The 116,776-nt window shown below is 37.4% G+C and overlaps 10 protein-coding genes across 15 annotated transcripts; 4 read left to right on the top strand and 6 right to left on the bottom strand.

The window, feature by feature from the left end:
* Positions 1 to 18,617: 18,617 nt before the first annotated feature.
* Positions 18,618 to 28,016, bottom strand: grb7 (growth factor receptor bound protein 7). The gene is made up of 15 exons (XM_081353492.1): positions 27,877 to 28,016; positions 25,745 to 25,886; positions 24,405 to 24,531; positions 23,976 to 24,132; positions 22,809 to 22,930; positions 22,580 to 22,654; positions 22,361 to 22,498; positions 22,163 to 22,273; positions 21,450 to 21,548; positions 21,275 to 21,349; positions 20,977 to 21,096; positions 19,949 to 20,006; positions 19,745 to 19,832; positions 19,570 to 19,663; positions 18,618 to 19,481 (listed from the first exon to the last, which is right to left on the bottom strand). Exons 2-15 carry the CDS (start codon positions 25,882 to 25,884, stop codon positions 19,335 to 19,337), a joined length of 1,551 nt encoding a protein of 516 aa, XP_081209618.1. The 5' UTR covers positions 25,885 to 25,886; positions 27,877 to 28,016; the 3' UTR covers positions 18,618 to 19,334.
* A 2,278-nt stretch (positions 28,017 to 30,294) lies between these two features.
* On the bottom strand, positions 30,295 to 35,255 carry arf2b (ARF GTPase 2b). Its single transcript, XM_081352700.1, has 5 exons — positions 35,144 to 35,255; positions 34,178 to 34,333; positions 33,823 to 33,933; positions 33,556 to 33,680; positions 30,295 to 31,344 (listed from the first exon to the last, which is right to left on the bottom strand). The coding sequence occupies exons 2-5, from the start codon at positions 34,323 to 34,325 to the stop codon at positions 31,183 to 31,185; spliced, it is 546 nt and encodes a 181-aa protein (XP_081208826.1). The 5' UTR covers positions 34,326 to 34,333; positions 35,144 to 35,255; the 3' UTR covers positions 30,295 to 31,182.
* Positions 35,144 to 48,842, bottom strand: map3k14b (mitogen-activated protein kinase kinase kinase 14b). Its single transcript, XM_081352699.1, has 15 exons — positions 48,703 to 48,842; positions 47,522 to 47,710; positions 46,727 to 46,796; positions 45,505 to 46,639; positions 44,269 to 44,403; positions 43,766 to 43,895; positions 43,563 to 43,691; positions 43,380 to 43,484; positions 43,104 to 43,267; positions 41,042 to 41,192; positions 38,989 to 39,714; positions 36,457 to 36,548; positions 36,259 to 36,373; positions 36,075 to 36,181; positions 35,144 to 35,934 (listed from the first exon to the last, which is right to left on the bottom strand). Exons 2-15 carry the CDS (start codon positions 47,697 to 47,699, stop codon positions 35,731 to 35,733), a joined length of 3,441 nt encoding a protein of 1,146 aa, XP_081208825.1. The 5' UTR covers positions 47,700 to 47,710; positions 48,703 to 48,842; the 3' UTR covers positions 35,144 to 35,730.
* Positions 48,843 to 49,056: 214 nt separating this feature from the next.
* grnb (granulin b) lies at positions 49,057 to 62,829 on the bottom strand. The gene is made up of 16 exons (XM_081352698.1): positions 62,695 to 62,829; positions 61,637 to 61,718; positions 61,049 to 61,192; positions 59,869 to 59,991; positions 59,679 to 59,777; positions 59,425 to 59,581; positions 58,385 to 58,420; positions 58,155 to 58,246; positions 57,900 to 58,038; positions 57,632 to 57,729; positions 57,197 to 57,433; positions 56,228 to 56,470; positions 54,162 to 54,434; positions 53,078 to 53,326; positions 51,292 to 51,525; positions 49,057 to 50,257 (listed from the first exon to the last, which is right to left on the bottom strand). Exons 2-16 carry the CDS (start codon positions 61,637 to 61,639, stop codon positions 50,126 to 50,128), a joined length of 2,259 nt encoding a protein of 752 aa, XP_081208824.1. The 5' UTR covers positions 61,640 to 61,718; positions 62,695 to 62,829; the 3' UTR covers positions 49,057 to 50,125.
* A 2,460-nt stretch (positions 62,830 to 65,289) lies between these two features.
* On the top strand, positions 65,290 to 67,637 carry LOC308683000 (uncharacterized protein). The gene is made up of 3 exons (XM_081353095.1): positions 65,290 to 65,454; positions 65,905 to 66,612; positions 66,806 to 67,637. The coding sequence occupies exons 1-3, from the start codon at positions 65,390 to 65,392 to the stop codon at positions 66,807 to 66,809; spliced, it is 777 nt and encodes a 258-aa protein (XP_081209221.1). The 5' UTR covers positions 65,290 to 65,389; the 3' UTR covers positions 66,810 to 67,637.
* Positions 67,347 to 72,175, bottom strand: pus3 (pseudouridylate synthase 3). 3 transcript variants are annotated; one of them, XM_081353094.1, is made up of 8 exons: positions 72,011 to 72,175; positions 71,823 to 71,885; positions 71,285 to 71,708; positions 70,202 to 70,473; positions 69,487 to 69,670; positions 69,034 to 69,143; positions 68,480 to 68,658; positions 67,347 to 68,367 (listed from the first exon to the last, which is right to left on the bottom strand). In XM_081353094.1, exons 3-8 carry the CDS (start codon positions 71,687 to 71,689, stop codon positions 68,114 to 68,116), a joined length of 1,404 nt encoding a protein of 467 aa, XP_081209220.1. In that variant the 5' UTR covers positions 71,690 to 71,708; positions 71,823 to 71,885; positions 72,011 to 72,175; the 3' UTR covers positions 67,347 to 68,113. The 3 variants fall into 3 exon arrangements, with proteins under 3 accessions (XP_081209220.1, XP_081209219.1, XP_081209218.1); XM_081353093.1 differs by lacking the exon at positions 71,823 to 71,885; XM_081353092.1 differs by lacking the exon at positions 71,823 to 71,885 and having other exon boundaries at positions 67,493 to 68,367; positions 71,285 to 71,689; positions 72,011 to 72,121.
* Positions 72,176 to 72,728: 553 nt separating this feature from the next.
* On the top strand, positions 72,729 to 81,044 carry naglu (N-acetylglucosaminidase, alpha). Its single transcript, XM_081352259.1, has 7 exons — positions 72,729 to 73,319; positions 75,274 to 75,421; positions 75,513 to 75,659; positions 76,388 to 76,473; positions 77,130 to 77,386; positions 78,263 to 78,990; positions 79,519 to 81,044. The coding sequence occupies exons 1-7, from the start codon at positions 72,907 to 72,909 to the stop codon at positions 79,996 to 79,998; spliced, it is 2,259 nt and encodes a 752-aa protein (XP_081208385.1). The 5' UTR covers positions 72,729 to 72,906; the 3' UTR covers positions 79,999 to 81,044.
* Positions 81,045 to 81,548: 504 nt separating this feature from the next.
* coasy (CoA synthase) lies at positions 81,549 to 97,583 on the top strand. The gene is made up of 10 exons (XM_081352160.1): positions 81,549 to 81,758; positions 82,381 to 83,095; positions 85,470 to 85,684; positions 86,469 to 86,600; positions 87,834 to 88,023; positions 88,638 to 88,702; positions 95,435 to 95,519; positions 95,618 to 95,715; positions 96,664 to 96,810; positions 96,890 to 97,583. Exons 2-10 carry the CDS (start codon positions 82,417 to 82,419, stop codon positions 96,959 to 96,961), a joined length of 1,683 nt encoding a protein of 560 aa, XP_081208286.1. The 5' UTR covers positions 81,549 to 81,758; positions 82,381 to 82,416; the 3' UTR covers positions 96,962 to 97,583.
* LOC308682441 (myosin light chain kinase, smooth muscle-like) lies at positions 97,479 to 113,601 on the bottom strand. 2 transcript variants are annotated; one of them, XM_081352158.1, is made up of 15 exons: positions 113,452 to 113,601; positions 112,385 to 112,447; positions 110,242 to 110,277; positions 109,431 to 109,558; positions 108,953 to 109,109; positions 107,852 to 108,163; positions 107,631 to 107,727; positions 107,341 to 107,544; positions 106,750 to 106,967; positions 99,977 to 100,100; positions 99,723 to 99,875; positions 99,459 to 99,588; positions 99,248 to 99,332; positions 98,959 to 99,099; positions 97,483 to 98,112 (listed from the first exon to the last, which is right to left on the bottom strand). In XM_081352158.1, exons 1-15 carry the CDS (start codon positions 113,588 to 113,590, stop codon positions 97,907 to 97,909), a joined length of 2,193 nt encoding a protein of 730 aa, XP_081208284.1. In that variant the 5' UTR covers positions 113,591 to 113,601; the 3' UTR covers positions 97,483 to 97,906. The 2 variants fall into 2 exon arrangements, with proteins under 2 accessions (XP_081208285.1, XP_081208284.1); XM_081352159.1 differs by lacking the exons at positions 112,385 to 112,447; positions 113,452 to 113,601 and having other exon boundaries at positions 97,479 to 98,112; positions 109,431 to 109,552; positions 110,242 to 110,517.
* On the top strand, positions 100,490 to 106,521 carry LOC308682443 (uncharacterized protein). Of its 3 annotated transcripts, none has more exons than XM_081352162.1 (5): positions 100,490 to 101,162; positions 103,447 to 103,540; positions 103,725 to 103,985; positions 104,216 to 104,338; positions 105,705 to 106,521. In XM_081352162.1, exons 1-5 carry the CDS (start codon positions 100,960 to 100,962, stop codon positions 105,990 to 105,992), a joined length of 969 nt encoding a protein of 322 aa, XP_081208288.1. In that variant the 5' UTR covers positions 100,490 to 100,959; the 3' UTR covers positions 105,993 to 106,521. The 3 variants fall into 3 exon arrangements, with proteins under 3 accessions (XP_081208288.1, XP_081208289.1, XP_081208287.1); XM_081352163.1 differs by lacking the exon at positions 100,490 to 101,162 and adding an exon at positions 102,328 to 102,594 and having other exon boundaries at positions 105,705 to 106,127; XM_081352161.1 differs by lacking the exon at positions 100,490 to 101,162 and adding an exon at positions 102,907 to 103,261.
* Positions 113,602 to 116,776: the final 3,175 nt, after the last annotated feature.

Genomic DNA, 116,776 nt, shown 5'->3' with positions numbered 1-116,776 from the left:
TTTTATGTCCATTCACGTCGTCGCATAAACGGTGCACCATAAGTGTGTTCAAATCACTAACCTGAAATATGAGCAATAGTATTGCAAACATAATTAGCAAATATTAATTTAAAAAGTACAGCTAAAATGTCTGAATGAACTGATCCAATAAAGTAATTAATGAAGCAACAGTGTAAAGTGACAGTAAAAGACGTGACATTCACATACAGTTAAACCCTGAGGTCTTCACACATGCAGTGAACGATACAGTCATATCTCTCAAACTCAACGGGAGTGAAAACTGCCGTGTTCAATAGGGAAGGAAATCATGGATGTAGATAAGACTGGGAGATGGTGGGTCGGAAATTGTCTGCTGATGTGATAAAGGATATGACATGATAAAACAGCCAGGTTGTCATACCTCGCCTGGCAACCCTGTGCTGATGGAAGAATGATGATTTTTGTGTGTGTTTGCTGGAGGATCCGGCACAGCGAGCTCTAGCACATGTCAGCCAACACTAATGCTGTCTGACCTGTCAAACTGAGAAACTCACAGCTTACAACCTCTGGACTCTCTCGCCATACTGCTATTAAGCTGAGAATCATGTCATGCACACATACTGCAAATGTTTATTTGAGGAAATTGACTCTACAACCAAAAGTGAGATCCATTGTGCTTATATCTGAATTGCATTTACACTACAGCCAGAATCTGAGCTCTCAAATAATAAAAAGGAGCACAGATCAAGAAAATTATTTGTTGAAATGTGTCTTACAGTATTGCAGACAATTCACATGTAAATGTGTGGTTAACATAAAATTTAAAGTGACAGCTTTTATAATTATTATACATAAAGTTTTAGCTAATTAGTGCAGGAACTAAGGATCTATTGATTAATCAAATAATCTAACGATTACGATGAGGCATCGTTCTTCCACCCCTAATAATAATAATAATAATAATAATTAATATTAATAATAATTTTTGGATACATAAAAAACAAACTAAATAAAAAATGAGATAACTAAATCAACCAACTAAATCAACAACAAACCAAATAACTAAATAACCAAATATTGACCAATTAACCAACCAAATAACGAACTAACCGAATAAATAAATAAATACTATTCTAAAATATATATATATTTAATCACCCTACTTGAAAATAATGTGTAGCAACCTGCACTCAAGACATTCTAGCAGGTCGAACATGAAAATAAGTAGGAGAAAAACTCCAAAGACAACATCTCAAAAGAAGAATGTTTTTCTCAGTGTTGTGAAGACACAACACCCACCAAGGAGCCTAAAATAGAGGCCCAAACTAATAAAGACACCCAAAACAACAAAACCCACTGAAGAGGTGCGAGATCAAAGGAGGAGCCATTATATTAGCATACCGCAGGGAAGACGGAAAAAGCGTTTCAGAGAATGGATTCATCCACGGATAGTCCCATCACATGCTGATCAACCACAAGAGCTTTTACACCCTCTCTACACCAGAGCAGCTGTTAATAATGAGATGGACAAGTGGGCGGAGACTAGAGCAATCGACCAATGAGAGAGTAATTAGGTTGTTCTCACTGTTTTATAAAGTAACCACAAGAATTGTCTCAAACCAGTGTTTTACATATTCAACAACAGAACTCACTATTTGAATATTACAAGCTTTTTCATTAAAAAGCACAATAAATGTAGTCCATACAACTTGTACTCTATATTCCAAGTCTTCTAAAGTCATATGACGCCATTTTAAGCTGCAAATAACATCAGGAAGCAGAAAAGCTAAAGTAAAAAAGGTAGCACTCTAAAATACTCTTCCATCTCACTATGATTGAACGTTCTTTGGACTGAAGTCATGTCTGTTGGTGTGTAAACACAGTCTACCCAGCTGGGCTAACATATTTTCCCATCAGAAGGCAAAGAACACTGAAAAGCAGTCTGAGGTGAGCACACACAATTAACATTTAATACTAATTACAGATCATTTATTCATAACGCTATTTGGAAGAAACCAACAACTGGGATGGAGTCAGCTAAATAATATAACTGCAATAGAAGATAGAAATGTGAGGTACTTACAGTTTTTCCATTCCACTGCTCTACTTTTCCATTGTTTTCCTATGTAAACATAATCTACACGTTCATCTTTGACCGCCCAATTACAACCAAATCATCGCAATTCATGTGTAGCATCAACAGTGGCAGATGAGATATTAAGTTTAATATTTATGGTTCAGTGTTATTTTAGTATCACTGAAATAATAGTATAGTTTAGTATTAGTATTATAATTATTTCCTCTTTAGCAAAAGATCACTTAAAATCAAAGACTTGACAAAGAGAGAGAAGGTTTTTTGTGTATCATATGAACTATATGCAAACATAATAATAAAGCAAGCTACCAGGACTGACGGGGGGAAATTACACCTTGATGGCCACGAGAAACCTATATTAAAGCTGAAGTGTGTAATTTCTGTGCTACTAGGTGCACCAAACACGATAATAATAATTATTTCCAAACAGGCTTTCCTACCCTACCCTACCAGCCCTTTTGTCCCTCCCACATGCCAATATTCAGATAAATATAACAGGTATTCCTACATTCACACCAGTGGTTGAGTCAGAGCTTGACACGTTGTGCCTCTCAAACAAAAAGAGCCATTTTAAAACATTTAAAGTCTCTCCAGGAATTCAAGCATTGTACCAAAGTAAAACAAACTATTGTCATCATAACCAATCAACAACTAGCAGAGCCCTCAAAGGATCAGGATTTGCAGTTTAACATTTACATTTAGTGGACGCTTTTATCCAAAGCTACTTATAGGAACATAACCAACTCGTCACAGAGCCAACAATATTCCCAATATTCCCTAGTTCCAACGTCTCTTTGATTATTCTCTGTCCTTGGTTAACTGCAGACATCATGCAAGCATCTATAAGCATGACAAATGAACTAGTGATCACTCATCTAATGTCCATGTGTGTTTGTGTGTGTGTGAGAGAGTACACAAAGATTGATTACCGCCCAATTTTAATACTCCGCAGACAGACACATAAACCAAGTGTGCCGTGACAGGTGTTTCGACCCCCGGAGCCTCTAAGCAGGTATGAACGATCGGCCGGAAGTGTCAGGGGATTCTGGGAATTCTCGCCTGAGGGGAATCAGTAAAGTGGCCAGGAGATTAATGATCCCTCGTTTAGTGTCATGAACAGATGAGAGATGATGAAAGCTGAGAGAAAAAATATAATATAATATTATATTTCTGGAGCACAACCAACCTATAATGGTAAAAATCCACCAACTCCTTTTTTTAAATCTCCATAAATCATAAGCAGTGTCTCAGAATAAGAGGTTTGCAGTTTCTATGCAAAGTGACGTCACATATGGTAAGCTTAGGCCCCGCCCACGACTACTGATGGACTCTGTCTTATTAGCATAGACCCGCCCTCAGTGAGCAGGACACACTCCACCATGTTTATCTCCTCGCCAGAGCATTTAACAGCAGCGTTCAAGTAAGAAATGTATTCTTCTTAAAGCTACTAAAGTTATTCAGTCAAGAGTTTTTTGTTGATTCATATTAACAGCATATATCAGGTAATGTATATTACGCTGCTTTCACATTAATACACAGATCTAATATACACATGCGGTTTCTTTACTTGCTGTTTACATTCACAGACATAACCGACTGTGTGAACTCTGTGTTTTTGACATAAACTTCTGTGTATTTAAACGCAATAAGACATGAAAGATAACGTAGTTTAATACTTACGGGACGCGCCGTCTGAAATCCAGCTTTCTATGTGCGTGCTTTGGATTTGCACCCTCAGAAAACCATATATCAAAAGTTTAGACTGATATGGCTTTAAAACGCATGCAGATAATAAACTTTCATGATGATGAAGAACTGTAATGTCATGTGAGCGTGACCGCGATAGAGATGATAATCAATCCCAAGCAGACGTTTTAGTTTTTGCCAGAGTATCAGAAGCACGAGCTGTAAAGGCTCCGCCCACTTCTGGATGGGGAGCAGCAGCTAATTTGCATTTAAAGACACATGCGCGAAAACAGCATGTTTTTCATTCCACTCAAAAATGACTACACAGACACATTCCTTGGACATACATCCTGTAAAAAGGGGCATAATAGGTCCCCTTTAATGAAAAAATATTCAGAAGTTTGACTTTATATGAAATTATATGAATTAACAAAAAATAATTAAATAAAAAATTGATTCTAAAATATAAATAAAATACAAATAAATAAAAAATACATCCAATTTGAGAAAGGAGAAAGATTATATTACATACACTGTAAAAAAAAAATTACATCCCCAACTCAAAAATTTCAAGTGACCGATAACATCTAAATTTTTTAATTAGTCTAACGTATTATTTCTCATTGAGCCAATGTTAACAGACTATTGCAACAAGAATTTCACTTGGGCCAGTTGAAAAATTTAGATGTTATCGGTCACTTGAAATTTTTGATTTGGGAGGGTTAGAAATTTTTTACAGTGTATAACAGAGACATGTTTTGATTCATTTGCTAGTCCCTTTTCAGGCCTGAGAGTGTAATCAGAAACGCCCCAGAATCCTTGACCCTGTCAAGAGGTTCTGATTATGACATCACAATGGAGGTCATCACTCGTGACGGTGACATCGCTATTAAACGCTCTCATGGACACCATACAAACATTGTATGTCATAGAGTGAGTAAACAGAGAGAGAGAGAGGGAGGGGGAGAGAGAGAAAGAAAAAAGATTAGTCATGCTGGGTTTAATAATATGATACTGTAAAATGGAAATCTAAAAGAGGTCCATCATCTACAGGTGTTTAATAAAGCAGCCTGGACTGTGCTGGACATCAATAACCAATCTAACAGGACACAGTAATAGAGAAGTTAATCTGAAGACCCCCTAATAAGACAATGAAAAGAAATGAAAATATGAGAATATATGAGAAACTGATAAATGCTGTTACAACAACTGCACCCCAGCAGTAAAGCTCATGTTGTGTTATTAACTTCAACCAGGGATTTCCGTCAGATGAGGAACGTTGGGAAATGTTTTTTAACAAATGAAAAAGAAGTTTAAGGGTCTTGTTTATTAACGCATGTGCGATTCGATTTGATTCTGCGCTACCATTCAAAGGTTTGGGCACCAAGGCTGCATTTACTTGATAAAAAATACAGTAAAAAAAAACAGTAATATCGTGAAATATTATCACAGTTCAAAACTAATGTTCGTTTATATTTTATCTATTCCTCTGATGTCAAAGCTGAATTTTCAGCATCATTACCCGAGTCAAAACATTTTTTAGACCAAATATATTATGTGATTTTTCTTTTCAAGCAAATGTTTAGATATTTGTACTGGAAAACAAGACAAAAATACTTTGCAGTGCAGTTCACAAGTTCCTCACGGGAAATTAAGGCACAAGATATGCATGATCCCAAATTAAAGATAGCATGATACTGAAGTGATGATGTCATATAGAGGAGATTAACAAGCAATCATAACTTGCAGCTGATATTTCAGAGTACATGAAACACCTGCTGGAAGGTGAAAGTCTGATTAGATTCTAATCAGCATTAGCTGAAAAAACAGCGGGACATAAACACACACTTGCTAAAGTGGAGGGTGGAATAAAACTTGAACTAATTCTGCTTGTTATGCGGCACACAACTTATTACGCACACACTTAAGAGGCGGGTTGCTTTGGGAAAATAACGAAGAAACTATCTAATTATAAGTATCAGCATTAAATCATCACAGCGACGACTGAATGTTAATTAATTTCGCCATGAGGAGAAGCCCATCTCACCGAAATCGTCAGTGGACTGAGATTTCACACCATGCAGTAGATTTAAATGAGGCACAAAGTCTGACCCCACGCCACTACATTTTAATTAACGTCTCTCTCTCTCTCTCAGGGGTCTCTCGGAGGAGACAGGATCCTGTTTAACCTTTGACCTTGTGAAAGACCGCCCACTGGAGGCTCTAAACGGTCAGAGATTGAGGATTGACACTAATGTAACCGTTCTCAGGGTCAGTATCCTCCGGAGGAGCCCCGTGGAGTGTCAGAGGACGTGTTTTAAATGAATAACCAATCCTATCTGCATGGTTCATCGGCAGTAAAACATGTTTCGCTGACCTCAATGTCATCTAGGGATGCTGGAAAACAGATTTAATGGCTTCTTACGACAGCGGAGACGCTTTCATCTGCAAGCATGCATGTAAAACAGTCAGCATGCATATGGATCGCAAGATCAACATATGGGGTCACAGATGTTGTGTGAAAGAAGACCAAAGCTAATTATGCAGACACATTAACCTGTAACCATTCAGTGCAGTTTTGGTGGAAAATTAACAGTATGGAGACCACCAGTCATGTTCAGTTTTATCAAAAATGGAAGTAAAAATTACTCCCATGAACTTAAGTTACTTGAATGTAAAGTCCACACTATAGGGGCTTAGTAAGGTTCTTTATTGGCATTTTTGGTTCAATGAAGAACAATCTTTGCATTCCACAAAAGTTTTTTTGTTATAATGAATAAAAGGTTCTTTAGATTTTTTAAATGTTCTTCAATCGCTGTGAGAAAAAAAACCCTGTTGGAATCTTTATTTTTAGATAGTTTGTAACTCTGTACTTCATTTGGTTGTACCATTTGTTCTTAAGAACCTAGCTAGGTCGCTAGCTCCCCATTAAAAGTAATGCATAGTCACACAATACGACGCTTACCTAATAATCCAGTAGCAGGATTCAAATTCATGAGTGAAGTTGTGTTGAAACGCAGTGAATTTTAGTTTATCCTGTTAAAGGGATAGTTCACCCAAAAAATTCTGTCATTAATCCCTCACCCTCATGTCGTTCCAAACCCGTAAGACTTTCGTTCATCTTAAGAACACAAATGAAGATCTTTTTGGTGAAATCTGTGATATTTCTGTCCCTCGATTGACAGCAACACAACTACGTAAAGACATCATTAAAGTGATCCATGTGACTCCAGAATTTACCACTTTTTCTACAAAATATTCATTTTCAATGTGCAAAACAACATCTGCTCTCGCAGGGACAGAAAGCTCTCAGATTTCATCAAAAAGATCTTCATTTGCGTTCTTAAGATGAACGAAAGTCTTACGGGTTTGGAACTACATGAGGGTGAGTAAATGAAGACAGAATTTTCATTTTTGGGTGAACTATCCCTTTAAGGACTATTCCACAGGTGCATTAGCATAAATGTGTTCAGACTTCATGATCAGAATATCTTTCCTAGAAGTGATAAATGCTAATTATTTCACAGAGAGTTGTTTAGTTTGCCAAATCCAGTGATTATTTTCCCTGATGTTCATAATGTCTCTATCCTTTATTCTCTGTGGACTGAGAACGACTGGTGAATCAAAGACAACCAGAGACATTTTGGCACCCAACACTTGTGGACCTTGAAGACTTGAATGCCATTGCCACAATGCTAATTACACCATTCCTCAGTCAATCTCTCATATGTTCTTGTTTTACCAGTCAGAGACGAAGACATTGAGAACCCAAGAGAGGCAGGAAAGCAGCTGGCATATCAAAAGTCTGAATGGAGGGATTTGAGTGCCCACATCTTCATGACATCATAGCATGAAGAGACGATTTACAGGATTTTTGAGCATGTGTGCATGAGGTACATGCGAGAGGTTTGAGCATTTAAAAATACGCAGCACCAGAGGCATTTAACAGCCAGCGACTTCAAAAATGCCCAGCGTAGGGAAGAGAGAGAGCGAGAGAGAGAGAAAAGGATGATGGAGAAGAGAAGAACGCATCCCCCTTACTGTACAGCACCACTGCTGCAGGGGCCTTCAAAGGAAACGCTGCCCTGATATGAAAATCCATAATCCAAACAGTAATGAGAGAGAGAGAGAGAGAGAGAGAGAGAGAGAAAGAGGGAGAGAGAGAGAGAGAGAGAGAGAGAGAGAGAGAGAGAGAGAGAGAGAGAGAGAGAGAGAGAGAGAGAGAGAGAGAGAGAGAGAGAGAGAGGGAGGGAGGGTGAAAATGAAAGAGAGAGTCGCTGTCTTTTCTGACAAGAATACAAAGCCTCGCGGGAGGAGAGACTGTCGTGTCAGATAATTGTCTGAACAAAACAAAATTTTCAGAAAGAAGAGAGTACAACGCTTGTGTAATATAAATAGCCGACCGTCCTCAAATTGTGCAGATTGGTGAATATTGTTTTTCTAAGAAATTTTTACCTCATGAATGATAAAACAAACAAAAAAAATCCATAAGGAGGGAGCTGTATAAGGACCAGAACGTCATATAGAGCCGAGACAGAAAAGCAGAGAAAGCCACAGAACACCGAAGCAACCACACAGCAACATGCTTATACATTTAGAAATAGCTCTGGCTAGTTAAGCAACCACCTAGAACACCATAGAAACCTTTCATGACTCCCTAAAATTAGACCAATTATGAGCTCCCGAAGCACCCAAGCCACTGGTGGTTCTGAGAACATTTTAACACATTGCAAATTTAACATCTTTGCATCCACATAGCAACAGCTTGACAATTACTTTACAATCTTAACTCTTCAGGGAATGATAATGATGGACAGATCCATAACAGAAATGAACGACTGTAAACACTCTCCTCCTCCTTGACATCGCATCACTTCATATTTTACCGCTTCACCAACAGCCTGACATTTTAGCGTTTGAAGCATTCAGCAGCAACAGCTCAGTGTAGCTCTGAATCTCCAGGGACACAGCGAGAAAGACGGTTGGGAAGAATTTGTTTTATCTAAGGTGCCGTGAGATTTGTTAGCATGGTGAAGGGGAAATGTGGCTTGATAAGTGTGAAGGCATCCCTGCAGACAGACAGACTGTCAGAAAGATAGATAGATAGATAGAAGGATAGATAGATAGATAGATAGATAGATAGATAGATAGATAGATAGATAGATAGATAGATAGATAGATAGATAGATAGATAGATAGATAGATAGATAGATAGATAGATAGATAGATAGATAGACAGACAGACAGACAGACAGACAGACAGACAGACAGACAGACAGACAGACAGACAGACAGACAGACAGACAGACAGACAGACAGACAGACAGACAGACAGACAGACAGATAATCAGAACGATGGATGGATGAACAGATAAATAATGAGAGAGAGATAGACAGACAGACTGTCAGAAAGATAGATAGATAGATAGATAGATAGATAGATGATAGATAGATAGATAGATAGATAGATAGATAGATAGATAGATAGATAGATAGATAGATAGATAGATAGATAGATAGATAGATAGATAGATAGATAGATAGATAGATAGATAGATAGATAGATAGATAGATAGATAGATTATCAGAATGATGGATGGATGGATGGATAGATGGATGGATGGATGGATGGATGGATGGTGGTTAGACAGACAGATAATCAGAACGATGGATGGATGAACAGATAGATAGATAGATAGATAGATAGATAGATAGATAGATAGATAGATAGATAGATAGATAGATAGATAGATAGATAGATAGATAGATAGATAGATAGATAGATAGATAGATAGATAGATAGATAGATAGATAGATAGATAGATAGATAATCAGAATGATGGATGGATGGATGGATGGATGGATGGATGGATGGATGGATGGATGGATGGATGGATGATGGTCAGACAGACAGACAGACAGATAATCAGAACGATGGATGGATGAACAGATAAATAATGAGAGAGAGATAGACAGACAGACTGTCAGAAAGATAGATAGATAGATAGATAGATAGATAGATAGATAGATAGATAGATAGATAGATAGATAGATAGATAGATAGATAGATAGATAGATAGATAGATAGATAGATAGATAGATAGATAGATAGATAGATAGATAGATAGATAGATAGATAGATAGATAGATAGATAGATAGATTATCAGAATGATGGATGGATGGATAGATGGATGGATGGATGGATGGATGGTGGTTAGACAGACAGATAATCAGAACGATGGATGGATGAACAGATAGATAGATAGATAGATAGATAGATAGATAGATAGATAGATAGATAGATAGATAGATAGATAGATAGATAGATAGATAGATAGATAGATAGACCATTTTTTCTCATTGAATATCGTGTTTCACTCCAAAAAACTGTTACATTATGGAAGTAAAATAGAAGCTCGAATTCAGAATACTGTACGTTCAAACACGTAGGCTATATTGAATTTTGAGCAGCCGTAATTGTTGCACACTTGTAGCATTGCACCAGACAAAGTACAGCATCGTATTATGTCATTGTTTTGCTGTCAGTTCTAGCATTCTGTAATCTTCAATAATATATTTGTCTCAAAGAAACGCACTATTGCTGCATGTCTGTGCGCTAAGTCAATGCATCACTGTAATCCATCAAACCACAGGCGGTGGGTGTGTGTGTGTGTGTGTGTGTGTGTGTGTGCGCACATGCGCCTGTCTTCCTAATCCATGCAGTCTACAGGGACACACAGTAACGGAGCCTGTATCAGCCTCTTCCACCCCATCTCTCCTGGCACTCGTTTACTCGTTAGCAGACTCCCTCCTCTTCCTCCCTCAGTAGTGTGCGAGTAATTCCCATCTCTTCAGCAGGACGTACGCTGTCACCTCAGCACTAACAGAACACTGCCAAAGGCGCATACGTGTGGATGCTATGTTTTGGATGGTATCTTGCAAATGTGCTAAATCAAGTGTGAAGCTTTACAGTGTGTGTGTGTGTGTGTGTGTTAGAGAAAGAGAGAGAGGCTATGGTCAGCAAGAGCAAAATTTGAGCATGTCAACCTAATAAAATCACTGCGGAGAGGGCTTTTTCCTGCAAGGTATTGTGTGTGTTTGAGCGTGTTTAAATACACAGTTAAGTGTTCTAATCAGAAAGCACTTCTCTCTTTATCTTACGCTCAACACAAATCAGTCTTTCCCTTTGCAAACACTGATGCGATATATAGTTTAAGCATCAGCCAAATACATGAAGGTAAATGTATTCAACAAACCACAGACTAAAGACATCAATTTCTAGTACATAAAGGGATCATATTTTTCATCATACTACCTTCAGATCTCAAACCATCTCTCATCAGTCCACAAAGATCATTTACGTCTATGTTGACAGGAAGGGAGGATATAGTATCGGACCGAATGCAATGACTGGACGGACATTTTATGGTCCTACGCCTTCCACTGATGATGATATACATTTAGACCACTTAACTTAGTGATTGCTATCAGGATGTGAAGAGACTTTTAACCAGCATATCAAAAAAAATGGAACAAATCACCTACTGTGTCTTTAATATTTTCCACAAACAGTGTATATACTGTATACAGTTATTTAAAAAATATATTTTTCAAATGCAATTTTATGTTTGTGCTTTTTGAGGTTGGTCGGATGTATCTGCAGGCTGTTTTGACCATGCTAAAAATGGGGACATTTCCAGGGACAGGACACCAAAGACAGGGACATCTGGTCACCCTATTTTACATGAAGTACAGTATGTAGGCTAAAGACCTTACATCCATTTTCCAAGAGACAACTACATTCTTAGCTTCCAATTCTTTTCTTGTCCACTTTTATGTCTCTCTCTCTCTCTCAAACACACTCAACCCTTCTCCTCAGGGTCTCATCTAAATGTTCTTCCAACACCAGCTTTTGAAGCTTCATTGAGAGAGACAGATGTTCATGACATCCCAACATCCGCCTGCTCCTTATTCCTCTTTTTTGCTCCGTCATGCACACGCAACTTTCCTTTCTCTCTTTATCTCAAAGACCAAACGCACACCATCCCATCGAGACGCAAACGCTGTTGTGATGAGTGAAGCGTTACCATCAGACTCTCAGAGGTACGAGATGTACAATCAACAAACCACACAAATCAAACAAGAAAACACTTGCCTGGCGCAGCGGAGCGGCCACTGAAAACACTTGTGTTTCTTGTGTGTTACAGTCCCATGTTGTGATGGGTATCCGTCGTGTAAAAATACACAGATTGAGCTGCAAAGTCTTCAGGGATTTTGATGCATTTAAGGATCTATATTACAGCGTAAACACTCAGACAGATGTTAATGATGGCAGTCGACCAAGACTTCCATCATCGGCCTCTGCCGCGTATTTGCATCTTAATGGTTTGTATTGAAGGATCTTAAAGCTGAAGTGTGCAATGTTTCTCATATCCCAATTTTAACATGCAAAAACAAGCCTTTGTAGGTTGTTTTTTCCCAAAGAGTGTGAACATGACTGTGCAACTTTCAGAAACCTGTTTGGAAATCACAATTCAGTCTGGTTCCACTAGTCGTGCAGCAATGACTCTTCACCTTATTCTGAACTTGTAGTGTTTATTGTTTGACTAATATCATTTCTGCTGTCAACTTCACATAAATAATGTTGGTCAAGATTACTTGCACAATTAAACAGCCTGTATTTTTCTAATATAGGCTAGTTCACTCTTCATACTGCTACTTTTTGCTGCATGGTTTCAGTGGTCTGGATGGACCAGAAAGGCTTTGAATTGTTGATATTAGGACAGAAACATATACTCAACAAGAAAAAGTCAAACATTTTAAGACAGGTAATGCATTCTGGGAAATTAAGTGTTCCCTACTTCAAGACAAAATTTGAATTGGTGGCTATCTATTTCTATCCATCCATCCATCTGATTTTTATCTGTCTATCTTATTTTATAGGCCATAAACCTTCAAACAAACTGCAGCCTAATTTCAAATTCTGCATCTTGTTTGCAATTGCAAGCTTAATTAAAATTTAATTTAAACTCAGGAAAAGGCATTCTCAGTTCAGATCAATTTTGCTATAAACATTTCAACTAAGTTTTAACTAACCTGCTTAACAAGATTCTCTTTATAACGTTCTCGTGACAGTGACTGACATAAAAGAGAATAGATACAGTAGAAGACAATCGTTTTACACTAATGCTCGCTGTAGCTCCCCTTGTGGCAACACTGAGAATGCAACACATACTTGTGTTGCTTTATGAAATCACCTGAAACGTTTCAGAACACAACAATGAATAAAATCGAGCTTGCTTTGACAATGCTCTTTGATTTCATAGAGCTTGCATAGAGTGTTAAATGTGCAATATAATAAAGGATAGTGAGTGACAGATCATTTTTTGTCATATTGTAACATCCGAGCGAAACGGGTTATCGGATAAGAAAAGAATGTAAGGTGGAGACTTGGTTCTGTGAATTGGTTGTTGATTGGATGGAGGTCGATTGTAAGAAAGGGGCGAGGATTAAGTGGATAATGATTAGAGAAGTTCGGCATACGTCACCAGAGAGAAGTCTGTTATTTCACTGGAAGTTCCGGTTATGACATTTTAATATACAGTATATAATAATGTCTTATATGTATATGAATCATTCACAATAAGATCATTAAAATTCATTTATAAAATAGAGTGTAAATTTCCATTTCATATGTGTGTGTGTGTGTGTGTGTGTGTGTGTGTGTGTGTGTGTGTGTGTGTGTGCTGACTTTGAATAAAATCGCATCCATTAAAATCTCAGACCACTTTAGCTTAAAAAAAGTCTTCAAACAGAAAAACATTAAAGGGTTTGTTAACCCGGATAGGAAAATTCTGTCATTAATGCCTCGCCCTCATGTCTTTCCAAACCCATAAGACTTTCGTTCATCTTCAGAACACAAATAAAGATATTTTTGATGAAATCTGAGAGCTTTCTGTCCATCCATTGACAGCTACGCAACTACCACTTTGACGCTTCAAAAAGTTCATAAAGAGATCGTAAAACTATCCATATGAATTGAGCGGTTTAGTCCATATATTCTGAAGAGACTCGATCGCTTTATATGATGAACAGATTTAATTTAGGCTTTTATTCACATATAAACATTCATCAATGCACACATCAGTTGTGGTAAACGAAAGCTCAAGCATGTTCGCTTGACGTGTGAGAACCAATGAGGTTCATTCTCGTGTTACGCATCACGTTTGAGCTTCAGCAAGAACCAATGAGGTTCATTCTCGTGTTACGCATCACGTTTGAGCTTCAGCAAGAACCAATGAGGTTCATTCTCATGTTACGAAGCACGTTTGAGCTTCTGCTCTTCCAAAATTTTGGACTAAAGCGCTTAATTCATATGGATTAGTTTTACGATCACTTTATGAACTTTTTGAAGCATCAAAGTGGTAGTTGCGTGTCAATGGAGGGACAGAAATCTCTCAGATTTCATCAAAAAGATCTTCATTTGTGTTCAGAAGATCAACAAAAGTCTTACGAGTTTGACATGAGGGTGAGTAATTAATGACAGAATTTTCATTTTTTGGTGAACTATCCCTTTAAGTGAAAATGAGAGCGAGATACAACCACTATAGGGCTGAATTGATTCTGTCCAACAAACGTCTGCTATAGTCCAATGTGTCATTTATCTATGATTCAAATCAGATCTTTTGAAATCTCAATGATGGTGTAGTCGGATAAAACATTACTTCCTCATGGATTTAAAGGGATCGTTAACCAAAAAATGACTCCATTTCCTCAATGTAGTTCCAAACCTGTATGACTTTCTTCTGTGGAACTCAAAAGATATTCAGAAAAATGACTCAGTGTTTGTTTTTTGTCCATGCAATGAAAGCCAAGAGGGTGCAATCAATGTAGTTTCTTCAAAATAACTTGTGAAGTAAAAGATGACCAATTTGTTATTTTTGAGTGAACTAACCCTTTAACTGTGACTGTGATGTGCAACGATCAATGTATAATCCATACAGCAAAGGGAGCAGGAAAGCCAATATATAATCAGTTGGGCGATTATGCAACCTGACATTATTTGGCGATGTATCATGGATTGATGCGTAGGTCCCTTCTCATGTCTCTTCATCCATTCATCCCTTTCTCCACGGCTCAATTCTCTCTACACACCACCTCCTTTCCTCTCATCGCCTTCCTCAATATCCTTTCTCAGTCCTGTTTTTTTATTCAGCCTATCATATGTTTTCCCCTCCCATCTCATTGGTTAATGTCTATGATGTTTCCATGTTGACCTCTCAAATCAAACTACTGTACACTTCCAGAGATCCACCTCAAAATCCTCTCCGTTCCATCAGCTATCATTCCCAGACCCGTAAATCTAATTTTCCTGCAGAGGACGGACTTTTCCCTCTCGGATCACTTTAAGAGGGTGTCCCCGTCTGTCTCTCCAGCGGTCTCACTCTCTCTGCAGTCCGTGAAATGATGGAGAGACGGCGTTCGCTCACACACTTACAGGAGTTCATATAGCTCCAGTCCATTACAGTGCATTAAAATCCCCAGCAGCCATGCATCAAGACATGCATCTATCTGTCTCTCTCTCTCTCTCTCTCTCTCTGCCTGTCTGTCCTTCCGACTCTGTGAACACTAGAACAAAAAGTGCCTGATGAATATTGATTGTTTAAATGCAATCAAAACTGGAGCTTCAGCCTTTAGGGGGAAGAAAACATGGACACAAACCTCTCAGTCAGTGTGAAGCCAGAACAGTTTGCGGTTTGTTAAATTGTGCATGAACTGCTTCATGATGGGAATAGATGGGCATCTTCAAGCCTACAGGAGAACGGTGATGCAACGCCACATACCTGCTGTGCTGTCTGTCCTCTCCACCCTCGGTTTATCTTTCAGTGTCTCTCAGCTGTCTTACGCAGCCTCGTCCTCCTTCATTTCTCCTGTAACACCCATCCTGATCTCTCTCTCTCTCTCTGTCTGTCTCAGATCCGTGTCTTCAGTTGGAATTGTCTGCACTAGCCTTCGTGGTGTGTGTGAGTGTCGGTCTGTGAGTGTGTGTGTGTGTGTATGTGTGCAGGTCCGCATGGCACAAACCAAGCTCATCTGATATTCATATAAATCCCCACACCACCACCAGCACCCCCTCCTCCTCTTAAAGGTACAGTGAACCAATACACTACACATATAGGCTGAGCAGGTTCATGGATTGAACCATCACGAGGAGAGAAGGGGGAGGGTTGGATGGAAGGAAGAGGGGGAAGATGATGGATAATTGCAGGATAGCTACACTACATGAACTGAAGAGCTACAGAAAAATTGAGAGAAGAATTGAAAGAAAGATAACGGTCATCTCTTAATGATTAATGACACACTGCACAGAAAATAAGTAATTATAATAAAACAGAATCTAAACAAGTGCATATATAATGAAGTACAATTTATATATAAAATATATAGGCTAATAAAAATGTTTTGCTGTATCAGTTTATTAATCTTTATTTATCAATGTATTAACATAAATACTTGCATAAATTAAATAGTATTTATATAAACAATATTTTGAATTATATTATATAATTATATAATAGTACTAATATTTTAATCATATAAATTAAATAAATACAAATTAAATAAATAGATAAAAATATATATTCTAATAAAAAATAATTAATTATATTAAACGAATGATACACAATCTAAGTAGTTACTTATATAAAATAGAATTATATATTATTACTAATATTTTAGCAATGCAAAATAAATATTTTGTAAATATATTAGGGCTGTCAAACGATTAATCGCGATTAATCGCATCCAAAATAAAAGTTTGTTTTTACATAATACATGTCATGTGTGTGTACGGTGTATAATTATTTTCTATATATAAATACACACACATGCATGTATATATTTAAGAAATATTTGCATGTATATACTGTGTATATATATTTATATTATATATAATTTATATTATATCTAAATATTTTATATATAAATAACACATTTTCTTAAATATATATATGCATGTATGTGTATTTATATATAGAAATAATTATACTCCGTACACAGACATAAATTATGTAAACACAAACTTTTATTTTGGATACGATTAATCGCGATTAATCGTTTGACAGCCCTAAAATATATTAAATACTTTATATAAAAATATATAAAATGTTATAATTTAATTGCTACAATAATGTATGATAGCATGCATGTAAAAAAATACTAAAAATAAATGCATTTTAAGTGAAATCTGAATGTAAAATCAAAATTAAACTGCTTTAAGATGGTAATAAATATGATTTGCTGTAATTATGCAGGTCATCAGGTAAAAATGATCTGATCAGCCAAAGGCACTTTGAACAGGACAGACGTCTGTAACAAAAGCTGAAATTCAATCCACTTCTGTCACTCTAAACTCTCAGAGTCATGTGTCACGAGCTTCAGAACAGAGACAAACTATTCCATTTACATATAATACCAACATCTCCTGAAATGCACGATTTCATCATTAAGACAAATATTTAATGTTACTGATAAAGCATTACAGATCAGAGCTGGGACCAGCTCCATTTCAGTTCAGGCTTATTTTAATTAGAAAGGTAAGAATGATCATAAGATCTCAGAATTAATTGAAATAATTAATCTAACTCCTGATCTTCCTCGAATGAAGTTGAATTGAACCCATTTAGTGCACCATAGAGGAGCCTCATGTGTTGTTCTCTGTCTGTGGCCTAGTTTCAGAAGTGTTTCACCTTGTAAACACCACGGTAAGGTGGAGTCTGCAGTGTGTTGCTGTTAATGTGTGTGTATGATAAAAGTGTGTGTTTGTGAGTGTGTATTGTAAAAAGTTGGAGATTAAGCATTTATGCAAGTTTGGGGACAATGTTCAAGCTTAAATAAATCATACCCCATAAATAATAAAAGGTGTGACTGACCGTGCGGTAGGTAGGGTGGAGCTACGGCAAGACGAGGAAGACAAAATACAGAGAGGACACAAAAGCCAAACAAATATAATGGCTGTTCAAATGTGGAAAACATTTGAATTGTTTTCCATAAATACATCCCTACATGCAACAGTTTGTTTGCCATCATTTTATAATGGATTACTAAATTATATAATTCATTTATCATAAATAATATCAAATTCAATTTTTGTGCTATTAATTACCTTCCTTGATCAATATCATTGGAATGAAAATTATAATATATTATAAGATAACTTTCTTCCATTTTTACTAGCAATGACTTCATGCATTACACTCTACAATTCATTTTCACCCTATATTGATATTTAATATTGCCAGGATGAATAATGTGCCCTTCTCTGACGGACCGATTGATCACGGTCTTCTTTATTTACCCTTATAGTATAGCATTAAAATATGATTCATCAACAACTACAGTGAGGTGATCACCCCATTTACATTTGAATAAATTACCATCTCATTGAATAATCTGATTGTAAGTTAGTCATGCAAATCACTCACAGCATACATAGCCTATACATACTTTAGTCTGGACTGTTGACCTCACTTGAATATGAAAGGAATAATCTCCATGGCAACAACACAGTGGAAGCCTGACAACTGATGTATTGGTGATGTCAAGTTAACTGAAGCACACAGAAAACACACACACACTGACACTCACACACACATTGGGTTTCCATATTTTATGGGGACTTTCCATAGACAATGATTTTTATACAGTACAACAGTATAATATGATTTATAAGCTGTTTTCCTCATGAAGACCAAAATATGTCCATTTAGTCCCCATAACATAGGGTTTTCTAGGACCACACACACTTAAAACTACTCAAATAACACAAACACTCCATTTACTTATTTATATTTATTTCCATTTGGGGTCATGATCATAATTAAACTACATACAAATAAGCACAACTGTCTGTCAACCATCGGAAAAAGTACTAAACGACAATAAAATCGAGTAAGCAAATAGAAAATACAGAAAAAGCAAATATTAAGTGGCATCTATTATCTCAAATATCTGTATTATAAAACAAGAACGCATATATTACACACAGTGTTGAGCAAAAAAACCCATAAAAATAATATTAATAATAATAAATCTGCTACACTTACACTTTCTTCTTCTGCAACTTCTAAGATGCATTAACATATCCCTGCATGTCTATGGCATAAATTAACAATTGAGAACTCCAGGACAGACATTGTCATGTGCAGCGATTCAAAGCGCCAGTGCGCCACCTAGTGTTGAAGGCAGGAAGAGCAGGACATTCCCACGTGCTTGTGCACTTTCCAGTTTAGAGCAAAAATCCAGGATCTGGATTAGGATAAATAGATGATGCATACAAAATAGCTTGTAAACAAACAGTACAAAAAAATATTAGAGTATTTTTGGTTGAATAACCGATATTAAAGACCAGTATAAACCCAAAAGTGCGCAACAGGTGATAAGTATATAAAATATAAATATTAGCGGAGTGTCCTGACATCCACTGTGAGTCATAAACTGAAAACTTGAATGGTCCAGAAACTGGCTCTGGGTCAGTTAGGTCTCAGTTTTAGGGAAGAAGTCAAAGTTCAAGGTTTAGAGTGCGATGCAAGTGCAGGGGTGTTTGAGACAAACGGGCAAGATGCCGCGGTTGATCTGGTGAAACTCCACCAACTGCAGCAGATCTGTAAACAGTGTGACGCCATCATCCATAGTGCAGAAGATACCCTCCTCCTCCTCTAACTACAGAGAAAAACACACCAAGATGAAGAGGTCTCAACTACAGTTTCAACTGTCCAAATCTGACGCACAATGAGAAATGACGACTTACGGGAATGATTATGTAGTGTTTGGTCTTCATTTTATAACACAAGGACAACACAAAGCACTTCATGTGCAGCTTACTGTCACGAATCAAAAACATCCTGCAGAGAACGGAGAAAACCTTATAAATACAACTTTACAGAGCAAACGTACATAAGCAAAACACTCGAGATGATTCTTACCCGTCCACCTGACCCTGCTCCGCCAATAGCTTTTCAGCTTCAGCTCGAGACAAGCCCCCATGGAACCACGGCTGAACCCGATGAACCTCTGTAGACACACACACACACACACACACACACACACACACAGAAAGATTTGACTAATGAGAGATAATTTCTTGTTGCTTTAATGTTGTATGATGTGGATGTTGACGCGAGACGCACCGGGGAGATGTGGCGTGTGGCCGTTGGGGGGTAAATTGTGGCGTAGCGCTTCTCTCTTCTGAAGTACAAAAACACACCATTAAAGGAAAAGTCTACATTCATTTAATTTTCATCATTTATTGGAATTTAAATAACTCAATTTGATTTTTAATTGTATATATTATCTTAACTTGGAAAAAAATACTGGTTAAATCAATCAAAAGTGACAGTAAAGAAATTGAAAATGTTACAAAAGATTTATATTTCAAATAAATGCTTTTTTTCTATACATCAAAGAATCCTGAAAAAAATTTATCACAGTTTCCACAAAAATACGATGCAGCACAACTTTTTTCAACAATAATAATCATAAATGTTTCTTGAGCAGCAAATCATCATATTAGAATGATTTCTGACTGGACTACTGATGCTAAAAATTTAGCTTTGATCACAGGAATAAATTACATTTTAACATTATCGTTATTTTAAATTGTAATAATATTTCACAATATTACCGTTTTTACTGTATTTTTGATCAAATAAATGCAGCCTTGGTGAGCAGAAGAGACATCTTTCAAAAACATTAAAATATTTCACCAACCCTAAACATTTGAAAGATATATTTTATCGTTCAAACATTGAAATATTGTAATATTTTAAGTATTATGCTCACCAAAAACAGCATATATATATATATATATATATATATATATATATATATATATATATATATATATATATATATATATATATATATATATATATTCACATGTGAATATGGTGAATTCAGGATTGTGAATTTTTTTCTCCATCATCTCAATGGCAAAACGTGTCCCAATCAACCTTATATAAATATATATATATATATGCGGCCTCAATATAGTGTATATATTATATTTTCTATCATTTAAACATTGTCACAGGACAGAAAACTGTGCTCACAGGAATATTAAGCAAACGTTTCAGCAATGTGTAGCATAAATTCTGTTTACAAAATGGATTTTCATAGTTTCCCTCGAGCACATACACACACACACACACACACACACCCGCCACTTGTGTCCTTCCTCCAGCTCTGCATTCTGGGCCTCGTGTGGGTTCTGGATCACTCGTCCGCCGCTCTTCCCTGAAAAATCCATGGCAACCATCGACGACTCCCTGTCTGTAAACTGATGATGACACAGTGGAGGAAGACAACACGTGTGATGAAGATTTGAAGGGAAGAGCAGTGAATAACTTAACATTACATTTTCAGTCCTTACACAAAGGCAAGCTAACATATGATATCAGAATATAGTGCACAAGTTGTATGGATTACTTTTAGGGATTGAGAGATGTTTACTGTACCTTGGAGTCTTGAAATCTTTGAAGTCTGGCACTGGACTGGACAAGCTGGTAATTACACTGGAGCTGTTTCCCATGCTAAAACACATCATACACACTCACACTCACTCAAATGTCTTTTAATACAGGTTGCACATGGAACATTCTTAGCGAGTCTGTGTGTTCAATGTTCACGTACCTTAAACAATCTGAAGGCCGTGATCCAGCACGTCCGACTCTGCTCACTGTCAGCACACATCAGCTTCAAATCCTGACAGCGAAACCTGTCTTTTGAGGCCTAGCATACAAATGCATGCACATTTACATGTTCATTCAAGTGTCTGCATGAGGAAATACCACAGAATTCTATTGCTGTTATGTAAAGCTAATTATAATTATTATAGCTCTGACCAATCAGAGCAGAGTAAACTCTTGGAAAGGAGGGGTTTAGAGAGACTGAAACCTTTATTGGACCGTTTCAGGCACTGTGAGAAAAGAGCCGATGCTGCAATGCATATGAGAAAATTCAAGTGTTTCTTGACCTTGGATGCATGTAAACTTATTGTAGGAGACTTTAAAATAGCATAATTGGGGCACTATAAACAAATTTCTTTATTTATGAATCACCTTCATAAAGTGTTTTAGCATGAACTACTGTGTTTAATGATTTATTGGTCACTGTGAATTCCCTAAAACTAAAAACATTTTCATTACATCACCCTTTTCGCTAACTGAAATATATCATATAACATAAAATGAAAAACTGACACAAAATAAACTAACTGAAATAAAATGAGCTTAAGTTCAAATACTAAAAAATCACTAAAAATGTCAAGCTAAAAAAAACTTGATATGAATAAATATTATACTTAATAGCTAATATTAAAACAACACTGATTCTCTGTTGCTTACTTTAATGCAGAAGACGTGTGGTTCTGGAGCCCCGTAAAGTTTACGGCCATTGAAGACTGTAAACACATCCAGATCTTGCAGATCTCCGACAAACTGCAGGTGTCGAGGTTCCTGCAAACATGCACATGCATGCAAACTTTATAAGTATATTTATGTGTATATACAGTATAATGAAGTCATTGTGCTTGTGTGCGGCACCTTTGATTGCCCTTTGCTGGAGCAGTACAGTCCAGACCGACGTAAAACATAATAGAGTTTCTTCCAGGATTTTTTCCCACCCTCTCTCACATAGAGAAAGTCTTGAATCTCTGGACAGGAACCACACTTCAACAAATTCTTTGAGAGAGAGACAGACATTTACTGGTTTTATGAAGACAATAAAATCTTATGTTTTTTAAAAGCTTTAGATCTGCATACCTGCACCAGCTCTGATGATGTCGTGCCTTTAGTGACATCAGCGCTATCGGAGATCATGTGCTCTGGGAAAAATGACTGGGGGGGGGGGGGGTGCAAACACTTAGTTTTTCTATTTGACCATCTTCACTCAGAAATGGATGTGATTGTACTTTCATTAAAATGGCATCATGCCAAATGTTGAGTTTTCTTTTTAGACAAATCTCTGGGTGATGATGAAGAGGCTTCATACCACAGGTTTTTTGAAGAACTCGTACTTGGCGTAGTTTTTGCGGAAGATCATCTTAGTGTCGCTGTCTTCGGGCCAGGATGACTGTACCTGCACCACAAGCTCATGGTCTTCCAGACAGCGATCTGAAAAACACATCCACGCAATGTAAGTGTGAATGCAAAGGCTCCTACACACACACACACACACAGCACTTATTTATGTCAGTCTATTTCCTACGGTCCTTGAACACAATAGTTCATAAAGGAGGACACGATTTAAGCTTTTAGTGTGAGAAAAGCTAATTAATCAATACATTTCCTGAATTAAATTCAAACATTTTCAATTGAAAAGTATTTAAAATAATAATAAATGGTTTAAATGAAATTGAAACTAATTGAATATATATATATATATATTATAAATATTAAGAAACAAATGGTTGATTTTTAAAAAGTCAATACATTTCTTAAATTAAATTCAAACTTATTACATTAATTTTAAACAAATTATATAAAATGGTAATAAACATGGTTAATTGGTTAAATGGTTAATTTTATTAAATTTAAATATTTAAATATTATTTCAATTCTCTGGGTTAAAAAAAAAAAAAAGCGGCCACTAAAATCTTTTGTTTAATTAAACTAATTATTAAACTAATTTTTACCAATTAAACTGTCATACCTAAACTTTCATATCAGACATTACAAAATGTAATTTCTGAAACCAAAGGTTCATCAAACCCAACACCTGTCAAAAGCATAACTAAAGCTATTATAAAAGCCTGTATAACACGTTGGTTGGGTTGCTTTCAGTGCCGTTTTCAACACAACAGCCCATGGCCAGATTTCTCTCAGCAAAGAATCAATTTAAAAACACCATTAGACACGTCAGTATTTTACTATGAAACAAGCTGGCATTTGAGATGGCCTTTAGTGGATTTTGTCTAAACAATGAGTCATGAATGTGCAATGAATGAATGTGGATTTATCAAAATCTAAAACACTAGAAGGTCATTTATTTTGCAATGAAAAATCAAGTGAATGCAAACAACAGAGTGCATGCAAAGCAGCATCAATTATGCCATTTTATATTGCATTATGAAAGTATTTGTGTTAAGTTAAATTATGGAAGATCACATGAGAGTAGTGAAAGTGTATCAGTAATTGCAGTACCGTCCTCATATCTTACCCAGGCCCAAAGCGGAGTGATGTTCAATGAGGGCCCAGCTCTCCTCGTCCATACAGTGGATGCTCTGCGCTAACTTCTGACAAACAACGCGTGCTGTCACTCCAGGCGACACCAAGAACGAACGACTGTGTTTTCCGTCCCCGAAAATCCGAATCACCTACGAATACACATGCACAAGAACCTCATCAATAATCTGTCATTAATAACACAAATGCATCTGACATTACATGTTTCGATTTGTGTAAGGCCATTCACTTTTTTGAATTCCAAAGAAAGTGATTGATTGAGTTTTACTTGTGCAGGGTATTAACTCAAGGCCCAGTGTACATGCACGTTGTTTTTCCCCAGAGGATGGCGTGTCATAGCACCTGTCACCTAATATAATTCCTGCCACAGGTGTCACCGATTAAAGCATCCAGCCATGCTTACATGTGTGAGGCCTTTAGAGCCGAGAGATCCGGTCAGCACCGGGGAGTGCTTCGGACTGCACAGCTCCGGAAACGGATTGGGAATCAAAGGTGCGGATGAAGCTCGAAATTCTTCTTTTGATGGAAAACTAGAATCACAAGCATCATGAACATGTCAACACATTTCATTTCCGTGATCTGACACATATACAGTACCACCGAAACAGGATTTTGTTTTTATAACAAGCAATAAGTCATTAAAAGACCAGCAAGGTGTACAAATAAAGTAAACAGGGTCAATCTTGCTTTCATGATGACTTTCAATTTACCTTGGAAATCTTATAAGCTATTACAAAAGTAAAAACATAAATAAATAAATAAATAAATAAATAAAATTTATTTATTTATTTTATATATAAAATAACATTATTTGTGTAAAAACAAATTAAATAAACAAAATTACATCTTTAAAAACAACTTGGAACAGTTTGAAACTGTTTAGACACTATTGCTAGTTATAAAATAAACATAACATAACATAACATAACATAACATAACATAACATAACATAACATAACATAACATAACTATTCACAATAATACCAGGAATGTTTACTAAAAGTAAGTTGTGCCAATCTTGATTACATGTTGACATTAAATTCAACTTGGAACTGCTTATAAACTATTACTATAGTTTAAAATAAATTTAATTTAATAATATAAAATAAATTATGTTATATAATAAAGTAATTTATACTAAATGAAATAATTTATGTAAAATTTAATTAAAACAACAGAATTACACATTTAAACGCAAATTTAACTTTTTGAAACAGTTTACTTTTAGACACTATTTCTACAGTAATAAAATAAAAAACAAAACCAGCAATGTGTACACATACACAAGTAAATATGTAATGTAAAAGTCAATATTGATTTTAAGTTGACTTTAAATTTGACTTGGAACTGCTTATAAGCTAATTGCAAGTAAAAAATATTTAAAAAAAAATCACAATAAGACCAGTAATATGTACTAATAAATTAGATACAATCTAACCTTTAAATTGAACTTGGAACAGTTTATGAACTATTGCTATAGTTGACAAAAAGTGAATTTATTTAAATAATATTTAATCAAATTAATTATATTAAATAACGTAATGTTATATTCAGTGAAATAAAATTATGTAAAATATAAATAAAATTATTTATAAAAATAACATTAAAAAAATAATCATTTTTCAATTACATCATTACTGTTTTTTTATTTTTATTATTGTAGGTCAGTTAGTATTTTTAAGAACATTTTCAACCAATACAATCAGTTTTGTAACATCAAACATAACAGTAACATCAAGTTACCCATGGGTGTTTCTCATGGTCAGAGGCATCGATCGAGGTGTTGACATCTGAAGGTTTTGGGATGATGGAGAACAGCTGACAGACACTGAATCACTAGACATCGTCTCAGCCGTTGACCTCTTAATAAACTCTTTCTCCATCACTGCAAGAGAGAGACACCACAAACACAAGTGAACAATCCCTTCACCACTTCCAGGTGTGATTCATGCACTACTGCTACTCTACACCAAACACGTGTTGCAAGACTCACAAAAACATTCAAAAATGTTTTTAAGTACTAAGTTTCCCTTCCCAAAATAGATCTTTACACAACACGGCAGAACCTGATTTTCAGCCAAGAACACCAAGAGAACAATGATGTGTCAATTATGTGTAAGCGAGTGTTTAAGTTACACCTTTCACAATTGTTTCTTATTAATCTTTTATTGGCTGTTGCTAACGGAGACAGAATTGTTGACTGTCTGATCACACACAAACTTGTGAACCAGGAATCTGGCACTGAAACTCAAACCAGCAAACACACACTCCATAATAAACAAATGCTTGTCAACACACTTCTCCGCAAGGCAAAGTGCTCTGACGCACAAAAGCAAATCAGCCGATCACACGTTCTAATATTCATGCAACTACACAAAGAAATTACACACAATTCCTTTCTTTTCTGTAGTTAACACACTCGAACACCATCTTGCACCTGTCAAATTAAAAGGGTGATGTCACTCTCGGTCTCGGGCAAATAAGGCACAATTGTCCACGAACAAAGCCACTGGCTCTACTTACATCAAAAAACAAAGGTGGCAAACCACACAGACCCCATTTTTCATGCTCAAAGAGAAAAGGGGATTTGTGGATTTCTCTTAAACGTGCATCAGAAACCAGGAGACTAGCAGTTCAGAGAGGTCGCATGTTGAACAAAGTCAATGTGGCGCACAAACAAACACGTTGGAGAAATGAAAGTGCAAGCAGTTGCACACCTGTCGCTCAACACCTGTAGATAATATCGTTTAATGTAACATTGCTCGACAAAGGATGAGAACAGCTGGCTTCCATCAATAAAAAGTAAACAAAATTAAATAATAATATTATTACTAGTTATTCAGTGTAACATCCCTGAAAGAAATAATACTCAATATTCTAGAGCAGTTTTCCACAACTTTTTTTCTCTCTCTTTAATTTACGGTAATGGCCAAAGAGAAAATTGACATATTTACCATTTATTCAAATTATTAAAAATTTGTTAAAGATTTTGTAAGTAGTTATGCTTGGAGTCAATGTTTTATTTGCGATAACGCATAATTTTTATCCAGGCTGTCATACAAAGAAATTAAGAACGTGCAAAAAACAAGAAAGAACCTACGAAACTGATTATGTTGTAATCAATGTAATAAAACCTGAAGCTGTAGTTTACCCCCTCATATTTAAAAAATATTAAATATTTTCATATTTTTCCATGGTTGCATCAAACTTTAAAACAAATCCCCAAACCAATCCTCTCTTTTAGCCACTAATATATGTCATATTGGATATTATCAACATTATCATTAATATTGAGCAATTAAAGTCGCTAATATTTTCTTTTAAGACCAATTATTACTATATTATGTAATAAATCTCATGCCAACAAGCTTGCACACACTGTATCATTAGTAATTGGCCATTTTCATTAGCAATTTTCATTAGTTTTATGTCTTCTCTATTATTTTCACTGTTCTAAATACAGTTAATGGTCAAAAACAGTAGTATTTGTCAACATTTATGGCAATCGTACTAACTAAAAAGTACCATGGTATTACCATGCACCCTAAAGTAGCCTACCATGTATTAGCCTACGTAAATTGGACCACAGTTTGACATTGAAATGATTTTTTTTATTGAATTAACCCTGTCATTCTTTGACATTAAAGTAGCCTACCGTTGAAGCGTATTAAGTTGTGTAATAAAAAAACATAATTCATCTCACTAACCATTGAATATACAATTAGGACACGTATTTATGAACAGCTCAGGGTCACAATTTAGATCATTAATCGGAGACTTGTACGGTTAACAGTTTGGTTTCTGTTCTGAGATGTTGACGACATAGTGTAATACAAAACAGTGTATTATAATATAAGTGTAAAAGGCTCACCTACATGTACACTGTCCACTTGTTGTTGTTATTGAACTCTGGTATCAGTTTACGGCGACACACGCTGAAGTTGTAGAGTGTGTAGAGTATTTCATGCAGTCCAGCCGGCATGAGTAACATCCTCTTTACTCCCGTCGAGTTTCGTGTGAAAACAGAAAACACCTCAGACGTGGGCGGAGCTCGTTATACACAGCTGCAGGAAGGGCAGGTAAAGTTCATGCCTACACACACTTAACAGACAGGTTGGTGATGAGGTAATGCTGGTCCTTCTACTTACTCATTTGTAACAGGGTGCTTCAACTTGATTCTAGTCATTTCCTTTTAGATTTTTTTTTTTTTTTTAAAGAGAGAGTTCACCCAAAATGATCATTCTGTCATCATTTACTCACCTTCCAAACCTGTATACAGGGCCTAAAACTAACTTTTTGCCACACCTGCTAATGGCCAGTGACTTAAAGGGATAATAATTCACCTAAAAATTAAGTCTGTCATAATTTATTCCTTATGTTGTTCCAAACCTTTATGACTTTTTCTTCTGTTGAACACAAAAGAAAATATTTTGAAGAATGTTGGTAACCAGAGAGTTGACCGTAGCCATTCCCCCATTATGAAATTATGATGAGGTATATATTTGACAGCTACTCAGTTTCTAAATATTTACTTGGAGATTAGGGAACCATTGAAATACATATATTTTTTTTAAAAACATAATGGTAAAAACATGGATAGCAGCAGGAATGGCTGCTATCACTTTAAGAACGAATGCACAGATCTAATACACTGATACTGACACACACATTTCGTTTATTGTTTACGTTCACTTAGACATAACCTACTATGTTTACTAGGATACGCACTTTTATTCTTTACATTATTTTGTGTGAATTTGTCCTCGTGCAAGACGACGTGAAACAGAGCTCAGTTTAGTTTAGCTTTATGGGCACGCGCAGACAAAACTTTCAGCGCGCGAGTAACGAAATGAGCTTTATTGTATGGAAACAAAATTAAACATTCTTTAAAATATCTTCTGTGTTCGACGAAATAAAGTCATACATGTTTGGAACGACATGAGGGTGTTTAAATTATAAGATAATTATCATTTTGAGTGAACTAGCCTATCCCTTGAAAATTGTCCTTTAGTCAAATTAACAATAGTTATATTAAATGATGTCTGTCATCTACTGAAATTAGAAGAAAACATCTCTAACATAACGCCATAAACGTGTTCAGTGACGCACCTTGGCCCACATTAAGTGCCATGTCATAGGAAAGTTGAATCATTGAGCAATCATTTCAAATAAAAAAATGAATATAGGAAAAAATTACTCATTACAATTCCATTCCAAACCAGCCAGGAAAATATTTTAAATGCAGAATATGTAATTATTTATAATAATATGTAGTCAACATATTTCTATACCTGGATAGATTAGTTGACGAAATTATTTTTACCTGTCATGAAGAAAATTAAATACAAAATAATAATACTGTGCAAAACCTGTTTTATCATAAATAAATTCTTACCTTTCATATGGGCAGCTTCATCATGAGCTCTTTCTAAATATGTGTCATAAAAATAATTCAGTTTACAAAATAAAAGGACAACAAATTAATCGAGCTGTTATAAAAACAAAATCCTCTTAGAGAAATGTATCATGGTAACCATATTTCCCAGCAAATTACTACAGCTATTGTTACTATTAATTTAATATGGGTCTCATTTAAACAATATAAGAAGCTCTCGAATTCTGTCTAGCCATTTAGATGGTTGTGGCTAATGTCAAGCACAACTTTAATAATTGCATTAAGTATTTGGGTAACCATGGTACATTTTTCAATAACTATTTTTAACATTAATAATAATAATAATAATAAGAAATGAAATCAGCAGAATGATTTCTGAAGGATCATGTGACACTGAATCCTGGAGTAATGATGCTGAAAATTCAGCTTTAAACACAGGAATAAATTACATTTTAAAATATATTCAATTAGAAAACAGTTATTCTAAATTGTAATAATATTTCACAATATTACTGTTTTTTTTTTATCAAATAAACAGTCGTGGTGGGCATAAGAAACTTCTTTCAAACTCTGTAACATTATAAATGATTTCTTTACTAAAAAAAAATCTATTCTTTCTCACTGACCCCAAACTTTTGAAAGGTTATGTACCTTGTTATAATGCTGCAAAGCTATTAAAATAATCATTACAATAAATGTTTAGCTAAATTCTAGCTGTCTGTCTGTGGTTAGCTAATAAAAGATTAAACAAATTGGTGGACACCATTATTGTAGACCCTAGATTTAGAAGAAACCTCTGACCTACAAAACACTGGATACTAAAATTTAGTCTGAAACCTGACGTCTTTACACCACACAAGAGTCACCAGGATGCACGTAATAAACATAACAAAGCATATAATATATGATGTTTTTTTTAATTCAAATCAAATCCAACAATTTGGTGGTAGGGGGAATGTTCAGCAGTCTATGATTGTGCTCGGTTTTGAGTGGCGGCTGGAAACAGGTAGTGTACAGTAGGAAACCAGAGATCTGCCCACAACTCCACTACCCACATTCGGACACATTCACAAATTAAAACATGGACCTGAAGAGCCGAAAATAAAACAAGCCTGATTTTCAAATGACTCGAAAAGAACGATCAAGGACGGTGGTGGGGGAATCTGAGCGAATCGATCCTCACCTGATACAGGTTACAATGCATTTTTTCCTAAAGATACAGGGCAGGTTTTTAATCTCATTTAAAAGCTCTATGTCTAAAGTGTACATGTTGTATATCAGCAGGCCTGTAATACTGGCGGAGGAGAGGTTATCTGGTTATCGCAGTGAGCGGTTCGTTACCGACAACCTTGGTTCTTTCTTCGTCATGTGAAAACCACGCGTGGTGCAGTATGGAGCAAAAACAACAAGAGTCGTATTACAGTTTGTGAGGTGAAACGAGAAGAGGAGATGTGTGTGTATAAAAGGCACGCCAGGGGTCATTCCCAAACCAAGCAAACAGACAGAAAAGCCTTCATACACACATGAAACGGTACATTCTTGCTAACGTGCATACTAAAGATAGACGCTTCACTATGCACACACACGCACACACAAACACAGTCTGAATCAGCAATGCCCAAACCTAAACGAATGAGAGGGAGGACGTGGGATACTGAGTTCAGTCAAAGTCTGGGTCAGTACTGTAGCTGTGTGTGTCTCGCTCTCTCATACGCACAAACACACACACACCTACCCATTCACACAACAACAAACACACACACAGATTTGGAGGCTGTAGACTAGCTCATTTCTGATTTTTCAACTGATTGGAGAGCCAGTCCAGCCCCTCGTAGAGCCCGTCTCCACTGGTGGCGCAGGTGGCCTGGATGTACCAGTTACGATGACGGAGGGCGTGAAGGCCTAGTTTATCTGTAATCTCAGCTGCGTTCATGGCGTTGGGAAGGTCCTGTGACGGAGAGGAGACAAATCCAATCAGAGATTCAAAGCCCACCTCACAACAGATGTGTCAATCATCTCAAATCAACATGAAATGGCTTTCACAACCTATTAGACCTGCGTAATGTGACATTTTCAGAAGACTGTGAAAAGCAGCCCCACATATTTTGTGACTTTTTTTAATTTAAACCTCAAAACCCCAAGCATTAATATTCATGATGATTTTTTTTCATGAAGAAGCCATTTTATAATTTTGACAAACGTAGCTAAATTGCCTTGCTAGGCATTTAGGGTGCAAAATTCAATCTCTTTTTTTTGTAAACACCAAGTATCCACAATTCAGCGCACAAATGTATTTGTAAATAATACAGTTAAAGCCAAAGGTGATGTCCAGCCTAGGAAAATGTACATCTTCACCCTTTATTTAAATATTATAAAAAAAATGTGTTAAAGAATTTGTAAGCATATTGTGTAGTTGTGCTTTGAGTCAATGGTTATTAATTTGTGATAACACAATGAAACATGCCAAATTGTGCAAAAATAATTTTTGGCCAGACTATCGTACAAAGAAATTATGAACATGCAAAAACAAGAGAGAACCAACAAAATATTAATAACTGATTATGTTGTTGTCAATGTAGGTATGCTTTTTCCTGTGAGCTTTTGGTTTTTCTATGCATTTGATAATACTTTTTTTTTTTTTTTTTTGTAAAAAGTATAATATAGTAAAATAAAACCTGTAGCTGTATTTTGACTATTGCCAAATAATTTTGTCAGATAAATACCTGTTCTTCCCTCATATATAAATATCGGTAACACTTTATAATAAGGTTTCATTTGTTAACATTAGGTAACTACATCAGTTAACATGAACTAACAAAGAAAAATATTTCTAAAGCATTTATTAATCTCAACATTTCATAAAACATAATTAAAATCAAAAATTGTATCTGTTAACATTAATTAACCCCTTACCTGGCAGGGATCACTGGTGATCCTAGATTATTTTAGTTCAAAATATGTTTGAGCTTATATATCTCAATATTAATAACAGTCTGGTTAAATTTGAGTCTTGAACTATAAACTCTCAAGGGTTGGCTTTCTAAATGTATGTGTGTTATGTTTCTATTCAGAATTACTTATGAGCAGTAACCTTTTTATTTTGGGCATTTCATGTATGCAGCACTTGCCAAAATTGGGGGTGATGAGCAAGGGGTTAATGAACTAACAATGAACAGTTGTATTTTTATTAATTAATGTTAACAAAGATTAATAAGTACTGGAACAAAATATTGCTCATTGCTAGTTAACACATTAACTAACTTTAACTAATGGAACCTTTTGTAAAGTGTTACTAAAATATAAAAAAATATAAAATATTTTCCTCGTATTTTGATCGAAATTGTATTTTAAAAACAATCATCCCCTCCAGACATCACTTTTGGCCACCAGCAAGGATACAGTCATGGAAAATATAAATACTGTTAAAAAAAATATAGCATATTCTAAATATAATATAATAATCTCTTCATAAAAAAAAGATAAAAAAACGTTACATCAATGAAACACTAATGATGATGAAACAGCTCAGAAAACACCTGTCACATTTTGTATCATTCACTGAAAACTATAGAAAAGAGTTTCACCCCTATTGCACTGCTCAAAAATGGTCAAAAATATACATATGAAACTAGATCACTAGATGTATAGAAATAAAAAAGTATTAGATGTCAAATACTTAAATTATACGATAAATTTGTTCCAAAAGTGTTAAGAATTGTATCATGTGTTTATTTATTTTTTTACCCATATTTAGTTTAAGTTAGGTATTGTTTAATTTGCTATTATATTTAATTGCGTTATACAAATGTACTCTGAGGGTTAACATGTTTTTAATGTAGTTTGGATTGTATTTACAACATTTTTTAAGATGAGAACATCATGCAACCTGCCTATATTGGCATCTGCCCAAATTGACAAGCTTCTGAATTTGACCAGTTGAATTTGTGCCAAAATTCTGTAGCGTTTGATTGCACAATGCTTTTGATGCCAACAACAAAAAGGGTAGCGTTTTCTTCACTCTTTTAAAGCAGACAAGTCAGTGTATCTCAGCATCATGACTATGCATGACAATATGGGTAGTTGCTTTTATTATTTGCATGTAATATTGTTTCAAAGAGCCCTGGAGAGATGGGCAATACTGCAGATAAGTGATGCTCACCTGTTTGTTTGCAAAAACAAGAAGAACGGCATCACGCAACTCGTCTTCAGCTAACATTCTTGTCAACTCCTCTCTGGCTTCATTAACTCGTTCCCTGTCATTACTATCAACTACGAAGATCAGACCTGCCAACAGGAAAATCAGGAAAATCATTACAATAAAAATGGTTGAACATGATTTTACAACATTGTAAATTCTCAGGCAAATTTGCGTCGGCCCATTTTAACAGCAAAATGCACTCATTTAGATTAATTTTAGCTCTCATACCTTGAGTGTTCTGGAAGTAGTGCCTCCAAAGTGGCCTGATTTTATCTTGGCCACCAACATCCCAAACCGTGAAACTGATATTCTTATACTCTACCGTTTCTACATTAAAACCTGCAGGAGAAAAGGTGAAAAAAATAACTATAAAGCATTACAGACACAAATTCAACACGCATTCAGGAAAACACAGCAGATAATGTGAGTGAAAGTAGCAATGCTAAGATGAGAACAAAAGAGTTCTGTGCAACATGATGCACAAGTCAAGGTCAAACTGTGAGAAAAATGTGAGAAATCAGAACATCAAACACTGCCAAAAACAAATAACAGATGTAAAAACAGATGACGTCTTCAGCCGTACCGATAGTGGGAATGGTGGTTACTATTTCTCCCAGCTTGAGTTTGTAAAGGATGGTGGTTTTACCGGCGGCATCAAGACCAACCATGAGAATTCTCATCTCCTTCTTCCCGAATAAACCCTTAAACAGGTTTGCAAAGACATTCCCCATACTTTACACTGCAAAATTAAGAGATAAACATCTTTTTATTTAAAAAAGAGGTTATACAGAACACAAGATACATTAACTATATGCATTTCAGTGTTTTGGCTTGAATTCAAAAGCTCCATTTTAAAGCAAAACCCTGTAATGTTCATGCAAGGTCTTATGATATACAAACAATCACACATTTGCATAAATGTTCACAGGAAAAAAATCTTGTCTGATAATATACAACACCATTTTAATGAATCAAAGTATACAAGGATAAACAATATCTATCTTGGAAATTGGGATAGACAGTCTCTAGGCTTCAAAGCTATTTCCAATAACACTTCAAAATATTCCTGTTTATTATAAAATATAAAGCACATTTTGTGAATAAATGTCTAATAAAATGGACAAACATAAATTGTGGCAGACTGTCAATGCGTACATATTTAATCTAAAGGTTTATTCAATTACTTTAAGGCTTAAAACTAAGATTAATTTAATATTTAAAATGCATTCTAATTGCGACAACCCCTGTTATAATAGCAGTATAGCTAGCTTCGTCTACACTGTTAACCACTAACAATTTAAAGATGATTTTACAGACAGTTTTAAGTTAAAATACATAATATTTGAGGCGTGTTTTTCTCAAACTGATTTTATGGACCAATCATCTTTAGCAGATTAGCCGACTAGCTACATACAAGATAAGAGCAACCAGCTGGTACTTCAAATTACGAATTTAATCATTTAAAAACGGATTAATATATGACTAATGAGCTTAACGTAATCGTCAATAAATGAATATGTTTATCACGAAGACAGCGAAATAAAATCACCTCTAAACCGGGGCTTCTCGAGCTTTATGTCTCCACTGCTGTAGCGCACCGCTGTCAATGCAAAATGGCGTATGTTGCAACTCAACGCACCGGCTAGACAGGTCCCGCCCACCACATAAAAACGGTCCAATCAGGTAAGCAGAACAATGCAGAATCCCGCCTTCTAGAAGTGAGCTCCAATCAGAAAGACCGACAGATCCGGTTGGATTTGGGAAATGAGGAAGTAAGAACTTCCGATCTATTGTAGTGAGAGTACACGCCTTAGTTCACATTGCATAGCGTTTGTTTTCATAACAATATATGTATTTTATATAAAAGTATTGACTATTTTCTTAAACGGTGTGTATATTTTAATATTGTCTATAACAGAGTGTGTTGTCTTCATAACAACAACTATAAATACAACAAATTTACAATGTACCTGTACAGTTGCGCCAAAATAATTGTATCATTTCACACACTCGGATTGAATTCAATCCAACACAAATGCATGAGTGACAAATAAATTAAGCATCATAATGCTACAAATGAAAACAATGATATGTATATACAACTCCAGTTCTGTTTGTTTGTAGTGGTCGCTTTGGCTAAAGTGCCAATGTTGAGCAGGTGTCTGAATGTTCATCATATTCTTGCATCTCTAATTTTCCATCTCTGACCCTCCAATCCCAACTGGGACTGCCATCAGGAGCAGGGACACACTGCAGCCACATGCCCGATACACACACTTCTGTGTCCTGAGACACCAGCCGCCCATCCAGGGTGGCCAAACTGAAGGTCCTCAAAGATATCTGTGACACAGACATAAATGCAGATTAATGCTCAGTTGTATCAATTAACAAAGAACAAATTGCTCATAAAAACATGATAAATATTACAAAAGACAACTTGTGATGGAATCTTAAACACATACATTACACAAAAATCTCACCTGTTCACTGATACCCACAGCAATGTGACCGATTTTAACCTGTGGCCTCTCTCTAATCTTTAAACTTTCTCCGCTTACGTCTTCCACCCATATATCAACACCAAGACCTGCACACGCACAAATCAATACACACTAAAATGACATACATAAGCACCTAAAAATGCACTCTACTGATGAATCTTACCTTCAAAATAGCAAGAAGGCGTCTGATCAGTTGACACCGACCAATCCACATTGAAGCTTTGATCATCTGCAGTGCTGCAGGAGGAGAAAACCCCTGAGCTAAAATCATCAGAGTCCTTTAAAGCAAGAACATGGGGTTCATTTGATGTTCGGGCACAATAACAATCATTAAACACATTATTATGTCTGCAATGTTTACCTCCTCACTAAGATCTTGCTCAGAGTCACAGCGGCTGGTGCAGGTGAGAGGTTGCAGTCCATGAGAATCAGGTGAACTTGGGCTTTTTTGTTCTGTGGAGAACAAAAGAGAACTCATCAACATTGCATTGAAAGTGCTTGAGATTCACTTTGAATCAGAACATTTGTGCTACATATGTTGTTGCAGTGTGTTTGAGGCAAAGATACGCTCCAAAGGTGTATAAAGCACAAGCAAAATCTTGGGAATCAGATGAAAATTAAGAACCTATTCAAGGAACTAACCCCAAACCTACTCTTTTCCTTATCCTTAAAATCATATTGGTACAGTATACTGAAAAAAACTATCAATTTTCACTCAGAAATTACTAGTAAATTTAAAAAAAAAAACAAAGAAACGGCAAGAAACATATTGCATGACCTGGAGAAACAGTATTTTCTTGTAAAACAAACTCCAATAATTTTTGTTTTACTTACAACTTTAAAGAAAAAATACTGTAATAGTGTATTTTTACAGTGTAGATGGAAATGTTGAACAGTAAGAATAAAGTTTCTACAGTGATGCCATAAAATAATAATTTTAGGTTGCTTAAAAGAAACTTTCAGTGAACAGTTCTTAAAATAACCATTATTTTCTTTACATTTTAATAATCTAAAGAACCTTTTTCCTCTATAAATAACCTTTTGTTGAATTCAAAAGTTCCATGAATGTTAAAGGTTCTTTATGGAACCATAGATGCCAATTAATAACTTTTATATTTAAGAGTATATGTTGATCAAGGATGTTGATCCATGAACTTATCTATCCGATATGGCACACTAATGAGTTACTTAGATGATTTAATGTTATTTATGCAAGTAGGATATGTTCACAGATCAAAATTCCTTTCACCAATCAGTGACTTAGGATCTTAGGGGTAAAGGTTACTGTTCAGGTGTGGACACATCAGCAAAAACAGGTCCATTGTCCATTGTCAATGGCATAGCAATGCAAAAAACACAGAAGTCACTTTCAAACCAAGCAGCTTTTGGTTGGTAAGCACAGTGAATTCACATGACCAACTTGAACATGAGGAGGGGAAACTTTGATGGCGCAGATTCCTATTGGAATGACTGGTTTTTGCCTGCGATATTTAGCAGAACAATGGTAAATGTGACCAACTTTGGAATTACGTGTTTTATGGAGAACAGGGGCCGGTTTCACAAAGATAGACTTTGACTATGGCTTAGATATAGTAGATAGTCAGACTTCAGATAGACATCTAAATCAGACCGTTGCACAAAGCACTTAAGACTCTGACTATCTTAAGTAGGACTACACTGCAATGCATTCTGGGTAAATTAAGACACTTTTCAAAACAAAAAACATGGCGGGTCGAGTAAGCGCATCCAGTGCAGTTTACCCCAGCGGAAAATATGTGTTTGTTGGAGGAGTATAACAGTTACAAGGACATTTTACTTGGGAAATTTAGCAGAGAATGTAGTAACAAGAAGAAATGTTTAAATTATGTGCCATTTTCCCTTTTCTTTTGTCTGTAATGTAACTGATTGTTACTGTTGGTTGCCAAAGTAACAGAGTCTTAGACCTAAGTTAGCCTGGGGGTAAGGTGTCTAATTCTTTTGGTCTAAATTAAGTCAGTCTTTATTTTTGTGAAATAGTCTAACTTGCATTAGACTAGAAGCACATTTTAGACTTGTCTAACACTATAGACCGGTCTAAAATAAACCGGCCCCAGAAGCTTTAAAAGGAAAGACACTTAAAGTCACTATTTTCTAAATGCATGTTATTGATCTGATTGTGAACAATTCTTCTATGCATATTTTTTTATTTTTTTTATTTTGGACCTTCAAAATGTTATTACTTGATCTTCTGGTGTAACAACAGGCTTTGGTGACGTGTGCCAGACTTTTCCAATCATTTAGTTTCACTGCGGCTTTCAAACCAAGAACGTTAACTATAAAGATAGCTATAACGATAACTATATTAGCGTCCACACCAGCGGACAATATCATTGTTTATTCTTAGAGTGCGCTGCAGCTTTAAATGCTCAAGCACTTGAAAGCAGGATGGATTCTGATTGGTTGTTGTCAATGTTTTTATCGTTCATCAGCTGTAGAATCGTCCAATGTCGTTACCATTATAGTTGTGGTGTGTACTCTGCTATTCTTTTAAATTTAGTACGATTTTAAAACTATATCTTTAACATTACAGTTATTGACCTTGGTGTGATGGGCCTTTAAAATATAGTGCAAAAGTCGTTTGCACTACTACTTTTTATCATTTTTGGAGCTTGACAGCCCCTGCTCATATTCACTGTACGGCAGCATTAAGCCTCTTTTTTTGTTCCAAATAAGAAACTCATACATGTTTGGATCAACATGAGGGTGAGTAAATGATGACAGAAATGTGAACTGTCCCTTTAAAAGGCAAACAACTGAAACAAAAGTTTTATAATAGTACAGAATTGACTCTATAAAAGTATGTACAAACTGGAAACAATGAATCAAATCAAGCTCACACACAACCAGCACTCACCACTCTTCCTCAGCATGACCGACTCCTCTTCAGACTCAGAGTAGCTGTCTTCGCTAAGCAGTTGAGCTTCTTTCGGGCGATAAAGTGTCTGGAGCTGTAGGAACGGTTCCCACTCTTGTGCGCAATCGCTTCCCAGCTCTCGAAGACTCTCTAAATCACTCTCCACCTCTTCATCATCCACAAAGCTTCGGATCTCTCCATCCCAGCTCTCTGTCTCCTCTAAAAGACTTCTGTCAAATTCTCCACATCCTCTAATTACAACTCTCTTTTCCATGAAATGATCAGTTTTGCTTTCTTCAGGATCTGTTTGTTTCTCTGTCAGATTTTTGTTAATCTGTGATGCATCTTTATCACAAATCTCTTCATCAGACTCAAGTTCTCTGTCATCGTCTGAATAGTTTTGTTCCTCCTCCCCCCAGTATCTGTCCATCCAGCTTCTCGTCTTGTCTCTTGTTAGTTTGTTCATTTCTGCATCCTCATCCCACTGGCTTTCCTCCGAGTCAGAATCATCCTCGTCTTGTGCCGTCTGTCTCCATGTGCTCACCCAGTGGATTGTGGGTGCTGAGAGGTCTTCTGGGAAGCTAGAAGGCCTTGTTGTCATGGGAGATTCAGGAGTTTTCGGGATGGATGGGACAGAAGACTCATGCAAGCTGACATTCAGACAGTCTTTGAACGGAGGGGCTGAATGTTGTTCGGATGATTCTCCAGGCCCAGAGATCCCACATACTAAATGTGCAGAAAATAAAGGGCTTAATGTACAACTGTTCTCTACGTTTGGTGTTGGTAAGATGGTAATATTTTTAAATTAATACTTTTATTCAGCAAGGACACATTCAATTGATCAAAAGTGACAGTAAAGACATTTATAACGTTACAAACAATTTCTATATCAAATAAATGCTGTTCTTTTGAACTTTCTATTTATCAAAGAATCCTGAAAAAATGCATCCGAGTTTACACAAAAATATTAAGCAGCACAACTGTTTTCAAGATTGATAATAAATGTTTCTTGAGCAGCAAATCAGCATTCCTGAAGGATCATGTGACACTGAAGACTGGAGTAATGATGCTGAAAATTCAGCTTTGATCACAGGAATAAGTTACATTTTAAAGGTGCATTGTGTAATATTTAGGAGGATCTGTAGACAGAAATGCAATATAGTATACATAACTATGTTTTCAGTGGTGTATAAAGACCTTACTTAATGAACCGGTATGTTTTTATTACCTTAGAATGAGCCATTTCTATCTACATACACCACAGGTCCCCTTACATTGAAATGCGCCATTTTGTGCCGACATGTTTCTACAGTGGCCCTAAACGGACAAACACGTTTCGCCACTATGTCGTTCTTCATGCAAAGAAGCTAGCTAAAATCATCGAATGAAACACTGACACAATGATGAACAAGTAACAATAATATTCGCATTAACATTGTTTTACTGAATAATAAAGTAAACATAATTTCTTAATTTATCTTTGTAAAGAAACCTCATTGCTTAACTGGCTACTCTCTGCTGTCTCAGATGACGACTTCTGTCGAGATGGTCCTCAATGCAGTACAAAAGATCCGGGGGGAGGAGTCGGATCCAGATCCAACTCCTCCCACCTTACATACCTAAACCTACCCAACTCCACACCCTGATCCCTAGACCCACCCCTAAACCTACCAATCTCCTCCCCTTATATGAGATCCTACTCCTCCCCCCAGATCTTTTGTACTGCATTGAGGTGCTACTGCTTCTGTCGGCCACCTGACTTTTGATGGTTGCAATTTGTAACCTCACCACTAGATGCCGCTAAAAATCACACACTGCACCTTTAAGGTATATTCAAATAAAAAAGTTATTTTAAATTAGAATATTTCACAGTATCACTGTTGTTACTGTATTTTTGATCAAATAAATTCAGCCTTGGTGAGCATAAGAAACTTATTTTATAAACATTAAGAAAATCTTTCCAACCACACAATTTTGAACAGTAGTGCACGTTAGTAGGTTGACATGACATATTTATATTATACATATTCCATCACCATAAAACATTTTGAACCTGTTCTGAGTGCTTTAACAGTTTTGTGCAGCAGTTGGGATGCCGAGTGTCTCTCTCCCGGCTCCTTAACCAGTCCCCCTCTGATGACATCACAGGTCAGGGGGTCACAGTCAGGTGGAATCTCACATAAAGGAGGGGGCTCACTGACGATCTGATAACCATAGCACATCAACATAGTTACACAGACAGCATGTCAAAACATTAAAAGTCAAGAAAACACACAGACATTACTCATGTATATATTGCACTGGTCAATTTGAGTTTTGACTGAATTTATGTTTATCATAATCCTCGATCTAAATCTTATGCTTAAATGTGTGAATTTGAAATTTGGTTAAAACTGTGGATGCACTGATAATAAAACTTTCATGTTATGAATACAATCAATAGTCAATAAATAATCAATAATCAATAAATATCATATATCGTTTTGTTGGGTTTTTTTGGCCAAAATGTATTTCACATAAACGTTGTAAACATTGCAGCTTTTTCAAATTGAAATTTGTTTTCGTGCCAAAATATATTTTTGCAAACATATTTTAAAATATGTTAGTTTTAAATATAAAATAAAAACATCTGAAAAAATACATACATACAATATATACACAAATTTGGACAGAATTTTAGTTATAATATTTGTTTGTTTTTAATCTTAAACATATTTTGATCCAAATCTTATGTTTAAATGTGTGAAATTAGGTTTGTGCGTTTCTGTACATATACATATATACACACACACACATAATATATATTATATTATATTATATTATATTATATATATATATATATATACACTCACCTAAAGGATTATTAGGAATTGATTCAACAAGGTGCTGAAAGCATTCTTTAGAAATGTTGGCCCATATTGATAGGATAGCATCTTGCAGTTGATGGAGATTTGTGGGATGCACATCCAGGGCACGAAGCTCCCGTTCCACCACATCCCAAAGATGCTCTATTGGGTTGAGATCTGGTGACTGTGGGGGCCATTTTAGTACAGTGAACTCATTGTCATGTTCAAGAAACCAATTTGAAATGATTCGAGCTTTGTGACATGGTGCATTATCCTGCTGGAAGTAGCCATCAGAGGATGGGTACATGGTGGTCATAAAGGGATGGACATGGTCAGAACAGTCTCAACAGAAATCGAGACTCATCAGACCAGGCAACATTTTTCCAGTCTTCAACTGTCCAATTTTGGTGAGCTTGTGCAAATTGTAGCCTCTTTTTCCTATTTGTAGTGGAGATGAGTGGTACCCGGTGGGGTCTTCTGCTGTTGTAGCCCATCCGCCTCAAGGTTGTGCGTGTTGTGGCTTCACAAATGCTTTGCTGCATACCTCGGTTGTAACGAGTGGTTATTTCAGTCAAAGTTGCTCTTCTATCAGCTTGAATCAGTCGGCCCATTCTCCTCTGACCTCTAGCATCAACAAGGCACTTTCGCCCACAGGACTGCCGCATACTGGATGTTTTTCCCTTTTCACACCATTCTTTGTAAACCCTAGAAATGGTTGTGCGTGAAAATCCCAGTAACTGAGCAGATTGTGAAATACTCAGACCGGCCCGTCTGGCACCAACAACCACGCCACGCTCAAAATTGCTTAAATCACCTTTCTTTCCCATTCTGACATTCAGTTTGGAGTTCAGGAGATTGTCTTGACCAGGACCACACCCCTAAATGCATTGAAGCAACTGCCATGTGATTGGTTGATTAGATAATTGCATTAATGAGAAATTGAACAGGTGTTCCTAATAATCCTTTAGGTGAGTGTATGTATATATATATATATATATATATATATATATATATATATATATATATATATATATATATATATATATATATATAAAATTCATATTTATGTGTTAATATAATGTTAATAAATAATATGTATGTAGTAAGTACATATGTTATTTTTTTGTTTTGGTGACTTTACTATTATTCTAAAATGTAGAAAATGGTCATAATTAAGAATAAGGAGGTGTGTTACTTTTGACTGGTATAGTCTAATTAGGTGACTTGCTTTCTAGGCACCACACACACACACACACACACACACTTCACCTTCAGATAGAGTGGATGCGGATAGTATCGTGTCCAGGGCTGATGTCCACTGAGCATGTGCAGTAACATACAGCAGCTGCTCCAGACGTCAGCTTTAGCAGAGCGAGGGTCGCCCCTCGCCACCTCTGGAGGCATGTGAGACTCAGTGCCACGCAGAATGTTTCCTGCACACACCACACACACTATATCTATAATTCTTTATCAGTAGGCATGGATGCATGCTGGTGTGTGTGTGTGTGTGTGTGTGTGTGTGTGTGTGTGTGTGTGTGTAGTCACCTCTGAAGGTTTTGATGCTGTATCCGCCCTGATTGAGTGTCTCAGAGAGCCCGAAATCACACAGAAAACACCGTCTGCCATCCTCAGACAGCAACACGTTGTCAACTACATACATGAATGATATCAGTGCACCAATCTGTGATTTTTTTACTGAAAATCCATAACCATGACCGTGCCACAAACCTTTCACATCAAGGTGTACGACGCGTCTGCTGTGCAGGTGTTCGAGAGCCTGCAGGACCTGAGCATGATAATACAGAGCCAGTTCTTCAGAGAGACGACCCCTCACTCTCAGCAGCTGAGCTAAAGAACCTAGAGAGAGAATTGATTGGCTCATATATGACTTGACTTGCTTTTTAGAGGCTCTCACTGGTTAAAGTGCTCACCTCTTTTCAGGTCCATGAAGAGAATCACATTGGGTCCTTCTCTCACGGCTCCATACAGCTGGAGGACACGAGGAGACTCCATCCTGCTCCATGTTTCTACTTCCTCCCACCTAAAACTACAAAGGGGAATCTTCACAAGAGAGCAATGCATTGGATCAGTAAGGAAATAAATCACAGAGAGTCACAGGAAATGGTTCATACAAACAACTTGGTCCAAAAATAGAGCATGCAATCAAGAATATTCAGAGATATGAACTTGAACTCTTAAAAATAAAGGTTCAAAAGGGGATTTTCACAGAAATGCCATAGAAAAATCATCTTTGGTTCCCCAGAGATCCTTCCAGTGAACAGTCCTATAAAGAACCATTATTTCTTAGCTTGAAGAACAGTGGAAAATTCTAAAGGTTCTTCATGGAGCCATCAATGCTAATTATTCTTAAATCAATGCTTAAAGTAACCTTTAAGAGTGTATTTTAATATGTGAGGCAGGAATGGATATTTACCCTCTTGGCGGCACATGTAAATCCTGTCTGTTTGTCCCGAATGCTGAAGACGTCTCCATAAGACCCGTTCTGAATGTGGCGGAGAAGTGAGTATTCACGACCCTCTCGATATTCTGCGTTTTTCACCTGGAGGAACTAAGAAATAATGAGCATTATGAAAACTGCTGTAAATAACTGTATGACTGTATGTCATATGACTGTACTCTATGAGTTGCTGCTGAAAAATATGAATAATGAAATGTATGAATAAAAAGTTTATCTTATTGATCAAAATTATCAGAATTGTATTGTTTTGAAATTGCTAAAAATGGTCAAAGAATGTGGGAGGAACTGATAATAAAATATTCACGTTATGAATGATAAATGGACGATATTAAAATTATTTTATATATATATATATATATATATATATATATATATATATATATATATATATATATATATATATATATATATATATATATATATATAAACATACACATATATAATTAGATGTAATACTTTTTTTTAACAAAATGGGTAAGAAAATACATTTCCAGTCCTAAAATACACTGAGTAAATGCAATATGTTTTTTGTAAATATATTTTGGACAATATGCATATATTTAGATCAACAATAAATAAAAATTTGCCACAAAATATTAGGAAATATAACTAAAACATATTGAAAATATATTTATGTAAATTATGTCATTTATGTATATTAGCAATATATTACGGCTGTCAAAGCGATTAATCGCATCTAACAAAAGTTTGTGATTATATAATATATGCACATATTATATACTTAAATCAATACATGGCAATTACTCGCATCTAACATACGTTTGTTTATATGTGTGTATGTGTGTGTAAACAAACTTTTATGTTAGATGCGATTAACTGCGATAATTTTATTTGACAGCACTACAATATATTTCTTGTATAGTTTGAAATATGCATAAAAAATATCTGGATTTTTTATTCTTTTTTGCTTTGATTGTCTAAATAAAAAAAACAAATTAAAAATTAACTAAGTGAGTTTCATATGGCAAATACCTAAATGAGAATGGACAATCTAATATATAATATCAGGAAATACCTTATTATTTTGCCCACTTTTTGTACATATACAGTATATATATATATATATATATATATATATATATATATATATATATATATATATATATATATATATATTCACATTTGTATCAAGTCTGTTGTCAAGCTGCGTTTATGTCTTTAGTCACACACCTGCTTAGGGTGGAACAGAAACCCCTCGTTTACATTCACTTTCTCTGTGTCTTTCTCCTGTGTTACTTCTTTAACCATTTTACCGAAAAATTCAGAGAAATGCCAACGGTCTGTTTGAGTCACAGCGCCCCAGAGTTCACCCGTTTCCAGTTTAGAGCAAAACCTTGAAATGGAAGACTCTGAATTGCTCTCTGTGTCTCTGCACATGTCTTTAAAAGCACCTAGAGCATCAAAACAACCTGGCAAAAACACTTCAGGGCATCCGTCTGGGAATCTTATGTCACCAAGACCCTCTAAATCACAGCTGTCTGAATCTGAGCTGCTTGTTTGTACGTCTGTGTTACAGTCTGTGGTGTAGCGTGAACTCTCAGAGCCGTAGCTCGATCTAGATGAAGCTGAACCCCACTCCGCCTCGATTAGACTGTAACGGTGGTCGGTTTCTGTGCTGTCAGCTCTCCTATCCCAGTCCGTGTAAATACAAGTCGAATTGAAGTCAAATTCATCTATGAAAGACCCAAAACAATCAGCTTTCAACCTGGAAGTATAGTAGGAATATCCAGAACCTGCTGTAGCTTCTATACTGCAACCAGGCACGTTACTTGAGACGTACAAATCACAATCCGAGTCTTCAGATTCTTTGTCAAAGCCGTTCCAGACAGATACAGGGTCTTGTTCATTGCATATATCAGTTTTGACAAGGGTATTGGGAGTATTACAGTCAACTGGAGTAGTGTAACAAGAAGAGTCGCATCCCTTGATGCTCTCAGCGTAAATATACTCAAACTCAGAGTCGAAGTTTGGTTCCACACCACCAGATATCGAGCTGCGAGACTCAACGGTAGAAGGTGAGTCAACTTCCAGCTTGTGAAGACGTAAACGGGAAACACCTACATCTTGAGGACATTCCCACATATGGAAATCTGGAGTTTGAGAGATCTGACAAGTTTGGGATAAACGCTCCGGTGTTGAGAAGCTCTTGTGGTCAGAATCGACAGGAGCATTTCTTCTCATTCTCTCTTTTCTACATGTTTCCTTTCTTTTCTTCATGTCTTCAATCTCAGTTCTGTGTTTCCTGAGATGTTTCCTGAAGCAGCGGGATGTAGCTTTCTCCTCTCTCTCACTTGAGTCATCTGACCTTTGAATGACCACAGAAAACATCCCAGTTAAATCAATCAATGGAACCATAAACCTGTAATTTAATTGGAAGTCACATTGTGCAAACCTGTTGCTGATGCACGACTGGATATTGTTGTCTTCTGTACTTGTAAAGTCAGACGTTTGATATTCCTCACCTGTAAATACATGTAAACATATGTGATGAACAACAACAACTTCCCATCCAAATCAACCTCTAAAGTGAACCATCTCATAAAAACAAAAACTAAATCATTCTCATTAACTGAAATTAAGCTAAAATTAAATATTAGAAGAAAAACTTGAATTAAATTTTGAAATGTTTTCGACAACTTACTGAAATAAAATAAGTTTAAGTACTAAAATTAATACAACTAAAAAATGGGAATAAAAAAAAAATTCAAGTGAAATAGAAGTAGCTACAAGAACTAAAAACAAATAAAAAGGACAAAAGTACATGACAAAATTAATAAAACTTAAAATAAAATGAACACTAAAAATATAAAAATAAAAGTTAATTCAAAATATTATTAAATACTAAAATAGTACATAAATGATACTAAAATAACACGGAAAATAATCATTTAACAGTTTAAATGATTAAACTTGGGGGGAATGGTGAAGGAGGATCGTTTTGACAACCTTGTCGTCTGTGGAAATGTAGGCTACCCTCAGTCTGAGAATGAGACAATGAGTACAAATGCGGTCGAAACCGAGACAAAATCTTAAAAAAACAACACCTGTACTCGAGTACTACAACACTAGCCTAGATGGTTCTTGGAAGAAAGTTTATTTCTAAGAATATAAGCTTCCGTTCTGTCTAAAAAATGTTTGACATCCGCTCTTGAACCCATTAACCTTTAAAGTGACTGTCCTCTCTCACCCTTCGGCATGAAGTTTGATATTCTAGTGTCTTCAACACACACTGTCTGAGGCTCCTTTAAGGCTCTTGGCTGAAGATCAGACTCGTCTCCACACTCTGTGCCTGACGTCGAGGTCCCTTCATCCAGATAAAGCACTTCTGTAAGCATACTTGAGCGAGACATGCTCGGTATGGCCATTCCTCTGTCGCCTCAACAAAAAAAAAAAGAAAATGCAAAAAATAAAGTAACTTAAGGAAGATAACTGCCCTGGGGCAGTTTTTTACCATCACTTTCTTCACACTTCCTGATATCCAAACACTCTCTCAGAGCGAGTGTTCATTGGAGAGCAGTTGCTGAGGTGTATTAATAGCATTGACATTTTGGCACGTTTGAAGTCTCGCTTCCCTTCAGCTGTCCCAGTCTCTCCCTTTCACACTTTCTCACACCGGATCATTTATCAACATTCCAACATTCTTGCAATTTATGTCAGTATCTTTACCATCTCCATTGAATTCTTAATTTCCACTTAGTGTTTGATGCATAGTCAAACTTTCATCCAGTGATTTAGCTCATTCGATTCCTCAACATAATCACACATGCGCAGAATGCCTTCATTACGTACATGGCATTCACACCTATCAGCTCCATAATTAACACACATAACCAGGAGAGTTATACAAAAATAACAAGAGACACTACTGTTTAAAAGTTTGGGGTGAGTTATGATTATTTTCATACTTATTCAGCAAGAGCACACTAAACAGATTTACATTTAAACTTTCTATTAATCAAAGAATCCTGAAAAAAATGCATTAAAAAAATATGAAGCAGCACAACTATTTTCAACAATAAAAAAATGTTTTTTTTTTTTGTCATATCAGCATATTAGAATGATTTATGAAGTATCATGTGACACTGAAGACTGGAGTAATGCTGCTGAAAATGTAGCTTTGCATCACAGGAATACATTACATTTTACAATATATTGTAATAGAAAACAGTTATTTTGAATTGTAATAATAATTCACAATATTTCTCCAAACTTTTGAAAGGTCCAGCACATCCATTTTGATGTAGCGGTGATCTATTTTTACAAACTCACTTGCTTAATTTCAGCTTACACCAGTATACTAAAGTTGTTCCGGTCAGGTGTTGTGTAAGTTCTCTAGCTGTGACACACACAAAAAAAATGTCAACATACCAGAAGAATCAGCCAGGACAGGGTTCTGGAAATCTTGTTTTCTTCCTTCGCCAAACACACTTGGCCAATGAATGTTGTTTTCAGCTCTTGTATGGCTTCAGTTGAATGGTAACAGTGTTTAAGCCGGTCTGAGTGAGACCCCAAACACACGCAGAACGCAAGCTGTGAAACATGAGTCCATCAAGCAACAGCTATTTGGAATAACGGTGTCAGCCTCTCTGATTGGTTAAAGGCATTTACATAGTTATTCCAATACCGGTAAAAATTCAATCAGATGGATCTGCCAACATGCACCATGGAAACAAGACAGAGTTTATCAAAACAAGTCTGATGAGACATGAATGAGTCAACATGCAATCTATTTTAAAAGTATTTAATTTCAGTGTTTTTTTCTGGTATAATTAACCAAAAATCAAATCCACTTCAACAAATAACGAAGAAAAAAAAAAAAAAAAAAAGAACAATCTCAAAAAACAAATCAACCTCACTGTATCATAGGTAATCAGTAAGCAAATTGATTTGACCCTTCTGTAAATTTTAAAATAAGATAAATTAAAAAAAAAGACAAAAATCTCACAATTAGCTATAGTGAATGTTGAGAATGACACTTGCATTTGAATAAACAATTTTAAGCATTTGTAAAACTTTTAAAAATGTACACGGACAACTTGGAACATTTGAAATGAAACCTACAATGGAAAAAGCTGATAATTCTCCTTGACAAAGTTGAGTTACTCCTAGCATGTAACAGCCTCTAAGTAAAATATAGGGTTAAATGCTTGGCGACATCCATTCTTTTCACGGCCCAATTGCAGTTACAATTCTTACAATAAAATTTTACAGATTAAAATCACTGAGAGATTTCTTTTAGGGTTGATGCATTGGACTGGTTTAGGTTTAGTTCACTGCCGATACATTCAGTTTAGATTCTCAGTAACTGAGTAATCGGTCACTTTATGCTCATATCTCTTCTAAGATTGTGTGGTAATCAGCAATACAATTTAAATTGCATAAAATCAACATCTTCAAACAACGCACACAATTGACGTCAGTTATTTACTTAGCTTATATGCCACTAATTATTTCTAACGTCTTGTAAAATCACTTCTATAGCCACTCTTAAGGAACTGGGAAACATGTAGAACTTGAGGCTTGAGAGTGAAATAATAACATTGAAAATGTGCATTGGTTTTGTTGTCAGTTTCCCTTAGCAAAATTATTTAAATCAAAGACTAAAAAGGCTCTGTGTATCCTGCTAAAGCATAAGGCTGGGTATGTTTTTATTCTGGTAAAAACTAAATATTAAAGACAAAACATGATGCATAGTCCCTTGTCTAAAGAGGGCATCTTAGAAAGCAATGCTTTATGCAACATTTGTGAGTACGTGTGTGTGTGTGTGTGTGTGTGTGTGTGCTATCCAGTGTCAGTTTATGTTTTTTTCACTTAGATAATTATCCCACCATGTGGCTGTGGATGGTTTAGTGCAACTTTGCACTTCCGAGTCACATTTGTATCCCATAGGGCAACAGTGCTTCATGTCTTTACAGCACACTGCCTACAAAAAGAGAGAGAAACATCTGTCAAATGTTTGCATACTTTAGTGTATAAAATAAGTGAATAAAATAAGAATGAATGGAGGCATTTATATAGTGCTTTCATATGTACTACTGTACACCCAAAGCGCTTTACAATCATTTCAGGGAATCTCTCCTCAACCAACCCCACAATTTGAAAAAAAAACTAAAAAAAAAAAAAAAAAAGAAAAAAAAAGTAACCAATAAAAACAAATAATAAACATATCAATTTCGGTAAACAATATATAATTAAATAAATGTATTTATTAATTTGGTTATTATTATTAATAGTGTTTTTAATTAATTTCATTTTATTTCAGTATAAATTTGAGTTTTAACATTTATATATACATAATTTTTTAATAGTTTACGGTCATTTGTTTATTTGTTTTATTGAATTATTTTTGTCTTTACCAAATTTGGTTTAATTTGATAAATAATTAAATAAAACAAATAATAAACAAATTGCAGTAAACAATAAAAAATCTAATCTATCTAATCTTTTAAACAATAAATAAATACAAAAATAAAATTCGGAAAAGACAATAAATAATTATATTAATAAAAAAATAATAAAAAAATGAACGAAACTCAGTAAAAAAAAAAAAAAAAAATTAAATAATTAACCAAATAAATAAAGTATAAAATAAAAAACAAATAAATGTCAAACAAAATAAACAAATAAAAGCAAAATTAAAACCATAAATGAAATTTCAATAAACAAAAAAAAATAATCATTGAATAAAATACAAATAAAACAGTTAATTGATAAATAAACATTTATTTCAGTAAACAAAAAAAAAAAAAAAAAACAAAAAAAAAAAAAAAAAAAATATATATATATATATATATATATATATATATATATATATATATATATATATATATATATATATATATATATATATATATATATATATATATATTAAAGTAACATATATATATATATTAAAGTGATAGTGATGCTTACTAATAATATCAGACATCAAAGAAGAACAATCATTGGACTTCATACCTCTTTATATGGACAGCAAGCCCATGTGGAGTCTGATAGTCTACAGCAGGTCTGTGTCTTTGAGCAGCGCGTGGATTCGTCACACAACACCTCTTCTAAATGTGCGTCGGTGTGTGTTTGTAATCGTGTCAGAGGAACACCGCGCACGTTGGAAGCTTTAACGCAGGTTCCAAACTCGAGGTTGCAGGTGTAGCCCTGTGGGCAGCAGTGCTCATGGTCCTCACAGCACACAGCCTGCAGAGAGACAATACAGCATATCAGTGAAGAGCACACAAACACACCTGCATAAAGAACACCAAATGAATGCAAAACACATGACAACAAACCCTGTGGTGCTCAGAGCACTCAAACTAAACTCAAAGTCAGATGGAAAAACATCCTCAAAACACTTACAGCATTGTAAGTGTAAAAATAAACTCTGCTAAATGTCTCAAAAACACACGTATAACTAATAGAATAAAGGTGTTTTAGTCCATAAAGTCAGTTATTGTAATAAACATGTAAAGCTTTTTAACCCTGTAACTTTTGCATGATATATGCAAGTATACTAGAAAGACCTTTAACACCTGGTGTTAAGATACGTGTTTTTGTCGATCGGATCACAAGTAGATGAGGGAGACACATTCCAGTTTACACCTGTGTTTAATCAGTCTATTTTGTCCACTTTTAACCACTTCTGTCCTGATTTCTTCAAGGGGAGGGTCTATGGGTGGATAAATGTATGTGATTTTTCAGATCTTTCGATCTAATGTATGAAATAAGCTCACGCAATTTACATATGAACACGACGGAAGAACATACGGAGGTCGTCGGCTTTCGTTTCTGCTCCGACAGCCGGAAAACCAGCCGAATGTTGTGAGTGTGTGTTAGAAATCAGGAATGATGAGAGAACATAGTGCATGTCAAACATTGTCAAACCAAACTTGGGTCTTTACCCAGACCGGGTTTAAACTTTGTCAGATGGAGCGCTCCCCATAATGTTCACACATTAGATCAGTAGGCGGAGAGTTGTTTTGCATGAGCGTTTACACTACGAAAGCAATCCGGTCGAATGCGTTTTCGACTACCTCTGGAAGTGGTGTAAAGTGGTAAATCTCAAAATGTTTTAGTCCCTGTTTACACCTGCATTTATGCCTGGTTCAGATTACACGATTTTAGCCCGATTTTGGCACGATCTGTTTGACGTAGGGTGTCGTGGGGATTCGTAAACAACAACGGCGTTGGGACGCAAGATTCGATCGTTTCATCTCGTATAGTGTGTCATAGTGGGCGACAACCTACGTCGCATCTGCAATGTTTCACGACATCACGATAAAAAGACTAGCATGTTTAATTTTTTTTTCTGGTCCTCCACGACGGTTCCGTCAAGAGTGAGTGAGTGAGTTTGTGTGTGCGCGAGTGAGTGAGCGAGAGTTAGTGAGTGAGAGTGAGTGAGTGAGCGTGTGTGTGTGCGCGAGTGAGTGAGCAAGTGCGACTGCACGAGAGTGTGAGTGTGTGTGTATGTGAGTGAGTGCGTGCGTGTGTATGTGTGTGAGTGAATGTGTGTGAGTGTGAGTGTGTGACGGCACGCGATGACTGGTCGGAAAGCAACGTGTAGTCTGACATGTTTCTTGTCCATGACACGAAAAGATTTTAGGAGTAAAAATCGTGTAATCTGACACTGTGACTATCGTGACAGACAAAAAAAATCGTGTAATCTGAACCAGGCATTAGAGTCGTCCACTTGTGATCGGATCGAGCAAAACGCATCTTAATAGCAGGTGTAAACCGGGCCAAAAAGACTTACCTTGACAAGAGGACAACATCCCCACTGCCCTGTGGGTAATTTACAACAGGTAGAACCAGACGCACAGCTCGTCGTTGAATCGCACTTCACATCTTCGTGTCCAAGCAACACCTCTGACCCCTTTGTGACCCTGGCCTCTTGTTTTGTGTACCAGGGGATCTTATGTTGGGCTTTAATGCAGGACGTTTTCTTCTCATTACACGTGTAGCCGCTAGGGCAACAGTGATCTCCATCCTTACAACACACCGCCTTAAAAAGAGGAGACGATATAGTGTGAGAATGAATTCCTTCACTACATTCATAATGGAGTACAATATATACAGAATCAGAATGCAACTGGTTTGTATGAAAAACAGAACAAAATAGGCAACAATAAAAAATTCTAATGGCAGTATGCTTCATTATGTTGCATGTTTGTCAGCAGTTATCTTGAAATTAAACATTTCATTTAGCATTTTAATCAAAGTAAGTAAAATAAATACACAAACTAAACTAAATAACTAATAACTTAAATAAATTAAATAACTAAAATAAAACAAATTAAATAAATACTACAAATAACTAATGACTAAAATTTAAAATAAAACTACAAAATAAATTAACAACTATATATAAATTATATAGATATAAAATAAGTGTAGAAATTAAATAAACAAAAACAAAAAAATAAATAAACAATGAAAAATAAATCAAAATTACTAATAACTATAAAATAACTAAAATGAAAAAAAATAAAATTTAAATAACTAAGATACTAAAATAACTAAATATTTTAGCGTCTATTTATATAGTGTGTATATGAGAACAATGACCACACCGACCCAAAACGGCACACATATCCTTCTATATCATCAATAATCTGCCACAGTATAGATGTATGTGCATGTATTTATTGCATATATATGAAAATATACATTTTAAGCTATTTGAACATACTTTATCTACTGTAATATATGTGTGCTATATGTGTGAATTATCTATCTGTTGCTGAGTTGACTCATTTATGGTCATTTAAGGCTCACATGTGGCATTTACATTGTATTAAATAGTGAATAAGTGAATGGATTAATAAAGCGTATCTAACCTTAGGCAGTGGACAGCAGCCCCACTTGCCGCGATTGCCCATAAAGCAGCAGGTGTCGTCTCTTGGACAGCTGGTGTGAGCGTCACACATGTGTCTGTCCACTGGATCTGCCGGTTCTGGAGAATTATCATCAGTCTGCTGGCTCACGCTCAGTGCAGACTCCTTCCTGAACCAGGGCATGCTGGGAAGGCCAGGACGTACACAGGTTTTTTGAGCCAAGTCACACTTGTAGCCCCGTGGACAGCAGTGCTCCTGATCGGCACAGCACATGGCCTACAATATTAAATATATATATTACAAATTAATATAATATTACAATATTATCCACATTGGCAGAAATTTAATACAACTCATAATAGGGCTGCACGATTTTGAGAAAAAACCTAATTGCGGTTTTTCTGACAAATATTGCGATTGCGGTGCGATTTTCGATTTTTTTTGGTTTTATTTATTTTAAAGCTTAAAACTGTACTTTTTATGTAATTTATGTAATAAATATAACCTTATTGTAAAGTGTTACTGATTAGTTATACACCGATTCAGACGTCTCCTGAGTTCACTGTTGGAAAGATCAGTTGTTTTAACCATTCATTAAAATGAATCGGTTCAAAGGAGTCATTAGTTCGCGAATTGGACGTGTCATGCGCGTTGTGTGATTATCCCAGCAGTTAGGACATGGACATCCAAGATTTCTGTCAACACAGAAAACATTTCATCACTGGATATTTTTTTCGTTTAATTAAAGAGTTTTTTTTTTGTCAGTTAAATGTCCGGAACGCTTTTGAGTTCAATTTATTTAGCACAATTCACACCCAGCGGTAATTCAGGGGGAAAAAAAATCTCCGAATGATCCACATGAAACTTTGGTCTTCCGACCTTTTACCACCGTGTCGATTTATTTTGTGCGAGGGAGAGAGAGCAAGACAGCGCTTAGTTTGGAGACTGTGAAGTCTTGTTTACTTTCGCCAGGCTCCGAAGAGAGAGAGAGAGAGAGAGAGAGAGAGAGAGAGAGAGAGAGAGAGAGAGAGAGAGAGAGAGAGAGAGAGAGAGAGAGAGAGAGAATGCGCGCGCGCGCGACCGGCTCTCTCTCTGCTCGTTCTGTTAAACATGCGCCCTGTCACTCACAAGCGCAGCAGTTCATCTACATTACTCACCGATCAAATAATACTTTGGCGGGACTAAAATTCACTTTGGCGGGCGCTAAAACAAGTTCAATGCAGAAAATTCATGCGTGAATTTAACTTAGTAGGCTACATGACCATGCACTCGCACAAATGCGACCACATAAAATTTTAACTCGCACATTCTCAAAAAATGGTCGCATATTTCGGCCATTTCTGCGCAGTTACAAGCTTTTTCTATTGGCACAATTCGAGGTAGCCTACACGTTGTGTGTTAGCTGCTTTGCTGCTGACAGAAATACGGTGCACTGCATACAACCTTGTAACTTTCCATTGCCATTTCTAATTGGCCAGCAAGCCAGGAACGCGAGATTCGACCATTTTGATTGGCTAATAGGTTTGTCACTCAAATGTCAGAGGTGGGGGAAAAAACCTCAGACTCCTGAGGTTAGGTTATTGCGGGAGTTAAAACCTCAATATCGATGCGATAAAGGTTAATCGTGCAGCCCTAACTCATAATTGATTCCAATAGAGTTTGGTGTAAGAATACTCAAATAAGTACAAAAACAAATAGCACATATATATTTCTTTCAATTTAACATTTAAATCTGTGAAATTTAATACAAATAAATATAATGTTAAAAGATTGATATGCATTATATTTCAATTAATTGGCATGTTATGCTATTAATTGTATAAAAAAAACATTTTTTAATCTATACTATACTTTATATTCAGTGTACACATGAAATATGTACATTTATTCATAATGCATTATGGAACTGCATTCTCTGTAAAGGATGCATGCAATGTATGCAATAATTAACATAACATAGTAAGCAACCTACCTTGACAGCATTATATGCCATTACAAGTGCAAGCATGTGTGCACACCTGTGCTTTAGAGCTTTAGGCCTAAACCCTAGTTGCTAAATGTGTGTTTACCTGTGGCATAGGACAGCAGGCCCATGCCCCTGAGGTTAGCCTACAGCAGGTCGTCCCTGTTGGACACAGCGAAGTCTCGTCACAGTTTTGGTTCTGCGATGGCAGGGTCACTGCATCGATCTTCCTCACCAAAGGCACAGAAAAACGGAGACCCTGATCGTTGGCACTGTCACAAGAGCTGGCGGCCAGATTACACACAGTATCGTGGGGACAACAGTGGAGATGGTCCTCACAACACACCGCCTAGAAGTTTAGGTAAATAAATAAATGTAAAATTAATAAATATTTATTTATTTAAATAAATACCATTTATAATTTAAATAAATATATGCATTTTATATTTTTATTTATTTTCCATTTAATTTATATTTATTTGTCATTTTATTTAACATCTATTATTTTGATTGAATTTATATTTTTACATTATATTTATTTAAAAAAAAACATATACATACATACATACATATATATATATATATATATAAATACATTTTATATAATATATATGTGCATTATATATATATATATATATATATATATATATATATATATATACACACACAAATATATTACATATATATACATAAAATACACATTTTATTTTTAATTGATTTTACTTTTTACACACACACACACACACACACACACACACACACACACACACACACACACACACACACACACACACACACACACACACACACACACACACACACACACACACACACACACACACACACACACACACACACACACACACACACACACACACACACACACACACACACACACACACACACACACACACACACACACACACACACACACACACACACACACACACACACACACACACACACACACACACACACACACACACGTATATATATTATATTATATTATATTATATTATATTATATTATATATATAAAATCTTCCGATTTTAAAATTAGAAAAAGAGAAAAGTACTTTTGGCATTGGGCAGCACCCCCATTTCCCAGATGGGAGTTTGCAGCAGGTTGAATCATCCGGGCACGAAGAGGTCTCGTCACATTTCTCACTGGATGGAGCGATTGTAAAGGTAGGCACCTTTGTCACCCAGGGTACAGGCACTGAAAGGTCAGCAGGGTCGTCACAGGTGCCCGCAGCGAGGTTACACACCGTGTCTTTTGGACAGCAGTGGGCATGGTCCTCACAACACACCGCCTGGAGGTCAGAAGACACGAAGACATCATAGACTGCCTTCGCATTACTTGAAACGATTTGTTGCAATATTTTGAAGCAATAAAATGTTTACATTTGATCTCAGTTACTTTTGTTATAGGCTGGGTTTTAAAAAGATACTACTAAGCCATAATCACACTGCAATGTTTCCACACTCCAACTTTCTGCAGTGCCGAATACCTTTGGTAAAGGACAGCAGGCCCAGGTGCTTTCTTCTGTAATACAGCAAGTGGTTCCGCTAGCGCACGCTACCGTTTCATTACAGGGAACTACTTTCTCTGAAGACAGAAAGAGCGATAAATAGAGGGATTGATGCATATTCTATATTGATCCAAGTAAGCAAAATTTTACATTTCACCACACTCACAATCCAGAATGGTTTGAGCAATGAGGTTCAGCCACAAACAGAATAACTTAATTGCACAAAGGTAAAATAAACGGGTTTCACCTCTAGGCTTCAGGGCAGTGACAGCTGGGATCTTAGTGGCCATTTCCGTGACGCCATTGGCCGACAAACACATACTATGGGCAAGGTCACATGTTGTGCCCTCTGGGCAGCAGTGCAAATGATCAGAACAACACACAGCCTACGGTAAAACACATTTACATTCGTTAATTCAAGCTTACGTTGAGTAAAATACATGCAAACCACAGGGTAAGCATAAAATACATTTAATTATACATTAGGACAAACATGAAGCACCTTTGGCATCGGGCAGCATCCGTAGCTGCCGGTCCCTGTTTCACAGCACGTCGTATCCTCTGGACATGTGGACATCCTATCTGGACAGATCACTGCCCACATAAACACACACAGAAGCCTGAGGTGTCATTTCCAACAGACACTTGATGAATTATGAATAGAAATAAATGATATATAAAATAGTGCTTGTATTTATAAAAAAAAAGTGCAGGTGCCAGAGTTAGTCTTACCATCTCTGATATTACTGAAGTCTGCAGGCGGATCAACTGCAATAATACAGTATAAAAAGACTGGTGTGACTGGTATACAGGTGTGAAAATGACAAGCAAACTTAAGGATATTCTACTAATTCCTTAAAGGAACTTTTATACCTTTTTCTGCCCCAGTGAACAAGACATAAAATGTGCAATAAGAACGTTAAATTACAGTACAATAATGAAAGCAAAACCATGAAAGCTATTTGTCCTCAATAATGTGCAATAAGAACTTTTAGTGCATTAATAAATAATGAAAGCTAATTGTCCTCAAAACACACATTGCTGACAGCAGAAAAGCAATACTTAATGTTTTGTTGATATTGTAAATATGAAAATGTATTTGAGAAGCACTTTTTTTATAAAATAAAAGAAATCCACTGTCATATCGGCAAGGATTTTGTCACGTCATATGCGATTAAAACAGTGACTAATATATAAATTAACGTTCAAAAGTTTGGGGTCAGTATGAATTTTTTTTTTTTTAAGAATTAAGTAAATTAGCAATAATGCATTAATTCTTCGACAGTCACAATAAAGACATTTATAATGTTACAAAAGATTTCAAATAAATGCTGTTCTTTTTTAACTTTCTATCTTCAAATAATCCTGAAAATATGTATCATGGTTTCCACAAAATATATTAAGCAGCAAAAACTATAATAATAAATGTTTCTTGAGCAGAAAATTATCATATTAGAATGATTTCTGAAGGATCATGTGACACTGAAGACTGGAATAATGATGCTGAAAATTCAGCTTTGATCACAGAAATAACTAAAATTGTTTAAATACAATGGAAAACATTGCAATGATATTTCACAATATTACTGCTTTTACTGTATTGTTATCAAATAAATGCAGCCTTAAGAGACTGAAAAAAATCTTAACAACCCAAAACTTTTTAACAGTGGTGTAAATCTTAAACTCCTGTATAATGGCTGACATAATACCAGTAAAAGCATAATGCAATTAAACGCCAAATGAAGTAAAAGTGTCATATTTCCCTCTCATACCTGCTTTTTTCTCTGATGGTTTCCTACGAGAAGCAGCGAATTTCCTCCAGAAGGGGGAGGGTCCATAGCCATAGGTGGCCTGCACACACATCGAATGCTCAAGGTCACATATGGTTCCCTCAGGACAGCAGTGTTCCTTATCTTCACAGCACACGGCCTAAACACACACATGGGGAAAGAAAGACAAATGTAAACATTACCATATACATGTAACCGCATTCCAGAATAGATATATGATCAAACAGGTGCTATACATTTTTCATAGGACAGCAGCCCCAGCTCCCATCAGGCATCTGGCAGCAAGTGGTGTCATCGGGACACTCAGACACCTGATCTGGACAAACTACAGCTTTCTAGAAATAAAAAAAGAGAGATCAGTTTCAATGCTGAGTATTTACTCAAGGCTTATCTGAATTTGTGGCTGTGCAGGTGTGTGCGCATTACCTGCTTTGTGGCGACTTTTTCCACCCAGTTTAAAACGTGCGTCTTATTCACACACTTAGAGTGTACCAAGTCACACAGAGTGCCCTGGTAACAGCAATGCAAGTGATCGGAGCAGCACTCTGCCTGTAAACACACACAAACAAGAGTCATTTGAAATTAATGTGTATTTATTGTTAACTGGTGTTGGAATAGTTAAAGAAATAAAATTATATCGACCGGGGAACACAAAAGAGAAGTTTTAAAGTAACGTGTATTGAGAAAGAAAGCCACAAGAATGCAACAACATAAGGGTGAGAACATGATTACACAATTTGGCTGAAATTTCCTTTTAATAAAGCACACATTAAATAAGGGAACAAAGTAAATCATTAACAACGTCTTCAACAGTAAAAAAAATGAAAAGAAATTCACTTTAGCAGTAGTGTAAATTATTCTGTTCAAAAGTTTGGATTCAGTAATAGTTTTGCTTTTAAAAAAATATATAGTTTTATTTAGCAATGATGCATTAAGACATTTATGTTACAAAAAATTTCTATTAAAAAAAATGCTGTTCTTTTGAACTTTCTAGTCAAAGTATCCTGAAAAAAAGTATCACAGTTTCCACAAAAACACAAAGTAGCATAACTATTTACATAATTGATAATAATCAGAAATGTTTTTTGAGCAGAAAATCAGCATACCGGTATTAGAATGATTTCTGAAGGATCATGTGACACTGAAGACGCTGAAAATTCATTTTTGATCACAGGAATAAATTACATTTTGACATATATTACAATAGAAATCTGTTATTTTACAATTTAAATAGTTTTTACTCAAATGCAACTTTGGTGAACATAAGAGACTTCTGTCATAAACATTAACAAATCTTTTGAACAGTAGGATACGTTAGAAGTTGGGCTGCGGAAAATCCAGCTTTGCCATTACAGGACTTAATTTTGATGTATTAAAATCAAACAATCATATTTGCTTTAAATTTTAAATATATTCAAATAGAAAAAATATTTTAAACATTTAACAATATTATTGCTTTTACTGTATTTATGATAAAATAAATGCAGCCTTGTTGAGCACAAGAAACTTCATTTACATAAAAAAAAACAAAAAAATCCTACCAACCCCAAACTTTTAAACAGTAGAGTAACTCCCAAAAACACATTTAACTAAAAGCCTCTCTTACGTTGGGAAGCGGACAGCAGCCATATCCTCCTGATGGTGTTTGACAGCAGGTGTTTCCATCTTCACACATCCCTCCATCAGGACAAATCAGAGCGACACACACGTTCAGACACACACATAGTAACGCTACGAGACTCACACGCACCTGAAAGACAGGAAATGGCCATGAACTGAACATTATTTGATTCTGTTTTTAATATGACACTATATTTATTATGAAAGTTCTGATACATAAGGATCATTGATGAATGAAAAATTCTCTTCATTTATTTAAAACATTCCACATGTCTGAGTGTCTTAAGTCAGTTGACTGACAAACATTACATCATTTGAAAAAGAGGCTCTTAAAGACATTTCCCAATGTGTCACAACAATGATAAACACACTGCTGCCAGTCTCATGACATTATTATCATGTCTGGTTGATGTAAAATCGCATCAGCAGACTTTAGACTTATTTAAAAAAGACTATATTGTTTCAAAATGGAAAAAGCTCAGTTTGATTTCAGCTTTTTTTTATAGTAGCAGTGATGATAGAGCTTTAAATCACAATGTAAGAAATATTAAGAAAACTACAACAAAATACTCACCATTGTGTGTGTGACTGTGCTGACCCCCAAAACTAATGCTCTTCAAATGTTCAGATGCAAACCCATGAACAACTTTCTTGCGCTGTAACACAAAACATTAAAATGCATAACTAAATCAAGTACATTCATACAGGGTTTGTCACACAGGTGTTTCAACAGGAATTGATTTCGCTAAAGAGATCAATTCCTTAGTAATTTAGTTGTTTACGTTGATGTTTATAATCATTGTGGTTGTATGACCCATATAAAAACTGCATTTCACATATATATATATATATTATCAATTTGACAATTGAAGGATACATGAGTATATTACTCTGATACTTACTCGACTACAGATTTCAAACACACCGAGAACAAAGTGTTTGCAAACTTGTGTTTATCTTATCCAAGGTTTTTTTTTAATTTATTTTTTTATCAGATAATCTCATCTCAGACCATTGATCACATTATATGAGAACTGTCTTAAAGGGACAGTTCACCCAAAAATGAAATTCTGTCATCATTTACTTACCCTCAAGTTGTTCCAAACAAACAAGTTGTTTTGCTGAACACAAAAGACATTTTGAAGAATACAGGTAAATGGGGTCCATCAACTGTTTAGTTACCTGTATTCTTCGAAATATCTTTTGCGTTCAGGTTCAGCAAACAACATGTTCAGGTTTGGAACAACATGAACCCAGTTTTGGGTGAACTAACGTTATCCCATTAATAAATGCATCACTTTTTAATCACTTCGTGGCATCGTTTAACAAAAACCGCTACACTAATTGACCATATTTATTTTTATGAAAAAAAAATTATTTTATGAAAACTATCAAATGTATATCCACCAAAGTTTCAATTTGTATGAGTTAACCAGTTAGTATAGGGTTAAAACTGGTCTTTGAGACGCACTAAATCAGTCATTAAAAACGCTTCATTCTAAACTGCTGTTGTTGCAATGTAACGTTGTTTCTTTTTGTTTCCAACGGAAGCGCGTGAGCTCGGCCGGAATAAACCCTAAACAAAGACTTGATTTATTAAAAAACAAGATGTCATAAGTATAAAGAGCTTACCGTAACGTATTTTCACGAGGCCAGTGGAAAAATCACCGTAAAACTGGACGCTGTGAAGAGGATATATATGCCGCTGTTCTCTGCCGATTTTGAGTTTATTGGTTCATCACGTGACCGAGTGTCACATGACACAGTGAGTCAGGCTTGTTTGTCTTTCATGATGAACCATATGAACCAGAGGGTTGTTCCATAAAACAAGATTAGAGTATAAGCCAGGCTTATTTCGGTTAGTCAGGCTTATTGTCGGTGGATTCTGTTTCATAAAGCAAACTTAAAATAGTTCAAACTCAGTTACCCTGGCAACTTATGCTGGGAAACTAGCCTGGTCCAGGGCAGGCTAACTGTCAGGCTAAGCCTCAGTTGTTACACAGATCCTCTAACACTGACCAATAGGAACACAATGATATTACCACTGACACTCTCTCATACCATTATTGGACTTTATTAACCACTATTAGTCCAAAAATAAATACACAGTATACTGAAAATCTACTTAAATAAGGCTACAATGATAAATTAGACTAGATAGATAGATAGATAGATAGATAGATAGATAGATAGATAGATAGATAGATAGATAGATAGATAGATAGATAGATAGATAGATAGATAGATAGATAGATAGATAGATAGATAGATAGATAGATAGATAGATAGATAGATAGATAGATAGATAGATAGATATAAATACAATATATATACTACAGGTTTTCTTTTTTACTGGCTGAATGTTTTGTGCCCAAGATTTAATTAGATTGTTTTAAAGATTTATGAATACATTTCTCTCTGGTTTTGTTTGGCAGCTGTAGTACATGTTTATGATTAGAAGAACATTAGAACACAATCTGAAAAAAGCTTTGTAAAGCAGAAGTTAAAATCACAAAATTAAAAATAAATAATTACAAAAGCAGAGTATACATTTTAACTGGTAAGATGAATCTGAGCTTAGTAATTGACCGTATATTAGCCTACATTTGATTTACCCCATTACAATAGTCCCTTTACAGTTATTGCTATCATAAAAATATACACACAGGTTTAAAATTCTAAATAAGGCACATCTAATGTCCAAATAACAAATATTTTAGTATATATATATAAAATTAAAATTTAACATTAACATATTTAAATCAAACTCTTATAATGACACATAATTCCTAATAGTTATTCAAGTAAAATTATTTGAATATCAAATATTCAATATTAAATAAATAAATAAATAAAATAACAAATAATTAGAAATAAAAGGGAGGGAGGGTTATATAAAAATGTAGTTAATGTAGGCTAATATATATTCCTTTATTTTATGGAATATTCTTTGATTTTAGAGTTGCACATATCTTTTCAAAATGTATACATTTGCTCTTAATTTAATGTTATCCTCTCCATAATGTACTTTAGAAACTAAATCTACTCATTTAAAACTGGGGATTCTTGCTTTCTCCAAAAAAATATTGCATTAAAAGCTGTGATTCTCAGCATTCTAAATAAGTATACATCATCTTTATTAAGTAGCATAGGTCCTATACCCAAAACTATATATTTTATCTCTATATATTTAGTTTCTTAAAAAAAATCTTTCCTGAATTATAGGCTACTTCACTGAAGTAGGCTACTTCTGTTCGCTAGAAGTTCAGTGCAACTTATCCAACATCCTAAAGATAAATTATTATAATTAGAAGATATTTCTAGTGTTATAAAATATCGCATATTAATTTTCCAAGCAAAATGTATATTTTAGTCAGAATTATTGCGCTCCTATTTGGCGCGCATGCGCACAGCAGCGCTCGTTCAATATGAAAATTAGCAGCAAAATGGATACATTTGCATGACTTCCGAACATTTACAGATGGAGAATATAACTGTAAAATGTAAGTTTTGAACTAAGGGGGAAAAAACATGTCACAAACGCATAGAACAGCACAAAATATACGCTGTTTGATGGTGGATCGATTTGATCCACGATCGACCTCTAGGGCTGCTTAAGAAACGCGTGCACACGCAATTATCTAGACTAGATAAACCTGGATCAAATTAGTGAGACTGCGTGAGCTTCAATTACCTTTTATGGAACCACTTTAGCCCCAACTCATTTGTTAGGCTCATTCAAGTCCGGTTTTGGAGTTTAATCCCCGCTTTTCTAAGCGTCTTTTATGGAACAACCCTCTGTTCATTTAGTTTACAATGACAATATGATTTACATTATGCAAACAATATACATAAAAAACTTAATATATAATATTATAATAAATAAAAAACGAAGTATAAAATTATATCTAATATGAATATATAACTAATATATATATATATATATATATAAATATAAATATATTCGAAAATTGTCACATCAATTATAATAATATAAACAAATTGCAAGTCATATTAAATGCAAGAACAGCATTTTTGTTTTAACCATCCAAAACGTACAGCAACATCATGTAGTAAATATCGCTATATATCGCTTATATGATTCTGAATCTCACAGAACCTGTCAAAAACAATGTCGAGGTTATATATTCCACCCCACCAACATGAAGAGATTTAAAGTTGAGATGACATATCCATAGACTTGTATATAAAACGGCATATATACTAACAGTAGGTGGCAGTAACGCGCTGCTTACGTTTGCGCGCCGCCGCTGAAGGAAAAACAGAAGTTGTGTTGTTGTCATGATGTGTCGCTAGACATTTAAACATGTCGTGTGCAGCTTTGAATTGTACTAATCGTTCCTCACCAGGGTCCAGTATAAGTTTTCATCGGTCGGTTGGTTATTTAATTTTATTTAGTCTAATTTAACCATTGTCAAAACTGTGTATGTCTTTTTAGATCAATCGCGTGCACTTTATATGTCTAGTAATGAATAATAGACGTTAATATTTTGTGTATATTGATTATTTTTTTAATAAAAGAAGCCCATTTAATAACTCACATAAGCAAAATAGTTAATAAGAGAAATATCATTTCAGTGGGTTCTTAAAATCTTATAAAAAGTGTTTTGATGGTAAATAGTTCATCAAAAATTATTGAAAATGCTGGAAAAAAAATTCCAGTTCCAATCTCTTTTCTGTTGTAATACAAAAAGTTATTCTATTATTATTACAAGTATACTACTTTTATGATATGGCTTTTTTCTCCTCCTATTGAACAAAGACTATATGTGAGCTTCATATTCATATTTTTCCCCATTCTCTAATCCATCTATTTTACAGTTTCCCATTAGGTGACAAAGATCGACTGCAGCGGTGGATGGTGAACATCAGACGTGACCATTTCAAGCCATCTCCATCTTCTCGCATATGTTCCCACCACTTTGAAGACAGCTGTTTCTTCAAGAACAATAAAGGTCAAGTGTGCCTTAAGAAAACGGCTGTCCCCACCAAATTTCTCTTCCCCGACTCATTTAAGATGGCATGGTGCACCAAATTATATAGAAGGCGAAGGAATGTGGAAAATTATGAAAATCACGAATTTCATACATACAGTCTCAAAAGGGATTCCAAGAGAAGGTTTGTGGAAGAGGAGGTGATTTTAGATGAGTTTGTGGGAGATGAGGAAGATGCTTCGGATCAGGACATGGCTGAGACCAGTGTGACGCCAGTGATTTACCCCACTGAAATATGTGTCATTGCAGTTAGACATGATCACTGCTACCGTTCTTGGTCTTCAAACACAGCTCGTAGCTCCATAGATACAACGGCAGAAATGCAAGAGAACGAATCTGCAAAGAAGCTGAAGCACAGCTTGAACTTGGTCCTGGGCAAGATTGAGGCCTGCAGGAAAAAAATTAAACTGAAGAACGCCACGATTAGGAGGTTAAAGAGAAAAGTGACTTCACTGTCCTCCGTCATTTCAGAGTTGAAAGCGGAAAAAATCTCAGAGACAAAAAAAATGTATGCTACCCTTGGGCAAAGCACATTGTAAGTATATATCTTATTTTTTCCTCTGTGGAACATAAAAGAAATGCCTTTTTCATGCAGTGACTTCAGTATATTCTAAAGAACAGAATAAAGCAACTTGAACTATTCCTATAATTATTATTAATTTGCATGCTGGAAATGTTTTATCAGAGGAAATATAAATATTTTGTCTTGAAAATGAATGTCTTCACAGCTGAAAGGATCTAGAGCGCGGGCTCCAGCCTAAACTGAAGAGTTAAACAAGAGCCTTGGACTCAGTGACTTGCCTTTGAATGAGGATGAGCAGGTGGTGTTTTGTTCAGCCTGCGTTCTTCCAATCGTTTTCACTGGTCTGCAGCAGACACATCGGTCAATAATGCTGGGGGAAATTACCTGAGACGTTGATTCGGTCAGGAGGAGATCTCAGATGAAGAGATATCGGAAGAATGGATAAAGAATAGCCCCTTTTAAGGCGGCATGGGAGAAATGCAAGAACCAGCACAAATGTAACTCGTTTTCTCAGGGATGTTGAAATGTAATTATTAAATGATTCATTTGTTCCTATGTTCTACATCCCTTTTTATATAGTACAGTTTGTCATTTTCTTAATAAATATTCAACATCATGATTCCTCTCTGATTTTCAGATGGTTAGTTTTCCAGGCTGTTGTTGGCACCATTTGCATCAATATATCTATAGGGAAATTATATGTAACATTACATTAGTCTCTTTAGTTAACTACATGAGTTCAAATTAACAATACTTTACTGCATTTATTAATGTTAATTCCAACATGTGATTTAAAGTTTTTCAAATGTATAGTATAAGCAAATAAAAAAAGTTTTAAAGTTGTAATTGATAGTAGTGATTAATGGGGTCAACATAAACAATCAATTATTGTATTTTTACATTCATAAATGCTGTAAAAAATTAAATTGCTACATTCTTGTGCATGTTAGCTAATGCATTAAATGTTAACAAGTGAAACCTTATTGTAAAGTGTACGCGAATGATCTTATTGATTCAAAAGCTTTTTTTAAAACTGCATAAATAGTTGTAAGATATTTAAGAATAATTGAAATGATAACAAAACAGATTTGAATTAGCATCAGTTCATTTCGTTGAACTGATTTTTTTCACAGTTACATAATAAAGTTACATATTTACAAAGAGGGACATTTAAAAAAATAAATTTAAAAAAAGCATCATATTCTGGGTCAACATGTGGCATTAATAAATCAACCACACGGATTTAATATCTATAAGTCAGTAAATTTAGCCAAGACAATACAGAGACTGTAATTGGTGATTTCCAGCTTTAAAGCCACATCTCCACCCTGATGTTGTGTATAAATGAAGGACAGTCTCATTTTCAAATCCACACATGATCAGAACACATGGAGCAATCCTTTAATAAAAGCGTTACTTTGGGCAAGGTAGAAAATTAGGAGGGGAAAAAAAATCTGTCTTGCCTTCATATAATTCTGTACACACTAAAAGTCAAACCAGAAAACATAAAGGTTCATATCTGTAAGTTTTCCTCAATTTTCTGCTCCTGGAGTTGGTTTGTGTTTGTCAGATGTGAATGTTTTGATTTTTTCCCCCTGAAAACGGTCGTCTCCTCCCCGTTCTCTCCTTCTTCTTGCTCCAGTCTTCCCCTCTTCACAAAGTGCTGGATCCTGGACTCCAAACTCTGGCAGCGCGGCCGATCCAGAAGAGGCTGGTACTTCTTCTGCCTGGTTCCCTCCATGAGCCAACACTGCAGAGAAGTCATCTCTAAAATACAACAACAGAAAAATAACTTTATAATGGTTTCACAAGCTAATTTTAAGATAAAGTATGTTAGTATGTCACTCCAGACATCAATAGTTTCAATATGAACGCACACCTGTGTTTGTGTTCTGAAGGCCTTGGATCATGCCGAGCAGAACCTGCGTCCTGACTGCATTCTGAACCCAGTGTTGGTGCAGTGAGTTCAGGACATGGTTCTCCTCCTCCGTTTCATTCCTCCAATTCACACCCTCGAACTGGCAGTCATACAGAACCAAAGGGTAATCCACCGCCATACTACAGAACACAGGAACTAGAATTAAAGTCGGCATGAAACGACAGTTGTGCGATATACTTTTCTTTCCTATTGCGAGTGAAACGACTTCTGAAACAAGATTAAATACAGGGCTGGGCTTGATTTTGTCAATGGGGAATTGATTGGATGGTTGTGGTTTGCTATTGGTCAATCTCATGTGAGTGACAGGTTGCCCCGCCCTCACACCAGTAAACACATCATCAGAGAAGAGATGTCACTGCAAAAAGGATAGAAACTTATTTTGATTCAGTATTACGAGGGTATAAGAATTTTAAAAAATTATATGCATATTCCATAAAAAAAATAATTGTCAGTTTAGATTTTAATGGTCATTCATTTGTTGAAATAAAACCCACCTGTATTGAGGTTTCCTTGGGTTTTTCTCCACATCCATCAGCTGATCAATGATTTCTGGAGCTTCGAGTTTCTGTCCAATCAGCAGCAGCAAAGCCATCATGCAGCGAACCTGCAAAAGCAGAGATCAGTTATGATCCGAATGGGATACTAGCTACTGCTACTACTGAATCCTGCATAGTGTACACTGCATACTATCTTTTTAAAAACAAAAACAAAGGTTTGTTTTTTCACACTTTTAAAATGAGGTAACTTTTAAATCCAGATTTTCCAAGACAGTGAAAACACTAGATGAGGAGGTTAATTAAAATGTAAAACAAAAATATATTGATTTGTAGTCATTTAGCTTATTCTAAAGCTTGTTTTGTCTTATGTTAAGTCATCTTGAGGGCCCCTTGGTAAGAACCACTGCTTTAGCATAATTGAAGGCCTCCAGTATGAGGCGGGCTCCTTACCTGGTGATAGAGGAAAGCAAGACCTTTGACCTGGAAGACGTAGAGTTGGTGGGGGTCGTCAGGACAGGTGGGGTTGAGTTGGGCCGGCTGGACCGTGGCAGACAAGATGGTCCTTTGAAACTGCAATACTCCATTACCAACATCCATCTTACACAGGTTCCTGAAGTCATGTGTTCCCTCGTACCTGCATGGCCGGGGAAACACAAAGAAGAAGCCATTGTGACTGACCGAGCTCCTGAACAGTGTCAATTAAATTAACAGCAGCTCGAACAAATCCAGAATAAAGATATGGTGTATTTTTCATCAATTCAGAGGCATTATTTTATTTAATCAAATGTTTAAATTAAGTTGAGTGACTGTACATAATATTCTTTTATTTATTTATTTATTGCACAATACATAATACATAAATGTTTATTCATTCATTCATAACATGCATGAACGAAAAAAAAAAAGGAACAGGAAGAAGAAAATCTTATGGTACCTGTCGCTTATTTGTGCACATATAAAATAAAAAATAAAATAAAAAACAACTGCTTTATGAATGGATCAATCCTCACCCCAAATACCAAACATTTTCAATAATACCTATCTTTACACTTAATTATCATCATTTTAAGCATGTTTAGTCATCATTTTTCTTGTAACATTCCTATATTCTTTAAGCAGACTCAGAGTAGATACGCTTATAGTGTTGAAGTTTTCATCTACTGACCGTTTAGCAGCCTCTGCCATGCGTTCCACATCCAAGTCTCCACGAGGAAAGTAATATCTGTATGTTCTGGACTGGCAGTCGAAGCGCGCACTGAAGCCGCTCTCTACAGGGGCCCATTGCAGGATCCTGATGTCCTGTGGCAGGACTCGATTTAGGATCTTCACATAGGGTAATTCTTCCGCAGAAGCCTTGCCTTTGACCTCCACGTCAACCGGGACAGTCACACCTAAACCTCCTCCGTACTGTGTGGAGCGCAGATCAATGGATATAACCTGGAGAAGAAAATCAGGAATCCATGACTTTACAGAATATAAAAATAGATTTATTATAAAGATCACAAAAACAAATGTAATGGCATAAATAATAATAATTTTTTAAAGATATTTGCAATTCATGTTATGCTTTTAGTTGTTATAATTGAATGTTTATTTTTCATCGTTATTATTATTGTGTCAAAATTAAATAATAAAAAATTGGTTCTGAATATAAGTTATCAGAAACTGACAGAAATGGTCAATATCAAGAATCCATAACTTTAATTATATATATATATATATATATATATATATATATATATATATATATATATATATATATATATATATATATATATATATATATACACACATTATTCTTGTTATAAGCTAATTAAATAATAAATATATATTATACAAAATTATTCTTATACCAAATTGGTTCTAAATATATGTTATCAGACACAGTTTACAGATATATATATTAATTTGATATATAACTTGCAGAAAAAACTGAATATCAAGAATTCATGACACTACAGATCTGTTCAGATCAGAAGGAAAATGCATAAATGTAATGAGTTTAATAATAAAAATAATTTATAATAATTTTATTATTCATGTTTTGCTTTTAGTTGTTTAATGAGGTTATTATATTGGTTATCAGACACATGGTAAAATAAATTATATTGTATCAGCTGTATAATACATTATTGTTTAATCTCTATTTTCCAAGATTGTATGAACCCTGGAAATATGAAAACATGATGAAATTGAATATCATAACTAAGTTGCTATTACAAAATTCAGTAAAAGCAGATCACAGTACCTGAGAGAAAGCACTGACTCCTTTATCCGTGCGGCCGCAGCGATGATAGTTGGAGGTCTGTCTGTCCTGGATCAGTTTAGTCTTCAGCAGGGCCTCAAAAAGCCGGGCTTCGACGGTGTTGTCTGTGTTTTCTTGGACAGCGAAGCCCTGATATTGCCAGCCGAGATATGCCAGCCTCAGTGCCACATGTCTGCGAGGGTGGGCAGAGAAGTCAAAGGGCCTTTCTGCTCCTCGTTTCTTCTGTTTGGATCTGTTCTCTTCACCTTTCTGATGTTTCAAGCTGTCTGATGCTTCACTTCTCTCCTCTGTCCCAGCTCCATCTCTCTCTACTTTCAGCTGAGCTTTCAGTCTCCCCACCTCCTCTTCCAAAGCCTTCACACGAGCCAGCAGGACCTCTTCTGACATCTTTACAATAAACACAGATCTGTGAAATAAATAACACAGAGCTCATATAACAGCTTTTCTACAATGCGTGCATATATGTGAATGCAGTTCTTGCAAATGTTAACAATAATCAAAGATTTGTGAAATAATTCACAGTGAGCTTCACATATCATCAGTGCAGTTCCCCAACAGATGCTCCAGCAGAATCAATGGAGACCTAGAGGAGGTGTTTAATGTGCAAATCTCCACGTGCTTGCTTTCTATCAACTTTCTGGGCTTCCTAATCTTTTCATAAATGTAAAGTTTATAAAACTACAAAAATTGTATAAGAATTATACTCACATCCTTCATGAAGTTTCATGAAAATAACGAAATAACAAATTCTGAACAGTAACTTTTACACACAGGACGGTGCATTGACTTCCGTCAAGCCACCCTTCAAAATAAAAGTCTGGACACACATACACTGACTGACTTAAATGCACTGATTTATTCCAGTGAATGTGCAATGCCTTCCTCATTGCGGTATCTTCTTCACAAAAAAATGTAATAAAATAAAATAAATTGATACATGCGTTATGTTGCTTTACTGTAGTTGATTTATTTGTTTATTAAATAACAATGTAATTATTACTATAACCTACATAAGGAATATTATCGATCACCATGATTTTATTATCACAATTTAGTCTATTTAGCATTTATTTAAATATGTGCCAATTAGAGTTCCTTATCTACCTGGATATTTTCCTTATTTTCCTTGCCACGGTTGCCTTTGGCTTTATAACTATTTTCTGTAAAGTTTCTGTAAAATTTCATTTCTAAAAAATGTGCATTTCACCGCCCATTTGAACTGGAAAGTTTAATAATAATCATCCACTCTTTGACAATTTTCTATTCCCTCATCATTTTCTTCCTGATAAACAGCATCGTTATATATTTATGCTGTTAAACAGCCTCATAAAATCAGTTGTTTATGTCATTATAGGGATCACACACATTCAATGGAATGGAATCATGTGATGAACACAACAGAGTTTCCTCGTTTTCTTTCAATCCGGAATTCTCATTGGTTCAAGCTCCTCAGAGGCCATTGAGACAGTCTCGTGATTGGTCGTCTGCCTCCCCATTGACACACATTGCTTCCTGTTCACGCGAAGGAAATCAATAGTAGAAAAGTGTAAAGTTTTAAAACCTACATCTGTTGCACCGATGCAACGACCGTCACAGAACTCAAAATGAGACATTGTAACCGCAGCGCATTGCTCGCGCTTGTGTTTGTTACATTGTTGCAGTCGGTCTGCAGCGACTTTCAGACTCTCGCGCATCTGAGAGCGAAGGCGAGCGATAAAGCTCAGTCCAGAGCTGTGGTGGACCTGCTCAGGAGACTGCTGGGTAACAGATCTCGGGATTTCATCGTGTCAGTCAACAGGACTCTGTCTAATGAAACTTTAGACGTGTGTGAGCTGCGATCCGCGAAAAACAACAAGATCGTGGCAGTGGGCAGCACGGGGGTCGCGGTGGCCACCGGGATATACAACTATCTGAAATACTTCTGCAACTGTCATGTGTCCTGGTCTGGAGATCAGTTAAATCTCCCCCGACCCCTGCCTCCTCTCACCGGCGTCCTGCGCATCAAAACACCGCACAGGTATACGTGTTAAAAATCTCCATAGCTTGGAAAACAAGTGATTCGAGATTGAGACTATAAATCATTAGCAAAAAAGAAAGTTTCAGAATATATAAAACACATTCCACAGTGTATAAAATGTTATTTTTATGTATCATTATTATTATTTTGTCACTGACCCATACATGACATATGTAAAAAAAAGCAAAAATGAGATATTAGTGATATTTGCTCATTTTAATATTATTATATCGATTAAAGGGTGGTATAATGCCCTTTTCACAAGATGCAAAATAAATCTCTGATGTCCCCTGAGTGTGGATGTTAAGTTTTAGCTCAAAATACCCCACAGATATTTTAATATAGCATGTTAAAGTTGTCACTTTTTGAGGGTGAGCAAAAACTCACCGTTTTGTGTCAGTTCCTTTAAATGCAAATGAGCTGCTGCTCCCGGCACAGGGGGCGGAGCTTCAACAGCTCCTGTGTTCTTTTACCTCACACAGACATGCACTGAAAATTTCAAAAACGTTTAGCCTTTTATGTTCAAACCGGAGTCAGAAAGATGGAGAGACTCAAGAAGAAGTGACAACATGTAGACAACATTTCTGAATGGTTAGTTGATGAATGTATGTAGCTTATGTGTAGTTATCTTCTAGTCATTGATTAGCACATTATGTAATGATAATCTATAAATTGTTCCCAGGGGCAGGGTTTATGTAAATTTTAGGGTTAGTGATGTCACTAACCCAGGAGGAATGTCGTGTAGTCTCTTCCAGCTGTTTTTTGTAGTCCTAAAAAAGCAATTTCTTTAAAAGAATATATCTCCCTTTGCTTTGAACGTTGAGCATCGTAACTTTGCAGATGTTGTTTATGCTCTAACAGCAACATTACACACTAACTAAAGTTAGAAAAGTGAATTCATAATCAACCACCCCTTTATGCCAATGGGCATCCTATATTAAACATCAATCCCAATCCAAATTGACTTTCACGTCCACTTTTCTCCTCTTTTCTTGCAACCTTCCATACTTGGACTAAAACAAAAAATAGATATTAGTACATTTGCCAATTTTGATATTATCATATTGATTAACATATTCCTCTTTATGCCAGTTCAAAATAAACTGGTTGTATTTTCTCATCAATTTTGTGCAAAATATTTTCATTTTAAATATTGTGTAAAAAAAGCATTATCAGGTATTGAAAAATCCATATTGGTCAAGCACAATTGATATACTGTATATTTCTATAAAATAGTTGCAAAAGGACTGATATTTAATGTCTGTTGTAGCACAGATATTAAACAAAATATCAGTAACTATCACTAGTTTTCTCAATGTGATTAAGCTGGACTTAATGTTTATTGTAATGTAATATAGTTCAGATTTGTGCAACTAAACCATAATTTTATATACTAATGGACTAATGCACACGTTACTAGCTGTCTAGGCAAGATTGTTTGTGTCTTCTTTGTACATTTTGTATTTGCATGTTTCTGCAGGCATCTTGTCATTCAATGAGCAGTTGTTTTTGTTTCGTTCTTCTACATTTTCTCATGCATATCCAATCAGGACAGCCCCCAGTGTGTGTGTGTGTGTGTGTGTGTGTGTGTGTGTGTGTGTGTGTGTGTGTGTGTGTGTGTGTGTGTGTGTGTGTGAGATTTGCAGGCCAATGAAAAAAATGCAGCATTGTTGATTCTCTCCGCTATTGTTCACGTGCATGTTTTGTTGTAGCCGGACCTTTTTTGTTGTCTGATTGTGTGTTTGTCTTATTAGTTCTGCATGAGCTGGCCTGTACTATGTCACTCTCAGAGACGCCGGCGTACAGTGATTTCCACACAATGTGAATATGACGTTATGAATGAGGTCATGTTCCTTACAGCTCCAAAACAGTAAATAGTCACAAGTAGGAGATAACAATCATCAGCAAACCTATTTCAGCAAATTCATCTATTTTAGTGTTTGTGTAACTGAAGGTTCAGGTACTATCAGAACGTGTGTACCCAGAGTTACTCCTCTGTGTGGTGGGATTGGCCGAGGTGGCAAAGGGAGATTGATTGGATGGCACTGAATGGCATTAATCTTCCACTGGCATTCACTGGACAGGAGGTGCTATGGCAAGAGGTGAGAGTATTTGTGAATTCAGTTTTATAAATGTATTTTTTTCAGAGTATTGTGTTTTATATGCCTGTTTTCTTTTCCTGATGTGCTGTAGGTTTATCGGTCTCTCGGTCTGAACCAGACTGAGATGGATCGCTTCTTCACAGGTCCAGCTTTCCTAGCGTGGAACCGCATGGGAAACCTGTTTCAGTGGGGAGGACCACTTCCTCAGTCTTGGCATGTCAAACAGCTCTACCTGCAGGTACTGAGCAGATAAAAAATGTGGTATTATTTTTCAGGATTTGAAAAAAAAAAAAAAATCTATTTAGGAATAAGCTTGAACATAGCAATTGCAAGATATAAACTCGCAATTGTTACTTTTTTCCTTGCAATTCTGAATTTATAACGCGCAATTGCGACTTTATATCACGCAATTCTGACTTTATATCTTGCAGTTCTGAGAAATAAAGTCAGATTAGCAAGATGTAAACACAATTGTGAGATAAAAATAGCAATTATCTTTTAAAATGTTTTATTCTGTGGCGAAATCAAGCTTCCATACAAATGTATTGGAGTAAAGAGTGCATATACTTGTTCAAAAATGTAGTCAAGTAGAGAGTCAGAGTTGCTAATATCTTTGATATTCATTAAAACTACAAAGTAACCATAAAGATACTTAAGTATAGTAACTAATTACATTTACTCAAATATTTTACTCGACTGATATTAAGAGGCCAGATTAGACCAGAATCCAGAATATCATCTAGATGCAGTCATAGAGGCTTGTGGGTAGCAATCATACAAGCTTTATCAAGTTGCTAAAAACCTATCTTACTAAAAACATTACAAGCACCCACAACACTAGCATTATGATAACTTTTGCATAGGCAAGCACCACCAGAAAATGTAAAAATCTAGTTGCACATAGACTCATGCATTAAAATGTTGTTATTAAAAATCTTTTAAATATTGTACCTTTTATTCCTGCAGTTTAAAATCTTGGACCGTATGAGATCTTTTGGGATGATACCTGTATTGCCTGCTTTTTCAGGAATTGTACCTGAAGGTATTACCAGGTAATATTCCTCACATATGTCTTTCTCACATATTACAGGAGTGCAGATTTTAGATCTGTTTTTGGTTGTTGTTGAGTACATTTTTACAACTGTTAGATTTCCTAAATCTTGTGAAAGATATTTCTTTGGATAATGAAAATAAGTTACATTAAATAAATCATAGTATAAGAAGAAGGTTTTTTTTAAGGTATGATTGTTGAAGTATGAAAGTTGTTTTTACTAGGTGCCACTTAGGTCAATCGAGATTCACACAAGGTTATTAAGTGAAAGGCAAAGAGGCAGCATCATGCCTTCCTCGTCAAACTCCAATTACTGTTAAATATATTTGACTGGACTGCCCTGTTTTTAATATATATAGAAAACATTTTTATTCAGAGATATGTTTAACTGATTTATTTAAAAAGTTTCACCTCAATGTATTTTACAAGTTTTGTCTTGTATTAAATGTCTTATAGCTTTTTGCTAATTTTATGATTTTTGTTATTTACCATGAAAATAGCCTTGTCGCTGACATGGCGTAAAAAAAAAAATATACTGTATAATTATTTATTTGGATATGGTCAGTGCAATAAAAATGTCTAAAGAACATCTTCTGTTTACCAGATATGTGAAGATAGTGTGATAGTGAAATAATCACATTTAGCAATGTCCCCTAGGTTGTTTCCCCAAGCAAATGTGACCAAGCTGAGCCCCTGGAGCCATTTTAACTGTACCTACTCCTGCGCCTTCGTCCTGGACCCACGCGACCCGCTCTTCCAGCGGATAGGAGCGCTCTTTTTGACCCAGGTCATTAAGGAGTTTGGAACAGACCACATTTACAACACAGACACCTTTAATGAGATGGTCCCAGCCTCCTCAGACCCAACTTACCTGGCGTCTATAAGCCGTGCCGTTTTCAGCACAATGACTTCAGGTAACTATGCCATTGTTACCCCGTTTTGCACCAACAAGAGTTTGTATGGAAGTGGTATTGTCCTAGATCAGGGGTGTCCAAACTCAGTCCTGGAGGGCCACTGTCCTGCAGAGTTTAGCTCTAGCCTGCCTCAACACACCTACCTGGAAGTTTCTAGAATGCCTAGCAAGACCTTGATTATCTGGTTCAGGTGTGTTTAATTGGGGTTGGAGCTAAACTCTGCAGGACAGTGGCCCTCCAGGAGCAGGATTGGACATCCCTGTCCTAGATGTTGCTAATTTTTCTTTGGCACATCGGATTGCATTTGCTCAAGTTTTAAAACCCACAATTGACCTGTTTCTTTTCTGAGGCACAGTTGGAGTAGAATCGCTACTTTTCCAAAAAAGAATCGCTACTTTTTCAAAATGAATCACTACTTTTTCCAACGTGAATCGCTACTTTTCTAAATGAATCGCTAATTTTCCAAAAAAAGAATCGCTACTTTTTCCAACATGAATCGCTACTTTTTAAAATTGAATCGCTACTTTTTAAAAATGAATCGCTACTTTTTCCAACATGAATCGCTACTTTTCTAAAAAAAAAAAGAATCGCTACTTTTTAAAAACGAATCGCTACTTTTTCAGACATGAATCGCTACTTTTTCAGACATGAATCGCTACTTTTCAAAAAAAAGAAAAAAAAGAATCGCTACTTTTTCAAAATGAATCCCTACTTTTCCAAAAAAGAATCGCTACTTTTTCAAAATGAATTGCTACTTTTTCAAAATGAATCGCTACTTTTCCAAAAAAGAATCGCGAGGCATGGCGCCCTCACAACTGCTTACACAGATGCGTTGATTACTTATTCTCTCCTATTTACTCTCTCTTTTTCTGGCAGTGGACCCTCAAGCAATTTGGCTGATGCAGGGCTGGCTATTTATCAGTGACCCTTCGTTCTGGAAACCAGACCAGGTCAAGGCTTTGTTACACGGCGTCCCCCTGGGGCGCATGATTGTCCTGGATCTCTTTGCTGAATCCATGCCTGTCTACTCTTCCACAAACTCCTTCTACGGCCAGCCGTTTATCTGGTGCATGCTTCACAATTTTGGAGGGAATAGCGGTCTGTTTGGAACGGTGGAGAGCATTAACTCCGGCCCCTTCAATGCCATCCGCTTCCCGAATTCAACCCTAGTGGGTTTGGGTTTGACTCCTGAAGGCATCGAACAGAATCCAGTTGTTTACGAGCTCATGACTGAGCTGGCCTGGCGCAAAGAACCTGTCAACCTTTCCAAATGGGTATCGCTGTACGCCTTGCGGCGCTACGGTACCATGGATGAGAACCTGACAGTGGCCTGGCAACTCTTGTTTCATAGCGTTTACAACTGCACTCTTCCAAAATACAAGAACCACAACCGGAGTCCTTTGGTACATCGGCCGTCCCTGCACATGCAAACAGACATTTGGTATAAACCGGCTGACTTCTACAAGGCATGGAAGCTTCTGTTCGAGGCATCACCAGGGTTAGTCACTCTGGAAACCTTCCGGTATGATCTTGCGGACGTGACGCGACAAGCTCTTCAGCTTCTTACGACTGAATTCTACAAGGAAATACGGAATGCTTTCCAGGTAAACACAAACGTAATGGTTATGGTTGATACTGATGAAACAGCAAACCAGTCCTACTAGATTACAAGTTTAAAATTTAAAGGGATAGTTCCCCCAAAAATTCTGTCATTTATTACTCACCCTCATGTCGTTCCAAACCCGTAAGACTTTCGTTTATCTTCAGAACACAAATGAAGATCTTTTTGATGAAATCTGAGAGCTTTCTGTCCCTCCATTTACAGCTACGCAACTACCACTTTGACGCTTCAAAAAGTTCATAAAGAGATCTCAAAATAAATTCATATGAATCGAGCTGTTTAATCCAAGTATTCTAAAGAGACACAATCACTTTATATGATGAATAGATTTAATTTAGGCTTTTATTCACATATAATCATTGATCAGCGAACATAAACAGAAGCTCAACTGTACTTGCTTGACGCACGAGAATGAGCCTCATTGGTTCTTGCTGAAGGTTACATTGTGAAAGCCCCGTAGTGTGTACAAAATTACATCTTTGAAGTATTATTTTCTTTGTTCGATTCTCAGGCCCAAAAGCTTCCTGAGCTCCTGACCGCTGGTGGTGTGCTTGTCTACGATCTCTTACCTGAACTGGACCGCCTCCTTTCCAGCAACGAACACTTCCTTTTGGGGGTGTGGCTTGAGCAGGCTCAGTCTCAGGGTGTGGACGAGCACGAGGCGCAACTGTATGATATAAACGCACGAAATCAGATCACCCTATGGGGACCCGATGGGGAAATCCAGGACTACGCCAGCAAGGAGTGGGGTGGTCTAATGGAAGACTATTATTTACAGCGCTGGGGCTTGTTTGTTAATACACTAGTGGAGTGTCTGGACAGAGGAAGACCCTTTAAACAGGACGTGTTCAACCAGGCCGTGTTCCAGGTTGAGAAAGGGTTCGTCTACAACCAGAGGAAATATCCGTCCAAGCCTCTAGGCAACACATATGACATTGCACGACGGATCTTCCTCAAATACTACCCTTATGCGCTGAAAAGCCTCAAATGAAGAGAACTTGATGAGTTTGATCCACAGAAATCCACCATAAAACATTTAGGTATCAAACTGATATTAATAATCAGTTTTATTGATTTTTTAATTTTCTTTTAAAATGATGCCTAAACTATTATGAGAGACTAACATGACATTCTAAGAAGTTTTAGAAGTCTTGTAGAAACTCCTGATTGCTTTATATATCAGATACTGAGGTTTATTGCATTATGAATGTGTTTCTGCAAAAGCACGGTGCCTCTGAGAATGTCAGCAGCACAGCAACCATTTTAATTGTTGAATTTTTCAGGTCTGAAACAAGTGATGTCCAAGTATGCGTTCTAGTAAGCTCAATTTGCACAACCTTCTTAATGCAATGCAAGTACACTTTGCATTCTCAGTGAGCATTAGCAATGGCAAGAAGAAAAATTGCTGAAAATTTTGCTGAGAAAAGTATTTCTATCGCCCCTTGAGTACTGTTGTCAATATTCTTGCAATGAGTTGGCCAAGGATTTGTATCTGTATTTGCGTGTTTTTCTGGCCTTAATCTTAACACTGTGCTAGTACAGAAAAATGTTGTTTCAGGTTTCTGATGACATTTCAGGTTTTTTATGTATGTCAAATATACTGTATATACTTAATCTATTTTGCCACCCCTACAAATTTTGTGAAATGGGGAAAAAATATAATAGACAATACATGGTTATATGCATTGTTGTAAATTCGCTGCTTTGTAATATTAAAAGAAACTGGGTCATTCCTCCTGTCTCGATCTGCCAGACACAATACTGCTACAGAAGTTGGTTGACATTATAAAATGGATGCACAAATATCTGTGAAATGAGCCTGTGAAACATTGGAAGTTTATTACTATATTCAGATTGAGTTTAATTTTTTTAGGAGATTGTTGTGGACATTGTTTAGATTTTTTTCAGTCTACAATTGTATTATTTTTAGTTAGCCTGCACAGACAGATAGTCACTAAGACCTTGCACATTAGAAACTTCTGAATTGAAAAGGTATTTTTGTATTTTTGTCAAATAAAATCTGTACTTTTAATACTTTTTGGTGGTCTGTCATAAGTACAGTCAAATGCCTTCTAATGAAGTATTTATTATTATATTATTGTAATCATTTCTGTAGGACAAAATCACCATTTCTTAAGCCTAGTCCCAGAGTAAAATGGATGTTTGAGCTGTTTTAATTGAAAGCAACTTGTTATTTTTCTAAGGCACGTTTATAAAAGCTACTTAAAATGTCCTATTTGAACTAAGGCCTAATTCTGTCATAATCGAAGACCTGTCTGTGAAACCAGGCCATTGTGTTTCTAGCCCTGTTATGGTGAAGTGTGAAAATATTTCTACGAATTTCTGAATAATTATCCTCGCTAAAACTTGATCTGAAAAGTGGGATTATTTCATAAATAACATTTTATGCTGATAAAAAAATAATAATTTGTCTAAATAATTTGAAATGACAAGAAGAGATGTTCATATTTGGTGACAAATTAGTTCGTAAGCATTGAGGGAATTGAAAGCCTTTATAAACTACATTTCCCATGATTCATTAGGGCAGGAACTCTCTCTGGTAGCCAATCAGCAGTCAGTATTCCAGCACACATGGCCGTCTAGGTCAACTGGACATGAGTTCGCTCTCCTGAGCAAAACATTAGTGTTTTACATGGTCATAATGACGAAGGCTGATATTAGACAGTTGTCTTCTGCAATATTATTCCGCATTTAGCATTTCTCAACACCCTAATCGGCAGAATATACAAGGTAGGTTTTGCTGAAGTAGCCTGGTGTTACTGTGTGTTTTTCCGGATCAGCTGTGTTGTTTTTGCACTAACCTGGAATAATTAATCGATAGGAAATATAAGAGCTCAGCAATTTTTCAATGTCTGTTGCTTTAAATTAATAAACGATTCAGTAAATTAGTTATTGAAGGTATTTACGTATGTGTATGAAATTTCCACTATTCTGTTCTTTTCTTGTTTTAGTCTAAATATTAGTCATTTCTTTATTGAATTTTATCAAATGATCCAAGATCAAGAGCAATATTTCTATTATATTCTAATTATTATGGTAATATTTTAATCATGTTTGATTGAATTCATTTAAAATTGCACGATTCTATTTAATTTTTAATTTATATAGCTCCTTTTCAGAGAATAAATGTGCTTTACAATAGTAGTACAATACAAAGACAATGAACAGTTGTAGGCAAAAACAAAAGATGATAACATTTAATAGATAAAAACATAACTACATAATCATTTATTTGTGGTATTTATTAGTTGCAAAGTGAGTATGTAAGATAGTCATGTGTATCTATAGAACTGCAGAAAGCTGTTGTCCATGATCACTGTGAAATGTGTTATATCTGTATTATATCTTCCAGCATCTCAGACCAGAAAGTCACCATCAGCTGTCAATCATGTCCATGTTCAGCACCGGTATCCTGGTCCTTACGTCTCCGCTACACGTTCTTCCTCTCCGCATAGCGCCTGTGCTCACGTCTGCCGCCCAGGTGGTTGAGCGCACGCTTTACGTCCACCTCCACCCTGGCCTGAACCTGGGCACAGGTGGGCAGGTGCGGCCCGTCTACATCCCACCCTTAGGTGATCTTTGCACTCTCATCTCCCGCCTTTACAGCAACGCAGCTGACATTTGCGCACACCTTGACGTCAGGGTCCTTCTCACTAATGTCCGTGGCCAACCGGCACCACTGAGCGGAAACAACGGCCCGTTTCCCACCCCACAGACGCTGTCCCACTCGCCAGAGGTAGTGCTGACAGACTTCCCCATCCAGGATTCAGGCCAGTCCTCGCTGGTCACCCAGTGCTTGCAGAAGTACGCAGGTCACTGCTACGTCTGCACCTCGAGTCTCTCATCTGTGCTTCTGTACCCGCAACTAAAAGAGGTTAGCGGTGAGGAAGATGATGATAGAGGAGGAAGAGGTGCACAATTAAAACCCTTAGAGACGTTCAGTGATGTGGTTGTTGGCGGCACCTTTGACCGTCTTCATGGCGCCCACAAGACCCTGCTGAATATTTCCTGTCTGCTGGCCAACAGACGTTTCGTCATTGGTGTGTGTGACCAGGAACTACTAAAAAGTAAGTGGAGACCCTCTAGAAAGCTTTACAAGTTTGTTGGATGAATAACTAGTCTAATAAAATGTCTGTTGTGTTCTGTAGAGCTGCTCATACACTGTTATATATAAAGGTTCGGTTACACTTTATTTTAATGTGTCCTTGTTACACACGTTACATGTATTTACTATAGTAATAACTATAAATCAGGCATAATTACATGCAATTAACCCTCAACCAAATCCTGATCCTACCCAAACCCCATAGTAAGTACATGCAATTAATTATTATTACTCAGTACTTAAATCTATAATTACACTGTAACAGGGACACATTAAAATAAAGTGTAACCAAAGGTTCTGTATTGGCATAGGCTCTATGCACGATCGCTTCCGCGTTTTGTCTCAGCCCGCCCAGTTACATCCGGTCATTCCGGTGCTGCGTCAGAAGCCGTTTTTGCATTAGGTGGAGATAATGGCAAATTACACTCTCTGTTTACAAGAACTTCCAGCGGTTAACGTGAATGATGTAAACAATATTGTGAGGCAGTTAACTGTCACAAATATGAGTAAGAAAGAGAAGTTCTTTAAATTAAAAATTTCGAGCTACATCGACAACTTTGAGGGTGAGTATTCTCTCATATCACGCGAAATCCGACTAGCGAATCAGTTTCTAAAATCGTTGTCTCCGTTTCTGAGAAAATGAATTTTATTAAAGTGAATTGTCCTATAGAATGCGCTATGCGGAAGTAAAGACGCCGGTTGAGATCCTACCAGAAATATGTCAGCAGCGTTCGTGCATAGAGCCTATTGATGGTTCCATGAAGAACCTTTAACATCCATAGAACATCCATTGCACTAAATGTCTTTATAGTGGAAAAAGGTTCTTTAGATTATTAAAATGTTGTTCACATTTAGAATTTTTTCACTGAAAGATTCTTTGGGGAACCAAAGATGGTTCTTTAAGGCATTTCTGTGAAAAAAAAACTTTTTGGAACCTTTATTTTTTTAAGTCCCCATGAAATCAAAATTGAAGTGTTTGGCTTTTAGTATGAATATGTTAGCCTGACTGTTATACTGCTATAATCTAGTGTGCTTCAAGACAATGACTAAATTTAGATTTATAAGCATTCAAAACTTACAGTCTCTCTTCTGTCAATATGGATCAATGATTTTGATGACATCACTCTGCACTTCAGCTTCTCATCAGCTTTTCTGTCCAATCAAACGCTCTCTAGAATCTGAAGCTCCGCCCCCTACATTATAAATACCCGCTGAAGATGTGGCTGAAATCAGCCACTTGTCGCATTTACTATTTTCTACATGGTGAGTGGCACATAGTGCACTATATAGGGGATTGGGAACGATTCAGACAGTGTAAATATACTTTCTACTGGGGTGAATGAAGTCTGGTTTCACGTTAGTGTCACGCGAACGGCCCAGAGACACGACATCACAGAGCGGATCATATGATCAAGTCGGCGCAGCCAAAAAAAACAAGAAAATCATTTGAATTCTACTTAGAATGCTGTATATTAAAGCGAAATGGAAGAGATTAGGAGGATAAAAGGTTAGAGATTAGGAGGAAACTGCGGCTTTCCCGAGCTCAATGACAACAAAATGCTATTGGCTATTTTTAAAAAGGGGAGGAGCTGTTTGATATGCCCCGCCCTGTCTTCATGTTTCAGTGGAAATTACATCAACACATTGAACTTTACACAGTTTATTGAACTGAAATGAATCAACACTGAACTAACTGACTTTATCTGAATGACACTTTTGTCTTTTTAGAACTGCATTTGAATTTGTACTGAATTTGTACTTACTACTGAATTTGAATTTGTCTCATATTTGATGGTTTGCTTCACTGATTCTGTAATTTCCCTGTTTATGACTGTGAAGCTGCTTTGAAACTGAATCTGTATTGTGTACTTCTAAGCCAAGCCCAAAATGGCCAAACTCTAAGCTTTTAATTGTCTTAACCAAAAATTATTGGTCAGGAAATTAGCAAAATTTAAGCAAATTTGCACTAATTAAAAAGTCATTGCTCTCTCAGAATTTTTTTGGGCAGAATATGGCTAAAGGCTATTCTGTGTTTAGTTACTTTATCTACAGTATTTGTGCAATTCTTGCTTATTTCCTGACCTGTGATTTGTGATTAAAATGGTTTAAACCCTTAAAAGACCACTCAATATTTTGCCATTTTTGACTTGGCCCTTTTTTCTTTTAGCTCAGGAGTGTGTATAAATAAATGTGACTTGACTTGCCTAGTGTTGGAGACGTTTTACCACCATTGTTATCAACTGATAAACCACTTGGAACTGTGGCGAAACAGTTTGAACCACAAAAAACTGTCTAATCTTGTATATTTATTCTTATTTTCTGACTCTAATGTGTAGATAAGGTCTTGAAGGAGTTGATAGAGCCATACGATCGGCGCGTGCAGAAGCTCCACGACTTTTTGAACGACGTCAAACCATCGCTCAAGTATGAAATCGTTCCTCTCTCGGACCCCTTCGGCCCCTCTATAACCGACCCTGAGCTGCAGTGCATTGTGGTCAGTGAGGAGACGAGGAAAGGGGGTGAAGCTGTCAACAGGAAGCGCGTGGAAAATGTGAGAACGTTGGTTGTTTTCTGATGCCTATAAACAATCTTTTGTCGTTATACCAGAAAACCACAATCGTGGCTCAAATGTATTTGGACACTTAAAAATATATTAATTCCATTATGTTATTTAGATAATAAAACAAATATACGCTATGGTTCAAAAGTTTGGGGTTAGTTAGATTTTTTTTATGAAGGAAAATAATACAAATCAAAATTGACAGTAAACCTATTTATAATGTTATAAACGATTTCTATTTCCAATAAATGCTGTTCGTTTGCACTTTATTTATCACAGAATCTCAAAGAACTTCTTGAGCAGCAAATCATCATATATGATTTCTGAAGGATCATGTGACACTGAAGACTGGAGTAATGATGCTGAAAATTCAGCTTTAATCACAGGAATAAATTACATTTTAAAATAGAAATATAAATTCAAATAGAAAAGAGTTATTTCAAATCGTAACAATATTTCACAATTTTTATTGTATTTTTGTTCAAATAAATGCAGCCTTGTTGAGCAGAAGAGACTTCTTTCAAAAACTTTTTAAAAAAATCTTAAAGACCCCAAACTTTTGTACAATAGTGTTTTATATAATATTAGGAACTTAAGTTTATACATTATAATGCTTATAAATCAAAGTATTTTGCGCTCCTCAGTAAGTCATAAACTAGACGTTTGTGATCTTTGAACTTACTATGTTGACCACAGTGCATTTGGACTTTGCTGTTGTCTGCTTTTGGTCATTTATTTATTTACAGTGAGAGTTTACATGTTGGGTTCTGTGCAGGGATTGGCCGAACTGGTTCTGTACGAGATCCAGCTGTTGAAAGACGCCCATCATGCTGACATCGAGGAGGAGAAGATCAGCTCTTCCAGCCTGAGAACACGATTGCTGGGAACGCTGCTCAAACCTCCATCTGTATGAACACTCGGTCACTCGTTAACACTTCATTCATTCATATTCACCATTACTTAAAAAATTCCACAATCACATAATGTTCTTTATCTGTACATCCATCTATCATTCATTAGCCAATAACTGTCCTATTTATGCATCCTTTGTGTGTGTGTGCATGAGGAGTTAGAGAATAGTGTGTTCCTCATCAGGATGAATGGTTTCATAGGAGACCCATCAGGTGGTTTCGTGTATTATGGACATAAAGCTTGTTTAGCAGAAAGAGTGACAGACCTTATTCTGTCTCCTCTGTATCACTGGGTCTCCAGACATTAATTTAAAGAGTCATGGCAGTGTGACTGCTGCTGTAATTTAATGAAGGATATTCAGTCATGTGGATCTTGTTGATCATGTGATGACTGATTTGGCTCAGTTGCTACTGCTATTTCTTTTGCCTTCCCTTTTGAGATTATATATTTACTCATATACTCTAAAGTTCAAATGTTTCGGGTCAGAGAGATATTAAAATGTTTTCAAATGCTCACTGCATTTATTTGATCAGAAATACAGAAAACAGTAATATTATTACAATTTAGAATATTTTTAAATGTAATTTATTCCTGTGATCATAATCATTACTCCAGTCTTCAGTGTCACATGATCCTTCACAAATCATTCTAATATGATGATTTGCTGCTCAAGAAACATTTATTATCAGTGTTGAAAACAGTTGTGCTGCTTCATATTTTTGTGTACTGTTTTGTCAGGTTATTTTGTTAAATAGAAAGCTTAAAAGAACAGCTTTTATTTGAAATAGAAATCTTTTTCTATTATTATAAATGTCTTAACTCTCACTTTTGATCTATTAATGCATCCTTGCTGAATAAAAGTATACATTTCTTTAAAAAATTCCTAACCCCAAACTTTTCAGCGATAGTGTTCATGAATATGAGCAATTATTAATGTAACCTTTTTAAAGATCAAATTAAATATTTGAAAAACTAAATGGGTTCCTTTTAGATAACTAAAGTGTTATTAGTTTAGTATTTAACTTTCTGTCATGTAACATTTTAAAATATTATAAAAAATGGTAATTTGATCAAATGTAATGTGATATATTTTAGCATTTAACTTAGCATTAACATTTTTAATTCTTGGTCTAGTTTCAAAAAAGATTCAATGAATTGTTTATTACTTTGATTTTATCCACATAGTTCTTGTGGATCTTGGTTTGATTTCCTGTTCTTGTGTTTGCAGCCGCAGCCGGATCTGTCTCCGGACCCGTATGTGATTGGTCTGACGGGCGGCAGCGGGTCGGGCAAGAGCTCAATAGCACACAGACTGGAGGGTCTCGGTGCCGCGCGGATCGACTGCGATCAGCTCGGTCATGAGGTGTACCTGCCGGGAACATCTGCGTATCAGAAGGTCATCCAGGAGTTCGGTCAAGGTAGGGAGAGGAGACGTCGAATTACCTAAAAGAAATGAGTTCACTTCACTTATATATTACTGAATGTTCATTATACTTGTAGGAAAAAAAGGTAACGTGAACTCATAAGCTGAATGAGTTGCAGTAGATTTCAAGTTCCCAGCATGCTTTGCGTCAGACTGTATAAGGAGAATAACACTGTAAAAAAAGATATATAATGAGTAAGTCATAGATTTAACTTGGCAATTAAAAAAAAATAGTTGAAATTACTTGTATAGCCAATTTTATATTTAAAATATAAGGCAGCAACTGAACTTTAATTGGGGACATTTTGTGCCGTGAAATGTTTGAAAACGAACAAATGTTTGAGTTAATAGTATGCTTATGCAATCAAATTGTATGAGTTTGATCAGTGTTTCAATTAAATTGCAATTAATATGTAATACAAAATCAAAATGTAAAGTTCTACTCGTTTAACTTGAAAGAATTTGATATAGTAAAAAAATGACTAATGCCAACATATTGGGGTTTATAGTGTGATGAATCTCAGTTTGTACTGGCCTTCTGCAGATTTTCCCCCACAGAAAACTTGAAAAATGTCTGTTAATCGATGTTTTGTTTCTCTTTGCCATCAGATATTGTTAATGAGGATAAGACCATTAACAGACGAGTACTGGGGGGAAAGGTATTTGGTAACCAGGTAAGTTAACTGCTGATTAATATAACTGAATTCAAAACACGTAGTTCTCTTACGAGAGTTCTCTCGTACTGCGTTTGAATAAACGCTGCGGAAAAGTCTCTTTTCACGAAATACTGAAGCAAAATTATCCTTAATTTTCATATTTGTAAAACGCATTGCAGCAGTGCACAGCCATGGCGAGACGGCTCGCTCACTCATTGGCTGTTCTGCGGCAACTGCATGAGCCTATCGAGCGAGGGCTGATGCAACATCAGACCAATGAGAGCGCTTCGCGCGCTCCTCGTCACATCCCGCCGAAACGGGTGTGGCCATCCCCTATAAAAGGAGCTCGAGTAGGCTGATTCAACTGATTTTCATCTCTTCAGCGAAGCTCACGCATCGCTGGATCACGAAGAAGCAAGCGTCGTCGAGGCAAGCTTTTCAGCGGGACGAGCCCTTGAAGCCGCTGGCCTTCGCCGCCTCTACTGCCGTACCTGCTGCGCTTTCCGGCGCTTCATATCCTTTTACCTGCTCTGTTCTGTGTGTGTGTGTGCAGTGTTCCCTGAACACTCACCCCTAAAAGAGCCGCGTCTTTATCAAGATGCCATCCTGTGGCTCGTGCCGAGCCCCGCTCACCGAGGGAGACCGCCACGTTATTTGCGTCTCCTGTCTGGGCGAAGATCACGCAGCGCTCGCGCTCGCTGACGGCGGCTGCCCTCACTGCGAGCTTTTGCCGATGGTGACTCTGCGGACTCGCCTGGCACATTTCTCCGAGCCTGCGCCCCCCGCCGCGGTGCCGCGCCGCAAGAAGCGCCGCTCGCAGCGGGCCCCGGAACCCTCTTCCCGACAAAGCTCGCCGGCTCGCCCGCCAGCTTCGCCGGCTTCCCCCGAAGCACTTCCCGATGCTCAGCGCCCGCAGTCTGCCGCCGCTTCATCTGAGGAAGTTGTTTCTGAAGTCGAGTCGGTCGAAAAGGATTCCTGCTCTCTGCTAGCTTCAGGCAGTGAGGACTGGGCGAGCTCTGCGGACCTCACGCCTCCTGCCCGAAAGCCGTCGGCTAGAGCTAGCATCGAGAGGGAGCTCATGCGAGTACTCGCGTTGGCCGCGGCGAGCCTCGGCCTCGAGTGGTCTGCACCGGAACTCCCCTCGCGCACCCGGCTTGATGGTAGCTTCCTCCCTGGTGAGCGCACTTCTCCTGTGTCTAAGCCCGCTCCGTTTCTTCCTGAGCTTCATGAAGAAGTGGCGAAGGCCTGGAACGCTCCCTTTTCTGCACGAACACGTTCGTCTGTATCCCCAGCATTTTCCTCCCTGGATAATGCTCAGGACCGAGGCTACCTCACTCTGCCGCCGGTGGAACAGGCGATAGCAGCCCACCTTTGCCCGCCCTCTGCTGGACGGCGGACTAAGCCAATGCTGCCGTCAAAAGCCTGCCGCATGACGTCGTCGCTGCTCGCGCGGATCTTCTCCGCCGCTGGGCAGGCGGCATCGGCCCTGCACACCAATGGCCACGCTTCAGGTTTTCCAAGGCGATCTCCTCCGCAAACTGGACGAGATGGGACCTGAAGCTATCTGCATCACGGACCTGAGAAGCGCGTCGGATCTCTCCCTCCGCGCTACCAAGGCTGCAGCACAAGCCATGGGACGCTGTATGGCTTCCGCTACCGTAGCCGAGAGGCATTTGTGGCTGACGCTCACGGAGATGGCTGATGCAGAGCGCAACGCGTTCCTCGACGCCCCGCTATCCTCCGCTGGCCTCTTTGGATCTTCTCTCTCCGAGTTCGTGGAGAGATTTTCCGAAGCCCAGAAAGCGTCACAGGCATTCAAGCACTTCCTGCCGAAGCGCTCCAGTTCCGCAGCGGGCCGTGAGAAGCAGGCCCCTCGGAGCTCACAGCCTCAGCCCCCGGCCGCCCCCTCACAGCGACAGCAGCGCAGCTCACGCCCTCGCTCTCGCTCTACCAGCCGCCGCCCCACTCACCGCGGGCCGCGACCAAGGGTTGTGTTGAAGCCGGAAGCCCCAAAGAAGTCCTAGCACGCCTAGGAAAGCGCAGGTGTGTAAGCCCCGTTGCGACCGGGCCCTCACCAAAGCGCACCGCTGTCTCAGTCCCAGGAATTGCGACTGCTTCAGCGTTCTCAGCAGAGCACAAGCCCGCACAGCTGCCCGCTTGCCTGCACACAAAAGCCGTTTTTACGGCTACCCAGATAAATCCCGAAAAGAGTGTATTTTCTGGTGTCCCGGCCAAGGCCGATGGTGCTATAAATGTAGTGTTGATGCCCACTTCCCTGTGCCCATCCCTACACACAAGCACAGCCCTGCACACAGGGCCCGTACTCATAAGATCGACGCAGTTCGATCGCGCCACAAACGTAGTCAAAGTGCCCACTTCCCAGTGCCCACAAACGCTATGTCTGGCAAGCCACAGGCTCCCTGTAAAAACGGGACCTGTGAGCGCCCGCTCTGTTCAAGCAGACAGCGCGGCCAAAGCAGTAAACGTGCCCGGTCCCCGCCCACGTTCACTTGTAGGCTGCATGAGTCCCATGAGACCTTCTCAGACCTCCCTCGTTCAGATAAACACTGTAGCGGGGTCGAGGATGAGCGTGTTGCCCGCTGTATTACGCGCGCTCCCCGCCTCAAATGTCACAGGCGTAACGCCTATGCTAGCGCGCCCCGAAGCGCCGCCGTCGCACAGCGAACAGAGCGCGCTTCGCATCCAACCCCTAGCCGGCCATGCAGACGCATGGGCCGCGCTTCCAGGGGTTTCGGACTGGGTGCTAGACATTATAAAGAGAGGCTTCTCGCTACAGTTTTGTCGGCGCCCTCCACGCTTCACAGCGCGCGTCGAAACTACGGTGAATTCAGAAGTAGCACACCTACTTCGCGCCGAAATATCAAAACTGTTGAGCAAAGGGGCGATACAACATGTATCCCAAGCTCAAAGCGAAGGGGGGCTATACAGCAGATACTTCCTAGTCCCCAAAAAGGACGGTGGTATCAGACCCATACTAGATCTAAGACGACTAAACAGAGCTTTAGTGAAACGCAGTTTCAAAATGCTCACGACCAGCAAAATCCTCGCGCACATTCGCCGAGAAGACTGGTTTATGTCGATAGATCTAAAGGACGCGTATTTCCAAATACAGATAGCGTCACGCCACAGGCGATTCTTGAGATTCGCCTTCGAGGGTCGGGCATACCAGTATACAGTCCTGCCATTCGGCTTGTCCCTGGCACCCCGTACATTTACGAAGTGCATGGACGCAGCGCTCGCCCCCCTCAGACTCAGGGGCATGCGAGTGCTGAACTATTTGGACGACTGGCTGATCATAGCTCAATCACGATCTCAGCTCGTGGAGCACAGAACCATGTTACTCGATCACCTCGAGAATCTTGGTATCACGATCAATTGGACGAAGAGCTCCTTGAACCCCAGCCAAACTATTTCGTTTCTGGGCATCGTTCTGGACTCTCGTTCTATGACGGCGCGGCTGTCGCAACAGCGTGCGCTGCGCATACAGCACGCAGCGAGGTCCTTCCGCTGCGGTGCGATTATCCCGCTCAAACGTTTTCAGAGGATGCTGGGCCTCATGGCCTCAGCATCATCAGTTCTCCAGCTGGGCCTGCTTCGCATGCGCCCTCTGCAGTTCTGGTTGAAAGCGCGAGTGCCACGCGGAGCGTGGGCACTCAGCCGATTGCGCCTCAAAGTCGATCAAGACTGCGCAGCAGCCCTGAGACCATGGGCGGCGGGCGATTGGTACCGTTCAGGTGTAAGCCTGGGGACTTCCTCGAGAGTGAAAGTGGTGTCTACGGACGCATCCACCTCGGGATGGGGAGCGCTGCTCGAGGGCAGGCCGTTCTTTGGCCTCTGGTCAGAACGAGAAAAGCTCCATCATATCAACTGCCTGGAAATGCTAGCAGTTCACAACGCGCTGACGCGCTTTTGTCCCCACATCAAGGACCAACACGTCGTAGTCCGCTCGGACAACACGGCCGTGGTGTCCTACATAAATCGCCAAGGCGGTCTCGGTTCCAGTTCCCTTTACAGGCTGGCCGAGCGCCTCCTAATATGGGCTCAGCGCAACCTGAGCTCGCTGAGAGCGGTGCATGTGCCCGGGACACTCAACCTGGGTCCAGACAGGCTGTCCAGGAACAATGTTCCCACGGGCGAATGGTCTCTACACCCACAAACAGTCCGGCTGTTGTGGCAGAGATTCGGCAGAGCGGAGGTGGACCTATTCGCGTCCCCAGAAAACGCTCATTGCCCCGTGTTCTTTTCAAAGAACGACAGCGCGCTGTCCCACAAGTGGCCGCACTGCCCGCTATACGCGTTTCCCCCAGTCTCCCTCCTACCTCAGGTGCTGGAGCGAGTCAGGGAAGTGAAATGCCCAGTACTGCTTATAGCACCGTTCTGGGACAACCAAGCCTGGTTTCCAGTCCTGATGCAGTTAGCAGACTCCGCTCCATGGCCAGTGCCATTGAGGAGAGATCTCCTCTCGCAGGCCAGGGGCTCGATTTGGCACCCACACCCAGAGCTGTGGTCCCTTCATGCGTGGACGTTCAACGGTTACCCGTTAGCCTCACGGATGGAGTGCTGAACACCATCACTCAGGCTAGAGCGCCTTCCACCAGGCGGCTTTATGCCTCGAAGTGGTCGGTTTTCTCCAGCTGGTGTACAGCTCGGGGCCTGTCACCCCTCGATTGTGAGGTGACGGAGGTTCTCTCCTTCCTACAAGAGCTGTTGGATAAGGGCAGATCCCCTTCCACGCTCAAAGTCTATGTGGCGGCTATCGCAGCGTGCTCGACAGCAACGCCAGGCCAGTCACTGGGAAGGAACGATTTAGTCATCCGCTTCCTCAGGGGAGCTAGGAGGCTGAATCCCCCCAGACCTCCCTCAGTCCCGGTGTGGGACCTTTCTACGGTCTTGGCAGCCATGAAAGGCCCCCCCTTTGAGCCTATCCAATCTGTTAGCCTCAAACATCTGTCTTTCAAAACGGTGTTTTTGATGGCCCTCGCTTCGGTGAAGCGCATAGGCGATCTGCACGCGCTCTCTGTGAGTCCAACGTGCTTGGAGTTTGGGCCCAATGACTCCAAAGTCATACTCAAACCTAAGCACGGCTACGTGCCGAAATCCCTCAACACTCCGTTTAGGGCTCAGGTTATTTCCCTGTCTGCCCTGCCGGGGTCAAACGAGGAAGGGGACTCGAGCTGTCTTTGCCCCGTTAGGGCTTTAAGAGCTTATGTGTCCCGCTCCGCTGCCTTCAGACAGACGGAGCAGCTCTTTGTCTCGTTCAGTGGACGTTCCAAGGGAACGGCTGTTTCGAAACAGAGCCTGTCCAGATGGGTGGTTGACGCCATAACAATGGCTTATACTACCAAGGGCCTTCAGTGCCCGTTGGGCATTAGAGCGCATTCCACGAGAGGCGTTGCCTCATCGTGGGCCTGGTCTAGCGGGATTTCCTTACAGGAAATATGTACGGCGGCGGGCTGGGCCTCGCCGTCTACATTCATAAGGTTCTACAACCTAGAAGTTCCCGCCTTGCAGGCCAGGTTGTTTTCGGTTTAGCCGTATCAGCTGTCTACCACGACACTGATTTCGCAGGCGCACAACGCCACCGAATACTTCACCGCACTTGCAAGCCAAGTATTTTCGGCGTATTCGAGTCAGCTGTCTAAACACGGCACTGATATCGCAGACGCACAGCGCCGCCGAAGTTCTCTGGGCAGAATTGTGTAAGACCCATGTTTTCCCACATTAGCCAGGCTCCCTCCTGCCTATGTGATGTTATATCGCGTCTAGAACGCACCTATTTGGGCGAAAGTGTGTAAGTCCCACATTTCCCACATTAGCCAGGCTCTCCCTGCCTATGTGACGTTGTATCGCGCTTAAGGGCGCATCCATTGGGCGAAATTACGTAAGACCCACATCTCCCACATCAGCCAGGTTTTTCCCCTGCCTATGTGGCGCTGTTTCGCGCCTAAGGGCGCATATATCTGGGCAAATTTGCGTAAGACCCACATTTCCCACATTAGCCAGGCCTTCCCCTGCCTATGTGATGTCATACCGCGTCTTAGGACGCAGCTATCTGAGGGTGGTTGTCCCCCCCCCCCCCCCCTCCAGACTCTCCGAGTCTACCGGGTGATTATGCACTGTATACCTGGACTAGCTTCCAGTGGTCTGTGTTTTCTCATCCCAGCACGCACGGCGTCTTACAAGTGGTTCCCGCAGCGTTTATTCAAACGCAGTACGAGAGAACTCTCGTAAGAGAACGTACTCGGTTACTAACGTAACCTCGGTTCTCTCTAGAAGAGGGAACGAGTACTGCGTTCCCTGCCGTGCGCGCGGTTCGCTCTGGTTCGCTTCGGCGATGAAAACCAGTTGAATCAGCCTACTCGAGCTCCTTTTATAGGGGATGGCCACACCCGTTTCGGCGGGATGTGACGAGGAGCGCGCGAAGCGCTCTCATTGGTCTGATGTTGCATCAGCCCTCGCTCGATAGGCTCATGCAGTTGCCGCAGAACAGCCAATGAGTGAGCGAGCCGTCTCGCCATGGCTGTGCACTGCTGCAATGCGTTTTACAAATATGAAAATTAAGGATAATTTTGCTTCAGTATTTCGTGAAAAGAGACTTTTCCGCAGCGTTTATTCAAACGCAGTACTCGTTCCCTCTTCTAGAGAGAACCGAGGTTACGTTAGTAACCGAGTACGTTTTCATCCTGTTCATGTTGTGTTTGTGTGCATGTTTCTGTATGTGTTTTCCAGGAGCGTCTGAAAGCTCTGACAGATATTGTGTGGCCTGAGATTGCTCTGCTGGTGACGAAAAGAATTAAACAAGCAAAAGAAGAGGGTGAAGCATTTTATCTCTCATCCACTTCAGTCAGAATTGTTTTAAATTGTACATCTTTTCTGGGTGAGTGTGATTCATTCTCTCTCTTCCTGTTTCAGGTAAGCGTGTTGGCGTTGTGGATGCGGCTGTGTTGCTCGAGGCGGGATGGACATATTTGGTGCATGAGGTTTGGGTGGCCACCATCCCAGAGGAAGAGGTACCACAATGTTTATATAGCCACAACGATTATTTTATTTTTAAATACTGTAAGGTTGAAAAGACCGAGACCACTTTCTGGGATTCAAAATCAGTTTTGGTCTTGGTTAATGGTCTTATCCTCATTAACAATATCTGATGGCAAAGAGAAACAAAACATCGATTAACTGACAAAAAAACACAATGTTTTGAAAAATTTAAAACAAAGAAGCATGCAAACAACCTGAAATATTAAAATATTTTAGATTGTGCACTGGTTGGTAAGATTTTTCTTATGTTTTTGAAAGAAGTCTCTTCTGCTCACCAAGGTTGCTTTCATTTGATCAAAAATAAAATGAAATCAGTAATATTATAAAATATTTTTACAATTCAAAATAACTGTTTTCCATTGTAATATGAATTTTCAGCATCATTACTCCAGTCTTCAGTGTCACATGATCCTTCACAAATCATAATAATATGCTGATTTGCTGCTCAAGAAATATTTATCATTTGAAATCACGTGTGTTGAAAAAGTTGTACATGTAAATTGTGATACATTTTTTTCAGTATTCTTTAATGGACATAGTTCAAAAGTACAGCATTTATTTGAAATAAAAATTTTGTATAACTAAAAATGTCCATTTAATCAATTTAATGCATCCTTGCTCAATAAAAGTATTCATTTATGGCCAAATTTTTTTTTGCTGACCCCAAATTTTTTAATGGTACTGTAAGTGCTAGTGCCATTGATCACGTGACTCTTTGTACATTTTATTATGCTGATAGTATAATTTGTAAAGAAAAAGTTTTTACTAAATATCACAGACTTCTGCATCCCTATGTATATGTATGTATATATATATATATATATATATATATATATATATGCATATGCTAAAACTATTCAGAGTTGTCATGATTGAAATAACAATATTGGGATTCTGGATGTGTTAACACTCTGTCTCAGGCAGTGAAGCGTATAGTCCAGCGTGACGGTGTGAAGGAGGAAGACGCCTTGAGGAGACTGAAGAGTCAGTGGCCGAATGCTAAGCTGATAGAGCATGCTAACGTAGTGCTGTGCACACTGTGGGAACCTGACGTTACTCAGAGACAGGTACACGCCAAACACAGTGGATGTGCTTTATTAACCTCAGAACATGCAGCTGATCAATAATGCATGCGTGTCTCCCTAGGTATTGAAAGCCTGGAATCTTCTACAGCATCGGATTCAAAAGAGGCAAGAGACAACCAGATCTTCACTCTGAGTGCTTGACAGACTTCTGTTAAAGCATAACCAGATCTCAACACTTTCAGAATTTTGTGAAATATTAACAGTTTTTCTTAGTTGATCATTTCAGAAGCATAAACCTGTTCTTTTAATAATTTATCTTGTTGCATCAAACGCCTGCATTCTTCTTAAGCAAATGAGCCAGTATCAGTTATAGCTCTTTTGATTATGAGCTCTTTTACAGACAGTTTACCGATTATTTTTGTGCCTAATGTCAGAAATATTATGGGTTTATATTTAGTGTTCACCTTCTCATTTTACTTTAAGTTATTTTCACTGAAAAAGGCTTTGACATGATTGATGTAGATGATACATGTAGATGGTTATTAATCTATATTGTGCCTCCTGAAAACCAAAGTTAGAAATGAATGTCAGATTAACCCACAATAGACAACTCTGTGATTCAAAGCAAAATAAGTTGATTTTTGATATAACAGCGAACAATTCTCAATATGAATATAGTTTTAAATTAGCCATTAAAAATAAAACAGTTACCTTAATTTCATAAAACTTTAATGCATTTCTTCATATATACATAAGCATGTACAACAAATGTAACTTTTTAAAATGTCTCTCTCTGTATTAAATACCATGTCCAACTTCTGTAGATAAACAATGCTCAAACTAGCAAATATCAAACTATTTCACACCAAGGAAAAGTGACTGAACTATAAGGGATAATATGAATGATGTGTGGTAAAACTGACTGAAAAGTGACTGAACTATAATAAGGGATAATATGAATAAGGGTGTGTGGTTAAAAAAAAAAAAAAAAAAAATCAGAAATTGTGAATTACAACAGCATCTAGTGACATCAGACATAAGATAAAATAGTTTTAAAGTGCTTTGTTCCAACAAATTTTGCACATGGTTCCTAACATTCTCCCAGTTGTGTCCCACTTCAGAAATCCACTTCATAGGTTCACAGTTGCACAGAGAGTCTGGCTGAACACAGCGCCTGTCCTAGGCTGTTCGATGCACAGCATTTGTAGATCCCAGAATCCCCTGGTTGTACGTCATCAAGGGTGAGCGTGCAAATGCCGTTATTGTCATAATTTATCTGAACTCGTCCGGACTCCTCCAGCGGCGCCTCATCAAACAGCCAGATCACTTCAGGGTCAGGATATCCTGCGAAAACAGAAACATTCCAGGGAATTATGATCCAATAAAAACCTTAACGAACCCTGACACATGAAAGAAGTCCGAAAAATCTAATGTTTTTAAATGGGACGGTTTATTGAATCTTTAGACAATCTAAAAATATTTCATATGCATTCGAGTATCATGATACATATGGATGGCTAATATAGGAGTATGATATAATATGGAAATCATACTTGCCTCAATTTAATTCATATGCCCAAACTGAGTAATTTGTATGCAATTTGATGCAGTTGCTGATATTTATAGGTCCAAAAACTATGAAATTCTGATAACTTGTAATCTATGAGATCTTATAAAGAGAATAGCAGACTACTTACAGTATTATTGAGAGATAAAGAGTGACAACTGATATTTATATGCACTTTATGTATTAGTATATTATATTTAAATGCTTAGTTTTATGATCAAAGCTCTGCATTTCATGTTTTGCCCTCAACAATTAAAACTACATTGTAATAAGGCTGATGGATCATATTTGCTACATTTTAAAATGTTTTTCTAAAAAAGAAAAGATGGACAATCAAGTAAACTTGCTTCTGTCCAGTAAGTGTTCATCTTGAAATCTTACTAACAATATAAGGGTTACAATTCTGCCAATTAGTAAACATTTCACAAGACAGACACAAAAGTTGATCATTTCTCAGGCCTCTGAATGTGTGCATCAAATAAGATACAGTAGGCTTTATAGGGTTAACAGACTTCTACTGCGGATATTGAAGACATGCATCAATTGTTTTAATTTTGTCCACAGAGTTTTACTAGTAAATGATTTTGCTAGTTTATGACGGCATCTGAAACGCTGAACAGTACCATGTATTTTACAGGCCAGGTTGACTGTGGCTCCACGGCTCACGGTTCGGTCACGCAGGACTTGGTGTAAACGTGGTTCACTCCACAGCCGTTTTTCCAGTGACACTACAGCTTGTTCAGCCTCTTTTCCCAGAGCTTGCTCTGAAATACAGTGACATCATGAGGACAAACCATTCATCCTCAGGTAGTTGCAGGTCAAGTCATTTTCGTGTCGCTAGCCAAACCGAAAATAAATCGCAAAAGAAAGCTCCCTGAACGCCACAGTTGCAGATATTCACATGCATCTTACCATCTACAGAATTGGGAGAACGTGTGCCATCAGATTTGCTGCCTCGAGCCATCCTGTTTAATGCAAAAAGGGCTTTACCGGTTTTCTGCAAGACAGAAACGATACGCAGTTTACCAAAGAGGTAAAAAGTAGTATTTATGACCACTTGAACGAAGTGATGAAAGCCATCAGGGAGTTTTATACCAAAACAACTGCAAGCGGATTTTCATACCTTCCATTTCTGTAGGGCCAGGTATCTTCTCATCTTGTCTTTGTTAAGGGATTTAGTTGATCTTGAGTTTGAGTCGTCAAATAAGGCCATCCAGGGATGAGCTAAAGCCTTCTCACAGGACAGTCTTGTTCTAGGAGTGTAAATTGAAATTAAACACTGCATACTACCTTAAAACAGGTGACTTAGACCACTTGCATTTTGAATGTTGACTGAAAATGGGCAATTAGAGAAGGTAAGATTAAAGCAAAACCATCCATCAGTCACCTCATATCCTTCATCAGTAGGCCGCTGATCAAATCCTTGGCCTCATCCGTGATATCATCAAAACTCTCAGGCTCAAACTCCCATTGTGCTCTAGTAACCAGAGCCAAGGTTTCCGCATCACTGTTTCCCTGGAATGGAGACTCGCCACTCAGTCTGGAAAAGCGTGGAAATGGAAGCATTACAGAAACCAAAAATGCACATATTAGTCAAAAATGTTCCAGTGGTAGTCAAATGGCTCCATTTGTAGTCCTTACAGAATATAGCAGATGACGCCGATGCTCCACAAGTCCGTGACCAGATCTACAGGTTCATAATTGATGACCTCCGGGGCCACAAACTCTGGAGTCCCATGAGTCACCATTAGCTTTTTCCCAGGCTCTGCAAGGGCCCAAAAAGGTTATATTTTTATTATAATACAAAGTAACTCCCACATGGCCTTTTTAAGTGTTAAAGTAGTCCCATGTGACTTAGTCCAGCCTATTCCAGTTTATAGTACTCAAGTGTTCGGCAGTACAAATTAACATGCTACCAGTCTAATTTGGCACAAAATATGCAAAAAAAAAAAAAAGTACATTTGCATATCTGTCCTTGATAAATATTTCTTGAATAAAGGTGCAGTAAGCAAATTCTAGGCAGCGCTGTTGAAAATTGCAATTAACACCCAACCCAAACTAACAATTTTGTGAATATTTGTTAGATGTCTGTTCCATATGTGTTGGGAAAAAATAAATAAAGTGTCTGTACATAGTCCTGACTGCACCATATCCACTCATGATGGAGGAGTGATCAAACGGGACATGTAGAAAGAGAGATGGCCAAAGAAGAAAATGTCAGGGGAATATAATTGGAAAAATAATGTTACCTCTAGGACCCGCGTTTATATTGGAAACGCTTCCACATTTGGTTCAATGTTGATGTCACATGACCAAACGCGTCTTGCTCATTGGCTGAAACATGTCTATGGTCAGATACCCTTTCCTTGAAGGAGACGTCAAACTCTTGTCAAAACGCCAACGACAGCTTATTTCTGTTGTTCTGGTAACCTATTTCTATGATAACGCCACGGGAAAGTAACAAAGACTGTTTAATTATGTAACTTTTTTGTAGCTTTGTAAAACACTGCACTTTAAGAGAAGACGAACTTGTTGTAAAACAACCAAAAGTTGACAACCTCCACCTCACTAATCTCTCTCTGCCAAAGTCTTTTAACATTGAATGCGGCTCAGAGCATTAAATAATGGACCACGGTTATGCATTAGCCGCAGGGACATTACAAACTCTGTCGTGGAAGCGAAAGAGGACAGATGAAAAGAGAGAAAGAGATAGACTGAGGCAGAAAAACAGAGTAAACATCGGCGCGGCCTATTCCAGCTGGAAAGCGCTGAAGGTGGAAAGGGGCATGAAGAATGACGCAGAAGTTGCTCGTTATCTGCTGGACAGGTAATGAATTACATTGTGTACACATGTTTTAAGTAATGAGTATCGTGTCATTGAATCTGTACTTGTGGGATATAGTGTAATGCTGCGTCCACGTCGATAGCTGTCAGTGTGAAGAAGACTTCAGTTCAAGACTGCTGTCAAATCCGTCATTTTAACAAGGTGGAAAGATTTTATGACGGAGAAAACCCGGAGTAAAAATGCCCAAGTTGCTACTTTTCTTTATAGGTCAGATTAATTTATTCGGAGTTCTGATTATGGGCAGTTTAAACAGTGTAATGTACATACAAATGGCATGCTTATCCATGTCAACAGATGGCAGTATTGGTTTGTGTATCTACATAAAGTGTAGAAGGAGAGCAGGACATGTAACTACTGAATTTATTGCCTTAAATTAAATATAGCTTGTTTTATTTAATGCCATGTCAGCATCTAAGGATATTTTCATGGCAAAAATTCAATTACAAAAATACAAATATCATAAATACAATAAAACCAAGCAAACAATTCATATTATACAATTTCTTTTTAAATTAACATACGAAAAAAAACCCACACCTTTTCAAGCATAATCTTACTAAAGTCCTTAAGTGAAATAACTTAATAAAAAGAGCATTCTACTTGCATTACAAACATTGTATTGGACTGTCCTGGGTAAGTTATTAGCGTGTACATTAAAATAAACTGTTTTGACAAAGCAACATGTTTGCAGTATGGGAATGGGGTTTAAAGGTAGTTTTAACCCAAAAAAATTAATTCAGTCATTCATCCTCATGTTGTTCCAAACCTTTACGAGTTTCTCTCTAGTGCTGAAAACAATATTTTGAAGAATGTTGGTAACCAAACAGTTTACAGTAGCCATTGACTTCAATAGTAAGAAGAGAAAAAAAAAACTATGGAAGTCAATAACTACTATTAAAGCTATACTGTGTAATTTAAGTTGATGAGCAACAAACAAAAATAAAAATAATAATTCTTCTTTCAAAATGGTGTGCTCATTCAGGTTTAATTACTTCCACCAACTAATAAAGTATTCTCGAAGCGTAGAATCTGCCATTCAGAATCAGAATCCATACGAGCGAGTTGCGCCTCCATCTTGAAGATACAGTAGCCAAAGAGGGACATACCAAGAAATTCAAGCTTCGCCTTTCGTCAATACTTTGCTTTCGCGCTTGGCGACGTGACGAATGCCGAGGGGGAGATTACTCTCTGCCAGCAGATTTGAAAGCCTGTTGAAGATGGAGGATCACGTCTATTCTCGAGGACATGTAATAGAGTCGTCAAGAATGGGAAAGAGAGAATTAAAACGACAACGCGACAGGAAAATCAACAAGACCAAAGTCAATATTGGAGTGGCTTTTCCAAGATGGAAAGAGCTCATGAGGAGCAAGGATTTTAAAAGGGACGCCGAAGTTGCCTGCTATCTTCTCGACAGGTAATTCAGCCTATTTGTGTAAATTCTAAGTTTTATAGTTGCTTGGCTTAACTATAGCATGGTTGTGCTGTACACAACGCCAGAACGACGTCTAGGAATAACGTTAATCATAGACTGTAAAAAAATAACACGGCCACCGTAGGAGTACAAAATCTTAAATATATTTTTAGTTCAACATAAGAAACTTAAAGGCTTTGGAACAACAAAAGGGTGAGTAAACACAAATAGTATAGACAAAAGAAAGAGAGAAAATAGCCATTTTCATTTTGGGGTGAACTATCCCTTTAAGAGTGGTGGGTCTGGTGGTTTAGTACGAAACCGCGCGTTTACGTCACGTGTAAACATGGTGTAAACACAGCGAAGAATGTCCAGCGCGCGGGCTGTGGAGGGGGAATAGATTGTAGCTCGCGAGTGGCTGCAATAAAAGTCTTGTAACTTTGGAAATAGTCATTAGATTGATTATGGATTGCTTGACCTATGAAGAAACACCCGTGGTCAAAGCAAAAGCGCCTCAACACGCAGAGAGGAAGAGAGAATGCGACAGAATCCGCAACAAAACTAGAATCAATATCGGCAGGGCTTTTGAGCGATGGCGACAGTTGCGCGAGCTGAAGGGGTTCAAATCCGACCCAGAGCTGGCTTTCTTCTTGCTGGACACTGTGGACAGGTAAGGTTATGGGGCTGAGTGTAAAAAAATCAATCCAATCAATCATTGGTGTCGATCTAAAGCATAAATTACATAGTGTAGATTGGGGAGGTTTACTATTTGCGTCATTAACGATTGCCAGCGTTACTCCAGTACAGAATTACCAAACGTTAGTGTTCATATTCTCTAATTTTTCGTTTATTAAGGGTGTGTGGTGAACATCTTTCACAAGACCAATCCAGTGCATCTCAGAGAAAGAGAGGACGACCGCGGAAAGCAAGAGCTGCACCGCAAACTGAGGTATGGAAGAAAATAGTTAATTGCACAAGCACAGTCTGCCTAAAATACTTTTTTAATGGTTATTTGCTACTGCTAAATACCAGTAGGTCTTGTCAGACTATTAGACAAAGGAATTTGGTTTACACTGCATCCGATTCAACAAGTTACTAATTTAAGACATGGATTGTCTTGGGATTCATCTCAGCCCAGTCCAGACCCCTACTCAACAGATCAATGTCATGCCAGCAAAGACCCCCACTCAACAGACCACTCTCAGCCCAGTTCAGACCGCCAGTCAACAGACCACTCTCAGCCCAGTTCAGACCGCCAGTCAACAGACCACTCTCAGCCCAGTTCAGACCGCCAGTCGGACTCCGAATCTCAGCCTAGTCCGGATCCCCAGCCCACAAACGTTGAGGTCCTTAGCATGCGCTATGACCTTCCTTCCCATTGGCCATATAAACCGGTAAGTCCTACTTCAATACTAGTTTGGTTATGCCATTATTACAGTGTTTACAATCCAGCAGTTTTTTTCTTAAGCTTTTCCCCTCAAATTTTGTGCAAATGGTTATAAATAGTGGCTAACATTCAAGTCCTAAAATGGGCGATCTGCACATATGTATTAAATGTAGAGTTGTGTAAACTGTACACAATTTTGCCCTTCTTACTAGTACTAAGTCACTATTTTCTGTTTAGGTTAAACAAGCACAGCCTGAAAGACAAAATGATGGGTCTGATCAGTACAGCTTTGCTCGTCATAGTTCGTCTTCAAGCACAACTACAGAGGAAGACAATGCAATGAACTGGGAGGAAATAAAGGTCGGTAAAACTGTACTACAAATGGTCTTTCCTGTGAAAAATGGACACTTTTCAGGACTAGTTTCACATTTCTTAGTTAAGTGAACAGTAATAGTTTAAAGTTTCATTTCACCCAAAAATGAAAATTCTGTCAGTAATTACTCACCCTCATGTTGTTCCAACCCCGTAAGACCTTCGTTCATCTTCGGAGCACAAATTAAGATATTTTTGATTAAATCTGAGAGTTGTCTCACTCCTCCATAGGCTTCTAAGGGACTGAAACTTGCTGGCCCAGAAAATGTATTAAAGACATCGTTAATATAGTCCAAGTGACTACAGTGGCTCAATCTTAAGTTTATAAAGCGACGAGAATACTTTGTGCGTAAAAACAAACAAAAATAACGACTTAATTTCACTTTTCATTTCCTTCTCTCTGGGCCTCGGGTCTTTTCACATAGTGTTTAAGCGTAGCGCGTCTGTGTTGCACGTCACCACATAGGCTCACTATTGGCCGACGCGGGTCATGTGTGATACGTGGTGACGTGCAACACAGATGCGCTACGCTTAAACACTACGTGAAAAGACCCGAGGCCCAGAGAGAAGGAAATGAAAAGTGGAATAAAGTCGTTATTTTTGCGCACAAAAAAGTATTCTCGTCGCTTTATAAACTTAAGATTGAGCCACTGTAGTCACTTGGACTATATTAACGATGTCTTTAATACATTTTCTGGGCCAGCAAGTTTCAGTCCCTTAGAAGCCTATGGAGGAATGAGACAACTCTCAGATTTAATCAAAAATATCTTAATTTGTGTTCCGAAGATTAACGAATGTCTTACGGGGTTGTAACAACATGAGGGTGAGTAATTACTGACAGAATTTTCATTTTTGGGTGAACTATCCCTTTAACATTTTAGTAAAGTCATCAATACTTACTAACACTCTAGACCGGGGTGTCTAAACTCGGTCCTGGAGGGCCACTGTCCTGCATAGTTTAACTCCCAACTTGCCTCAACACCTGCCTGGAAGTTTCCTGTATGCCTAGCAAGACCTTGATTAGCCAATTCAGGCGTTTAATAGGGGTTGGAACCAAACTTTGCAGGATGGTGACCCCACAGGAGCAGGATTTAACACCACTGCTCTAGATATTCAACCGAAATCATTGCATCCTGGGATGGTTTAACAGATTTGGACACACGATGGCTGCTTAACGTAATCCGCTTATTTAGTTTACTTGAAAATGTTTTGTAAAAAATCTGGTCTACAATGCTTAAGCCTTCAGATCGGTTAAGATGTGAACACCACGAGAATCAAATTTAGTCAAATGTTTCCAAAATGCACACTGGCAAAATATATCCAGTTAGCTCACCATTTGTTTTCTGTCTTCTAGGATGAACTGGCACAGACTACACAGCGACTGGAAGAGCGTTTAAATGTCATGAGGTCCTTAACTGATGGAGCATTAGAACCCATTTCAATGACAAGAGGAAAAGATGATCAGAAGGAAGTGAAATGGATGGTCAACAAATCCAGTTTGACAGGACTTTTTAGAACCTGCCATCAGTGTGGAGAGCCGGTTCTGGAGTTTAAAACGTTAACGTCAGGGAGCCTCGTCCGCATTCAGTGGGAATGCTCAAAGGGACACCTCATGTGGCTTTTCCCCAACAACCCAACGTAACAGACACTGAAACCAGACGTGAAAGAATGGACTGCAAAGAATAAATGTAGGTTTTATAAATTGTGAATAGCAAATAAAGTTTACTTTGGAATGAACGTTTCTTTGGTGGAACGGAGGGTAGAGCGGCACAATTAATCGTTAAAAGGTTGAAATCTTGATTCAAACACCCACACGATCTCATGTCTAAATGACAACGATCAAACTACGTTTATTAAACCTTTGAAGAGTACAAACCCCTTCCTTCACAGACTTTTTCCAACTACACGATCATTTCTGTCTTACAATAATTAAAAATATCACAGAAGTACTGGGTTAAGTTTATAGTCGGGATAAACACTGATGTCTACGGTAGCGAACAAAATGGAGTCGATCACCTTTTGAAAGTAAAGATTGTATCAATTACATCATTACACCAGTAGGTGAAGACAAGTGACTTTAAAAAAAAAAAAGTCTGACTGAATCATTTGAGAGATTTGTTCAAAAACACTGATTCAGTAATGAAACAAGTGAAGTTAGAGTACATTTAACCAAAAAATAAAATAAAGATTTAGCAATTAACGTTTTGTTAGAACCTCTAGTAAATTACTTTAGTTATTTATTTACAATCGTGGGAGAATCGGGATCTCCATTTTAAACCATTTATCCAGAATCGTGCAGCTCTAACAGAGCGTATTGTGAAAGAGTGGGGACTCATTTGAGTTCAAGGCCTAACTTTGCTCCAGATAAAATACACAACTAAAAGCAACAAAAAACTCACCAAGTTTGCGGGCCAATCCAAAGTCAATGATCTTGATGAGCGTCCCAGTGCTGTTCACACAGACGATGTTCTCTGGCTTCAGGTCGAGGTGAATGATGCGTTTGCGATGCATGTACTGGACTCCTTCCAGGATCTGACGCATGTAGTTCACACTGTTGGTTTCCGTGTGCTCGAAATTCTCATCTATAATCCGTTCAAACAGCTCACCGCCTGCAATGCTTCAAGACATTTATATTAGAAACATTAGAGACATTTTCCTCAACTTTCAGAAGAAATTCTCAAACATTTTTGGTGGGTAAAAAGAACAAGTTTGAAGAATTAGACCAACTTAATGTTTTTAAATACAGAAACTGAAAACATGCTCTACCTACGAGTATCATTCTAGGGACTTAAATGCATTTAAGTATTCAAAAAAAAGACCTGTGAGCAACTGAATAAAAATACTGTCTTAAAGGAAGTTCACTTAATGAAAATGGTCATTTAATCACTAAGTGCAATAGTTCCATAGCACATTTTAGAACTGTTTGTTATGCATGCAGAAGCAAACGCCATTTAATGTGAAATTTTAAAGTAACTTTTGAAAAAACTCACAACTCCAGAACCATGACTATCTCAGACGACGTGTCGTAGGCTGCGAGACACTGCACCAGCTTCGGATGGCGTAGTTCGCTCATCAGCTTGATTTCTTGCCGCGCCGCCATTTTCTCTCTGAAGACACGGGCCCGGTAGAATTTACCCGCACACACCTGACCCGTCTGCTTATGGGTCATCCTGTACACTTCCCCAAACGCTCCCCTGTGAGGAGGTATATTAAGATATTTTTGTTTGGGATGACCAACTTAAATCCCAATTTTACATTTTATAAAGAGGCTGATACTCACATTCCCAGTTTTTCACGGACTTGATAATGATCCCTGACTTTATGTCTGGTGTCAGTCACAACGTCCACATATGAGGTCACTTCCTGTTGTGGCTTAACTAACATTAATCTTGCTTTAGTCTCTTGCTTGAGGAACACTGACTTCTTAAATGAATTAATACAGCATGTTATGTGTGTATGTGTAAAAAGAGCATCGTTAGAAGTTAATTTATAATGGTTTACCTGCAGTGTTCATCTCAATGCAGTCGGTCTCCTCACTGGGGTCACTGACTCCCACTACGTTGCAGGCACGAACTCTGAAGCGATACTGTCCCTGCGGGTCGAGACCAGAGCGGACCCGATACGAGGTGTTCTGACACTGGTCAGTGAGTACAGTCCAGTCCCCGAGCTTGTGTTGGTCCAGTCTCTGACGTTCTACGACATATGCAGTGACGGCAGATCCTCCGTCGAAGCTCGGCCCAGACCACGACAGAACCAGAGACCTGCAGGTCAGCTGGGACACGAACGGACACGAGACTGGAGGGTCGGGACAATCTGGGGAGAAACAAAGTGGACAAACGAGTGGTATTAACTAAAATACTAATAAAACTGAAATAAATCCAATTTAAAAAAAATCTGTAATTTCCTGGGCAACTAGCTGAAATAAAGTTAAGTTGCAGTTCTAAAATGACCAAAACTGATAAATATAAATTAAAGCTAAATAGATTTAATAAAAACTAATAAAGATGAAAAGTGACATTTCTAAAACTTTAACAAAATATATAAAAAGGTTAATTAATATAACCACAGGTAAACATATGAAAAACTAACTAATAAAATGACAAGAGCACATAGAATTATGATAAACAACTAAAAAAGCCAGTTCAAAATAAATACAAAAAAGTAAATAGGACCAAAAATATGACAAGCACATACTTGTGCTAAATTTAAAAAAAAAAAAAACTAACTAAAGCTAAATAAAGTAAACGACAAAAGCATATAAAACAAACCAAAATGTAAAATAAACGAATAAAAAAGTTAAAGCTAAATGGATATTAAAGTAATAAAAGCACAATTTATAAAACTTTATGTATCAAAAAAATAAATGACTACAGCTAAATGGAAATATAAAAAACTAATAAAAATGACAAAAGCACAGAATTATGAAAAGCAAACAAGAAAATCTAAATAAAAGCCAATTAATAAATAAAAAGCTCAAATAAGTGGCAAGCAGAGTTACTAACAAAAAAAAAAAAATCTAAATAGAAAAATAAATAAAAGCATGTACAATTACCAACACCTAAGCCAAAATAAATGACAACAAAAAAAAAAAAAGGGTCTTACCAATGACACTGAGGTTTGCAGTCCAGTGAGCGGTTCCTCCTCGGTTACGAACAAAAAGAGAATAACGTCCTGCATCTACAGGAAGAAGCTTGGAGAGAACCAGGGTGCTGCTACTGCTGCTGCTCTCCACACTCGCTCGCGGCCCTTCCAACACAACCTAACAGAAGACAGGCAAACTGACTCGTGGAGAGATCTTGAAAACAGTGGCCACAATCACTGCATTAAATAAACCAACAAAGCATTTCTCTACACCAACTTCACCTCTCTTCTCAGTGACTTCTAACTAACTGGTATAAGTCCAGATCTCCTTAAGTTCACAGGTGAGAAACCACAGGTGTAGAGCATCACATTAGGCTTCCTCAAACCCTAATCAAAGACACCTGAATAAGCTGATCAAGGTCTATGGAGCAACAGGTGAGTTTGATCAGGGTTTGAGCTGACCTCTGCAAGGCTCTGGATTTTCACAAACGGGTCACACCTTTTCTCGGTCACGAATCCAGCAGAAAGCCACCGGCCCAGAGCTTCTGAAACGGCAGTGCAGTCGAGCGCTTTCTCCGACACGAGCCACAACCGGCTGCTGGGGATCCAAAAACTCAACCACTGCACCTGGAAAACAGTCGGAATCACTACAACAAACAGGCCGAAGCAGTTCAGGTCCTCAAACCACAATAGAGATGCTCCACCTTTACACCTACAGCACTCTTCTCAGAAGAACGCATTGAAATCATTGATGTTTATAGTATTGAGCTCATTTTGAGGATCAGTATTAGTTTGTAGCCCCAGTGTTATTTTGGTAACAATTTAAAATAAGGTTTAAACTTCTACGGCATTAATCTTAGATAAATGTTAATCTCAAAGTTTATCAATACATTGATATCAACAGCTGCATCTGTTAACATTAATACACTGAACTAGCATCAACAAAGGTTAATAAATACTGTAAAAATATATTCTTCATTGTCAGTTAATGCATAAATCTTAAATTAGCCCTCATTGTAAAGTATTACCAATAATTTTAACATTGAAATCATGTTTATTTTGTATTAGATATTTTAATATAGAATGTTCATGGTTATTTATAATAACCATATGTAGCCCAAGAAAAACTGCTTTTAACTTTAGTTTAATTCTATGCAAAATGAATTAATGTATCCACTTTGTTCTGAAATAGATTCAGCACTCTAAATTTTAAATGTGAAACAAATGTCACACCTTAAACCTAAATTAAGAAGTAGCACATTAATATCTTAGTGAATGTAAAACTGATTCATTAGAAATAGCACACTCACCTGAACTACTGCTGGCCGTTTTATTCAGTGCAACATCTGCAGTGAAACACACTAAAGTCATGAACTTGAATAAGATGTACATATAGAGAACTCATCAGTCATGTGACTTGCTATGGTCAAGGCAATGGGGTAATTAAATGTGGCAGATAATTGGCTACAGGCATGACGAGACCCAAGTGTCTTCTGAATGCAATTTAAAGAAATCTGTTTCCAAATCTACACTCTACCCTGCATTGACATTTAGGCTGCGTCTGAAATCGCATACTTCCCTACTATATAGTTGGCGAAAAACAGTATGTGATAAAAGAAGTATGTCCAAGTTCACAGTACTCATAAAAGATAAGGCAAAAAGTACCCGGATGATCTACTACTTCTGCAGAGATTCTGAAGTGTGCATTATGATGGTGTGCACTTTACTATCCCATGAGGCCACGGGAGAGGATTTGGGAATGGCAGTGAAACGACGCTGTAGGTCACATGATAATGACAACATGGCGTATGTAGTACGTTCAGATTACTTTTTTAGCGGTCATTATGCATTTATTCAAAATAAGTACCTAGAGAGTATATGATTTCGGATGCAGCCTTAGTACCGTTTACACAACAACGATGTAGGCTACTAAAAATGGAAAAGTTTTTCTGTAGAATTTTTCTTGTACAGACGACAACGTTGTCAAACCAATCACACAGATCCATGAAAACGACTAAAAACGCTGTATTCTGCTGCCAGGCCAGTAGATGGCGATGTCACTTTGTAAAGAAAAACTACACGCCTATAGACTGAACACGTAATACTCATGCGCATTACATCACTGTTTTCACAAATTCGCATTTTTGTAAAAAACACTTGCACTTTAAAACCCATTTTCAAAAGTTTGCATTGCCATTGTCGTGAAAATTAATGGCCAAGATGCATAAAAAGATTTCAGTTTTTAGTTGAAAATGGTGTTGTGTAAACAATACGTTTATTGTCTCCGTGTAAACTACAAAAAAGTGAATTTGTGAAAACAGCAACTTCATGCGCATGCGTATTACCAGAGCCCGTCCACGGAGAGCCTGCCCGCTCCCTATTAAGCTCTATTGTACCGAATTTTGGTTGTAGTTCCACCAGAGTTCCACTGGGGGCGATCGCCCATGAGAGCAAAATGAATGGGAGTCTATGGAGCTAGACGGCTAAATTTGTCTCTTTCATCCGATTGCCTTTGAGAAATCTCAGATTTGATGGTAGGTTTTGCAAATTCAACATGGGTTATAGGTCTAAAGTTGAATGAACGAGTACTTAAGTCCTTTCAATTTCTTACAAGTTGAAATGTTGTTGCCCATAATAACACGCTAGCATTCTGCTAATGAATGCTAATTGGTCAGTGAAGGACTGATTACGACCAGAGATAACGCTTGATGGCATCGTGTCATCCGAAGCGGGACCAGAAACAAACAAAACAAAAACTCTTCTAGCACGTGTGTTTTCCTGTCAGCTGTGCTGTCGATGCCTCGAGAGAAAAGAAAGTGCACCAAAGTGACTGAAGGATTGCCGTAAAGCAGTATCTCTGGTCGTACGATGTGTATGACGTCATTGACACTTTAAAAGACTTTTTAAAGCAAATAAGTGACTCTAAAAAATCTAACACCCAGCAGTGTGTAATTTCTTTGCATCTCCTTTCGAATACAATATTCAAATTACTAGACAAAAAATTATATCCTACGAAAAGTGGATTTTGAGGGGTATAGCGCCATAGACCTCCATTCATTCTGCACTCGTCCTGTGAGCGCCCTCATATGGAACCAGAGTGAAACTGCAACCAGTTCAGAAGCCGGAAGTTTACTGAGAGTGAAACTTCTCGCCTTATTAGACATTCTCTGGTATTACTTTCGGTCTACATGCATGTGGTTTCTCTAGAAAGTGACATCGCCATCTACTGGCCTGGCGGCAGAATACAGCCTTTTTAGTCGTTTTCATGGATCCGAGTGAACGGGGATCGTTTTGACAACGTCTGTACAAGAAAAAAGCAAAGGAAACACGTTTCTGTTTTGTACAGTGTAGCTGTGTAAATATCAACACTTTTTTAATTAATCTGTCAACATTTCAAATCTTGAAATGTTGTAATATTCTTGTATAGGTCTCTATAGTTTGTAAGGTACATACCTGTACTCGTCTTCACTCTGTCCGGGGGATTTTCAGGAGATGTTTTCTCTGTATCAGCAGTTTCTGTGTGAAAGTGTCAGAATGATATGTTATTTTAACTGCCAAATATCATAACCCCTTAAGCTACAGGTGAAAGATAAAATAGTTTAAAAAAAATCTGTGTGTATACACTACTGTACAAAAGCGTGGAGCCAGAATAGTGTTTTTTTTTTGCTCACACACTAAAAGTGGTACTTGAGGCCCACTTAAACCATTCACTCATGTACCTAATCTTGAGACCAATACTGCAAACACATTATCTCCTTTACAATTGTAAAAACATACAAAACTCTAAACAGTTCTTTACAGTAGACACATCATTAAAAACTAACAGCTCTTTCACATTTCATTCGGAAATCACTGCAATTTAAATATTTTTTTAATGTCTATGTGCAGTTACTATGCAAAAACTTTTTTTTCATTTTGATTGAAGTGTTTGCTTTTGCAAGAGATGTGTGAGGTTTTGCATCTTGTGTGCATGTTTTGTGTGTAGAATTTTGAGAAATGGAGCCATAGTTTAAAAGAAATTGTGTGTAAGCAATTTAACTGTAATATCAATAGTTTTATTCAGCAAGGAAACATTAAATTGATCAAAAGTGACAGTAAAGACATTTAATAATGTTAAAAAATATTTCTATTTCAAATAAATGCTGTTCCTGATGAAAAACCCTGTACAAATGTATCATGGTTTGCACAAAAAATAAGAAATAATTAGGAATTATTTCTTGAGCAGCAAATCATCATATTAGAATGATTTCTGAAGGACCATGTGACACTGAAGTGGAGTAATGATGCTGAAAAATCAGCTTTGATCACAGAAATAAATGACATTTTAAAACATTCAGATAGAAAACGGTTGTTTTACATATTTCACAATATTACTGTTTTTTATTTAATAAATGCAGCCTTGGGGAGCAGAAGAAACTTCATATACAAACATCTTACAACATTGTGACAAGAAAAACAAATGCTTAAATGTCTCCTAAAACTGTTTTTATAACATTTGAAAGTAATTGTCAGTGATTTACCTGATTTCAGACGGCTCTCCTCTCTGTACTTCAGCTTGCCTCTGTTCCCCGTCCTCCTCGGCTCATCCAGTCGAGGCTTCAGCTCAAACCTGAATGTTGAAATGTAGGTCTTCTTTGAACCCTTTTCAATAAATGTCATTATTACACAGTGATCTCTCTGGAAAGTTCTCTCTGAAAACTGTTGGTCTCTTCCTCACATGAGCAAGTCTCCTTTAATTTCTCTCACTGCTTCATTTGGCAGCATTCTTGTTCTAGACAAGTCTCAGATGTTATCAGGTTGATCATATAGGTTTGAGAGAGAGCAGGAGAATAGACCGGGTAAGGTGAAAGCTGAAGTGATTTAGATAAGGAGGGCGGGGCTTCCACATGTGGCTTGAAACTGAAAACTGCTCAATCACAATCAAAACCCACAACAACAAAGCAATATTAAAAACAATGTGCACAAGTGTGACAGTCTCACAGATGCTAAACTTTATAGTCATCAAAACTAAGCCAAAATCATTGAAATATGGCACCCTTGTTTCCTCTGCTCGTGGGTGTGTGACATTAAGACATTCATTGCAAATGTGGATGAGCCTGTTGGGCTGCTTGGGATGATTTTAGTTTCTTTGGCTTGATGTATTGTAAACCTCATATTTTCCCAGATTTGGGTATATATGTAATATATAAAGGCCTATATTGTTATAGATACATCTTGCATTTCAGATCACCATCACGAAAAAGCAGCATATATGTATTTTGCATTTGTGCACTGTAAAAAATTATTGCTGAGATTATTGATCACAACTTAAAATTCAACATTAGAATAAGAAATAATGTGTTGTTTCAAGTTTAAAAAAAGTATGTGTTTGTGCTTGACTTAAAATATTAAGTTCAGTTAACTTTAGTTAGTGTGTGTGTGTTTAGTTAAGTTGTTATAACTAATTGCAGACATATTTTTTACAGTGTGTTTGTGTGTGTGTTGTCAAAAATAACCTTTTGAAATATCTGAAACTGTTTCAATAGGCCCTACTCCTTTTCTGCAGTATCGATACACCAATACCAGCTGATACTTGGGTATCTGCTTTGTACTTGTATTGCGCATCATTTTAGTAATTCCTGCTGGTTTCACGCTCACACCAAAAGCGAGCGCACCACTGATCTATAAAGCCGCCTCTCAAACAGCTCAAGAGCGCCAAATTGACTAGTTTTTAATAGCTTATTGCGCTTAATTGTCAAATACATACAAAGTTATGTCAAAATGCCATTCTTGCCGAGTATTCAGGTAAATACAGTCAGTTTTGGAACGGAAATAGTTGAGAGAAAACGCATGTTAGGCTATAATGGATCTGCGCATATGTTCTTAAAGTGACAGCAACCTAATAAACCTGCTGCTGTCTGTCATGTTAATCAAAGAACAAAAGACAAAGAGAAAATAACAGGCTGATCTTGTTTAATAACTTTAATTATAAGCATTATTTTTTAAAATGGAATCGAATATCGATATTTTTCAAGGTAACTTATCAAATTTGGAAATTCCAGTATCATGTTGTTTTGCTATAATTGTAAGGTCCAAATGTCCGCCCTTATATAGTGAAATAATATGAAAACGACTAGTGAGGACAGTATGTGTTTTATTGGGCAGATCAATAAAATGTCATATGAATTGAGATATTAGGAGATGCCTAATTGGACAGTCTGGTTGAAGAGCAAAGAGACAAATGGTCACAACAGGTAATAAGGTTCTCTCTCTAGACAAATGGTCTCCCGGCCTACACCCACCTATGAATGCAAATTTCCATTGTTAGTACATGTTTCCACGTGAAAGAGGTCTGTTTATCTCTATAATGGAATGTAGCAAAGGGTTTGGGGCCTTTTTGTAACTCAAGTAGGCCCATGATGATAAGAGTGACTCTTACTTAAAGGTGGGGTATGTAATTCTCTTTTTTGGCCATTTTTTCAAAATCACTTAAAATCCTATTCCTATAGCCCACTTACAGCCACTGAGTTAGAAGCACTGAAATGAAAATTAAGCAATTTAATCATCTGTGGAACGGACAGGACTCGAAAAACTCCAGCCAATCATTTCCAAGACCACCTACAATCATTGGACATTGGACATCATGTATCTTAATGTTGGGTCGGGGTCTTCTGTTACTCAGATGAGCCCATGATGTTAAAGGACCTCAAATTCAGCATCATGTATTTCCTAATGACGGGTTCGCATCTCTTCTCTTTCATCCAGAGCTTTTGATGTTTTGTATTGATTATCTTTGAATTGATTCTGAAATTGGCATGATACATTTACCTGACATAATCAATTGTTACATTTGATTATACTAATCGTCTTTGACATTATTTTCATTAAAAGAAATCAAACATGCGCTCACATTTAATGATGCACAGATATCATTAAAACCTTTTCATTTATAGAGTCAGATGAAATAACGAGAAAATACATATTCAAATGTACTGCATTTAATCAAAATATACTTTGCCTCGAGAAAAAAAGACAGTAACATGTAGACCCTTCCGCTTTAAATATCTACATGCATAATAGTTTCCAGCAAGTGTTAAGTTTTTAGGCCTATTTGTTGTCAATTTACACGAACTGGATATAGCCATGGTTAAATTAATTTATTATTGCTTTTTCATAACTCCAAAGTCATTTAAAGTTAAGTATCAACTTAAATGTTTCTTCTAAAACTAATTGGGAGAAATAATAATAGAATAGAAATATTGAAGTCTTCATTTGTGCTCTAATTTGTCCATTGGAGAATCAGCTGAGATGTTAAAGATATCTAATTGGGTCATGGGATTTCTAGAAGCAGAATAACATAAACAGAGTAATTAAAGTAGCCTAGATAACGCTGCTGTAGTTTTTGCATATTATGCAGTTTTTAGGGTGAAGATGACATGTTGTAATCTGATTATTACACAAACACGCTTTCCTACTGAACTGTGTTTTTCATGGGAAAATAACAGGCGTGATGACGCCTCCGGCATGTTTGAGGAATGGGGAAAAAAAATGTAGAGATTGCTCAATTCAAGAAAATGCTGTAGCCTATGCCATGTCACGATCAGAAATGAAAAATAGCCTACCTGCATTCAGTTGACAAGTTCATTGGTTTGTTCAGTATAATACTTTCCTATTTTTGACATGAGTGTTTCCCGCGTCGCGATTTTCGGCAGGGAGTATCAGTTCGACGAATCATTAACTGAATAAACTCACTGAGCAGAACTGAATCAACGTATGAATCACTTTCTGAACTGCGTACTTTTAGGCCTATTGTCTATTTATTTTAATACGTCACGACTTTATTTTATGTAGCCTTCCGACAATGTT

The sequence above is a fragment of the Scardinius erythrophthalmus genome, assembly GCF_964197995.2.
Source record: "Scardinius erythrophthalmus genome assembly, chromosome: 22".
In the NCBI taxonomy this organism is placed as follows: Eukaryota; Metazoa; Chordata; class Actinopteri; order Cypriniformes; family Leuciscidae; genus Scardinius; species Scardinius erythrophthalmus.
This window is presented reverse-complemented; position numbering and strand designations above follow the sequence as displayed.

What these genes read in the sequence shown, in the direction of transcription:
- LOC308682441 (XM_081352158.1), bottom strand. Translation starts at nt 113,590, where the DNA reads ATGACATTTATTGAAAAGGGTTCAAAGAAGACCTACATTTCAACATTC. An exon ending in AACGGCCAGCAGTAGTTCAG is followed by an intron (nt 109,559 to 110,241) that starts GTGAGTGTGCTA and finishes ACTGTTTTCCAG; the next exon opens with GTGCAGTGGTTGAGTTTTTG. An exon ending in CTACTGATGAAGGATATGAG is followed by an intron (nt 99,589 to 99,722) that starts GTGACTGATGGA and finishes TTACACTCCTAG; the next exon opens with AACAAGACTGTCCTGTGAGA.
- arf2b (XM_081352700.1), bottom strand. Translation starts at nt 34,325, where the DNA reads ATGGGGAATGTCTTTGCAAACCTGTTTAAGGGTTTATTCGGGAAGAAG. An exon ending in CTACTTCCAGAACACTCAAG is followed by an intron (nt 33,681 to 33,822) that starts GTATGAGAGCTA and finishes TCCTGTTGGCAG; the next exon opens with GTCTGATCTTCGTAGTTGAT. An exon ending in TTGTTTTTGCAAACAAACAG is followed by an intron (nt 31,345 to 33,555) that starts GTGAGCATCACT and finishes TCTCCGTCACAG; the next exon opens with GACCTTCCCAACGCCATGAA.
- coasy (XM_081352160.1), top strand. Translation starts at nt 82,417, where the DNA reads ATGTCCATGTTCAGCACCGGTATCCTGGTCCTTACGTCTCCGCTACAC. An exon ending in CGCTGCTCAAACCTCCATCT is followed by an intron (nt 86,601 to 87,833) that starts GTATGAACACTC and finishes TTGTGTTTGCAG; the next exon opens with CCGCAGCCGGATCTGTCTCC. An exon ending in CTGACGTTACTCAGAGACAG is followed by an intron (nt 96,811 to 96,889) that starts GTACACGCCAAA and finishes GTGTCTCCCTAG; the next exon opens with GTATTGAAAGCCTGGAATCT.
- grb7 (XM_081353492.1), bottom strand. Translation starts at nt 25,884, where the DNA reads ATGGAGAAAGAGTTTATTAAGAGGTCAACGGCTGAGACGATGTCTAGT. An exon ending in AGTTCTTCAAAAAACCTGTG is followed by an intron (nt 22,655 to 22,808) that starts GTATGAAGCCTC and finishes CCCCCCCCCCAG; the next exon opens with TCATTTTTCCCAGAGCACAT. An exon ending in CCAGCAAAGGGCAATCAAAG is followed by an intron (nt 22,274 to 22,360) that starts GTGCCGCACACA and finishes GCATGTTTGCAG; the next exon opens with GAACCTCGACACCTGCAGTT.
- pus3 (XM_081353092.1), bottom strand. An exon ending in TTGCTTTCCTCTATCACCAG is followed by an intron (nt 69,144 to 69,486) that starts GTAAGGAGCCCG and finishes CTGCTTTTGCAG; the next exon opens with GTTCGCTGCATGATGGCTTT. An exon ending in CCAAGGAAACCTCAATACAG is followed by an intron (nt 68,659 to 69,033) that starts GTGGGTTTTATT and finishes TGTGTTCTGTAG; the next exon opens with TATGGCGGTGGATTACCCTT.
- naglu (XM_081352259.1), top strand. Translation starts at nt 72,907, where the DNA reads ATGAGACATTGTAACCGCAGCGCATTGCTCGCGCTTGTGTTTGTTACA. An exon ending in CGCATCAAAACACCGCACAG is followed by an intron (nt 73,320 to 75,273) that starts GTATACGTGTTA and finishes GTGTAACTGAAG; the next exon opens with GTTCAGGTACTATCAGAACG. An exon ending in TTTCAGCACAATGACTTCAG is followed by an intron (nt 77,387 to 78,262) that starts GTAACTATGCCA and finishes TTTTTCTGGCAG; the next exon opens with TGGACCCTCAAGCAATTTGG.
- LOC308682443 (XM_081352163.1), top strand. Translation starts at nt 102,347, where the DNA reads ATGCCGAGGGGGAGATTACTCTCTGCCAGCAGATTTGAAAGCCTGTTG. An exon ending in GCCTGCTATCTTCTCGACAG is followed by an intron (nt 102,595 to 103,446) that starts GTAATTCAGCCT and finishes TCGTTTATTAAG; the next exon opens with GGTGTGTGGTGAACATCTTT. An exon ending in GAGCTGCACCGCAAACTGAG is followed by an intron (nt 103,541 to 103,724) that starts GTATGGAAGAAA and finishes GATTCATCTCAG; the next exon opens with CCCAGTCCAGACCCCTACTC.
- LOC308683000 (XM_081353095.1), top strand. Translation starts at nt 65,390, where the DNA reads ATGTCGTGTGCAGCTTTGAATTGTACTAATCGTTCCTCACCAGGGTCC. An exon ending in TCCAGTATAAGTTTTCATCG is followed by an intron (nt 65,455 to 65,904) that starts GTCGGTTGGTTA and finishes TCTATTTTACAG; the next exon opens with TTTCCCATTAGGTGACAAAG.
- map3k14b (XM_081352699.1), bottom strand. Translation starts at nt 47,699, where the DNA reads ATGGCCATACCGAGCATGTCTCGCTCAAGTATGCTTACAGAAGTGCTT. An exon ending in TTACATGTGCCGCCAAGAGG is followed by an intron (nt 43,896 to 44,268) that starts GTAAATATCCAT and finishes TCTCTTGTGAAG; the next exon opens with ATTCCCCTTTGTAGTTTTAG. An exon ending in CGCATCCACTCTATCTGAAG is followed by an intron (nt 41,193 to 43,103) that starts GTGAAGTGTGTG and finishes TATGGTTATCAG; the next exon opens with ATCGTCAGTGAGCCCCCTCC.
- grnb (XM_081352698.1), bottom strand. An exon ending in CTTCAGTAATATCAGAGATG is followed by an intron (nt 58,247 to 58,384) that starts GTAAGACTAACT and finishes TTATGTGGGCAG; the next exon opens with TGATCTGTCCAGATAGGATG. An exon ending in GATGTTGTCCTCTTGTCAAG is followed by an intron (nt 51,526 to 53,077) that starts GTAAGTCTTTTT and finishes GTCTCTCTGCAG; the next exon opens with GCTGTGTGCTGTGAGGACCA.